Below are 112,558 nucleotides of genomic sequence, written 5' to 3' on the forward strand. Positions count from 1 at the left end.
AATGAAAATAACTCTGGCATGGCAGGGTCCCAGTTTTAGGACTTGGACCAACAACAAATGTACTGGCTTCCAACAGGAAACCACTCAATAGATATTGCTTGTCTACTTCCTGTTTTTGTCTAATTAGAGAATTATTATAGCAAGTTCTTAACAGTTTTCATTGTCTGCCTGTCAGGCCTAATGCTTTCAACATGAAACTCCCTAAAACCTGTTCAGTGAGGTCACTGAAGACAAATACTGATGCTTTTGCCTGGACTTTGATGCATCAGTCTCTATGCAGTTCATACCAGACGTTTGTATCAGTGCTGATAGTATTCTTTTGGCTGAAATGATTGGAAACAAGATGAACAGTGTAAAGCGCAGGTGATGACATCGAAAAGGAATATGCCACATAAATATGTCTATATAGTTTTTATTATGTTTTATATTTTCTATTCATTTTTAGTAATTTTAGTTTTATTTATTTTTAAAAAATGTCTAGTTTTTATCAATTTAATAAAATATGTTTCATTAATTTAACTGTTTAGTTTTTAGTTTTATTATTTTTTAAATGTCTATACAGTTATTTTTTTATATTTTCCATTAATTTTAGTAATTTTAGTTTTTTGTCTATACAGTTTTTATTAATTTTCTATATTTTCTATTCATTTTTTACTCATTTTAGTTTTTTTTTAAATATGTCTATAGTTTTTATTATTTTTTAAACATATTTTCCATTAATTTTACTCATTTTAGTTTTTATTTTGTATTATTTTTTAAATGTCTATATAGTTTTTTATTATGTTTTATATTTTCTATTAATTTTTAGTAATTTTATTTTTATTTTTTTCTAAATATGTCTATAGTTGTTATTAATTTTATAAAATATTTTGCATTAATTTAACAAATTTTAGTTTTTTTCAGTTTTTAAATGTCTATATAGTTATTTTTTATATTTTCCATTTTTATTAATTTAATTAATTTTCTATATTTTCTGTTCATTTTTACTAATTTTAGTTTTGTTTTTTCAAAAAAAGTCTATATAGTTTTTATTATTTTTTAAAAATATTTCCATTAATTTTACTCATTTATTGTTTTTATTATTTTTTAAATGTCTGTATAGTTTTTATTTTTACATTAATTTTAGTAATTTTTGTTTTTAGTTTTATTAATATTATTTAAATATGTCTATATAGTTATATATAGTTATATATATATTTTTTTTTTCCATTAATTTTACTAAGTTTATTTTTATTTTTTTAAATGTCCATATAGTTTTTATTATTTGTCATATTTTCCATTTCCATTTCCATTTTTAGTTTATATATATATATATATATATATATATATATATATATATATATATATATATATATATATATATATATATATATATATATATATATATATATATATGCAGTTTTTTTTTCTTTTTTTATATTTTACATTATTTTTTTTAATTTTAGTTTTATTTTTTAAATATGTCTATAAAGTTATTTTTTAAATATTTTCCATAAAAAAATAGTAATTATAGTATTTATCATTATTATTATTATTATTATTATTATTATTTTAAATATGTCTATATAGTTTTTATATATTTTTTTACTTCTGTTTCAGTTATTTCAGTACATCAAGTTAAACTAAATGAGAACGAGTATTGCCACCTGGGCAACTCTTAGCCACATTTTTAGTCTGTTTCATTGCACCACTTACTGAACCCAGAACATCTCAGTTTTTGCAGACTGAAGTGATACTGGCCTCAGAAAACGACTCCAAAGCCGGTTATCATGTTCCCATCGGATAATGCGTGGGAGAATGGTCAAGTGAGCTTCCCATAAGAGAGAGTTTAATGTCATCTAAAGCAGCGCGGTCTCTCATTAGCACAATCTTCCGGTGTTTAATCCCTGAGGGGTGTGGGGAGAGACCCTCCACTTTGATTCAGATAAAAGCAGCTATCTCTCATCTCTTTATAATTAGGATCTCCCCTTGTGTCCAGTCCTTCCTGGCTAGACAGAGGCCGTGTGTCCCACCCAATCTCCACCTGTTTGCCCAGCCAGTTGTGGCACAAGCAGCAGCATGTGAAACAAAAACTTCTCAAAGCTTTCAGTGGAGTTTGCCAAGAGGAGCATCACTGTCACAACGGTTCAGATTTAGGTGTTAGTAGAGCTTAGAGTTTAGAACAAACTTCTAGTAATACAATTTAGTATATGTGTGTGTAATCTGTGTGTGACTCCACATTTTTTCAAAACTCCAAAAAATATACATACAATTCAAAGCAGTTTTCAGCTGAAATGAACACTAGTAGAACTCCAGCAAGCAATTTTGCATTTAAAAGACATCTAACAGCCATTGTTTAATAGACCAAACACCCTGTAATCACTGTTGACTTACATGATGGAATATCATACATCTCGAAAGTTATATTGGCAAAACTGACTGTGACGAGCAGGGCGGGCGAGAGCCGTGAGGGAACGGCGCGAGGCCGGTGACGCGAGTGATAATGAGCGTCACCTGCGAGGCGTGCCGGCCTCGAGTCTCTCACGGAGGAGCTCCGGAGACATAAAAGGAGGAGCGACTACAATGAAAGACGAGAGAGGACCAGGCCTGGACTTTATTTTATGTTTTGTTATGTTTGTGTGGCCGGCAGACGTCCGCGAGGGTCTGCCGGCATTACTTTAGTTTTGTTCTTTGTTTATTTTACATTAAAGTTTTGTTGAACGTTCGCCGGTTCCCGCCTCCTTCTTCCCATATCTACTAACCTCGTTACACTGACATGTAACCAAATTAGGTTATTTTGGCTAGAAGTGGGTTAATAACAGGGATATATCCAAAAAAGTTAAATGTACATATAAGGAACAGCTGGAGGACCAATTTGCAACTTATTAGGTCAATTGGCAACATGATTGGGTATAAAAAGAGCCTCTCAGAGTGGCAGTGTCTCTCAGAAGTCAAGATGGGCAGAGGATCACCAATTCCCCCAATGCTGTGGCGAAAAATAGTGGAGCAATATCAGAAAGGAGTTTCTCAGAGAAAAATTGCAAAGAGTTTGAAGTTATCATCATCTACAGTGCATAATATCATCCAAAGATTCAGAGAATCTGGAACAATCTCTGTGCGTAAGGGTCAAGGCCGGAAAACCATACTGGATGCCCGTGATCTTCGGGCCCTTAGACGGCACTGCATCACATACAGGAATGCTACTGTAATGGGAATCACAACATGGGCTCAGGAATACTTCCAGAAAACATTGTCGGTGAACACAATCCACCGTGCCATTCGCCGTTAGCCATATCTAAACATGATCCAGAAGCGCAGGCGTTTTCTCTGGGTCAAGGCTCATTAAAATGGACTGTGGCAAAGTGGAAAACTGTTCTGTGGTCAGACGAATCAAAATTTGAAGTTCTTTTTGGAAAACTGGGACGCCATGTCATCCGGACTAAAGAGGACAAGGACAACCCAAGTTGTTATCAGCGCTCAGTTCAGAAGCCTGCATCTCTGATGGTATGGGGTTGCATGAGTGCGTGTGGCATGGGCAGCTTACACATCTGGAAAGGCACCATCAATGCTGAAAGGTATATCCAAGTTCTAGAACAACATATGCTCCCATCCAGATGTCGTCTCTTTCAGGGAAGACCTTGCATTTTCCAACATGACAATGCCAGACCACATACTGCATCAATTACAACATCATGGCTGCGTAGAAGGAGGTACTGAAATGGCCAGCCTGCAGTCCAGATCTTTCACCCATAGAAAACATATAGAGGAAGATGCGACAAAGAAGACCTAAGACAGTTGAGCAACTAGAAGCCTGTATTAGACAAGAATGGGACAACATTCCTATTCCTAAACTTGAGCAACTTGTCTCCTCAGTCCCCAGACGTTTGCAGACTGTTATAAAAAAGAAGAGGGGATGCCACACAGTGGTAAACATGGCCTTGTCCAAACTTTTTTGAGATGTGTTGATGCCATGAAATTTAAAATCAACTTATTTTTTCCCTTAAAATGATAAATTTTCTCAGTTTAAACATTTGATATGTCATCTATGTTGTATTCTGAATTAAATATTGAAATTTGAAACTTCCACATCATTGCATTCTGTTTTTATTCACAATTTACATTGTCCCAACTTTTTTTGGAATCGGGTTTGTACTTTGGGTTCATTTTAAACAAGCACTACAGTAATTTTTACACAATAGTTGGGTTAAATAAAACTGATCAGCATATTGGGCAAACATTTAACCCAACCACTGGGTTAAAACAACCCTGTGACGAGCAGGGCGGGCGAGAGCCGTGAGGGAACGGCGCGAGGCCGGTGACGCGAGTGATAATGAGCGTCACCTGCGAGGCGTGCCGGCCTCGAGTCTCTCACGGAGGAGCTCCGGAGGCATAAAAGGAGGAGCGACTACAATGAAAGACGAGAGAGGACCAGGCCTGGACTCTCTCGTCTTTCATTGTAGTCGCTCCTCCTTTTATGCCTCCGGAGCTCCTCCGTGAGAGACTCGAGGCCGGCACGCCTCGCAGGTGACGCTCATTATCACTCGCGTCACCGGCCTCGCGCCGTTCCCTCACGGCTCTCGCCCGCCCTGCTCGTCACAAACCCAGATCACTGGGTTTGTCCATATTTAACCCAACTGGGGTTATTTTTAACCCAGTCTATGTTATGACCTCAGAACACTTTTAACATTCAGTGCATGATTTGTAAATAGTAAACTTGCTCAGTTGCTCACCCAGTACAGCACTGCACTTGTGATACGGAGCGCTCGGGTACGAGTCAAGATAAAAGAGCTCAAAAATTATAGAAGCAGCTAAAATGTAATGGTTACGTATGTGTTTTTATCTCACATTTTCTTTTGTTGGCTCTATCGCTCAGTTTTAGGGTCAGATTCAGTGTAGGTGGATGTTGCCTTCAACGGAGTGTTTATTTACACTAAGTACAAATAGTGCCCCTTGTTGGCAAACACTATTCACACTAGCTCCGCCCACCAATGCCTGGTTCGGCTAATCAAGTTTGAGAAAAAGATGCATATAATTCAATGGCGCAGCAATAAGGCTCGTGGTCATGGATTTTAATGCGATCATCCCGGGTTGGAATCCGCCTTTTGCAGAGCTCGCATTTATTTTCAATAAAAATGAAAATGATGTTCTAAAAGTGGGAAAAAAACCTGCCTAACAAGTGTTTAATAATATTAAAAGGTGTAGGGAGAGTTTGTATTCTCCCAATAAGGTAGCATCCATTTAATAATTTCAATAAATATAATCATTTACACTCTACGCTACACTCTAAAAAATGCTGGGTTAAAAACAACCCAAGTTGGGTTGAAAATGGACAAACCCAGCGATTGGGTTGTTTTAACCCAGCGGTTGGGTTAAATGTTTGCCCAACCTGCTGGGTAGTTTTATTTAAACCAACTATTGTTTAAAAATTGCTATATGGCTAGCTTAAAATGAACCCAAAATAGTTGGGAAATTAAAAACCAGATGCAATTAGAGACAACAATAATAGACAAAAGGTGAATGTTTATTAATAAGCTTTAATATTTTATTAATATACATTTAATAGTTTAATAGTTTATTAATATACATTTAATAAGCAATTTAATAAATGTTTATTGTTTAATAATTATTCATTGAACATTAATAAATGTTCATTTCCAACATACTTTGGGTTCATTTTAATTAACAATAGTTGAGTTAAATAAAACTACCCAGCAGGTTGGGCAAACATTTAACCCAACCGCTGGGTTAAAACAACCCAATTGCTGGGTTTGTCCATTTTCAACCCAACTTGGGTTGTTTTTAACCCAGCATTTTTTAGAGTGTATTATTGCATCCTGTTAATGTAACAAATAGCAAAAACACTGAGGTGCAAATAGTATCTGCCAATATAAAGTATATATAGCATCTAATTACTATTTACTCTTATTGCAAAGAACCGATAATTTTACATGGTGTAAAATTATCGGTTGGTTAAAAAAAAAAAAAAAAAAAAAATGGTGTAGGAATCTATCGCTATTTTCATCTTAAAAGAAAATGCTGCTATTGTCACTTAGTGTATACACTATAGCATCTTTTGCACTTCAAATGCATGCATTAACCTTGTAGTGCCACTCACTGGACATTTCACTTTAACAGTGATGTGAAACGTGGATTAAACTAGTCAGAGTGTGTGTTTAGGAGAGTTTTCACAGAGCCGAAAATGCCCATATAGCTGATTGTGTTTTAAAGTGTTAGTTGCAGCGTTTGGACTTTCTATTAGTGTAGTCTGGCATGTCCTTGACCTTCGTCTCTCTCGTTCTTCAGGCTTCTAGAGTCCCGAGTCGGTGCGCATGCTGCATTAACTCCTGCGGAGTCACAATCACTGGAGCAGCTCCAAAATTCTTTGAAAGCAAGTTAAACAAACCTCAGGACGGCCGGGTCGAGGCTGACTCAGACTGACTCTGGCCTTCACAATGGGCACATAGCAGTAAACATCCCAAAGAGATGGAGCCAGCATCTCTGCGTGAAACTAAACATTACTGGCAGACTGAGCTCCAAACTATACATATATATACTATACAATACAGTTGATGTGAACTCATGACTGCGCTCCTCCTTCAGCTCTTTATCTGCAGCTGCCTGTGAATCACAGAGATGTTCAGGTGAAATAATCTCAGAGGAAACGGTGGATTCTATCTGAACACAAAAATAGATGGATCGCTAACAATGGCAGGTGATAACAGAAGGTCACAGGATGATGGACTGAACCGATGGCAGATTTCACATCGATCATCTGAGACCACTGAAAATGTCCATGCTGTAGAAAACTCAGAGCTGTTATGTGCACACATGTGACCTGAACGATTTTGGCCGTTCATTCAGCTGGTTGATTTTAAAGGGATGGTTCAGAGAGGGGCCGCAGGGTCTGTGATGTATTTTTGTAAGTTATCACAGACATGTTCCTGCGCCTGGCAGGAAGAGAGAGAGGGCCGCAAACAGGACGGACTGGAATGTGCTTCCTGCTGGCCAATGGCGCTGGACAGGGCAGATTTCTTGTACCATCGCTGACACACACACACACACACACACACACACACACACACACACACACACACACACACACACACACACACACACACACACACACACACACACACACACACACACACACACACACACACACACAGGCACAGGGATGTTTTTTTCAGTGTACATGTGGAGGCTGCAGGATAAAAAAACATGTTTCTCATGATCTTTTGATCTAAAAACTTGAAAGTTTTAAGATTTTTTAAAATAATAACAATAAAAAAAAAATCATTCTGAATTTAAAACTATTTCTGACATAGACAGATATGCTAAAAATACTAAGAGTAGTGTACTAGTATGTGGCTCGAATATGGCTTTTCCAGCTGATGAACCTTAGAAACATTGACAGCCAATCAGAATCCATCCTGCTTTAAAGAGCTTGAGCATTTAAAGCGACAGAACTGCAGAATAATGTGCTTATAATAAAGAGAACAATATTGTGCGTTGGTGTGGATAATAATATAGTTATTGTTCTTGTCCTTTATAATGGATACAGAAAAAGGCTATTATAGAGAACTAAAACTTATTTTTATTTCAGCTAGTTGACAAAGCAACATTTCTCATCTTTCATCATGTAAAACGTACTAAAACAACTAAAACTAAAATAAAAATATTAAAACTATGTAGACATTAAAAAACAACAACAAAAAAAACAGTAAATAATACAAATGACAGAACACATTGACATTACTAAAATTAAAATTGAAAATACAAAAATAAAAACGAATATATATATATATATATATATATATATATATATATATATATATATATATATATATATATATATATATATATATATATACACAGTCAAAAGTCTGGACATATTACTATTTTTAATACAGAAGAAACAGTAATAAAGTGAAATATTGTTTAAAATAATGGTTTTCTATTTTAATATACTTTAAAATATATATTTTGATTTCTAAATGCTGTTTTTTTTAACTCTTTATTTATCAGTTAAAGGTGCAATATGTATGATTTCTATCCACTAGAGGTCGCTAGAGGTCTATTCGAAACAAAGGCGTAGCTTGATGATGCCAAGTTTGAGAGTGGAATCTTGGGACATGTGGTCTTCACCACAACTGACGGTGCAAAATAATCGGGATTGGACTCGGGAAGAAATCATGTTCATGGATGCGATTATTAATGTTACTGTAGTGTGAAGCAGAGCAGGAGCGAGTGTTGTGGAGCTGAACGAGGAGCTGGAGCGATTGATCAACACACGCCTCACGAGCAACGGACTTTTATTATGACACAGTCACCAGCGCTGCTTCCGCTAATCCAGTCATGAGTATGAGGTAACGCAGCTCTGTTTATCATATTAGATACATTTGAGAGTGTTGAAAATGATGTTATAACGTTACTCTGTGCGTTCGCTCGACGGCTGCTGTGAGACACTGTTACACACTGCAGTAAGATAGATCCATTTTACAATATCATATTAAATGCTGGATGGCTTGTGTTGATAAATGACATGCTATTCATTTTGAAAACGTATTGTATGATGGAGAAAATGCTGTATTACTGTCACTAAAAATAAAGCTGCATCTGATTATGCTATGTTAGCTATTTCACAAAATAGTGTTTTTCTCTGAGGCGTGGTAAAGCATGGTACTCGCAAAAAATCAAGAAAATTAGATTTAAACAATACGATTAAACGTGTTGAGCTATATAACAATAATTAGTTTTCTGTCTATATTTGAAGAGTTTGGTTCCAAAACGCTATAACTCCATTTTGATTAATTTGAGTAAAAAGGTGTTTTCTTTACCAAGAAAGTGGCAAGATGAAAACCCCTATTTTCTGTTTCAAACTTTCACATAGCATATTTTGGATATAAAAACATTAAAAATTCAATTTAAAAAGTTTATTATAAAAACTTTTTTTTTTTTCCCAAAATGCAATAAATCCATGACACTTTTTTTTTTTTTCAAAATGCAATTAATCCATCAATATAAAAGTTATTTTTCAAATTGAAAATACACAACAATGTCATGTATATGAATCAACTTACTGAGTCTAAACTTTGCCAATATTTATCTTATATTCAGGCATTTTACTAAAAATACATTCAGCCGTCGCTCCCAAAATGGTCATCTTGTTAATATTTGTCATTACCGATTAAAAAGTATCTGGCGCCACCGCACAGTTAAATAAACACATGTTTCGAGTACATTGGTATTAAAAACGGCTTTTAAAAAAAGCCTTCAGTGTTTACAGTGGGTGGAATGGAGCGCTGTGATTGGTTGAGCGGATATATAGCGTTCTGCAGAGAAGGGAGACTGGCGTTTGTTGCGTTTTGGGAAGAAAGGGAGAAAACATGACAGAATAACACGTCGGAAATTGCATTTTGAGCAGAATTAAAAAATGACTTTTCAATACCGACCAGATACAATACTGATTTTGGTGGAAACTCTTTTTTTTTTTTTTTTTTTTTTTTGAAAATGGCGTTTATAGCGTTTTGGAACCAAACTCTTCAAATATATCAAAACAGTTGTTCCCTTGTCTATTAAAACATGTAATATATTAAAGCGTCTTTGGGGTTTCCATGGTTTCTACAAAATAAAACCGGAAACCAAGGGTAACGCGGGTATGACGCAACTGACGGGCGACTCCTCACACGTCCCGGAGCCTTGATTAAAAATCGCAATTTCTCATGATTTACAAATAGTTGCAAACATTTGGGATATTGTAAGTACTTAAGTGAACAAAATATATAACACTGGCCTAGTGGTTTTTGGACATTTTACTGCAAAAATATTATATATTGCACCTTTAATCCTGTAAAAAAAAAAAAAATAAAATAAAAAAAAAATATATATATATATATATATATATATATATATATATATATATATATATATATATATATATATATATATATATATATACAGCTATGGAAAAAATTAAGAGACCACTTAACATTGATTTCTGAACTTTTTTGATTTCTGATTTTTTTTCCATAGCTGTATATATATATATATATATATATATATATATATATAATATATTAATCAGCTTAACTGTTTCCAACATTGATAATAAATCATCATATCAGAATGATTTCTGAAGGATCATGTGACACTGAAGACTGGAGTAATGATGCTGAAAATTCAGCTTTGATCACAGGAATACATTTCATTTTAAAGTATATTAAAATATAAAACCGTTATTTTAAATTGTAATATTTCACAATATTACTGATTTTTTTAATGTATTTTTGATCAAATAAATGCATGATTGGTGAGCAGAAGAGACTTCTTTCAAAAACAAAGTGAAACCACCACCCCACAAATTAATGTAAAATATATTTAATATCAAATATACTTAGGCCTATATCAAAAAAATATTATTAAAATAAAATAATAAAAATGTTTAAATATTATAAAATGTACATTTATAAAAATGATGTTCAAAATAATACAAACTTATAATGGGTCTTTTTTTATTCTTATTCTTAATATTTTAAGGGGTCCTTTACAAGTGGATCATCATATTTGGAAGTTGGTGACATCACAGTTCAGAATCACTCACTGGATTGTGTTGATGCCTCACATAATACAGTCCAATCAGGAAGCATTACAAAAGTACTTCTGCAAGTGAAAAACAATCAATTCAATCCACTTTATTTCATTGCATTAGTCCTTCACTTGTACCTTGACTGATTCAATGAAACATTTAAAGTAAATGAGGGGGAGAAAGATGATTAAATGTGATCAATGAACATCTTACGTAAGCGGCCGCAGACCTGCATCTCAAAACGTGATTACCCGTTGCTACCAGGTGAGTAAAATGACTAGATTTGAAATATGAAATTAACATTGCATGTCCTTGTAAAGCTTCCTGATTAAATTATGGGGAGCTCTGACAACAAAACAGGATCTGTCTATCTCTCCGTTGTGTTTGGGGGCAGTAGGGATGAGTCATCAAGCCCAGACGCTCTGCCAGGGTAACGTGAACAACAATGGCACAGTCATTGAACAATGTCTAATGATATTCTAATAAAACTGGCTTCGGTAAACAACCTCATACCTTTTAAGAAGATTGAATGTCATTGATTCTCCTCTTTCCATTAGAAGACAAACTCCTGTGCCCTTAAAAGAACTTTTTTGGACACAAATAAATGACTAATATGTTGGACGGCTGGGTTTTTGTGTGTGTTTTCATTGAAAAACTGTAACTCAGTATGCAAATAATGTGTTTTAGTGCAGGTGGAAACTTAAATCATGCAATATGAGGGATCACTAACACTGTCTGAAGCTTTTAAAGACTGTCTATCTATCTTAGATGTCTTTTGCCAAAGCCAGCTGTGATAAAATATGTTATTTACCTATGGCTCCAGAATAATTAGTCACGTGACATTTATGGTGTAATGTTGTGGGGCAGTTTTGAATAGTAACTACTCTGTAAAAAAAATATGAAGCATTAAATATGAAGTTCTGAACATTGCAAACGTTTATTACATAAAAAAAAATGAAAACAACGAGAAAGTTCCTTGAACCCAGTCATCACAATACGTCCGGCGCCATCTAGTGCTGAAGAGCAGCATTGCGCGCCACAGTGAACTCTCTCTCTCACAGCTCAAATGAGCATGAAATCACATCCTGGCTCCTCAGAAGAGCTTCTTTCTGAACGCCGAGAGGAGTCTCCAAATCAGACACCTGGAAATTCAGGACGTCTATATCCGAGGCCCCGAACCTCGCGCGAACGCGCACTTTCTCGTGCATGTTGAACTCCACTTGTTTGTCTGTCATCGATAAGAGAGTCCGCAGAAATCTCTCGCGCAGATCTGACCGCAGCCGCTGCTCCTCTTCGTCAGCGCGTCCTGATGAAGATGAGGAGAGTGTTGTGGGACACAGAGCGATGAAGCGGGGGGAGTTCGGGTCGAATCCGCGGCTGTTCGGGTCCGGTCCTCGGGGCAGCCGGAGAACACTCACTGGAGTCTTCATACTGCTCGGTTCAGATGCCTGTTTGAAGAAGACACGCATCACGAACTCGCGTGCGATAATGGAGACTTTACTTTAAAGATATAAAGTGACATCTGCTGCTGTTTACGTACCTCATTCAAAATGAGCGCAGCGTCTGAATGTCCGACCGGAAGAGCGCTGTTTATTTTCAAAATAAAAGTCATCGAGCAAGAAAATCAAAATGGACCGTTCTTATTTTGTTGTGGAATATTGCAGTATTTATTATAAATGATTTATGCGTGCATGCCATTATTTTATTCGTAATATTGATTTTTGTTAACAATCGTTTTTATTGAGTAATCAGTTTGATACAAAAATTATATAGGGTGAATTAAGGGTGAATATAAGGTCAAATGGGACAGTATAACTATATGGAATTTATTTTCTCACCTGATGAGTGAAAATAAAAACTTTTTTTGCTGAGCCCTAGCTGTGAGACCGCATAATAAAAATGGTATGCCCTCATTGGTCTAACATCATGTAAGTGGGCGGGGCATGCATCAAACAGGAAGTTGACTGTTGTTTTTGTTTTGCAAAAAATTGTTACGGAGACATCAAAATACAATATATAACATCACATAAGTAACAAACAAAGGTACACTAGAGGGGGCTTACATAAAATCTAGAAAAAATATTTAATTTTTTTTTTAAGTTTTAACTGCTTTTTGTTTCAAAGAATATTGTATAGTCAATATAATGTTCAAATTCTCTCTTAAAAGATATAAAACAGTTTTTTTTTTTTTTTTTTTTTTTGCAACAGGAAGTTGACTGTGAAATGCATGAACTGAGGAAAATGACATAAACGTTTGGTAGTTTTAGGTCCTAAAATTGTCATAACTACTATATTGTACACACTTTTAATAGAAACATGAATATGATGCAATACTGCTTCAAAATCAGTAAGAAATTTGGTAATATCATGTTTCTGTCAGAATTAGTTTAATTAAATTTAATTAATTGTTTTTATTTTGTCCCATCCACCCAAACACAATCTGGGTGGATGGGACAGTATAATTTTGGGTGATTGGGACAGTGCTTAAATGCTTTGCTAATTAAGAAAATTATTAGCCTTGCAATAGAGAACCGTTGTTTATGCTCTATATGCTCTAAATCAGTGTTCCCAACCACGTGCAAGCCTTAATCAACACTAAAATATTCATGAACTAGCTAGATTTAAAGTAAAACAACCAAATTCTGAAAATATAAACATTATAGTTAAACTCTTTTTATTTTATTTTTATTTTTTACTGATTGCAGTAATACTGTTGCACTAATAAAAGGTTTGTGTAGGTTAAATGTTTGTCAAAGAGTTAAAAAAAGATGGAGAGAGATGCTCAACTTCGATTGGGTTCAGATCAGGAGCCACTGAATCACTTTCCCCCTGTTCTTCTTCAGAAATCCAACAGTGGCCTTAGATGTGTTTAGGATCATTGTCATGTTGGAAAAGTGCACAACGATCAAGGGCACGGAGTGATGGTAGCATCTTCTCTTTCAGTATAGAGCAGTACATCTGTGAATTCATGATGCCATCAATGAAATGCAGCTCCAGACAGCAGCAGCACTCATGCAGCCCCACATAAGGACACTGACACCTCTGTGTTTCACTGTAGGCACCATGCATTTTTCTTTGTATTCCTCACCTTTGTGACGCCATACAGTTTTGAAGCCATCAGTTCCAAAAACATGTATCTTGGTCTCTTCACTCCAGAGTATAGAGTCCCAGTAGTCTTCATCTTTGTCAGCATGGACCCTGGCAAACTCTAGATGGGCTTTTTTGTGCCTGGGCTTTAGGAGAGGTTTCTTTCGTGGACGGCACCCATGATGCCATTCCTCTGCAGTGTACGCCGTATTTTGTCACGGGAAATAGTCACCCCAGTTTGGCTTTCTACTTCTTTAGATAACTGCAGTGAACTTGCATGCTGATTTTCTTCAACCTTTCTCATCAGAAGACGCTCCTGTTGAGGTGTTAACTTCAGTGGACGACCTGGACGTCTCTGTGAGATGGTTGCAGTTCAGCTTTTTTACATTTTTGTACCGCTTTTGCTGCAGTATTCTGACTGATAAGTAAAGCTTTGCTGATCTTCTTTACCTTTCTGGTGTAAAGGAATTATTTTGTGACATTTCTCTTCCATGTGGTGCCATTGCTGACAGTAAGAAATAGGGTTTTAACACCCTTTTATAGTCAGCTGTCTGCTGGACACCTGTGTAATGAATAATTACACTCACCTGTGGTTGAATTCTTGTTAAATTAGACATTTGTAGTTTTGCTCCAGAGACTTTCAGCAGGGTGTACTTATTTTTGCATCACCCTAATCTGAGTAAAAACTGAAAATGTTGTTCTCTAAGTTATATTATTAACCTTACTTTCATGTTATAAGTTAAACAGATGTCATATTAAACTTAGTCAACATTTTGGAAATTGTTTTTGTGTTCATTGAGATATTGCTTTTCAAATAGAGTGTACTCATTTACGCTGAGCACTGTATCTAATGGGAGAGTGAGCAAAAACTAAATATTTTATTCTTTGCTTCTTAAATATTGTGTTAAAAATTTATAATAAAAGTTAATTACAAATTATAATAACTATTAAATAACCATAACTTATTTTTATTCTTTTTAAAATCCGCCCAATCCAAACACATATACTATCTTCCATTTATTTGTTAATGGAATAACATTATTATGTAATAGGGTCTTGTGTATAGATATGAATGAATGCAAGTGCATATTTATGTAGGAACTGGAGCTTGTGAAAGCAGTTGACTCATTTCTGAACTCTACAGACTTGACATGTAGGTTTGACCCTACCCATTTCCCATAACTGGGGGGAATCCCAACAAAGTGTGAAGAGAAACCGTTTCTACTTTGGTTTCAGTATTCTGTAATCTCTCTAAAGTAATCCACTGGTTGGGCTGACAATAGTAAATCCAAATCAAATCTACACCCATTTCTTTCTTCACTTCCTCTTTTTATACTGTCTTCCTATTTTTTTTTTTTATTATCATCATTATTTTGTGAAACGCCTACAAGTTATGTTACCATGTGCATAATGACGCATGACTTCCGATGGTGTGAACTTCCTCAAACATCTCATGCTGATCTTCTGCACCAGTGGCCTCAGAGGACCTGCTCTTGCTTTTCATCGTAAAACAACTGTAAGTACTGATCTCCACACTGTCTTACATTTTACATGTTAACTGTGCTTTGAATATGATATAATGACAATAATAACTTGCAGTTTACTTCATAAAAATCACAAATGTACAACTATTCAGGCGTAAAAAGTGAAAGTGATCCAGGGAAAAGTGGAACCGATATTAACATTAAACAAATGACACTGTGCACATCATGCAATTTTTCCCCCTATTGTATGAACATTACTTTTGTGTATACTGGATGAGATATAGTGTACAATATTGTTTGTGTTTGTGCCTGTTGTAGTTTATATCCTTGAAAGGATGGAGGAGAATGGAGGAAAACCGCGTCAGCAGCATTATGGGTAAGTCTCATTTTCGTGTTGCGATCTCTATCATAGATAAAGGCAGAAGTTAACAATTATGTAAGACAAAAAATAAAGATTTTAGATTGTTATAGCAGAACCACAAGAAGATACTGACATTACGATAGCAAAAAAAGAAATATTTTCATCTATTCCCCCAAATGAAATCAGCGTTTATTCTCATTTGCATGAATCAAAGTCGAATGGACTGCATTTCTCTTATTGAACAGGTGCTAAATTAACATAAAACTATTTTGAGCTGTGAGACACAGTTATCACTCAGGATATTGCATACAGACACATGGGGCAATGCTGTGTCAATGTGGGACATATTATAACACCAATACAACAATATAAGCATGTCAGGATGTTATCTATATATCTAAATTGATATCATTTAGCAACTATAGTCATATTTATTTTATTTTATTATATATATATAATATATATATATATATATATATACATTTATATACATTTTGAGGTAAATGTGTTGAAAATCTGTGCGTAACTTTAACTTTTTTTTTTTTTTTTCTGCAGTTAAGCACACTTTTTTGGGCATTATAACCATGTGCTGATTATCATCTTTAAACTTGGCTCAAAAGTATCTAAAAATTCACTACCGAAACAGTCATGACCGAAACGTGGTGAACTTTTGGTTGTGGCATCATTGTTTTGGCAGTGAAAAAAGTGCAGTCACGACTGAAACATGGGATGCTTTGTCAAAAATAAAGTATATTGAATTATAAACTAAGATGTTATGATAGTGTTTGGTTCAATGTATATTTAATAAAACTAATGAATCCTTCACTTTGAAATCAGTATGACAAACTTTATGCCTTTTACAAAGAAAGATTGGATTCAAAATACAACAAATAATTTACACTTGCAATATTATTAAAATTGCAATTGTTATTGATTAACCTGTGAAAACTTTTTTTTCAATAAAATAGCAAAAAAAAAAAAAAAAAAAAAAAAAAATATATATATATATATATATATATATATATATATATATTCAGTATATCCCTAATGAAACCCTTCTTTTTAAATGATTTATTATTGTGTTTCGGTAGTGACAAATTTGGGGAGAGGAAAATATTCAATAACTTTCTGAAAATACATTATGAGAATTAACTGCACAATTACTAGAAATATGTACCTTGGATATTATACAATTTGCATACATGCAAAACATTTTTCAAGTTGTTTCCAACTCTGATTTTGAACCAATTCTGTAGAATGGCCCATAAGTATAGATGAGTATATATATATATATATATATATATATATATATATATATATAGATATATATATATATATATTTATTATATATATATATATATATATATATATATATATATTCTGTATATACTTACACTTGCCCATTTTTCCAGCTTCTAACACATCAACTTTGAGGACAAAATGTTCACTCGCTGCCTAATATATCCACCCACTAACAGGTGCTGTGATGAAGATGCCGTGATTTTTTAAAATAATTTATTTGAAGTCTATTAATTAACCGTAAAACGTGTCTATTAATTATGCTTCATCTCTTTGCAGGCTGGTTTCGTCAGCGTTTTGGAAAACAAATTAATGAGTTGGACCAAAGCAAACCATGTACATGTTCTCAGAAGTGTTCATCTGGAAACTCCAACTGCACATCCAGCTGCTCCGTGCGCTCCTCTCCCTCTTCCTCAAAATCTTCCTCGTCAGCGAAGCCGTCAGCCTCAGAACAGCTTCTGCCCTCTGTGCTCTTCTCATCCTTCCGCTCAGCTCGCAGATATGACGTGTGTCTGTGTCACAGTGAGAAGGACATTGATCTAGCACAGAGTTTGGCCTCTTTCCTTGAAGAGCCCTCTAAAGGTCTACGCTGTTATCTGCAGGAACGGGACTGTCCTCTAGGGGGCGCCGTGTCCACTGAGCTCCTGCAGGCCGTGCGCGACAGCCACTGCTGGGTGCTGCTCGTCACTCCAGACTTTCTGAAGGATGAATGGTGCTTATACCAGATGCACCAGGCCCTGTCTGAAGGGCCCATGTCACAGAGGATCATCCCTGCTGTAATAAACATGCCCAGATCGGAGCTCCCGCTGGAACTGCGCTTTGTCTTTACTGTGGATTTGAATAGGAACAAAGAGTTTGGCTACACTCAAGTGTACAGCACGGTGCTTCATTGTGAGTAGAATATTTTGTATGTTTAATGGAATAAAAGTAATAGTTTTCACAATTAACATATTTATTGCTGATTGAGATAATGCATAAAATTATTATGATTTAAATAAAATCAAATAGATGCAAATAATATGCAATTTTTTTTGCAGAAATATTATCTGTTATATTTATGTATGACTGGCAAATATGCCTCACATCAAGTTTATTATTTTATGTTAAAACTGCATCCAAAAATCGCATTCTCTCTTATTTTGAAGAATATTTACTTCACAACCGTTAAAAAGTATGCTCTAGTATACTATGAATGTGTCTAGTATGAATGTAATCTGGATGACCACGTTGTCATTATCATGTGACCTACCGTCACGTCAGTTCCGTCGCTTCAACTGCCATTCACAAATCGAATGCACGCTTCAGAAAGTCACCGGAAGTAGTAGGTCATCCAGGTACTTTTTGCCAATTCTTTCATGAGTGTTGTGAATTTGGACAAGGCCTGCGTCTCAATGTGCATACTATCCATCCTAAATAGTATGTGACACTAGTAATATTCAATACTATTTAGGGCGGATAGAGTGGATAGTATGCACATTGGGATGCAGGGATACTTTATTTGTCACATACTGTTTTTCACCTACGATATAGTAGGAAAGTATGCAGTTCACCTAAAATTTAAATTATGTCATTATTCACTCTATTGCATGTTATTTGAAACCTTTATGACATATTTCCACAACAGAATAGAAATCTCTTAATAAATCAAATGATTTATTTTTTTTAATTATTATTTTATTTATTTTTTTTGTGCATAGAATGAAAGTGAACCGTGACACTCAGGAGAGTTGAGGTTGTGGTGATCCTGAATGCACTTTATTGCATTGCAAAATGGTCCAAATTTAATCAAAGCTCTAGACAAGATGAGAATACGTGAATAATTAAATAAAAAATGGCTATAAATCAGTAGCACAAAACAACCTTACAGAAGAAGAACTTTACATCAAACTAGACAAAACACTAGAAACAAGATAACAAGACATATCAACCACAAACAGTGAACTAGAATGACAAGACCGGATAAAGAGGAAACATGAGCAACATTCAAAATAAAAGACATCAAAACATGAAACCAAATATTAAATAACTTACAGATGATAGCTTTGAGGAACAGGCTGAAATTTAAAACATGTGCTGGAAATCAAATTCAGAAATTTTGACACTTTTAACAAAAAAAAAGTGTGCTTAATTACTTGTAGTGCACTTCCTATCTTAAAGTATATTAAAAGTGTACTTGAAGATATTAATGAAATAAAATGCCACTTAAGTGGACTTAAAGAGAAGTCATGATTGTTTCTTAACACACTTTTACGTGCATTTCATAATAATGCTTTTGCTTTAAAGTATATTTGAAATCATGTTGTTTTAATAATGTTTTGTCATGCTTTAAAGAATCTCACTTATTTTGATGTGTTGACTAACACACTAAAGCGCATGTAAAGTACTTTTAACTAGTGTGTTATTTACTTAAACATTTGAACCATTTTTCAACAACAGTAGAAGTAATTATAATATATTATATATATATAAGATGTACTGAAGTCCTACTTAAGTGGGTCAAAAACACTCTAACTAATTGCATTTAATATAAAATTAAAATATACATTTTCAAGTGTCTGAAAACATTGCATTCTGTTCTCAGTTAAGTACTGTAAATTATTTCTGTAATAAGAGCTCTTTTTAAAATGATGCTAAAGTGCACTGCTTTTCTACAAAGGATGCTGTCATGTTTAGAGTTTGTTTTACTTCTTTTTTTATTTGTTTCTTTGTTTAGTAGTATAGCAGTATTTCTCCTGTGATTTCCTTTGTTTATGTTGGTGGATTTAAATAAAGTACAGAATATGTGACAGAATACCAGACCCAGCAAAAAGATTTGGCTGCATCAAGGAGATTGGTAGAGGATCACTTACTAACCATCCAGCAGAACGGCCAGCCTCTGGATCAGTATGTTGAGGAAATTTTGGGATATTACTGTCAAGTTAGCTGGAGTAAGCACACATTTAGAGCGTTTTTTTGGGAGTGGCTGGATGATGAATTGTATATGTTTCTATCACGCGGTAAGAGCCGCACTTCTTTGGTAGGATATTGGCGCTTTTCCACTGCGTGGTACGACTCGGCTCGGCTCGGCTCGGTACAGCACGGCCTGCTTCAGTTTGCTTTTCCACTGCGGTTTAATATCATTTCAAATTGGGTGGGATTATAGACTGATCATGGATCCGCTCCTCATCTACTGACCACGATGCAGTTTTCTTTTTTTTTTTTAAAGTTAAGTGTTAACTATATTAACTATGTCCTTTGGTTGAGTGGTTCTGCATTTGTTGTGGAGGACAGTTCCACTCATCATCCGGTTCCATCCTGAACACATGTGGCTGCTCCAGTTCAAGCCAAGACTGTCACGACCACCAAGCCAGAGTCCGCTCCAGCCCCAGAGCTCAGCCCAGAGTCCGTTCTAATGCATCTCTGGCTTCCTGTTTTGCCAGCACCTCCCTGTAGGATTCTTATCCTGCCCTCCCTCCCCTATTGGACTTATTAGCACAAGGACGCCCCTACTGGGAGGGGGGTGTACTGTCATGTTTAGAGTTTGGTTTACTTCTGTTTCTGTCCTCCTCATGCCACTGTTCAGTTCTAATATGTTAACCATCCTTGTTCTCATGGTTTCATGCCTGTTTGTTTCCTTGGCAACACATTGATTGATTCATTCAGTTCAGGTGTTGCTTGTTTAGTTCATCTAGTTTGGTTGCTCTATGTTTCTCTCTGGTTTTGAATGTATTTGTAGTAAAGTAGTATAGCGGTATTTCTCCTGCGATCTCCTTATGTTGGTGGATGTAATAGAGCACCTTTGGTATTGCATCTTCTTCTTTACGCTACAACCGTGACAGTTGCAGCAGCTCATTGGTTCCTAGTACAAAATATGTTTTATTATCCTTAAATGTCATCATATACAAAGTATATCAACAGACATGATGCAAACCTGGGGGGTATTCCAGAAAGCAGGTTATGTGACATACCTGGGTATGTTTAAGAGTAAGTAAGCGGATAACCTCAACTTTCGGTTCCAAAAACGGAGGTAACTTTTAGGGTATATAAGTAGCCATAGCAACTTGCTCTCTGAACATAACCTGCTCCGGAGCAGGTTATGTTCAAGGGTTAGTTAGCTTAAGAGGATATCAGATGCATGTTATATTATCAATATGGTTATATTAATGTATCTAAATTTGTTATATAGTTACAGTTATATACACAATGTTATACAATATATAAATGTTTATTCAATTCTAATATATTAATTTATTTTATTGTCATCTCACACATGGATCTGCTTTTTATCCTTTATAACAGGACATTTTCTATGCTATAATTTCTATAATAAAATACATATCATATATGTGATATATATTAAATAATTAGCATCAAACAAACAATATTAAGATTAAAAAATGATTGCACAACCAACCAATAGGTGGTGATGTGCACCAAGTAGGTTATGTAAATCGCCATTAAACAAAAAGAAGAAGAATAAAGTAGAATGGCGCGCATTTTCTTAGCGTCTGTTTCCATGGTGAATCATCGATTCGTCGCTCTGTTGAGAATGTCTTGTGTGTTAACCGGGAACATACTCTGGGTTGGCTGAACTTACTCTCGGACGCATTTTTGGAACCAGCATACCTCGAGTAAGCAAGGTTTGGGTTAATCAACCAAGAGTTCAGGGTGTATGTGACAGTAAGTTAACCCTGCTTTCTGGAATACCCCCCTGTTCTGTAAAACACAAAAGGAGATAGGAATGTCCACATGCTCTCTTCCTGAATGGTGATACTGTCAAGTTCCGAACAGGACAAAAAAGTACCATGAAATAGTAACGCAACTTGTGCAATTTTCTTACAATAATTTGTTAATTAAAAGTTTTACCTTTTCTCCTAAGGTGTTTCTGTTCTCTTATACGGTATAGTGAAAAAAGCTGCTTTGCTGCGCCCAGAAAGTTCTCCCATCAGAGATAAAGCCTAATTTCTGTAAACCAGACGGGAATGTTTATATTTCAAACTTTCCCACGTTGATTTTAGTAGATGCTTTGTCTGGAAACAGAATATAGATTCTCAACAACATGTTTCTTTTTTACAGATCTGAAGGACATGTGTGAGAAGGAAAAGCCCAGCAATGCGTCTCAGTCAGACAGCTGAGAAGAGACTCAATCAACATTCATTGTATTGACCACAATGGCAATATACTTCACTTCCAAGAAGTGGCATCCGAACAAGCCAAGTTGTACCGTTTCTCCTCCTCTTGTTTTCCATAGCATGGGTGTTACCCAAGAAGAATTTATATTGTAATAAAAATATCTTGTGAAATGAGCCCTAGATGGCAATATAAAGTCACAATACATGCGCTCAAGCATGATGAGACATACGTTTTCCCTTTCTGATTTTAGGTCATAGTCAGATTAGAGAAAGTGCTTATGTAATATACCCTACAAAAAATTATATTAAAATGATTCTCTCATTCAAATACACCCACCCACGCTTACATACATACATGTGCACAGAAGGAAATTCAAACAGCTCCAGAAATAACTTAACTGTAATACTCATCAGTATTAAGAATGTTTTTTATATGCAGATAATATCTTAACCACAGAGAGCACAATTATTGCATTTGTTTTTTGCTTTGCCTCGAGTAAGATGTTTCACAGGCATTTCAATGGTTTCAGAATGATTTTAAGCCTTATTTGGACATGCCATGTAAACCAACAGGACACCTCAAAGAACTGCAAATCTATGATTAAATGTTCTTGGCAAATAGCATGTCACATGCCGTAATCCCCACTGGCAAATATGGCTTCAACACAGTTTCAACAAAGCTCACATTACATTGGTTGAAAAATCACCTATATTATTGCACACCTTATTTTCTATCCTATTTGGATCATTGTTAAATACTATACACTTTCCTTTGTCATGCAGTAGCTGCCCTGCAGGTTCACAGCTGAAATCAGAGAAGCAGAAGTGCAAGTATGCAAAGTTAATTGCAAAACCTTGCAGTAGAGGATCTACTGCTTACTTGGAAAGAGCTAGTGTGTTGGGGGATTAAATAAGATTATGGTGCATTTACAATTGTGCCCGCTCTGATACAATGTTCTTTTTTGTGTATGCACGTATATATTATAAACTATCCCTTTAAGACCTTTGCTGGCATCCATGATAGTCGTTGTGTGTGTGTGTGTGTGTGTGTGTGTGAGAGAGAGAGAGACAGATCAATTCATGGACTTTTATCTTTGGGCCTTTTAGCAAGGCCCCCTGGAGACTGTAATAAGAAAATTATAAGTTGATTAACAATTTCTGCAACCCAAGATGATTGGATACAACCACATGCCATCCTGCTGAAGTGAAACCAAGATGACTGATTATTATAGTCATGTCCAACAACAGCATGGAAGAAATGACTCTAACTCTGGATAATATGGAGTTGTTTTTCCCAGCTACTGACGTAAAGGCTTGCGCAATAATGTTGCCAAACCACCCTGGATAGCATCTCCCTTTCCCCCCCCTTTTTTTCTTGTACATATCAATGAAATGATTAACTAAATAAATCAATTTCATTCAAACACCCACTTTTGTTCAGTTTTTAAGGTTTGAAGGCTGAGTATTTTTCACAAACACGGTAAGTCGTCTTTTATTGCATTGGTGTGTGTGTGTGAATAATGGCATAATTGTGAACATTGATAATACTTTTATGCGTAAATTTTTTTTAAGGTAATTTATCTTGTTTTAATGAAGTTTATAGATAGGACTAAAGCAACTTTTCCACAACCCTCTTCAACTCTTTATCATGTTCATATAAAATTAAATTTAGTGTTGTGACTTTAATCGTAGGCCTTTAACCATGAAAACTTAACCTTTGAAGCTTTGAACAGCTAATTTTATAAGATATCCAAATGATAAGATATAAAGAAGACTTGAGGTAATAAGTATAAAAAAAACATTATTTTGATATAGCTTTGACAACATATAGTAACCAAACGAGATACAGTTCATTATAATTAATAATGGTCTTTAGAAATCTGGGAGCCTCATTAACCACAAGTCATATAAACTAATATTAAACAGTGAACTTGGCATGACATTGGGAAAATGAAAAAAAAAAAAAACAAAAAAAAAAAACAAATTTCTCCACCAGTCTTTGAAGAATAATTTCCTTCTTTTTTTTTAGAGTGTAAACTTTGCATTAGCTATTATGTTAGTTCCTGCTAGTAAACCACAACTAACAATACGTGTGTCACTTTGTTGTTACCGTATATTATTTGTTAGTTTGTATCTTTGCTATAAAACACTATTAAAAAGGTTTACCCTGGATGAAACGCAGAACACTTTGATCTTTAGTGAGAACATAACGGGGTAAGTTGTCCCAATGCATTCAACCTATTACAGCCAGTTATGAAGCAACACAACGTGTCCATCGGAAAATGTAATGAATGCATAAGTACACTTTCCCGCATCACAAAAACATGAACTACTGAACTTTCTCTTACATCCATCCACCACTCGTTCGCGTTTGCGCATGCGCCCGCGGACAGTCTTTAGTGGGTACACTCTGTGCAGTACAGTGATGTATGGTGACCCCACTGGAGGATCCTCTCGAAAACAGCGACCGAGAGATATTAATGTTGTGGGGAGACAAAAGAAGCGATTGTTTCCATTCCGGGCATTTCAAGGAGACGCTGAAATCAGTGAAGTCATCTAACGGCGCCTCCCATTTGAAGAGCAAAGACGCCCGTGCGCGCACACTTAATATCCTAACTTTGCTCGTAGGATGTGACAGTACAGCGCGCTTGATCTGGGGGAGAGGGGTGGGGGGACTCTCCCGACAATCCACTCGCACTTTACGGACTATCATTGTGTTTTTATCTACATCGATATACGTGCATACTGGTAAGTTGATTTATCAAGTAAGTTCAGCTCTTTGAGCCGTGTCTCAAAATCTAGTGCGCTGCCTGACTCCATGTTGAGGATGCCCAAACATGCTGTCTATGCAGTAAGTTCACTAAGTTTTGAGACACAGTCTACATCTGGCCTCGAGTTGAAGAATACGTAAGTGTTTTTGAGCAATTCTTAACATTGTTTTTGACATCATTTTTTTTTTTTTTTTTGTCAGCAGCATCCGAATGTAACATTGTTTCCAGTGTAAGATAGAATGTTACTCTCATAGAACATAGAATGATACACTGTTTCCAATGTAACAGAGTAACATTCTCTTATAAGTTTTAGTAATGTAGAACTAAGATTTATCGGGTAAGACATTTTTAAACGCGTTGTTGCCAGTTGTTGATGCAATATCTAACCGTTAGTTGGTGATGAAGTTGTCTTTGGTTTAGAGTTCAGTCATTTACCTGACGCTTTTATCTGCAGGTTTAAAGGGTTAGTTCACCCAAAAAACGAAAATAATGTCATTTTTTACTCACGTTCTACACCTGTAAGACCTTCTCTCATCTTTGGAACACAAATTAAGATATTTTTGATTCAACCCGATGGCTCAGTGAGGCCTGCATAGACAGCAATGATACTTCCTCTCAAGACCTATAAAGGTACTAAAAGCATATTTAAATTAGTTCATGTGACTACAGTGGTTCAGTATTAATATAATAAAGCGACAAGAATATTTTTTGTGCGCCAAAGAAACAAACAAACCCCCTGACTTTTTAACCGTTTCTAGTGATGGGCGATTGGAAAATTCTGCTTCGGAGCGTTATTAATCTTTTGAGTCGAATTAGTGATTCGGATCACGTGTCAAACCACCAAACTGCTGAAATCACGTGACTTTGGTGCTCCACTGATTCGATTCGTAAAGATCCGAAGCTTCATTAAGGCAGTGTTTTGAAATCGCCCAGTATTAGATATTGTTTTTTTTTTGGCACACAAAAATATTCTCGTCACTTTATAAAATTAACGTAGAACCGCTGTAGTCACATGAACTGATTTAATTATGCTTTTAGTACATCAATGGATCTTGAGAGAGGAAGTATCATTGCTGGCTATGCAGGCTTCACTGAGCCATCAGATTTAATCAAAAATATCTTAATTTGTGTTCTGAAGATGAATGAGGTCTTACGGGTGTGGAACGACATGAGGGTGAGTAATTAATGACATTATTTTCATTTTTGGGTGAACTAACCCTTTAAGATGGTCTTAGCTTGTATCGTTGGTCTCCCAGATTGGCCATAAAAGTGTCCAAACAATCAACAGACCAGATTTATAACAACTAGGACAATGTAGGAAAAAAATCTGAAATCATACTAGTATGTTTTTCCGGTCTTAGCTAGGTTATGCTGTTCTACTCTCCCATCTTGGCCAAGCAACTGTTTATCTGGTCTGCTGCTTTTTATCTCATGATTTACTCACCCTCAAGCCATCCTAGTGTATATGACTATCTTCTTTCAGACGAACACAATCAGAGACATATTATCATCGACTTGCACCAAATGAGTAATCCGACACAATGAATGATGAAGGCTGTAGGAGTATTGTAGGAGTATTGTAAGCTTAGTCGTCTCTCACAGTTCAAATGAATAGGGCTGTGCAACAAACTCGAGCTCCTCCTCTCTTATATCGAAAGTTAATAAAGTGTTAAATATTGATATTTTTCTTACAAAAACTTATTACTTTGCTTCAAAAGGCCTTTATAAACCCCTGCAGCCATATGGATTACTTTTATTATGGATGGATGCACTTTTTTTGGGCTTCAAAATCACTACCACTATAAACCTTAAAAGAGCCAGGATATTTTTTAAATATATCTTAGATTGTGTTCGTCCTAGGATGGGTAAATCATGGGATCATTTTCATTTTTTGGGTGAACCATCCCTTTAATGCAATGTGAATCCGTTGAAATTGAGTCTGGTGTCAAAAATTTGTCCATGGCTTTTTGCAAGCCAAATGTAAAAGATGGTGATTTGCACACAGGCTTGTTTGGCACCAATGCAAATATGTCAAGTAAAATGTAAGTACAGGGAGTGCAGAATTATTAGGCAAGTTGATTTTCTGATCATATTTTTTTTCCAAGCACATTTTACCCATTCCAATCCACATCAATCTTAATAACTACTATTAATATTGTTTTTAATCATTTATAAGTGATATATAATTGTTCATGAAGGCTGGAAATGAAAAATGCCCTATATTCAGGTGTGCAGAATTATTAGGCAGGTTTTCTTTTACAGATAAAATGAGCCAAAAAAGAGATTTAACTCAGACTGAAAAGTCAAAAATGATTAAATACTCCTAAAAAATGACCCGCTCTTAATAAGAATCACAAGCTGAAGTGTTATAAAGTACATGAAGACTGGGTTTTTATAGGCCTTATAGACAGACAGCTTGAGAGTGACTCCTGAAGGACCAGCACCACATCCTCTTGTACCACTGTTTGAAGAATTTATCTTCCAGAATCTGGCAGTAAGGTGTGGGAGTTCACTTTTAGTCCATCTCTTATCCTGAAATGTCCATCTTGCAGAGATGGACTAAATTATCTTCCAAAACTTACTGCCAGATTCTGGAAGATAAATTCCTCAAACAGTGGTACAAGAGGATGTGGTGCTGGTCCTTCAGGAGTCACTCTCAAGCTGTCCGTCTATAAGGCCTATAAAAACCCAGTCTTCATGTACTTTATAACACTTCAGCTTGTGATTCTTATTAAGAGCGGGTCATTTTTTAGGATTCTTCACCTAACCTAAGTCTCTGAGATCCTGACACCTCACACTTCTGAAGACTCAGGTAGGTTTCAGTACTGGGAAATGGTGGCGCTGGAGACTAAAGGGTTCCTGATGGTTTCACACTTAATTCTTCACCTTAATTCTTAATTATTTTGCAGTTAACGTGTCTTTGCTTCTCCAGCTGTTTTTGTATGACCCCGCTGACCCAATGAGCATTTCACTGTCCAATGGTCATGCTTCAACTTTGCAATTTCTAGTATTGCATTAGTATTGCGTCCTTCTCATGAGTATTTAATAATTTTTGACTTTTCAGTCTGAGTTAAATCTCTTTTTTGGCTCATTTTATCTGTAAAAGAAAACCTGCCTAATAATTCTGCACACCTGAATATAGGGCATTTTTCATTTCCAGCCTTCATGAACAATTATATATCACTTATAAATTATTAAAAACAATATTAATAGTAGTTATTAAGATTGATGTGGATTGGAATTGGTAAAATGTGCTTGGAAAAAAAATATGATCAGAAAATCAACTTGCCTAATAATTCTGCACTCCCTGTATAAGGTTTGTAACTCTTTTTGTCATAAATGTAAAGTTGATTTGTTGATTTTTATTATTGATTTATCATTATAATAATACTATTATCTGCGGTCCTTGACATTATTATCCCAGAGTCATTCTTACTGTATCCACCTTAAAGTGTTAGTTCACCCAAAAATGAAGATTATCCCATGATTTACTCACCCTCAAGGCCATCCTATGTGTATATTACTATCTTCTTTCAGTATATATCGGAGATATATTTAAAAATATCCTTTATCATATAGTCCTCCAAAGTTTATAATGACAGTAAATGGAGGGCCACATTTTGAAGTAAAAAATAATGGATCCATCCTTAAAAATAAGTAATCCATACGACTCCAAGGGGTTAATAAAGGCCTTCTGAAGTGAAGCGATGGGTTTTTGTGAGAAAAATATCCATATTCAAAACTTGATGAATTCAAATAACTAGCTTCCGGTGAACGACTGTAGTGAAGTCTAACGAGTAACCCGTGATGCGATGTATGACACAAGACGTAGGATTATCGTAAGCTTAGACATCTCTCGCGGTTCAAACAAACAGGGCTGTGCAACAACTGTAAGCTCCTCTTATCTTATATCGAAATCCTCCGACATTTCTATTTAAAAAGTATTGTTTTAGACTTATAATCCGTGACTGGTGATTTGTTTTGCTCTATCCTCTGCTCCTCTGCGTTCGTCATTACGTCATGCGTCAGGTCTAAGGATACTCTTCTGCTACAAATCGACTTGTGTATTCTGAGTACGGTTGTCCGACGGAAGCTAGTTATTTGAATTTATAAAGTATTAAATATGGATATTTTTCTTACAAAAATGCATCGCTTCGCTTCAGAAGGCCTTTATTAACCCACAGGAGTTGGATTGCTTTTATGCATTATTTTTTTTACTTCAAAATGCAGCCCCACATTCACAGCCATTATAAACCTTGGAGGACATTTTAAATATATCTCTGATTGTGTTCTTCTGAAAGAAGATAGTCATATACACCTAGGATGGCTTGAGGGTGAATAAATCATAGGATAATTTTAATTTTTGGGTGAACTAACACTTTAATTTTAACATAAGAATATAAATTAGGTTGTTCCAGTTATTTTAACTGTACAAAAGCTGTCTTTATGCTGCTTAATAGTATTTCTTATGATATTATTTTAATTATTGTATTCAGTTTTACGTTTACTTCACATTGTTATTCTGCTAGTTATTTACTTCTTATTTCAGCTGATTATTTAGAAGTCTCACACATTCACAGAAAAAAGCTTGTAAAATAAGGTGGATATCAGACAAACGTTACTTGTCAAAACCTTTCAGAGTTTGTAACTCATTAAAACATTTGTTTCAATAAGTATTTTTTTACGTGCTCATGTGAGAAGATGCGCTTGCACAATGTTTCTTACATAAGGCTTCTCCCCTCTTTTCCCCTTATGAAAGTCAGGGCCTGATTGCATCAGTATGTGGGCTTCTGGCTAAGATTTGACAGTGTATGTAAATGCTATGTAGTAATTAGCAGTTCACTCAAGATCTTAAAGGCATTTTAGATTGCATTACAGTGTTTATCAGTGTATTGGAAGGCAGTTGCGCTGTAATGCATTTGCTGTGAGGGTTTGAGACAGGATGTTTGAGGTGGCTCTTCCACGTTTACATCCTTGTTATTGCTCAAATGACGTCTGTCTTTTGTAAGGTTTTATAATGCTAAATAAAATTTGCAAGCTGGATTTTGACAGTAGTGTTTTATGTGGTTAAAAGAATAGAGTTTCAGATCTATGCCTTAGTTTGAGGATTAATGCGATCACACACCTACAGTACACACATTGAGAGATTTGAACATTGCCACACTGTAGGCAAATTATCATAAAGTCATTCACTTAAAGGGGTGGTTGATTTATGATTTTACTTTTTAACTTTAGTGTGTAATGTTGCTGTTTGAGCATAAACAACATCTGCAAAGTTGCTCAATGTTCAATTCAAAGGGAGATATTTTCTTTTAAAGAAGTCGCTTTTTAAGGACTACAACAAACGGCTGAAGTCCTTAATCACATAATCCCTTTGAGGAATCATTTGTTAGAATGATTATATGAAATGCATAGATTTTTTGCATTTATAAAGCTTTGTCTTCTGATTAATATCCTGTAATTCAGTTTCTTTCTTTATTTTTTTATAAAAATAGTGTGCGAGTACACTGAGATTTGTTTATAGAAAAACACTTGTTACTGTTATAAATTAAACAATTACTCTACAAAAATGCTACAACACAATCATGTATTATGCTGTGCCAAAGCTTTATTAAGGATAAAACCGTATATTAAAAGCTAAAGTAAACAGCAATAGTATTTACAAAATATAGCTGCGAGCAGCAATTATCGGGGTTCGAGCGCTTTAAGGCCTAGAAGTACATGCATAAAAAGGTATTATGTTTTATTTAGCAAGCATGTAACCACTTAGATCATAGATGGAAAATACCTTTTACAGCCAATGCAGGCAATGTAATATATATGGTTTGTAAAGCTTTTTCACAGTTATAACGCTACCTATGATCCGATCTCCAAAAAGTTTGCATGCTTGTTTAGAATCATATGTGCTTACTTATTTTTGTGAAGTTCAGAGTATTCGTTTGGGATTTATAGGCTTTTGAATATATTTTGCCATGCCCCTTTTGTATACAACCCTGTTATAGATACCCAAAGGGTAAAGTTAAACTTTTTGATAATTATTGATCTAGAGAGTCGAGAGAATTGTACTGAACTGGTTTGGTTCCAATCGGGCGGGAAAAAGTAGGTTTTTTACATAATTGCGAAGATTTAATTATGATCGATTTGATTGACAGCAATGGTTCTTGAGGCAAAGTTGTTCAGTATGAGGAGATCTATCAATTGATATGAATGTTGTATGTATGTGTGAAACACCATGTGATTACAGAGGCGTAAAACTCGTTAGTGTCATTCAGTGGCCGATGTCTTTCAAAATTCTCATAGACCTCTAGGACCATTAGCCGAAACCTAGTTTCGTTCCGATCGGCCTCTGTTAACCTTGTCTAATAGGTGCTCAAACTTCACTGGCTGATGGCGGTCATGTTTTTCGAGATATGTCCTCATAGACAAGCATGGCTCCTTAGACCAAGACACTGCATGCCAAATTTCAAGTCAATCGGACTAAAGGTTGCATAGTTATAGCTGTTTTGATGTTTGTTTGTTTTTTCATGTTATAGTGGCACCAAGTGTCCAGTCACATTGATTTTTGTACTGTGACCACAGACTGAGCCCCCACACGTGTGTCCCAAGTTTGGTGCAAATATCTCAATCCGTTCAAGAGTTATAGCCATTTTAGTAAAGTGGCCCCGCCCATTTCAAAAGTTTTGGTGCCCTTTAGCGACCGTGAATCAAAATTTCAAGTTTGCTTTTGATAACTTTTAATATTCAGTCTCCAGAGAACATTTCTGCACTGGTTTGGTTCCAATCTGTCTAGTTTGCAAGGTTTTGGACAAAATTCAATTTTTTCCAGGCGCAAATGAAATCCGAGATATACGTTTTGTTTGTCTTGAGCCAAGGTTATAAGTGCCGCTATAAGGCACTTGAGTCTGGGACAAATGTTCTAGCAGTTATGAGCAGTTTCATGCTTTTGATCGCTGTAACGCCACCATTGGCCAGTTGGGGTCATACCCTGTCAGTCTCTCCCCAAATTGAGACCTATAATATGGCCACGTTTTAAGTCTCTAGTCCTTACGGTTTGAGACAGGATGTTTGAGGTGGCTCTTCCACGTAAAGCTTTTACATCCTTGTTATTGCTCAAATGACGTCTGTCTTTGTAAGGTGTTATAATGCTAAAGAAAGTTTGCAAGCTGGATTTTGACAGTAGTGTTTTATGTGGTTAAAAGAATAGAGTTTCAGATCTATGCCTTAGTTTGAGGATTAATGCGATCACACACCTACAGTACACACATTGAGAGATTTGAACATTGCCACACTGTAGGCAAATTATCATAAAGTCATTCACTTAAAGGGGTGGTTGATTTATGATTTTACTTTTTTAACTTTAGTGTGTAATGTTGCTGTTTGAGCATAAACAACATCTGCAAAGTTGCTCAATGTTCAATTCAAAGGGAGGTATTTTCTTTTAAAGAAGTCGCTTTTTAAGGACTACAACAAACGGCTGAAGTCCTTAATCACATAATCCCTTTGAGGAATCATTTGTTACAGAAGGGTCTGATTTGGGCTAAAATTCATAAGGCAGTACTGACACCGTTGTTCACAATACACCGGAGCAGATGCAACTGTAATTTTCCGGACAACGCGCGCTAGGCGGTTAGCGAATCACGACACACTGGGCCAGGTAACCAATCTGAGCCCATTGTGTATTTCTGAGGGAGGGGCTTCATAGAGCCAGGAACTCAACAGAGCATTTTAGGAGAAGGGAAACTGTGGTGTAGAATAAAGGTAAAATATGTGAAAAATAATGTGTTTTTAAGAAAACACAAAGCATGTTACAGTGCACCCCATAAACACAATCAAGCCTTCGAAAAAAGCTGATCAACCTCTCCTTTAATGTTATGCTTACATTGATGCACAGAGGCATTCGGGCGTGGTTTTGTTTTGCTCAAGAAGAGTCACAAGTTTGTCAAATGGCCTTTTCCCAAGCAAAGAGTTCAGTGCAGCATTCTGCTGATAAAGGGCCAAGCAGTGCATGGTTTTGTGAGATAGTAGTGCAGTCGGGTTTTTCTCATGAATTTACCCAGAAGATGTCAGTGTGTGACATTTCAACTTCCATTTCTTGTTTCAGTGACTTTTGTAAGATTTTCACATCCTGAGCAGCCATATGCTAAAGGGACAGTTCAATTAAAATTGTCATCATTTACTCATAAGAAGATATTTTGAAGAATGTGGGTAGTCAAAGTGTTGACGGTAGTCATTGACTTCCATAGCATTTTTTTTTTTTTTTTTTTTTCCCATTCTATGGAAGTTAGTGATTACTGTCAACTGCTTGATCTCCCACATCCTTCAAAATATTTACTTTTGCACTCAACAGACAGAAGAAAGACATACAGGTTTGGAACAACTTCATGGTCATTTTTGGGTGAACTATCCCTTTAAGGCATGTTAACAAGTCAGATTACTTGCTGATTACTTACATGATTACTTGATGTATCACATTTTTTATTTTTTTTTAATCTTGATTTTGTTTTTGGGCTCTACTAGAATATGTTTTCATGCTTGCATACTCAAAAAATTCTCATATTTGACATCTCCTCTCTTCCCAGTCTGTCAGTAACGCTCTGTTTAGTTCCTGTCTCTGTGAAGCCCCTTCTTCTGAAAAACACAATGTGCTCTGATTGGTTGGCTAGAGCAGTGTGGCAGTGTGTTGTGATTGGTCAAGTGCTTCAAGCGTGTTTGGGAAATGTCCCGCCCCTTACCATAACCGACTGTTTCAACACACTACTAACTCAACCAGGCCCTGCTTCCTTTTTTCATATGCCTTGGGCGGGAATTATTTAAATGAGGAATATTGTGACGTGTTCATTCCCAGAAGAAAACATTCTCATTCTGAAAACATTTTGGGAAGTTTATTTTTCAAATTTCTGAAACAAGTAGTAACAAGTCCAACTAAAACATTTTACACAATGTGTAAATAACGTGTTTGTGCTGACGTTTTAAGAACGACCTGATAACTTTGAATGAACAGTGTTACTGTGATAGTGTTTTTTCATAAGTTCATAAATGAACCTTGCCAGAAAGTAAGCTAGGGTTGGATTATTGATCGAAAAGTAATCAAAACCAAAATTCAGAACCTCTAATCGACATAATTTTCCCATGTCAGTTATTTTGTTTTTTTTAATCCTGTTAATAGTTTTCCCTTAAAAACACACTACCGCATGTGTAGTCACACCGTCCAGTCAGTGGCATGGAAGCAACACTGAGGCGAACTCAAACGCAGTCACACACACAGACAGACAGTGCGTGAGCCCTGAAGTAAGGCTTGCGCCCGCACAAAAGTTTGTCAATTGTATGTTTAAAGGCTTGCCAGTTTGAACATTCAAGTGATTTTACACCATTCAAGAACAACATGGAAAACATCTCACTTCAGTGCTCGTGAGTTGTTTTCTGTGACGCAGAGAGCCAAGCCGCGTCGCGTCTCTGACAGTGTGCGTTCCCTGAAGCTTTACTTGCATCTTCACTGAACTTTGTGTTTCAAGGTTTGCCAGTTTGGACATTCAAGCAATTTTAGACCATCGGATGTGTATTATTATACTGAGCTACCTGCGCTGATACGTCGAGGCACACGGACACTCATACAGGCAGTAGCTACACATCACGTGAAGAGCGCAGAAACTCGTCAATGCTGTCTTGTGATTTATCACTAAAGTAGCTTAGAAACTCAAAAGTTATAGCATATATTTTTCTACTTTTAAAGTAACTACTTAAAACCCAGTGCTTCACAATTAATGGAGAGACGGTGTGACTAATTCACTCACGCAATCGCTCTCTCATTAATGCATTCGAATAAATGTACTGGTACTGTGCTAAATTATCTGTATCTAAATTATTTTAGAGATGCACTGTTCGATCGGCCAGGTATCGGAATTGGCCGATTTTCCACATGAACGCCCCGAACCGATAACCGGATTTTGTTGCCAACAGCAGCTGTGTGTTCTCGCTCTCTTCTCTCCAACAGCGAAGAGACACACACCCGCCTCCTCTCAGTTGCTCGTCTCATTCACCCTGGTTAAATAGTGCTTGTGTTGTGCATATTTTTAGTCATTGCGCAGGTTTCTCGCTCGCACCAAGACCGCACACACCACTGATCTATATTAGTGGAGCGCACAATAGTGCTGCAACGACGCGTCGACGTAATCGATTACATCGACTACGAAAATACATCGACGTGCGTGAAATGCGTCGACGCGTCACATTGTTTACATTCATCTCGCGTAATGGCGGCTTCTGCTCCTGGGAATGGAGAAAGTTCTGTTCTATCACAAAAACCTAGACCACGATTATCAAAAGTATGGGAATACTTAAAACAGAGGCCAAATAAAATGGTCCTTGTTCCCTTTGCAAAACCGAGATGGTGTACCGCGGCAGCACAACTGTGATGCACGAGCACTAGGGGTGTGACGCGAGATTAAAATGTGATGAGATTTCTCGTCGAGGCAAAAAGTAGTCTCGTGATATTGCCATGACAGTGTTAGGATGATTAGGAAAGAATATGCCAACGCTACGTTTACATTACGCCTCCACTGTCGTTTTGCTTTGTATTTAAATAAAAAGCATGTAATTCAGTTGGATAACTGTCGCCGCCGCTCCACATTCACAGAGTATGCGCCATCGTGAAAGTGAAAGTAAACGCGTGGGCGCATTCAAACAAGATTTCTGATGAATGCAGATATGTCTCAATATTAAAGCTATCTTAGGCTGGGCAGTGTAGTTGTAACAATCTCTTAGCTCTGTATTAAAGAAAAAAAATGGTCTTATTTGCACTTTGAATATTGAGAGAGTGCGATTTATGGTTGCATTTATTGTAAAGTGTTACCATTTTTATTTACTGTTTTTATTTCTATGATCAGTTTGTGGAAAGGAGTTCAGTTAGGAGGTCAAAAGTTGTAGAAGCTCATAAATCACCTGAGAAGTCAGTCAGTTGAAAAAAATAAAAAAAAAGTAAAAGTTGAAATATTATATTAGAAGTTGTACTTGTATTTTTTTTGTAAAGTTATCCAAATGATTCATTAGCTAATCAAAAAAAGAACACTAAATTAATAAAAAAATAAAAATAATCGTTAGATTAGTCGACTAATCGGAAAAATAATCGTTAGTTGCAGCTCTAGCGCACAAACCGCTTCTCATTCTCAAGTCACAAGTCCCAAAATGAGGGGCTTACTGCACTTAAATGGTCAAATACATAAAAAATTAGGTCAAAATGTCCGTCTTGACGAGTATTCAGTTAAACACAGTCAGTTTTGGTAAGTTAAATAGTTGAGAAAATGAACATAATGTTGTGTAACAGTATATTGGGTCAGTGCATAAGCTCTTAAAGTGACAGCAGTCCAATATTCCTGCTATTGTCTGTCATGTTAAAGGGATAGTTCACCCAAAAATGAAAATTTGATGTTTATCTGCTTACCTCCAGGGCATCCAAGGTGTAGGTGACTTTGTTTCTTCAGTAGAACGCAAATGATGATTTTTAACTCCAACCGTTGTAGTCTCAGTCGTATAATGCATGTCAATGGGAACTCCATCTATAAGAGTCAAAAAAAAAAAAAAAAAAATGCAGACAAATCCAAATTAAACCCTGTGGCTCGTGAAACCGAACAGCATTTATATAATTTTTTACCTCTAATACAGAACAATGTCCAACTGCCTTGAGTGTGCACTGGCTCAAAAACATGGTTTTATTACATCAAAACTTTATTTTATTTTGTTACTTTTCATAAAGCTTGCTTCATGCTTGCTGTCTGTAAAGCTCCACATGCAGCTTTACAAATAAAAAGGACACATACAAAGATCTTGTTCACATACCTCAGTTAGATGTGAAAAACCATAGGCACAGCTGATGGTTAAAGTCATACGTGATCCTCTCCTGGATATGTAAAATCATCTGGGGAAAAATGATCGCTGCAGACCCTCAACAACTTTAGTACAGTAATAGGTGTGTTGATATCCTGCCAAAGAGCAATCAACCATAAGTTAAGGCGAGCAGGCTCAGAAGTTGGGAATACGTGGAAAGTCAACACTCCCGAATGAGTTTGCATGAGAGAACATAATATTTTAGTTTTAAGTCGGTTTGAACAATCCGGATAAGCGCAAGTAAGTACCATTTTGATCAGCCATCGTACCTACAATGTTTGTGCACTGTGTAAACAATGAGTGACATATACGCACGAGAGATCACTTCCAGCGCTTGCGTAAACTACGTCAGAGCGCGTACACACCTCACGCACCGGATGCCGTGCGCACACTCAAGGAACTTGGACATAGTGGTGTATTAGTGGTATAAAATGATATAAATACTGTTTGGTTTCTCACACAAACCGATTGCTTCGTGTCTTAGGACATCAATGTGTCGTCACGAGCCGCAGGGTTTAATTTGGCTTTGTCTGTGCATGTTTTTTTTTTTACACTTATAGATTGTGTTACCATTGACATGCATTATACGACCGACAGATGGCAACGGTTGGAGTTAAAAAAAATCATTTGTGTTCTACTGAAGAAACAAAGTCACCTACATCTGGGATGCTCTGGGGGTAAGCAGATAAACATCAAATTTTCATTTTTGGTTGAACTATCCCTTTAATTAGAAAGCAAAAGACAGTGAAAATCACTTTCTGCTCTAGACTGAATAAGTTTTATAACTTTAATTGTAAGCGTTAATCTGTATTTAATTTTTACAATGAAGACTATCCAGTGTTATTTTACATTTGATTACTTTATTTGTGTAGAATTTCTTACCTGAATAAAAACCTACTTAACCTGAAAAACTTTTTCATATCTCTTTATTGTATTTGTGCTTTTGTCTGCAATTTGTTTATTTATTCTTAGGACTGTCACAATAATTACTTTTTGTTGTGCGATATATTATTCCAGAAATAATTGCGATAAATTATATTATTGTAATTTCAAGACCTTTTTATGCCACTGAATATAATCATAATATAACAGCTTTATAATGCAAGTAGGCCTACACACTTTCAAAAGACAACAACCATTTAATTCTTTAGATCATGGAAATGAAGGATCAAAAAATTTAATATTCTTAAAAAAAAAAAACAAAAAAAAAACTGGTAAATGTTTTCTAAAAAAGTGCAAAGTAACAAGTAAAAAATAAAACAAAAAAACTCCAAATGCACAAAAGGCACTATGGAGATTTTCCATTTACAGATTTTTATTCTATTGCTGAAAACACAAAGGCAAAGATGCCTCAAGGCCATATCTACTGCTAAAATGATTTTTCTAGAGGCGTGATTTTTTTTCTTAAGCGCCACATGATTATGATACAGCACATGAGATGCTGCAATAGATACGAGCACAACGGTCAAACATGTCTGTTTACATAGAAATACAATTGAAAAACTGCAGTCTCAACTGCTGCGAAATGGCCTTAACGCTAGCTGTCAGTGTGCAATATTTTGTCTGTGACATTTATATTTGCACCGGAACAGTGGATTGTGGCTTTGGAATCGAGAACATTTGGACTTGTTCCTCCAAACTGTGTTGAGCATTTGGACTTGTTCCTCCAAACTGTCTGTAATTGTCAGCAAAAAACTTTATCGCCTCAAATAACGCCTTTTTTCACTTGTCAATGACTGCTCTGTGAAGGAACTGCAGATAACTGCATGATCGGCAAAATGTTGGTGACATTCATTATCACGTAAACATAATGGGCGATATATTGTGTCACTAAAAATTATTGAGGTCATGTACATATATTGCGCAATAAGTCGATATATTCATTATTGCGACAGGCTTATTTATTCTTATTCAATTACTGACTTGTACTCTTTTTTTTTTTTTTTTTTGTATGAAAATAAAACTTTGCATTGAAGAAAAGTAGATTTTTGTTTGTATATGCTGTCAATTATAGGTCTTAAAAAGAAAATCGGAATTGGCAACAAGCAGTTTCGGCAGATCACATTAACAAAAATATCGGAATCGGCCAAGAAAATTGCAATCGGTGCATGTCTAACTCTTTCATCCCAACTTTAATAGTCGAGCATATTTACAGTACAAACCTTGTCAGTGAACTGTGAGGGGGAAAAAAATAAAACAAAAACATTTATCAAGCAGGTACATTACATGCTTCGACTCACACATGAGAATTTGACAAGCTACACACTTTGTACCACTAACCTACCAACACCCTTTTTTCTATTTGCCCTCCGTTTGCCACACAGACCATCATTGTTTTAGAGGTTGTGTGGGGATCGTGGCCTCCCTGCCTTGCAGCATGTGGAGCTCATTAGAAGCACCTTGAATGCGCCTCTGTGTTTTTAACATGGGAAGCGTGCAGAACAGAATAGAAGGCTTGATGTGATGGGGTTAGGTGCACAATTTGGGGATGGGATTGATGTTAAAGTTGGGTTATTTAGGAGATTTAGTTGGGTTATATTAGTTTAAACATCTAAAAATGTGTGGAGAAGATATGTATGTCTGGTACACTTCATTAATGGACTTCTTTTATTTTCAAATGAGAATTCTGTGATGAAAATCAAATTGTTTATATGTCTGTGTGCTGCATGAAACAAACCATGTTCAAATTCATCAGTCAACACCATTGCTGAGTATATTTCTTTAAAACTGCAGAGTACCAAAGCCTCAAAAACTCAGTTTGAAACCACTCGTTTCCTACCATCATAGACATGTGACCAATCATGTCAGTGTGCTGGGTGGGGCTTTTCCGCAGTTAGCACAGGAACACTTTTAGGAAGGTACAGGAAAAATTGGGTATATAGCAATATAGCGGGTGAATTATGTATATATTACGATTTTATGATGAACTTTCTCCACAGACTCTCTATGATTTTCAAAGTGTTTCTAAGGATGCTGATTTTTAGAAAGCAGATGGTGAATGGGAACATGGTTTGTGTAACATTAGCAACACATTATCAGCTGTTTGATTACGAAGTCAAGCCAAAGGGTAATCCTATCAATTACCGTTATGTGTCTGACGCTGTAGAGAGTGATACATAAAACGCATTAACATTCTGATACAACTTGACCCTGTGTAATTAGCTCTTCCTCTTTCTTCTGAATCAGTTTCTGGTTCAAACATATATGGCTGAATCAGCCCAATATTTCCACTTGCCATTGTTTGGCGTCTACTAAAGTTGACCGAGTGGATAAGGTAGACCGAGCTGGTGTGACTGAGTGGGGGCGGGGCTAATTTGCAAATTCATGTTCGCAAATTCAAATTCGTGTTTGCTTGTTAATGTCAAATGAGTTAATTATTTCTCACTTAGAATCACATGTTTCAGAGAAGGCTCTTTAATGCTCAGCATGCTGGGACACACAACGACTTTGCTCTGACTGCTGAAGGTTGTCTGTGTCTGAACGCAGAGCCAAGGTGAAATAGGGTAAACAGCGGAGCTGTGAGCTCAAGCCTATCAAGATTATTGGATTCCATTTTCAGTCAGGTCATAGCTATTTTTATGCTTTCTCTCATATGTATTTACTTAAACTTTACTGTTAAACTGCAGATAAATTAATTTAAATGCGTGTGATAATGTAGTATTGATAATGTAGCATAAACATTCTGATTTATTGCTTTTTGCTTGCTTATTTACATGCTCTTCACATTATTTACAAGCCTAAAATATTAAAATGCAAATTAGTCCTCGCCTGCACTCAATCACACCAGCTCGGACTACCTGGTCCACTCAGTCAACTCTACATGTTTAAAATACTCTGTCATTGTTTGTCATACAGATAAGAGTAATACATAATTCGAAACTGTCTATATTTATAGAAAGGGTCTATTTTTATTTGTGTAAACTCATAATAACAAGAAAACGTCTCGGTCTCCCTGAACTGGAGCGTGTCTCAAAAATGAACCGAAACTCAGCGTACAGGCTACTTGCCTCACAGACGTGAGAAATATATCTATAGAAATAATTAAATATCTACTTTTAATTAAAAGAACCATTTCAAATTCATAATAAATACTCTATGCTGATGTAGTTTGTATGAAAGGTGCATTTCTCTCTATAGGCGTGTTCACTATACTGCGGAGATGACGAGTCAGCATCGTCAACTTCGTCTTTGCAGCTGACACTGACTCAGAAAGCTGACTTTTTTTTTAAATGTATCCTTGCTACTTGCCATTTATAATCATTATTTTGCTGGTGCTTTGTGTCAAGCTTTATGTGTGCGCTTGAGCGCGGAATAGGCTATATTATGCCTATACATGACAAATGGTTTAGTATTCTCCTCAGTATACAGTAGGTATGGAAAGTATTCTATGGACCCCCTTAAATTTCTCACTCTTTGTTATATTGCAGCCATTTGCTAAAATCATTTAAGTTAATTTTTTCCTCATTAATGTACACACAACACCCCATATTGACAGAAAAACACAGAATTGTTGACATTTTTGCAGATTTATTAAAAAAGAAAAACTGAAATATCACATGGTCCGTAGTATTCAGACCCTTTGCTGTGACACTCATATATTTAACTCAGGTGCTGTCCATTTCTTCTGATCATCCTTGGGATGGTTCTACACCTTCATTTGAGTCAAGCTGTGTTTGATTATACTGATTTGACTTGATTAGGAAAGCCACACACCTGTCTATATAAGACATTACAGCTCACAGTGCATGTCAGAGCAAATGAGAATCATGAGGTCAAATGAACTGCCTGAAGAGCTCAGAGACAGAATTGTGGCAAGGCACAGATCTGACCAAGGTTACAAAAAAATGTCTGCTGCACTTAAGGTTCCTAAGAACACAGTGGCCTCCATAATCCTTAAATGGAAGACGTTTGAGGCGACCAGAACCCTTCCTACAGCTGGCCGTCCGGCCAAACTGAGCTATCAGGGGAGAAGAGCCTTGGTGAGAGAGGTAAAGAAGAACCCAAAGATCACTGTGGCTGAGCTCCAGAGATGCAGTCGGGAGATGGGAGAAAGTTGTAGAAAGTCAACCATCACTGCAGCCCTCCACCAGTCGGGGCTTTATGGCAGAGTGGCCCGACGGAAGCCTCTCCTCAGTGCAAGACACATGAAAGCCCACATGGAGTTTGCTAAAAAACACCTGAAGGACTCCAAGATGGTGAGAAATAAGATTCTCTGGTCTGATGAGACTAAGATAGAACTTTTTGGCCTTAATTCTAAGCGGTATGTGTGGAGAAAACCAGGCACTGCTCATCACCTGTCTAATACAGTCCCAACATCATTCTGTGGGGGTGTTTTACAGCTGCAGGGACAGGACGACTGGTTGCAATCGAGGGAAAGATGATTGCGACCAAGTACAGGGGTATCCTGGACGAAAACCTTCTCCAGAGTGCTCAGGACCTCAGACTGGGCCGAAGGTTTAACTTCCAACAAGACAATGACCCTAAGCACACAGCTAAAATAACGAAGGAGTGGCTTCACAACAACTCCGTGACTGTTCTTGAATGGCCCAGCCAGAGCCCTGACTTAAACCCAATTGAGCAACTCTGGAGAGACCTAAAAATGGCTGTCCACCAACGTTTACCATCCAACCTGACAGAACTGGAGAGGATCTGCAAGGAGAAATGGCAGAGGATCCCCAAATCCAGGTGTGAAAAACTTGTTGCATCTTTCCCAAAAAGACTCATGGCTGTATTAGATCAAAAGGGTGCTTCTACTAAATACTGAGCAAAGGGTCTGAATACTTAGGACCATGTGATATTTCAGTGTTTCTTTTTTAATAAATCTGCAAAAATGTCAACAATTCTGTGTTTTTGTGTCAATATGGGGTGTTGTGTGTACATTGAGGAACAAAAATGAACTTAAATGATTTTAGCAAATGGTTGCAATATAACAAAGAGTGAAAAATGTAAGGGGGTCTGAATACTTTCTGTACCCACTGTATATTAAATTAATATAAGCATGAAATTAGTTGACTAATGGCTTAAAATGGCTTATTGTCGACTAGAGAACTCTTCAGTCGGGGGCAACCCTACGAGGAGTTTTGGGGTTGGTCACATGAGCACCTTGCACATGACCCCTGTAGCAAGATGATGTAACTTGGACACCTCACCTCTCCAAGATACCCTGAAGGACCTACCTGAGAAGTAAGACTGGAACCACTGGAGTGCGGTTCCCGAGATGCCCTTCAACATGAGGGTTGACAGGAGGATCTGGTGGTTAACGGTGTCAAAAGCAGCAGACAGATCCAGCAAGATGAGTACTGATGATTTCGAAGTTGCTCGTGCCTGTCTCAGGGCTTCAGTGACTGAGAGCAAGGCAGTCTCGGTTGAGTGGCCACTCTTGAAGCCAGACTGGTGGTTGTCGAGGAGGTTGTTCTGTGTGAGATAAGTAGACAGTTGGTTTAACACCACTCTCTCAAGTGTCTTTGCAATGAAAGGAAGAAGGGATACTGGTCTGTAGTTTTCTAAAAAATGCTGGATTCACATTGGGTTTCTTAAGCAGTGGGGTATTCCTAGCCTGCTTAAAAGCTGTGGGAAATGTTCCAGTGTGAAGGGAAGAATTGATAATGTGAGTGAGTGCAGGTAAAATTGAGGAGGAGATGGCCTGAAGAAGATGAGTGGGGATAGGGACTAGCAGACAGGTAGTAGGGTGATTGGAAAGGATTTTGAAACATCTGCCTCAGAGAGCATGGAGAAGGAGGGGAGAATGTGTGTGTTTTCCGTTGAGATGTTATTGTCAGTGTGTGGAGAATTGGCCGCTGATGGTTGTTATTTTATGTGTGAATAATGTGGTCATCAGCTGTAAGAGCAGATGTGGGAGGGAGGGGAGAAGGGCCAAGAAGAGAAGAGAAGGTTTTGAAAAATGTGTGAGAGTCAGTAGAATTGTTAATTTTATTGTGATAGTATGTGGTTTTAGCATTGGAGACATTAGTAGCGAAAGAAGAAAGGAGTGACTTATATAAGCTAAGGTCAGAAGGATCTTTAGATTTGAGTCACTTCCTCTCTGCAGCCCTGAGTCTCGACCGATGCTCACGGAGAGCAGGGGCTGGTCTGGATGAAAGGGGGCAGAAGTCATCTAAGCAAGATGTTAGAGTGGTGCAAAGAGTGTCAGTAGTAGGGATGCCACTATTCTCAATATAATATTGAACCGTTCGGTACGACATCCACGGTTCAATACGCGTTTGTGAATTGCATTTTTTTTACGTTTAAATAATTTATGTGCATTTTATTTCTCTCTGAATTGACTGTTTGTGTGTACCTGTAAGTCTACGAGCTGAGATGAGGAAACTCCTCCGTGAGAAAATGTTCAATCACTATGCTCTAAAGTTAGGGGGCGCTGAACCATCATTCCACACATTAACATGGCGAGTGGCGGTGAAGTGAGGCTACAGTATGAGTAATCGCGGCGTCTTTCAAATCCGTGGTGTAGAGACATTTCGGTTTTGCCGTTGAGTATAATGCAGAGGAAGAAAAAACGATAAACAAAAAATGACTGTTGCAAGCATTGTTTTACACGTGTAGCCTACTCAAATGGAAACACTTCCAACATGACTTATGTTTACTGAAGTACAAGTATGTCAATTTATGTTTACTAACTTCACATGTATGTTTATTTTCAAAATAATTTATGAAGAATTTATGTGTTCCCCAGTTTGTACATGGGCTACCAGCAGCTGTGAGGTGTCAGTGTTAATTTTAAAATAAAAAAATATTTTGTATTATACAATACACTAGGAACTACTAGGACTTTTCTTTCAAGTAAAATAAAGGAGTATTGCAATAAATCATTTTTATTTTTTCTTAACTTCTTACTGTTCCTATTGCCTAAGCATAGATTAACAAAAAAACACTCTTATGTGTCAAGCCATCAGAACCGAACCGAACCGAAAACCGTGGTTAAAAAACCGAGGTATGTATTGAACCGTGGGCTAACTGTATTGTTGCATTCCTAGTCAGTAGCATTGTTAGTGTCCAGTGATGAGAACTGGTTAGGGGGAGGAAGTGTGCATGAGACCAAAGAGGATAGGTGGGATGGTCAGAGGGAGCGTAGGTTTCGCCGAAAAGTAACATGTGGTGGAGTGTGTGTTGAGTTAGGTGTCAGGTTGAGATTAAAAGTGATGAGAAAGTGGTGTGTAGTGGTGTAACCAGTGTATTGTCGGTGGAGCCACAGCGTGTGTAGATGAGGTCCAATTGGTTACCTGATTTGTGGGTAGCTGAGGTGGCCACTCGCTTGAGATCAAATGAGGCAAGCAGAGTGTGGAAGTCAGCAGCCTGAGGTTTGTCTAGATGGATGTTGAAATCTCCAAGTACTAGCAGAGGAGTACCATCATCAGGGAAGGATGAGAGTAACACATCTAACTCCTCCAAGAAGTTACCTAGCTGACCTGGGGGACGATAAACAACTACAACATGGATTTTAGTAGGGTAGGTGATGGTAATTGCATGCGATTCAAATGAGCCATTGTCACAGAGAGATGGTAAAGGATTGAACTTCCATTCACTGGACATAAGCAAACCAGTACCACCACCCCTCCCAATGTGGCGTGAGGTGTGAGAGAAAGTGAAATTAGAGGAGAGGGCTGCTGGTGTAGCAGTGTCCTCTGGTTTGATCCATGTCTCAGTCAGAGCCATGAGATGGAGATCTAAATAAGTAGCAATAGCTGTAATGAAATCTGCTTTGTTTACAGCAGATTGGCAATTCCAGAGCCCAATAGAAATAGAAAGTAATGTACTAGATGACATGGGTAATATACGCAGGTTGTTATAATTGCCTCCAACGTGTAGCACGTGATTTACGAGTGTTAGTAATAGTGGGAATTTGGAAGCATATATCTAAAACTGGTCAAACGACAGACAGACAAGAACACACTGTATAAAGAGGAAGGAAAGAAGGAAAAAGAAAAGAGCAATACTCAAGTGCCATGTTGGTGTCCTTGCTCGGTCGAGTCGCACAGGAAGAGTTGCTGGTACTTACACTCTTCGGTCTTCACACTATGAGGGCTTCACACAAGGGCGTCCGCTGCCACGGTAGACTATACAGTTTTACCAACTTGTTACAATGTTAGTTAGTTCAGCAGGCCACGTCTTACTGACTCGGAGCGAAACGCAAACAAAGATGCGTAAACAAACTTCCTAGCAACGACATTGCACTAAAATCAAACTAGAAACAACACAAAAACACTTACAGTACGCAGATCCTCTTGATCATTGCACGGTGAGAAAAGTTCAGTCCCAGAACAGCAGCATCAACATGATCTTATGTTTATTGATATACTGTTAAGCCGAGTTCAGACTGCACGATTTTAGCCCCGATTTTGGCTCGCCGACAGGTTTTGAGAAATCGCAGACAAATGCCCAAAATCACAGGCAAATCGGTGCTCGTTCACGCGAGTGACAATCACACAGTGTGAATGAGCAAAGATGCGATCTGAGAGAATCGCCGACGAGTCGCCGACACCTGTGAGATATTTGGCATTCTAAATATCTGGACCTGTCGGCGATTCAAAATCCAGCTGTGTGAAAAGTGTTCTGACTGAAAACTACATCAGCGATGACCGGCAGCCAATGAGAGAGCAGGATACAGAGCAGCGGGGAGTTCAGGGAGGAGTTATAGACCACAATATCAGCAAGCATGGCTTCGTACACATAAACACTACAATTATATCAAACAGAACCAGAGCACAAACATTTGCTTGAGCATGCGCAACAGAAAAGTGATGTATTTAGCTCCAACTGTCATTGCAGAACACACAATCCTTGTTCCTCGCGTCTCCCCAACCATTTCCTCTTCCATATTCTTATTTTCTTTGTTATTTTCGCTGCAAACCAGCGCACAGGCAATTTGTATTTCAAGCTTCTTGCGGGCTACTATTTTTAATAATAATCCCACCGTGTGTCTCAATCAGCTCCCTAGTTCAGTAGTCAGGGCACTGATTCACGACCTAGGGAACTAGGGAGCTGATTGAGACGCAGGACCAGTCTCACACGAGAACTCCGGTCCTGCACATGTGATATTGCGTTGTTTCCTTGTCACATCTCGCGTGTGTTTGGTTGTGAAACGTAGTTTGCATGCCAGACAGAGTTGTCGGCGATTCTTCCTATTGTAAAGTCATGCAGTGTGAAACGTTCTGTCGCCGATCCATCGTGCAGTGCGAACACAGCAGCGACTGAATGTTGGCCAAGATAGCCATGCAGTGTGAAAAGAACAGTGACCCGACTGCTTTGAAAATCGTGCAGTCTGAACTCTGCATTAGTGAGTTTGCAAATGGTGGTTCAGTTAACTGGGTGAAAAGAATCCTCTTGTCATCGCCCAGTTAAATGTTGAATTCATGAATTGCAAATTGATTGAAAACAAACACATACTATCAATTAACAACCTCGGATAGTTACAGTACATCTGTCTTCAATGCTTTAGGCCTATACGTTTTTGTCAAAAAATTAATTTACCTATGGAGAAAATGAAATGCTTTTGTATATCAAGTGTACAGTGTGATTTCTGGTGTTTGAGATCTGGCAACAGCACACTTTTCTGCTTGGGCGAGTGATTTGCAGCAGCTTTCCCTGCATATGAAATCCCCCTATACCAACGAACCAATGAGAACGCGGGACAGTGGTGACAATGCACAACAACAGAGCGAAGGCGGCAGTGCTGTTGTGAACCCAAAAACCTCCATAACTATTGAAGAAAATTACATTTGTCTTTCTTACACCACAAATGAGAAGGGATTTTATAGTAATTTAGTGTTCATACTAATTAGCGAAATTACTTTCGGTACGCAGAGCATTTGGAGCTTATATTCTAAGTACTGAGAAAATACTCGCATGCACAATCTCAGTTCCCCTGACTGCCACATCAGACACAGGCCATTTAGCATTTAACGGATGAGTATGTGTTGGGTATAATTTAAACCAGCAGGCCTGAAAAGAAAGATCTAATTGGTTTACAATGGGCCTGTAGAAATATCTTAAAGGGACAGTTCACCCGACAGTTCTGCCATTTACTCACCCTCATGTTTTTTCTGTGGAACACAAAATGTAAATTTTTAAAGAATTTATATATTTTTTATAAAACTAGATCAACAAAAATCACCTTTTCTAGTTAAAGGCTTACAAACACACACACATAAACACACTTTGCGTACTTTGTGAATGTTTTATGTTTTTTTGTTTTTTTTTTTTTGCCTTCAACTTAACACCTAAAACTATCTAAAACCATTGTTGTTGTTGTTGTGTTTTTTTTTTTTTAATCTTAAACCTGTCTTTATATTTCCTCTAATTTAATTTATCATTAAACTAGATTTTCAATATGTTCTCAGACCTTTGGACATCAAAGTATGTGATTAAATTATGCAGTCAGTGGTTGACATCATTAAATCTGCTTATAAACTGGGAGGATGGAGAATGAATCACAGAAAATGACCTTAGAGAAAGACTCTCACTGCAGCAACTACACATATGTCGATTCATGCTATCAGTCTAGAATCTATTGAGAGAGGCTATATAAGAAATTATGAGAAAACAGAAGTAATACAAATATTATCACGAGGGATTTGCTATTACAGAATAGTTGCCAGGGCCATACCATCCAATTGTGACCATGTATGTCAGAGAAAGCAAGAGAAAACCTATATTTATATGCTTTATTTTGCTTTTCTTTTGTTCAGAAGTGGATTTTAGCCCCAAACTTTTTGAGGTAACAACAGTGACAACTTAATATTGGATATTAGACGCACAGTACTCATGTTGACATTGTGTGTGGTGACACCACGTGAAAGCAGTACAAACAAACTCAGTTTGTTCAGAGGTGCTGATCATGTGGCAGAACTTGATATTTTTGTCCTTTTTTTCAATGAAGAAATGCATATCAGAGCCAGAAGCATTTCACTCTTACTGCAACTCTATAAGCAGCAGTGCAAATGACAAATGCTTTAGTTTCATTGAAGTGTTGTGTACTGAGATAAAGTCGGCCAAAAATGCAAACATCATGTGACATGATAGTTTAAGAGTGCTTTATTGTGCTTTAGCGATGTATTGATTGACTTTGGTGAATGCTTTTTAGCTCTGCTAATGGCCTCATAGGTAGTGTATTGTGTGAGTTAAGGTAGCTGATGCATCCTGAACACACCCTTGTTAATAGCATTATTATCATTTGATAATAACTATAAATTGTTTGTTTAGCTGGAGAGCTTTTACTCATTCTTCTGACTGGGCCTTACAGTTTATGTCCATTCAATGTATTGTTTTGAGTTCCTGAATATGAAGCAAATCTGAATTGAGGTAGCAGACATTATTCAACTGTATTTGACCAATAATAATAATAATAATAATGCATTTCATTTTTCAGTATGAATTACCCATAAACATGTTATCATACATGCAGGGTTATTTTCTTAATTTTTGTTTGTATAAAACATAACATAATATAATATAATTAGGGCTGTCAAGCGATTTTAAATTGTTTTATCTAATTAATCACAATTTAATTGCACATCAATTTTGGCTGAGAAATTACTCCCAAAAGATAATTTGAAGTCATTACTGTGTAAAGCATCAAATAGACATTTACAAAATGTAGCTTCAGAGAGAAATATTTTATTCGCTCTTTTACACAAACTTTTGGACCATGAAGTTTAGTAAATGATGACAGAATTTTTATTTTTTGGGTGAACTATACCTTTATTTTTATTTTTTTTATCAATATGGAAATAAGAAATTATTATTTTTAAAATAAAATTAGACTCTAAATAAGAAACTAAAATTGCCAGTAGGTGGCAATGATTAAGTCGTTCATTCATTAATTGGATTCATTCAGGAGTTAAATAAATGGTTCTCTTGGACCTGTTGGACTTGAAGTTGCGCTACACAGACCGATGACATGTATGACATCAAAGTAGATAAGTACCACGATATTCGCTCTCGCTATATTTTGATATATGATACACTGATCGATCTGTGTAGCTGCGCTTCAAGTTTTTTATAAATCTTTGGTTTCACTCAGGTCGTTAAAAACGTAAATTTAGAAATGAAACTGTGCATTGAACGGAGACAAACATTTTTGCTTTGTCTTTAAATTTGCATTAGCAAAATTGAACAAAATAGAAAATATTGTATCTAAAATAACACAATATTAACTTCTTATTTCCTGAACTGTGGTTTAAAATCATTATTGCATTTGCACTCAGTTGTGTAATATTGCGCTTGTTACTCATGTGATATTGCTTAACTCTTATGATCTAAATATGAGAGAAGAACTCAAACAAGGGCATTTTTGTCCCCATATCATTAATTTTAGGGGCTTTCTGATTACATTCTGTAGGCTCCATCGTGCAGCGAGTTGTTGTCCTGTGTCATATTTGTCATCAACCAACTGTATGAAATGTCAGATGAACTGCAGGTCTGGGGCGGGGCAAGTGCGTTAAACGCGTTAAAAATTTTAATGTGTTATTTTTTATCGTATCTAACTAATCGAATTAACGTGTTAAATCGACAGCCCTATATAATATAATATAATTATATAGAGGTGAAATTGATCACAAAACTCACAGTTCAGATTATATTATGGTTTTCGAGTCACAGATCGGATCATTTTTCAGATGAGCAAAAAAAAAAAAAGTAAAGAAAAAAATTATAAATAAATATTCACTATTGCGTTTTGAGATCTTTTTTGGCTCTTCTTGCATCTGAATTGTTTAAAAACGCTTGAGTGTTAATATAATATAATTATATAATATATAATTATATAATTGTTTAATATAAATATTATTGTATAATATACATATCTTTCTTATCACATATTTAAGTAATAATCATAAATTAGCTATCAATGGAATGCTTAAATGCTCAAAATTCATCCTGGTTTTTGTGATATCAACTTCAAACTTGGGACACCACTTGGTTAGAAATATGGCTTTGATTATATATTACTACCCACTACTATTACCCACCTTAGGTCTGTATTCCAAAGCATTCTGGAATTACAACCTTTTAAAGTTAACAAATTGGTGACTGTTAACTGATTAATAATTTACTCTCAAACATTAATGGGCAACCTGATTTATCTTTAACTCTGACTCCGTACATATAATACATTATTTATTCAGCGTGTCATAAGTTATATTTAATAGTCTGTGATAAGTTATTGTAAAATTATTGGGATGTCAATGTCATTTTATTACATAAAAAAAAAAAAAAGAAAGTGAAATCAAGTAGTAATATCATTGGTTAAGTGGTTAAGTCAAATGGATTTATTGTCCTTTCCCTCTTGCATGTAAGAGGAAGAAATGAAAAGCATCCGGGCTTTATAATGGTAGTGAACAAGGGTCACGACGAGTATGAGCTGTTCATCCATCCATCATAAGCATACTCCACACGACTCCGGGGGGTTAATAAAGTCCTTCTGAAGCAAAGCGATGCGTTTGTGTAAGAAAAAAAAATATCCATATATACCCTCTACAGCACAGCATTATAGCACATCTTTAGCCCTATGTTTAGTAAATTAATCTTTAAATGATAACAACCTATTAGAAAGGTCGAGAAAGTACCAAATAACAGTCCATTAAGGTGTTGGAGTCAATATCAAGCACCATTAAGAGGTGGGACGTCCTGTTCTGACACATGGTCACAGGAGCACATGGTGTGAGAAGAAGACAATATTATTTGCTTTAGTAATCTTATTTAAAATGGTATGAACTGTACATAAAAAAAAAAAAAAATGTGTGCATGAATGAAGGTGTAGAAGCATTTTGTCAGGTTTTATGAAGTTTTTTTATTTTTTTTTATTTTGCATGTTCAGAAATTCAGTTTTTCTTTTCGTTGCCCTGAGGCGGTAAGAGGTACTTTTCGAGGAGGTTTTAGACAATGCCTCTCATTGGCCACAATGTATTATAAGAAGGGAAGATGCAGGGTTCCTGGGTGTGCAGAAACACCCAAAGTGATGCGCAAAAATTAACATACACCACTATGTCACAGCTGAGAACAAGTGCTTTTTGAAGTTTCGTACGGAGTGAAATCTTGAAACATGAAGTACATTATATGGCATAGCACACTACATGATACAGACCTATGCATGTACCAAATTCAATATATCAATGTCTTTCAAGTGTTTTTCCCTTTTTACTTAATGATTTCTTTAAGTTTTTTTTTTTTTTTTTTATGTTTTATTTTGATGATAATTTTCTCTATGACTCTGTTCCATTCTCGCACAACGTTGCCCTGAGGAAAAAAAAATGTTCCCAAATGAACCAAAAAATTATGTGGAATAGTTTTTTTTTTTTTTCATGTGCCATCAACATGTGTGCAGTAGAGGGTTAACAAGTTATGAAGTAAAATATCCAGCTTCCGCCAGACCACCTTCTGTATTCAACGTACAAAGAAAGGGTCTTGAAGTACAAAAAGCTCACGCCACGTCCTACACCTTCCCTATCCCACTTACAGAAAAAGTGTAACTGACACGATTTAAAGTCTGTGATAATGGCTATTGTGCTTCTTTGGAATTGGGAAATAAGTTTGTTAATAGTCTTGTCTGCTTTAATCTCATTTGATTAGTGTCTAATACACTGTAAACCTGAATAGTTGGCAGAACTCAAATAATTTGAGTTAATCATTTACAGAAATGTAAAGTTTAAGTAAGCATAACTTTATTTTAACTTTAACTTTTAAGCAGATTTTTATTTTGTTCTCAATACATTTTTAATCGCTCTTAACTTGAAATATTTGAGTAAGATAATTCATACATTCAACTTAAAATTATCATGAAATCTCAAAGTAAATATGTTTAGTATTGACCTACTGGGAGTATTCACACTTCACTGAGTCACTAATTTTCCACTGAAGAGTGATACATGCAGTCATTATACTTAACAGATTATACTTTGCAAATTTTTGTATGCCAATTCAGTGACCTTTAGAACTTTATATCAAAGGAAAGAGGAAACAAAACTAGAGCGTGCATGTCGTCATGCGTGCATCGCTCATCTCTCTCCTATAGTCTGTTGAATGACATCAGTGGCTCTATAATCTGATTTAATCCAGAATCCCCTGCTCGATCTACATGGCCAGATTAACATGTAGAGGCCAAACACTCCCACCGTCCATCAGTGTCTGTTATATTAATCATGTCTTCAAGCTCTCCTTTACTCCCACTCCAACACAGATACACAAACACACTCTTAAGAACAGATGCATATAAAGAGTGAGGAAGTGAAATGTTCACAACAGACAGAAGAGACGCTTACGAGGACACTTTTATGCCCCCATTTTGTCCTCTGTGGGCTTTTTTTTTTTTTTTTTTTTCTGTGGTTGGAGGATAGAGATTGTGACCAGTATAGTTTCTACAGTATGTGATTTTGTGTTTCATCAGGAGAGCAGTATGGACCATTCAGCAATCAGAGGGCAAAGGCATGAGTGAAGATGACCTTAAAAGCAGCCAAAAGTAAGTACATAAACACACATAATTAGTACAGGTGTAGTTGGTGTGTCAACTTCTGCTAATATATATATATATATATATATATATATATATATATATATATATATGTGTTTATTATTATTATTATTATTATTATTATTATTATTATGAATTCATCATTTATTGATATATATTAAAAAAATATCCCCACCAGACATCACTTTTGGATATATTTGGATATATATAATATATTTGGATATGTATAATATATATATCCAAATATATCCAAAAGTGGTGTCCGGTGGGGATATTTAAAAAAAAACAAAAAAAAAAAACCTACAAGTTTGATTAAACCATCAAAATACGAGAAAAAAAAAAAAAAAAAATATATATATATATATATATATATATATATATATATTATATTGCATTTTATATATTATATTATTAGTATACATTTATTTCATGTACATTTATTTTAAGTATACTACAAATCCATCAACATACTGTTAGTGCCACAATATAATATGCAAAAGTAGGTATGAGAAAACTGAGATTATTAATTATGATATAATTTAGGAACAGAGTCTTGACTCTTGTTGTATGTTTATTATTATTATTATTATTATTAATTCGTCATTTATTGACATATATATAAAAAAATAAAAATATCCCCACCGGTCATTACTTTTGGATATATTTGTACATATATATATATATATATATATAAGAGTTTGGTTCCAAAACGCAATAACTCCATTTTGATTAATTTGAGTAAAAAGGTGTTTTCTTTACCAAGAAAGTGGCAAGATGAAAACCACTATTTTCTGTTTCAAACTTTCACATAGCATCTTTTGGTTATAAAAAAATTAACAATTCCAATTTACATTTTGATTTTAAAAAGTTTATTATAAAAACGTATTATTTTTTTTTTTCCCAAAATGCAATAAATCCATGACACTTTTTTTTTTTCAAATTGAAAATACACAGCAAAGTAAGTTGATTCATATACATGCCAGAGTCTAAACTTTGCCAATATTTATCTTATATTCAGGCATTTTACTAAAAATACATTCAGCCGTCACTCCCAAAATGAATCTTGTTAATGTTATAAATTATTTGTCATTACCGATTAAAAAGTATGTGGCGCCACCGCACAGTTAAATAAACACATGTTTCGAGTACATTGGTATTAAAAACGGCTTTTAAAAAAGCCTTTAATGTTTACAGTGGGTGGAATGGAGCGCTGTGATTGGTTGAGCAGATATATCGCGTTCTGCAGAAAAAGGAGACTGGCGTTTGTCGCGTTTTGGGAAGAAAGGGAGAAAACATGACAGAATAACATGACGGATATTGCATTTTGCACAAAATTAATAAATGACTTTTCAATACCGACCAGATACAATACTGATTTTGGTGGAAACTACATTTTTTTAAAATGGCGTTTATCGTGTTTTCGAACTCTTCATACATATATATATATATATATTATATTTAAGAATACTACAAATCCATTAACATATTTACTGACATGTCACTTGAGACTAAATACTATAATTGCATTTTATTTGGAGTATTTTTTTTTTTTTTTTTGCACACTGCACATTTTTTTGTTTTAATATCACTGTTGGTAAGAATAGTATGATCTCCGTATAATATCAGCAAGATATTTAAAGTGTACCTAAAGTATGCTTGCAATAGTTCTATTTTAGCATAATCAGTCTTTATTTGGACCTCAGGATAACTAAAGCAGTCTTAGCAGTAGGGCTGTCAAACGATTAATCGCATGCAAAATAAAAGTTTGAGTTTGCCTAATATATGTGGGTGTACTGTGTGTAATTATTATGTGTATATATAAATACAAACACATCCATGTATATACATGGATATTTACAAGTATATGTATTTATTTATATTTTATATAATTTATATTATATATAAATACATTTTTGCACATAACATATTTATATTAAATATATACATTAATTTGTGTGTATTTATATATACATATTATTTAGATACATTACTCACACATATATTATGCAAACTCAAACTTTGTATTTGTATTTGTGTATAAAAATGGTTTTATAAGTAAATAAAGTGTTTGTTTTAAGTCCATATCATTGGACATAAGCATAAACCTTAAAATAAAACGGTCACTGGCCTACAGATGTTTAATCGTTTTAGGGAACCTTCACACAGGATGTGTGGCTATGATCAGCTTTCAATGTGTGTCCGGCGCTACTAATTTTTGACACATTATTTTTTTGAGACACAAATACAGCTCTTTTTTTTTGCCACTGATTAGACTGAGGGAATGTGAAGAGATAACCCAAGCAACAGTGGCTCCTACTTAATACTAATACTTAATACTCGATTTTAATCGATTCTTATTTTTACGAACCAATATCGATTCTTAAATCACTAGTCTAGTCCCTTAGTCTAGTCTGTTTTCAGTAAATGAATGAACTTAACATTGTAGCGTACCTCCCATCCAATTAATGACAGCAAGCTTTGTGGTTTGTTACTTTTGATATGAAACAAAGTCTCAGATTTCAAATTATATCCATTTTTATTGCAAAATTAAAAAAAATAACCATTTTGGTGCTGTTTAATGTGGCGTGACAGATCGCATTAGCGCCTCAGTTCAAGCGAAGCGGCAGCAGGAAGCCCATGTGAACTGATTATCTTCTGTGCTGTAATACCAGTTAAAGCGCAAAATAAACATGAATGAACACCTGAAGGTATGTTGAAATATACAGAACAACTTACCGAAATCCGTATCCTGTTTCATGTAATTGCTCAAACAGTGTTTAAACTGTGGAAAGACGTCAATAAAACAGCCTGAGAGCAATATGCCACGTAACGTCACCTTTACCTCAGAAAAAACATATTCAGTGGCCATAACTCGTTAGTCAGCTAGAAAAATGAACTCTAGAGAGGAGCATTTTGCTAAATATATGCACAATATATCATATTGTTTTATATTTTGCCATGTACTGTTCCTGATATATATCCAAAATAATTGATATTAAATCAAATCAGAACTGAATCGAATTGCAAGCTTGTGAATCGAACCCAAACCCCCACCACACACACACACATGTTTGTTTTTGTAATTTGTCGGGACATTCCATAGGCGTAATGGTTTTTATACTGTACAAACCGTATTTTCTATCCCCCTACACTACCCCTAACCCTAAACCTAACCATCACAGGAAACTGTGCACATTTTTACTTTCTCACCAAAGCTCATCCTGTATGATTTATAAGCCTTTTGAAAAGTGGGGACATGGAGTAATGTCGTCATAAGTCACCTCTTCTTGTAATACCTATGTCATACCCATGTCATTATACACATTCGTGTCCTGATATGTCACAAAAACACACACACAACAACTGACAACTGCATTGCTAGTGAAATGAACTAGCATTTTTTTCTGAAACCATAGTAACTTTGTCACTAATCCATCTTTCGAACCAAGATTGTTCAACAATATAAAACTATTGTCAATGACAAAACACAGGTGGAGGAGTAATAACTTCTTCTAATTAATCTATTCAGCAAAACATTAATGCCTTGCCAAGTTTGGGTCTTTATTAAATGAATTTGAAAATGCAAATGTCAACATCACTTCTGGTTACGACTGTGCTCTACACATGCTATTAAATGCAGGGTTTATCATTTTAGAACTGAACAAATCTTACAATATATGTATTTTTATTAGCAGTCTCTCTCTCTTTCTCGTTCTCTTCTAGCATGGTTTTTTAGACTCCTCCCGGTTGTGCTGTTCTTCATCTGTTACTATTGCTCCCAGTTCTACTTTGAGAGGTTAGTGTACCAAATCCGTTGTTTTCATTGATTGTATAGTTGCATGCAAAAGCTTTCAAGGTGTACATATTCTCAATTTAACTACTCAAAAAATATATACATTTTTTTTTTTTCTTGTCTTTAAGCTATGGAGGCAGCGGAAAGTCCCCTGAACCCACTGTTTCACTATGTCACAACTATCGCTTGCAGAGGAAGTGGGACAGTCTTAAATTTAAGTATGTAAACTGTGTGGGAAACTGTAGTTTACTGAGCTTGAAACTACCTTACAAACATGGCTTCTTTATTCTGTGGAACATAAAATAAGATGACTTACATTTTGGGAAATGTTAAATGTTAAATGTTTTTTTTTTTTCTTTTTGGTCCATACAATGGAAGTCAATGGGTTACTTTTCAAAACAACACGAAGGAGAGTAAATGGGTGGATAATTTGGATGTTAAGTAGTATTTATCTGACACACACACAAAAAATAAATGAATCATCTAGTCCTTGGCAGATCTTCAAATTTGGAAAATAAAACCTCAGATGAATCATAACACAAGACAAAAGCTGTGGGTGACAAACTAAGGACACCCTATGATTCAGTTGCTTATATATATCTACTTTTAGCAGCAATAACTTGAAGTAATCATTTTCTGTATGACTTTATCAGTCTCTCACGTTGTTGTGGAGGAATTTTGACCCACTCTTCCTTACAATGTTGCTTCAGTTTATTGAGGTTTGTGGGCATTTGTTTACAGCATTTCAGTCAGGATTGCAACACCTTGATTCTTTTCTTTTTCAGCCATTCTGTTGTAGATTTGCTTATAATGTTCAGATCATCGTCCTGTTGCATGACCAAATTTTGGCCATGTCGGATAGATGGCCTCACATTTGACTCTACAATACTTTCTAGAATACTTTGGTATATAGAGGAGTTCATGTTCGACTCAGTGAGGTGCCCAGTTCCTGTGGCTACAAAACAAGCCCAAAATGATTACACCTCCACCAGCATGCTTGACATTTGGTATGAGTTGTTTGTGCTGATATGCTGTTTTTGGTTTACACCAAACGTGGCTCTGTGCATTATGGCCAAACACCTCCACTTGAGTCTTGTTCTTAGAAATCTTGTGGTTTGTTCAGATGCAGCTTTGCAAACCTTTTTTTTTTTTTTTTTTTATAGATAGAAGAAGCTTTCTCCTGGCAACCCTTCCAAACATGCCATGCTTGTCCCGTCTTTTTCTGATTGTACTGTCATGAACTTTATCATTTATAATGTTAACTGAGGCCTGTAGAGTCTGAGGAGTTCTTGGGTTGTCTGCAATTTCTCTGAGCATTACACAGTCTGATCTTGGGATGAATTTGCTGGGACGTCCACTTCTGGGAAGAATTATGTCTGTTTTGAATGTCTTCCACTTGTGAATAATCTTCCTCACTGTAGAATGATGGACTTCAGATTGTTAGTCGCATAACCCAGACTGACTGCAGCAACAGTTGCTTCTCTAAGTTCATTGCTAATGTCTTTCCTCCTTGGCATTGTGTTAACACACACCTGAATGCTCTAGACCAGCAAATTTGCAGATCTTCAGCTTTTATAGAGATGAAAAGACATTTGATTAGCAGCTCCTGACTGATACTGACCCTCTTAATTTCTTAGAAAACAAAAAGGGTGTCCTTAGTTTGTCACCCATGGCTTTTCCATTTTGGTTTAGTTTTTGCTAAATAAATAATGACACTGTTTGAAATGTCATGTGGTGTTATTCATCTGAGGATTTATTTTCCAAATTTGAAGACCTGCCAAGGAGCAGATCATATTTTTTATTATGTCCTCTTATGGAAAACCACAAAATTCAATTGGGTGTCCTAACTTTTTCACATGACTCTACATTCAAACCTGTACACAGGCAGAGAGAATAAAATGAATTGAAAGTCTATGACTGTAAGCATTACTGCAAAACTGGAAAATGTCTAAATAAATAAACATCCAATGTATATTTTCTAAGCATAAAATCTAGAATTCACATAAACGGACACTTCAGCCATCTTTTGGCCATTATTGTCATAACAGTTTTGACCTGACATGGAGTCAAGTTATTTTTCTTTTCTCATCAGATGGCAGTAATTTGGACCAAATACATGATAAATTCTCATATTTTCATAATGTTTCAACTTATAGAAGTGCATGTTTTTACTGTAGAGAAGTTCCATATGTTTGCATATTTGCTTATACGGGACAAATGAAGAAGTGCACCAAAAGAAGTGCATAAAGTTATGGGGAAATTAGTGTTTAATTTAATCACTCTTACTGTTCTGGGTCATAAAGGACTGTGAACAGCCAAGGTGTGACCCTTTATCGAAAAGATTAGGAGGGTTTATAAGTATTTGAACAGAATTATTACAATATGTGCTTTCATCCTCAGTGTTATTAGTTTACACAGCTGGCCATTCCCTATCCGATCTGAGCACATAGAGCCTCATCATTCCCCATCTCGAGTTTCACCTTTTGCATTTAGTTGTTTGTTTATTCGTTCACTAGATTGCCTATCAGATTTTGCTACAAACATTGTAGTCTTCAGGAGAACTTTAACAGTGGTGGGCATTGCCTCACCAATTAATTAGGTTATCTTTGCAACTATCTAAATTTCTTTGATAATTTTTTGTCATGAATGTCTGGAGATGATGTGTGCCAAGTTTCACGTGAATCGCTTCTTTTGAAAAAGTAGACTTTTAGGAAAAATTTCCATGACTGAAATGAAATATAGTGCCCGAATCATTAAGAAGAAGAATTCTGATTCTAGACCTTTATGGTTCCAAAGTTATGCACCAAAACGCAAAGGCACTTATTATAGCACTATCTAGTTTCCAATGGATGTGTGTCTGTGCCCCCGAGTAGTGGGGTGGGATTTCTTATCATCCCATCATGTTTGGTATCTCTACAACTTATGGTCCCTGACGTCAAGATAGTTTTAGAAAAAGAAAAAGAAAATCCTTACAAATACAGTAAGAACTGACAGAACTGTTGACTCCAAGCCTACCACTTAATTCACACTTAAACCTAGCCACACCACAAAACCTGCACTTAACCTTGCACCACAAATGCAGCAAAAGTGCTTTGTAATACAACATGAACACGAGTACATTGTACCAAATAAATGCACTTTTGGATGTGAATAAATAGTAGTTTTCTTCCTAATTTAGTTGACTAATAAACCTGCCATTGTATATACTGTCTCTTTGACAAATTGCTTTTTGTAAAAGCATCTGCTAAATGCAAAAATGTAAATTTATTCAAATACACATAAAATCTGTGTAAAAAAACTGATTTAAAACTCTAAATCAATTTTTTTAGTTGCAAATATTGATGATTATTATATAACATCATCATCAACAGCCACCATTTTACACTGTGTGCAGAATTATTAGGCAAGTTGATTTTCTGAACATATTTTTTTTTTTCAAGCACATTTTACCCATTCCAATCCACATCAATTGTAATAACTAATATTAATATTGTTTTTAATCATTTATAAGTGATATATAATTGTTCATGAAGGCTGGAAATGAAAAATGCCCTATATTCAGGTGTGCAGAATTATTAGGCAGGTTTTCTTTTACAGGCAAAATGAGCCATAAAAGAGATTGAACTCAGACTGAAAAGTCAAAAATTATTAAATGCTCATGAAAAGGATGCAATACTAATACAATACTAGAAATTGCAAAGTTGAAGCATGACCATTGGACAGTGAAATGCTCATTGGGTCAGCAGGGTCATACAAAAACAGGTGGAGAAGAAAAGACACATGTTAACTGCAAAAGAATTAAGAATTAAGGTGAAGAATTAAGTGTGAAACCATCAGGAACCCTTTAGTCTCCAGCACCACCATTTTCCAGAACTGCAACCTTCCTGAAGTCTCCAGAAGTGTGAGGTATCAGGATCTCAGAGACTTAGGTTAGGTAAAAAAATCCTAAAGAATTACTCCAACTTAATAAGAATCACAAGCTGAAGTGTTATAAAAAACATGAAGACTGGGTTTTTATAGGCCTTATAGACAGACAGCTTGAGAGTGACTCCTGAAGGACCAGCACCACATCCTCTTGTACCACTGTTTGAAGAATTGATCTTCCAGAATCTGGCAGTAAGTTTGGACTAAAAATGATCTTCCAAAAGTTACTGTCAGATTCTGGAAGATCAAGACGGACATTTCAGGATAAGAGATGGACTAAAAGTGAACTCCCACACCTTACTGTCAGATTCTGGAAGATCAATTCTTCAAACAGTGGTACAAGAGGATGTGGTGCCGGTCCTTAAGGAGTCATTTTGTGAAACTTTTCAGACATTTTTTTCTACATTTAAACTGACAACATATACCAGTCTTTCTCTTAATTTGTTCCTCCAGTATTTTCTTCCCAGCTAGTCCACCCGCTTTCAAACTTTTTATATTTGATAAATATATCAAATATATGCTACTGCTATATGCTACTGGTTATGTACCGCCTGGACTTAAAATAGTTGCTATCACCCGGTATTAAAAAACAAAAAATCCTGTCTTGATAACTGTAACTTTAGACCAATTTTCAACCACACAATTACAGTCTCATTTGGTTAAACACAATCTGGTTTTCATCCTCTCCATAGTACAGAGACTTCTCTTTTAAGAGTAGTGAATGATCTCGTCCCCTTGGATCTGAGTGCAGCTTATTCAATTCAATTCACAATTATTTGTATAGCGCTTTTCACGATGGATATCGTTTCAAAGCAGCTTTACAGGAAATGCATTACTATTTTGAGTGATCTGTTATACATTATTTCAGAAATGTACATATACAAATAATGCATGCATTCATTTAAACAATGTGCTAATTTGATGTAGAAACAATGAGCTCATTAAAGTAATTAATACGTGTTAAAAATGATTAGGATATATAGCAATGATTATGATAATGTTTGCCATTCAGTAATCCTATCTCGGCTAACTATCAGTATATCTAGTACTGTCTTTCAATGGCTAACTTCATATCTCTTGGACAGGCAACAATTTATTAGCATTAATAAACAGAAAGCTTGCTCTGTCACTGTTTCCTCTGGTTTACCTCAACGTTACGTCCACTTCTATTTCTAATCTATATGCTTCCTCTTGGTCAGATCATCCAGCGTCATGGTCTTAATTTCCATAGTGATGATACACAAATATATTACCTGTCAGCCCAATACTGTTTTTCCTCCTCCTTCCATCATTTCTTGTCTACAAGATCTCAAAGTACAGATGGCTCAAAACTTCTTAAAGGATTAGTCCACTTTTAAATAAACTTTTCCTGATAATTTACTCACCCCCATGTCATCCAGGATGTCCATGTCTTTCCTTCTTCAGTTGAAAAGAAATGAAGGTTTTTGATGAAAACATTCCAGGATTTTTCTCCATATAGTGGACTTCACTGGGCACCAAACAGTTGAAGGTCAAAATTACAGTTTGACTGCAGCTTCAAATTGTTCAACACGATCCCAGATGAGAAATAAGGGTATTATATAGTGAAACCATTGCTCATTTTCTGAAAAAAAAAAATTGAGTTTAAGTTTTAACCTTAAATGTGGACTAATCCTTTAAATCTGAATACTGACAAAACAAAAATCCTGTTAGTAAGCCCAAAATCCCTTGTCTTTTCCCAGCATGACTTCTCCATTCATATTGACAGATGTATAGTTCATCCATCACCCACTATATGGAATCTTGGGGTACTATTTGATTCAAAATTATACATTGAACCCCATATCAGCCAAGCTTGTTAAATCACATTTTTTCTAACTTCGCATCTAAGATGCGTTTTGGTCAATCAGATCACAAGAAGACGAGCGACACATACCCATTTACATGTCTTTTGTCCACTTTTTTAACCACTTCTGTCTTAATTTCTTCGAGAGGATGGTCTATGGGTGGGTAAATGTCTTTTTTTTTTTTTTTTTTTTTGCCAAAATAAGCTCACACAATTATGTAACCAGAGGAAAAACATGGAGCGCATCAGCTTTTGTTTCTGCTCCAAGAGCTTCAAGACCACGTCGAACGCTGTGAGTGCATGTCGGAGAACATTGTGCTTGGTACGTTTTTTCATCTTCAAACCAAACTTGGGTTTTCAGCCAACAAAGTTTAAAGGTGTCCTAGAACGCTTTTTCACAAGATGTAATATAAGTCTAAGGTGTCCCCTGAATGTGTCTGTGAAGTTTCAGCTCAAAATACCCCATAGTTTTTTTTAAATCAATTTTTTTAACTGCCTATTTTGGGGCATCATTAAATATGCACCGATTCAGGCTGCGGCCCCTTTAAATCCTCGCGCTCCCCACCCCTGAGCTCATGACTCTATAATACATTGCATAAACAAAGTTTTCACAGCTAATATAACCCTCAAAATGGATCTTTACAAAGTGTTCGTCATCAGATCATGTAAGCATAGTATTTTTTTGGATGTTTACATTTGATTCTGAATGAGTTTGATAGTGCTCCATGGTTAAAGCTAACATTACACACTGTTGGAGAGATTTATAAAGAATGAAGTTGTGTTTATGAATTATACAGTGTTTAACAATGAAAATAATGACAGTATTGTCTCCGTGAATACAGTAAGAAACGATGGTAACTTTACCCACATTTAACAGTACATTAGCAACATGCTAAGGAAACATTTAGAAAGGCAATTTACAAAAATCTCTAAAAATATCATGTAATAATGGATCACGTCAGTTATTATCGCTCCATCTGCCATTTTTCGCTGTTGTTCTTGCTTGCTTACCTAGTCTGATAATTCAGCTGTGCACAGATCCAGACGTTAATACTGGCTGCCCTTGTCTAATGCCTTGAACATGGGCTGGAATATGCAAATATTGGGGGCATACATATTAATGATCCCGACTGTTGCGTTACAATCAGTGTTATGTTGAGATTCGCCTGTTCTTCCGAGGTCTTTTAAACAAATAAGATTTACATAAGAAGGAGGAAACAATGGAGTTTGAGATTCACTGTATGTCATTTCCATGTACTGAACTCTTGTTATTCAACTATGCCGAGGTAGATTCAATTTTCAATTCTATGGCACCTTTAAATCCCGTCTGGCTAGAGCGCTTCCAAAAATGTTTACGCTTTAGGTCAGCAGGCGTCTTTTGCGGCTGTTTCGACCACATGAGCATTTGCACTTTGAAAGCAATACGGTCAAATTTATTTTCGACTACCTCTGGAAGTGGTTGAAAGTGGACAAGCTCAAAATATTTTACACCCCATTTGCACCTGCATTTAGCATCGTCAACTTGTGATCCGATCGAACAAAACGCATTTTAATACCAGGTTGCTTTTATAACTTTGCATCTGGACTATTGTAACACTTTGGTCTGTGGCCTACCCACTTAAGCCCGTAATCGCTTGCAACTAGTTCAAAGCTCAGCTCTTCGTGCCCTTACATTTAACAAAAAATCAACTCGCAGCACTCCCATCCTTCAACGACTGCACTGGTTCCCATTCAGTTTGAAATACTCAACCTAGTTTTTAAGGCTTGCCGTGGTTTAGCACCTTCATATCTTACAGAATGACTACACCCTTATTTTCCTGCCTGTAATCTTAGAATTCTGAGAATTTACTTGTACTTCCCAAGTTCAAACTATCTACTGTAGGCGGTACGATGTTCATCATTTCAGCTCTTTAGCTTTGGAACAAGCTGCGCCAAAACCTCTGCTCTGTCTCTTTACTCAAGACCTTCAGGACTGAATTCAAAACTCACTATAAATAAAAAACTCTATATAACTCTATATAAATAAAACATATTAGTATAGCTCTTTTGTTTGCACAAAGAATATTGATCTCCAGCTGAAAAAGGATAGCTTTTGCCTAACAGCAGCTCTTAAAAATCATCAGGATTTCTCTTGCAGCTGTACTCAGTGATGTAGCCAGAGAATAACAGGGCACTTAATGAAAAAGGACACTCTCATGGGCAGTGGGAGTGTGTAGACGCCTGGCAGCACTAAAACAACACATCTATGTGTAATGATTCTGGCTGTGCTGGGCTCCGCTGCACTGTTATGACAGACTAGCTTGGTTAAAACCAACATGTCAATCTCAAGCTTTTGTGCTTTGCACAAAGACAACACAGCAGTGTAGCCAAACTAGTGCCCTGCGTAATAAGTATCTGTGTTGTTTGTTAGTGGTCATCAGTCTTCAAAGGTGAATGCTGCCATTTTTGCATTTTCACAAGGCAACTTCAACCGCGTTTCAAATTATGTATTGTGATTGGCAGCGTTTTGCAGTGGAAATGATTGTGTTGGAAATGGCGATCTCTAACCTAAATGCTAATTTCATAGGATTCTGGAAATATAAAATATAGATATATAAAATATCTTTTGAGTGATTTACTATATTTTTCTATTTCTAATCTATCCTTCATTTTGGTCAGATCAGATCATGGTCTTAATTTCCATAGTGATGATACACAAATCTGAACAACTGGAATATAAAATGACCATCTTTTAGACAAACTAGAGCCAGATATATGCCAAGCGATTGCTAATGAACTCAAGTTGATGAATTATTACGAAGTCTACTTCATGGCCTTCATATAAAATGTTTTAGACAGTTGTAAGAATCTGAAGGATCAGCCTGCAATAGTACAGACATTTCAAAATAAGAGTCCCGGTGTATTTCGGGTTTGTTTATAATGAAAAGTCGCACGCTAAGTTTTTTCTTTTTCTTTTGGGCATTATTGGTATTTTGGTAACACTATAAATTGTATTTAATTTAAAAATTTTATTAAATTTAATTTTTTTTTTATAATTTATATTATTTTTTGGAAATTTATATAATTTCCATTTAATCCATCGTAAATTATTGTAGTCTCCCCCACAAGAAGGAAAGACTAATAACATTATTTTACACACATATTATTAATTTTATAAATTTTTCTAGTAAAATCTGTGTCTCATTCACTGAGAGAGACACTATATGACAGCAAGGAGAACATAGAAAAAAGGTGAACCATTTAAATGTTGTCATTTACATAATTTACAATGCATAATATTAGTATGTACTTAAATGCAATATGCTATGTAATTAAAATTAATTTCAATATATAAAAATACTGTTAAAAATCGCACATTATTTGTTTGTCACATGTAGTAGACCATTTTTGTGTCGTGGGTAATAGGAGGATTTGCCGCCCGGCTACCACCGCAAGTATATTTCAAACCTGTGGGAAGCACTAGGTAACCGAGTAAACTAAATGAATACTTTATTAGGTGGGGGAAAGCGTTGGTCTGCCTTGAAATGATGCCAAAACTGAGAAACAAAACATTTAAAGTAGTTTGTTTTTGAGTCTGTCTTTTGTTTTACCAAAACAGCATGAGCCGAAAGACTGAGCTCTTTCTAAAGCTGGAGGATTTCTTCTGGAGGCAACATCTGTCAGCTGAAGCCCTGCCCTATGGTATTAAAGGCAGCGGTATGTACAGCTTCTGTTATAATCTCTCCTTTAATATAATGGTTAAATCTAGTGCAAGGTCATTAAGCTAATGCTTATGTAGTACATGATCACGTAAATCTTGTTGCTGAAACCTCACATACCCTCACATAAACCTTTCAGTCAACCTAATATAAAGAAGTTTGTTTATTTGTTCTGTGGTCAGCATGCTCTTACTGCTAAACGAGAAGGATTTACGTGGTGCTCATCATTCTGCGTGCAATCCACCCTTGTTGATGCATTCATAACGGTGGACTTTGTTCAAATACTTTCTTCTTTCTCACTGCAGAGCTCCTGCTTTTGAAGGTCTTGGCAGTGATTTCCAGATACACAATGCCAGCAAACATTGAGAGGTAATGTAGGGCTGAGCAGCTTTCACAAGTGTCTAAACTCTGAACTCAAGCTCACATGACTTTTTGATAAAGATTCGCTCATTTGCTTCTGTTCCTCTGTGGTGTGGCATGAATTGCAGCACGTATTACAAATGAACAACAGTAATGTTCTTGCTCATGTTCAAAATTATCTTGGTTTCTATATGATGATAACCTCTGAAAAGACGGAATGACAGTATTTTAAAAGGAGAAGTAAAACTCAGTAGTTTCTATAGTGATGGCTAAGTACTAGTTCACATATATTAACTGACATATCACTTGAGACTTACTGTTATAAACATTATAATTAAACTTTATTTGGAGTATTACTTGAGCACAATGCACATTTCTTAATATTAAGCCTAAAATGTGTTTTAATGTCAATATTGATAAGGATTATATGCACTTTGAATAATATTCGTCTTTAAATACAATGTATTTAAAGTGTACATAAAGTATACTTGCAATAGTTTCACGTTAGCACAATCAAATATGCTTCAGTATATCTTTAGTTGGAGTTCAGCACTATTTCTGCACAAAGTGCATTAAGTACAAAATTTTAAGTATACCACTTTAGTATAGCAAAAGTACAATTGCAGGGTATTTTTATTTAGCACATTAACAATATGTAAATGTATTTGTATTATACTTAGCATGAAATAAATGTATTTCAAGCACAATTTAGTATATTTATTTTTCACTAGGGAAGTCACATAAATCAGGATTTTAAATTGTATTTAGACATGTTCCAGAACTTGAAAACTGCAAATTTGCATAGAAAATAAACCTCTTATATTATACACAGTTGTGCTCAAAAGTTTACATACCCCTTACAAAATCCGCAAAATGTTAATTATTTTAACAAAATAAGAGGGATCATGCAAAATGTGTTTTTTGTGCATATATGTCCTGAATAAGATATTTTGCATAAGAGATGTTTACATATAAAAATAGCTGAATTTATAAAAATGACCCATTCAAAAATTTACATACCCTTGATTCTCAATACTGTGTGTGGTTACCTGATGATCCACCACTGTTTTTATTTTTTATTTATTTTTTTTTTTTTCGTGAGTCTCTTTGTTTGTTTAAACTGAGCTCTGTTCTTCAGAAAAATCCTTCAGGTCCTGCAGATTCTTCAGTTTACCAGCATCGTTTGCATATTTGAACCCTTTCCAGCAGTGACTGTATGATTTTTAGGTCCACGTTTTCACACTGAGGACAATTGAGGGACTCAAACTCAAACTATTAAAAAAGGTTCAAACAATCACTGATGCAACACAAGGAAACATGATGCATTAAGAGTCGGGGGGTGAAAACTTTTGAACAAGATGAAGATGTCACAATTTGTCTTATTTTGTTTAAATATCAATTTTTTTCATTTAGTACTGCCCATCGGAAGCAACAGAAGATACTTGCATGTTTCCCGGAAGACAAATTAAGTACAATTTATCTTGATCTTCAAATTCAAAAAGTTTTCACCCCCTAAATAAAAAATAACATGCAATTTTCATGATCCTTTTTTTATTTTGTTAAAATAATTAACATTTTTGCAGATTCTGCAAGGGGTATGTAAACTTTAGAGCACAACTTTTTACTAGTGGGTGCAGGACACAATAGTTAATTTCTGTAAATGAAGATAGCAAAATAAAGTAAATTGTGACATATTATACCCAAAAATTCTTCATACAGTGGACTACCAGTAAAACTGATACAAATTTGGAACCAAAAATTATTCAGACACTGACCATGTTTTGATTAAGTGTTATCTGACATAATTAAGATTATTTTTTTTGACACAGTTTAACTCTGAGATCTTTTTATGGTCATATTTTTATTACCATTTTTTAAACTATAGTGAATAAACTGTATTAATGAATGAAATGTTCAAGGTGTCTGAATAAATGATTATTATTGTTTTTTTTCTGAAATACACTATTTTCATAGAAATTGCATAGAAAATAAAACTGCCTGTATAATATTTATCTTGACAACAAGAAACATTTTCTGAAGTTAAGCACCTCATTTCACTGACCATTTGTTGAGAAGAAAAAAATAAACATCATTTTTTGAGGCCCTTTTGTGTACCGTATTCATGGAAAGTGCCTTTTTTGTGTCAGCAGTTTAGATTGCAGGACATGTGCAGTCATTGGAAACGGCTTTTCCATAAAAAACACTTCACTGGGGGAGATCATTAACAAATACGACGTGGTGATCAGGTAAAAAAAAAAAAGACCTCCACCTTTGTTTGACCTCTTTCAGCATTTCTATTACACTGCTTTTATTTACCACTCACTAGTCCTCTTTCTTTGAAAAAGTCTCTGTTTTATATTTCCCAGAAAGTTTTAGCGTGAGCTTTTTAGTTCATTTCTCCTCTCCATCTCGTTTTCCATCTCCATCTATCCGCTGAATATATTTTTCTTTTGGTTGAGGGAACGATAGCCTTTCCATTACTCTGGCTTGCATTTTGCATTCTTGTTTTATTGTAAATCTGTTAAGTGGTATAAAATAGGCAATACCTCCTGCAATTAGAGCGCTGCTTGGCTACCGTTTCTCAACCTTTGATTCTCAAGCCGATTTATAGCCTTGGAATGAACTAATGCCATTTTATTTCTTGTAAGCCTCTAACAAACGGCAGAGTTTGGCTGAGTGCATTTTTCCATGGTCTCCCCCTCCTCACCGTGTGTTCTCAGAAGCTAATCACGGCGGGGGAGGAGAGTCCAGCCGGTTGACATTTGGTGTTGAGTTACAAATCCTGATGCTTCAAAGTCTCCATTAGTGAGCAGAACACCAGCTCCTCTCTAATCTCATTTATGAGAAAGAGTGCGGTTTTTCCTGCATGGATTCACTCCCATAAAAAATGACATGCAACGTGGGGATGAATTGATAGGGATGTGTTTGTAGTGTCTATAACATTCACTTTTGTTTTGCAACTGATGAGTCGCTTATGCTGCATTTATTTCATAAAAATGTGATCACAATACAATTGTTTCCCTTAATATGCTAATGTGTTTTTGTTGCTAAAGGGCCCCTTGTGAAAGACAAGTGCACTTAATTGTATTTGAATGTGCTTTCTGATAATAATAGTATATATTATTAATTAATATAATGATATAATATTAATGAAATAAAGAGAGAGAGCACTTTCATTACTTTGTTTCTTAACATACTTAAGTGCACTTTGTAATAATGGCAGATTAATAATTTTACTTTGTAGTACATTTTAAATCATTATTTTTTATTTTTTTATTGTGTCATGCTTTAAAGAAGAACACTTCTTTTGATGTGTTGACTAAAGCACATGTAAAGTACTCGATTATATAATTTTAACTGTAGTGTGATATTTGATGTTACATTTAAAGTTAATATATTTTAAATGCATTTTCATCATAACAAATACATGACTCAAGCTTCAATAGAAATGACAAAGTATATATATTTAAGTTTATCTTAAATGCTTGTCGGTACATTCAGCAGCACACTTTAACCATATTTCAAAGAAAATGTAAGTAATTATGAAATTACATATAAAGTTGTGCTACTTAAGTGGGTCAAAAACACTCTTAAGTTCAACTAAATGCATTTAATATAAATTCGAACTATAATTTCAATTAATTGTGAATAACATGCAATGTCTAAAAACATTACATTCAGTTCGCACTTAAGCATGTTTATTAAAGTTTATTATTTTTATATTAAGAACTCTTTTCAAGTTGTCACAAGGTGTGGCAGGAAATTGTACATTCTTGAACTTTTATAAAAAATGACCCCTCCCTTCCCAATGGCGGATTTTTTTGCAGTTAATTTTCCATTGTGTTGCTGTTATTTGTTTCCAAGTAGCTTCTGCAAACATTGACAATGTTACATCAAAGGTTTGGCTCTGCCTCAAGAACGTCCGCTATTGTAATCCAAACTCTTTAGGTTGAACTGGTCCGCAACACATTCACAGAGTGAAACACACACACAGTTTACAGTGAAATGTATTGCGGCTTTCAAGTCCTCCTACTTACAAGCTCGGAGGTCGTAATTATGAGGTGATGTACGAATACATTTTATCTGGAAAAAATGGATGTGTTAGGCAATTTCATATTTCTTCTCTCTTTTTAACATACTGCCAAAGTCAGGATGCTTTTTTTAGCACTAGTGTAGCAAAATCAAGGGCAAAGAGTGTAAATAAGGTCTGTAATTGACTCTATTATGCATTTTATCGTTCTCTTGCTGCCATTTGAAATAACGGGAAATGCAGTTTTGGCCTCACAGGCCTGTCACCTCATAAATCGGCTTAATGAGTAGTGTTTTCTGGCAAGCTTTAGCACTATTCATCATCAACAGTGCACAAATTGTGTGCAAACTACACTGTACAGTCAATAATCACAAATTATGACCAGCACCAATTTGTTTCCTTAACTGCACATTCTCAACTCTGCATTATTGTGGTGCACTGCATTGATATTAAATCCTACGCACTTATATTATCGATGCTTATTCCGACATGATTTGAGTTCAACATGTATTTCCAGCTCTGATTTGGCCTTTGACATTAATATAAATTGCTTTTGTCCCCCACTTTGTGTGTCAGGCTGAATGACGCCCCAGTGAGAGGCTTCGAGGAGGATGTGGGTAACAAGACCACTTTGCGTCTGTTTTACCCCGAATCCGCCTCCTATAATCCAGGTATCCACAATGACCCGGACACCCTGCTGGTCCTGGTTCCTTTCAAACAGCAGGACCTCCGCTGGCTCAAAGAAATCCTATATGATGAGAAGAGGGTCAGTCCGTCTCGCTTGTTTTTTTTAAACCTCTGCCAGATTTCCCCCTGATTTCCCAGTAATCATGAGGCGCTGTTTTCTCTCTGTGCTTGATTTAGGTTCGAAAGGGTTTCTGGAAGCCGCCTCCTCAGATCTGGCTCGGCCAGGCCAGTCAGATCCGGGTCCTGGACCCATATTTCCTTCGCCTAACAGCCAGCAAGCTTCTGCAAATTCCTTTGCAACCACGGCGACAACAGGTGAGATCTGCACACATGACCAGGCTCCAGGGAATGATAAACACTCTCATCACTATGGAAATGCACTTACTTTGGCAGAACAGATATTCCAGTGTGGATAGACAGCGATCAGCCATAACATTATGAGCACTGACAGGTGAAGTGAATAACACTGATCATCTCTTCATCACGGCACCTGTTAGTGGGTGGATATATTAGGAAGCAAGTGAACATTTTGTCCTCAAAGTTGATGTGTTAGAAGCAGGAAAAATGGGCAAGCTTAAGGATTTGAGTGAGTTTGACAAGGACCAAATTGTGATGGCTAGATGACTGGATCAGAGCATCTCCAAAACTGCAGCTCTTGTGGGGTGTTCCCGGTCTGCAGTGGTCAGTATCTATCAAAAGTGCTCCGTGAACTGGCGAGAGGGTCATGGGCGGCCGAGGCTCAGCGAAGGCTGACCCATGTGGTCCGATCCAACAGACGAGCTCCTGTAGCTCAAACTGCTCAAGAAGTGAATGCTGGTTCTGATAGAAAGGTGTCAGAATACACAGTGCATCACAGTTTGTTGTGTATGGAGCTGCATAGCTGCAGATCAGTCAGGGTACCTATGCTGACCGCCGAAAGAGCCAACAGTGGACACGTGAGCATCAGAACTGAGGCAGTGTGATGCTTTGGGCAATGTTCTGCTGGGAAACCTTGGGTCCTGCCATCCATGTGGATGTTACTTTGACACGTATCCCCTACTTAAGTATTGTTGCAGACCATGTACTCCCTTTCATGGAAACGGTATTCCCTGGTGACTGTGGCCTCTTTCAGCAGGATAATGTGTCCTGTCACAAAGCAAAAATGGTTCATGAATGGTTTGAGGAGCACAACAATGAGTTTGAGGTCTTGAATTGGCCTCCAAATTCCCCAGATCTCAATCCAAGTGAGCATCTGTAGGATGTGCTGAACAAACAAGTTTGATCCATGGAGGATCCACCTCACAACTTTCAGGACTGAAGGATCTGCTGCTAACATCTTGGTGCCAGATACCACAGCACACCTTCAGGGGTCTAGTAAATTCATGTCTTGACGGGTCAGGGAGGTTTTGGCAGCAAAAAGGGGGACCAACACAATATTAGGAAGGTGCTCATAATGTTATGCTTGATCATTGTTATTTCAGATATAAATATTGTTCCACTTATGTATTTGACAGTAATGAAATTATTGAAATTATATTTTTTTAAAACCTAATAAATTGCTTGCATAGGCAGGATTTTAATGCATCATAAATGGATTCTTGACACAATTGCATGTGGCATGCTAAGAAAAAATGTTAATTAATGATACATTTTAGATAAAAGGTTTTAAGGAGAGTCCAGCCGGTTGACATTTGGTGTTGAGTTACAAATCCTGATGCTTCAAAGTCTCCATTAGTGAGCAGAACACCAGCTCTTCTCTAATCTCAAATTTGTGAGAAAGAGGGCGGTTTTTCTCACATGGATTCACTCCCATGAAAAATTTGGAAGTAAATCAGTAGCAAAACACGAGAGGTTTCTGATTTGAATGTGAGAACTTGTCATATTAATATTTGTATTTGTAAACTGAAATTTAAACTCACAGTCCTGATGTGAAAAGCTGAATGTTTCGATTTGCATACACAGACAACAATCAATAATAAAAGGGAATAAAATGCCTGTTTTCATTAAAATTAAAATATCATTAGTTTTAACTGAGTTTTATATTACAGTAAAAGAGTAAAGTCATTTATTGGTTGGAGTCAGCCAATGAAATGGGACGTTTTTGTACGCAATGATGTCACTACATAGAGCAGATCGCGCTGTTTTGGTGGTCCAAAACTTGACTACTCTTTTACTGTAATATAAAGATATTTTAATGAAAATATTGTCTCATACATATGCAATTATTTCTTTCCGCATGCCAAGTTGCACTGGATGGCGTTGCTCATTGATCAGTCATCGACCAATAAAACGGCTCTCTCACATCTGTTTTCAAATTTCAGTTTTGCTACAGGAATATCACAAAAAGAGTAGCAAAAGTCAAAGCGCCAGGAATTGAACTTGTACTGCCAGATCTGAGAGGAAGGGCCGACTTGAAGCCGTACAGCGAAAGTGAAGTGCAGTGCAAAAGTAAATATGTATCACACATTTCTGTCTCTCATTTTGTCTATGTGAATGCCATTTTACACATTTGTAACTATTAATCTGCAACTACAACTTCGTAACACGGGTGTTTTGATTGTTGTCTGCGTGTGCAAATCGAAACATTCAGCTTTTCACATCAGGGCTGTGAGTGTAAATTTCAGTTTACAAATACAAATATTAATACGACAAGTTCTCACATTCAAATCAGCAACCATCTTGTGTTTTTCTACTGATTTACTTCCATAGAAAAATGACATGCTACGTGGGGCTGATAAGGTTGATAAGAATGTGATTGAGTGTGTATAACATTCATGAAGCAGTGGAGAGCAGAGAGAATTGTAACGCTTTTATTTTGTAAATGGTGATTTTTGAAAGAAGTCTCTTATGCTGCATGTATTTCATCAATACGTGTAATGACATTCCAATTGTTTCCCTTAATATGCTGTTTCTGTTGCTAAAGGGTCCCTTGTGAAACACAAGTGCGCTTAATTCTATTTGAATGTGCACATGTAGCATACTTCAAATCTTAAAAGTATTTTTTAAACCGCACTTTCAGATATGAATGAAATAAAAGGCCACTTAAGTGCACTTAAAGAGAATACACTTTCATTAAGGCTACTATGTTTCTTAACACAGTTAAGTTCACTTTGTAATAATGACAGATTAAAAGTTTTACTTCAAAGTACATTTAAAGTACACTGTTCATCATCAATAGTGCACAAATTGTGTGCAAACTACATTTCACAGTCAATATTCACAAATTATGACCCAAAGTATACTTATGTGAGGGTCCGTGTACAATTCACGTAGCGCAAATTTCGTCACCAGAATAGTATGTGTGCCTCATAATTGCAAGTTGCACGAGTGCATTGAATCACTTCTTTCACAAGGTGGCAACTACGGAAGAGGATTAGGGCCAAGCAATAATAAAAAAATAAAACCATCTCGAGATTAAAGTTGTTAAATTTAAAGAAAAAACTTGTTAAATTTCGAGAAAAAAGTTGAGATAAAATGTTGAGAATAAAGTCATAATTTAATGAGTTTATTCTCAACATTTTATCTCGACTTTTTTCTCGAAATTTAACGACATTTTTCTCATAATTTAACAAATTTGTTCTCGTAATTTAACAACTTTTTTCTCGTAATTTAATGACTTTATTCTCAACATTTTATTTCAACTTTTTTCTGAAATTTAACGATATTTTTCTCATAATTTAACAAATTTGTTCACGTAATTTAACGACTTTTTTCTCGTAATTTAATGACTTTATTTTCAACATTTTATTTCGACTTTTTTCTCGAAATTTAACAACTTTAATCTCGATGTTTTTATTTTTTTATTATTGCTTGGCCCTAATCCTCTTCCGAAGGCAACAGAATTGCATGGGGCATGCTAAGAAAAAATCTTAATTAAGGATACATTTTGAATAAATATAAATTTAGTTAATAAAAAATATTATAAAAAATAAATAAATATGAATTAATTGATGGATTTATATTTACCCAATATATTTTAAACTCTATTAAAGTAAGTTGTGAGTCGAGTCTCCTGTGCTTTGTGTGAGGAACACTGTTTGCATGATGCAAAACATTCACATGAAGAAATTTTCCAGGTGAAAGTTGAAGGTGTAACATTTTTATGCAAATGGGTTAAACGCAGTTTGGGCTCGATAAGACTGTTTTTAATGATTTTAAAAGAAGTCTCTTATGCTCAGCAAGGCTGCATTTATTTGATAAAATTGCTGTAAAAACGTCATTTTATGAAGTTTTACAATTTAATAGCTGTTTTCTGTGTGAATATATAGTAAAGTGTAATTTATTCCTGTGATCAAAGCTGGATTTTCAGCATCATTACTCCAGTCTTCAGTGTCACATGATCCTTCAGAAATCATTCTAATATGCTGATTTGCTGCTCAAGAAACATTTATGATTATTATCAATGTTGAAAACAGTTTTTAAGAATTCTTTGATAAATGCTGTTCTTTTGAACTTTCAATTTATTTAAAATACAAATCTTCTGTAACATTTTAAATGTCTAAACAGTCCCTTTTGATCAATTTAATGCATACTTGCTAAATAAAAGTCAATTTTCTTTGAAACAAACAAAAGAAAATCCTACTGAGCTCAAACATTTGAATGGGAGCATGTCTGCTTTTTGTTTGTGTCACTTACAGTAGTGAAGGTCAGATGGTCATTCTTACAGATCGACTTGTTGATGTTATGCTGTTTCTAATAAAATGACCAGCCAATTGGCAAGCGTTTAACTCACCAAAGCCAATTTTCACTCACGTGTGTTAATTTTGGATTCTGCTTGTTTTTTTTAGTGAGAGCCAAGAGATTTGTTACTGTGAAATGTCTGTACGGTCAGTTATCTATAATCGGAGAGCCCTAAAGTATCCTGATACTCTACAGAGGTTTACATAGAATTATGATTAGAAGTGTGTCTGTTTATTTCTGGTACATGTTATCTAAGGCTAGTAACAGCCAGGGAATACAAGCTCAAAGTGCTTTGCACCTCCTCCCAACCAAACTCTTCCCTCTCTCTCTGTGTCCATCTATCTTTCTTTATCATTTTGTCACCTGTATTTTTAAACTAAGCACAGTGTCAGTCACGCTTAGACAAACATACGCATACATCTTCAGTGTAGTTTTGTATTTTTGGAGGCACACCCCTCCACATATTTCTGTCAAGCAGACATTTATTCCGCTTGTTCATCCAGACACACGTGCAACAGATGTACTTCTTTATATTCCTCGGGCTGCTTAAGAAGGTTGTCCTCCCGTGTATCTCGCTGACAGGAAAACCTGCTAACTCTGGGCCGACAGCCAGAATCACAGAGATGACACGGCAAACAGAGCCGTACTATGTCAATAAACATGGGAGAAACACACGTGCACATCCACATGCCAGAAAAACGGACCGAAACTGAGAGTGATGTTTTTAGTCAAACATCAACATACTAGTTCTTAACCTGGACACTTATTACCAACAACCAGCGCAGCCTTCAGTCTGTTAAAGGGGCTTTTAACGGGAAACGCTAGCAGAACTGTCGGCTTCTAAAATTAGAAGTAGAGCAAGTAAACGGAAAAAAACTACAGGAAATCTTAACCCTCTACTGCACATATGTTGATGGCACATGAAGAAAAAAATATTCCACATCATTTTTTGGTTCATTTGGGAACATTTTATCGATTAAAAAAAAAAAATTAAAAAAAAAAGGGCTAAAGCTTGTCTGTTACTTTGTAACATCTGTTGTTTATTCAGGGTTCATGGTCATAAAAAAACATTTAAATACAAGGAAATTTATAAAAAATAATAATTTACAGGCATTAAAAAAATCATGGAAATTGATAAAATCTTTAAAGGATCAAATTTATGTTTATTTAATGTTTAATTCTATAATATTTCATTAGCTAGAATCACAACAGAAGACAATCTAGCCAGGTTTATTAGATAATTATCCTTCTGAGTATTATTATTATTATTATTATTATTATTATTATTATTATTATTATTATTATTACCATTTACAAGGAACACACATTATTATTTACCAGGCACAAAACAATATTTGAAAACTAAATACAAAAATATAATTTTAGCTAATATGTGACCCATGCTGCCAAAATTAGTCGCAAATTTTCTAAAAAATGGTTTTTATTTTCACATTCTGTGTTAAAAAACCTACAAAATTATGTATGATTCATTGGAATCCAAAAAATGACTATTTGAAGTCAATATTCAGCAAAGTCAATTTTGAGAAAAATCGAGTTAAAGTTTTCTCAAGGTTCGTTTTCTCTGTAAATTTCAAGGTTTCTCAAAAATAAAATCACCAGCAACCAAACCTTACAATCCCTGGTAATACCACCAAATGTGCACAAACCAAGTCAAAACCCATATATATATATATTATTCAACTTTTGTCCATAACTCCACAATTATTTGATTAACATTAATGAAACGGAGCCTATATATTAAGACCCTCTGTACCACATGGATCTAATATGTTACACATACACATAACCAAATGTTCACTTTCGCTTTTTCCATGAATACCTGCTGAAGTACTGTAATTCTGTGTATGTGTATATCGGGATCACTGAGGCGGCTTTGGATCTGTCTGTCAGCGCGAGTAAGATTGTTTTGTTTACATCAGCATGAGTGTGAAAATCACATCTCATTGGTTCAGACTCGTGCCATCGAGAATTCACTATGAATATTCACAAAGTTGGAATGCTGCGCTTTTAAACGATACCAGACTTGTGCTGAGGGAAGCGCCAGTCCTCGAGAAGCAAGCAGAGAAAAAATGCATTTTTCATGGACAAAGGAAAGATACTCCTCTCAGAAAACATACAAATAAAGATACTTTTAGATGTTTAATTGCTATTAGTGCATTGGGATCGCTAGACGAGGGCCTAATGAACTCATTTATGTGAAAACCTCAATTTCGAACAAATTGACATGTCCAAGAGTCCAAATCTGTAATGTTGAATACTACACATATTGTTTTATCATTTAAAACTCAACAAGCTTGATATTTGTAAAAGTTCTACATGAGTAACTCGGAGCACAGTGGCTAGGGTGTTGCGTAATGTTCACAGCTCCATTTGGAAAGGAAAGACCATTAACAAGAACGAAAGAAGAAAGTAGGAAGTCTCTGTTCTAATTTGAACATGATGTGAAAATGTTGACACTGTTGTTGAAATGGAGGCTGAGATTTGCGCCTCTGAGGAGATGTACGAGTGTGTTTAGAGAGGATGCTTTGTGTAGGAGTTAACGGATCAGTGGCTGCGGAAATCATGGAGCAATGCGGAAAAGCTAATGACTTGGAAAGAGAGAGATAGACACAACTTAAGCAGTCAGGACTGGAAAAAACCAAGATGCATTACTTTCCTCTTACTAAGCATACATTTTCCAACATACAGAAGGGAATTTCTGACAATAATTCACAGCGAAAACATTTTAAGTGGTTTATTGCAATGTTTTTTTTATTGCAGTGTAGGTGTCTGTTCAACGTTTTTACAACATCTACAAAGTGATGAGGTTTAAAACCTCATTTAAACCTCAGTTTTATGTACAATGTTGACATATGTCCTATTAAAGGTTGTGTGGAACATTTCAAAGAGCTTTTTTTTTTTCTTTCTTTCAAAAGAGGTTACGTTACGTCAGCTGGACGGTTGCAGGTGGACCAAAGGGGACTAAAAGCCAAGTGTTTAACCATTCTTAGGAAAGTTAAAGCTGTCTTCAGCCGCCCCCTGCAGGAGGACAAACACTATTAAACAGACTGTTATCTGAAGCACCACCTCTGTTTTTGTTTCTCCGTCAGAAACCAGTCCATCCCACCACTGGTATTCTGGCAGTATTTGTGGCACTAAACTACTGTGACGTTGTGCACCTCGCTGGATTTGGATATCCAGAGTTCCAAAACCAGAAACTGCCCATCCACTATTATGGACAAGAAACAATGAAGTCAATGAAGGTTGGTTTTTACAATGGAAAAACTGGGTAACACTTTATTTCAATAGTCCACTTCAGATATTCTGTTAGACTGTCTGCTTAAAGGATTAGTTCACTTCAGAATTAAAATTTTCTGATAACTTACTCACCCCCATGTCATCCAAGTTGTTTGTCTTTCATTCTTCAGTCGAAAAGAAAGGATTTTTCTCCATATAGTGGACTTCACTGGGGTTCAACGGGTTGAAGGTCCAAATGTCAGTTTCAGTGCAGCTTCAAAGAGCTCTACATGATCCTAGATGAGGAATAAGAGTCTTATCTAGAGATAAGATCATCATTTTATTAAAAAAAAAAAAAAATTATATACTTTTTAACCGCAAATGCTCATCTTGCACTCCTCTGCGATGCTCCACGCATTACGTAATCATGTTGGAAAGGTCACACGTGACGTAGGCGGTAGAACCGTGGTAAGGCGAAAAACTCCATCTCATTTTCTCCTCCAACTTCAAAATCATCCGACATCATAGTTTTACCTTTTTTTTGTAAAGGCCGTTTGACTTAATCTTTGCACATTCGCTTTGTAGACACTGGATCGGTATTTCCACCTACATCACGTTAGAATAAGACACAATCAGGAAGAGTAAGTCACTAATCAAATTAAACCAATATCAACAAAATTCATATTTGCACTGCAGAGGTGACACAGAAGAACAAAAAGGTGGCATTTAGGTATATTTATGGACTGTTTGATGAGGATCAGAAGTGGCATGAATTAATAACAGTGTTATGAGATTAATGTTTTAAATAGAAGTTTTTGAATATAGAAATAATAAATGATTTGAATAACTGAAATGATACTTCAAAAATGAAACTATAAGCACCAGTAGGGGGCAGCAAGTCACTGTCTTTTTTCACTGAATCATTCATTCAATTGATTCATTCAAATGGCTGATTCATTAATAAACAAAGCAAGCAACTGTATATGACTGGGTCATTGAATAATTGACTGACTACATTCATTTGAAAATGCAGATTCATTCATAAACGAAACGACTGTTTGCTCTGAGATGAGCAACGGTTCAGCTGTAATTTTGTTTGGAACTATTTTCATTGACGAAATGGAGCAAAATCTGACAATACTGTAAGTGAACCAAAAATGTAAGTCACTTAATATTAACTTGACGTTTATTGAGTTGAATAAAATCAGTATTACATTTGCAAACTCCCTTTATAGTCATTAAAAAGCAGTCACTCCTCTCAAATCATCACAAACTTCTCACAAACTTCCATTATAATACACTGCACAATGAATCTCTTATTTACATTGCGTCTTTACTTTGTTATAATGAAAGGATTTGCGATTTTGCACTGAACCAAATAGTCTTTGACTGAACTCAGCACTGAACAAACTCCAGCGTTTTGAGCATTGAGTGGATATTAACTTAAACGCCTCTGATTGGCTATTGTGTTCAAGAAATCAACAGATATGTCTGTGATTGGCTACATTGCTCAATGCTGCAAAAACACGTTCAATTTCAAATGCGACTGGAATGGTCGCACTGTAGAGCCAGGAGTAGACTGTTTTGGGTTAGTAATAAGTTAGTTATAGCATAAGTGAGTTATGGTTGGGGAGCATCAGAATATTAAACAGTCTACTAGAATGTCTGAAGTGGACTATTGAAATAAAGTGAATAAAAACTAATTCCATAAAATGATCCCTTGATGGGAACCCATGAAAGGTTCTATATATGATGTCAGACAGAACCCTTCTACATAGAACCTTTTCTTCTAATAGTGTGTAACATTCTGTTGTTTCAGAATTCCTACCATGATCTCAACCAAGAGGCTCAAGTTCTGAAGAGACTGAAAGACCAGGGGGCCATTTCATATCTTCATCCTCATTCTTGACACCCAACAGGAGCACATGTATATGTGTTCACACGTAAAAACATACATGAACGCATGTAAATAGAGGAAACACTAGAAACAATATCCTCGGATATTCACACGAGCCTGGATTATATCCAGCTCTCACACTGCAGAGCTCTTAGTAGTTTCTGTAAGATTTCTGCATTTCTCTGTAATTTCCAAATTTTTGTCTGACCTCACATATTTATAATTTTTCCCTCTTTTTTGTTGTTTCCTTTTGGACACTTTTATTGAAATATCACCACTGGATATTTTGCAAAATTCTTAAGTATTTAATAAAATGAAATGAAATCTTGTTTTTCATGGGCAAGATTTAATGGAGAACAAGTGGAGACTTGTGCTTACAGTATATCTACTTCTTCTCCTGAGAAAAAATATCCTAGTGATCTCAAATGTGTCTCCTATATGGCCTTCTTCTTCACAGCTCCCATATTCAGTATCTGCAAAGGACAAGTTTGTTTTCAGATAACCAAATTGCACTTTGCACAGAATGTTAATAGAATTTGCAAGCAAAAAAGAAGTTACACAATCTAGTGCACTTTCGAATTTAAATATTTAACACTTATGAACTCAATAGAAGGGTAAATATCAGATAAACTTTTAAGGTCACTTTAATTTTCTGAAGAGCCAGATATTTCAACTAATTTTTTTCCTGTATTTAAGATACACTTTTCCTCTGAGTAGCAATATGGTAAAGCCATCACCAGAATATCTGTAGCAATACCTCACGCAGCCTGAAGAGGGCGGTTCATCTACGTGACTGACACTGACAGTGTGAGCGAGGTCTGTTTACAGGGAGAGTGAAACACGAGCCTACATGCTTGCACTGAAGCACATCATATGTACATGATGGCCGTATGTTCACTTTCTGCTTTATAGTTATTGTTTCCATTTGAAGTGGGGGGAGCTGCCTCTTTGTTTGAGTCATTTTCATTACTCGGAGCTTCACAGAGGAAGGAACATCTGGAGTTTTGTCAGGCGAGAGAGAGAGAGTTTTCGTTCGTATGTGCTCAAATACTCTGCCAGACTGCAAGGCCTAGTTGCTTACAGCCCTCAATGTGAGTGATGTTTGGTCTCGGCAGCCCAAAATCAGCAAAAAAATACCTAGTGAGAGATGCACTTTTGACACAAAGACTGTTCTAGAAGTTCTCCTTGTTTTGGTCAAATTCTATGGCAGCAACCCATATTTTGCTGAAAGCCAATCCCACAACAGTTTCATGGATAAATGAATCTAAAATGGTGGACAAAGAGAATGATACACCTATATTTAATTCAGTATTGTATAGACAAAGAAATAGTCAGTACATTAATAAAAATGACATTTATACAAGATGTGTGTGTGATGTTGCGAAACTGCCGAGATTTAAATTCCTGAAGATATGGGATAACCTTTTAACAGGTGAGAATGTGTTGGTTTTATATGTTTTAACACAATAATACAGGTTTTTACTATGGTAACTTTTTAATGCCGTGTTAGCTGATGCCTTCGTCTTGTATTGCATTAGTTTAGCAAAATCATCCGCTGAAGTCTATTGCAGATATAGATATTAATACATGCATCTAACTACAGCCCTGGGCATACTTAGTTTTTACGTGTGCGCTAGTGTACGTGCACAGTCGAATGCTCAGCCTTGCAAAGTATACTTCATTCGACTCGTATGCATACACAAGCGTTCAACACATGAGATTTCTGCTGTGGAGCTCGCACTAAAAGTGCGCATTGAGGGTGCATATCGACCGCAAAGGCAAGTATACAGGTCTCTGCAGGACATTAATGATTGACGGACGAGGCCATAATCAGAGGGGCGTTTTTGAGAGCGTTACCTGATTTGCCTACGTCAAGAGTGTGGGTAGGGTTTAGGGGGATCATTTTCATTGCATTGCACAAATTTAATTAATTTTCATTGCACTGCACCCACAAATACAGAAACGCCCACTTATGTTCCACAGAGACCTCATACTCAATAGGGTGCTCACAAGCACCCTTCTGAGACCTAAAATTGACAAAAGGGACACCCTACGGTCTCATTGACTTAACGGATAGGTGCACACGGCAGCTATTGTAAGTCCACAAGACCAAAAGTGCTGAAGTGTGCCATTTGGGACATGGCCTTGCTCTCGAAATGTTTGTGGACCGTCCTTGACTGTTCCAATATGGCGGACGGCTTACGTATGGCGGCCCATAGAAACAGCTGCTAATGTGTTTAATGAATCAGTTCAAAAACATCTGAACTATTATTTTAAACACTGGACTGAATTATATGTTCAAGAATCAGACTTTTTTTTGATGGAGATCTGCCTCTTTTGGACATTTCCAACAGTCATCTGGCGACTCGGCTCTGCTTGCATCCAAAATCGCATACTCTCTTGAGTAGGTACTTATTTTGAATAAGTAATTACTGCTAAAAAAAGTCCGTTCTAAATAGTATGTGTTCCGGGCGTACTACATTCGCCATGTTGCCCTTATCATGTGATCACCATTCACAAATCCTCTCCTTTGGCCTCACGGGACTTCTTTAGTCGCTTCCTGTTTTTTGCCTACTATATAGTAGGAAAGCATGTGATTTCGGATGCAGCCCCCATTTCAAGTTTAACATCTGAGAAAAATCCCCTTGTGGAAAAAGAATTGGACTTAATCTGTATTGAATGTGCACTTGTTATGTATCTTAAAAGTATATATTTTTTTAAAATACTACTTGCAGATAATATAATATTAATGAAAAAAGGTAGGCAACACCATGTTTCAAAGACAATGGAATTATGAAATTACATGTTTAGTTCTAAAGTGCATTTAACAAATTTAAAACTAATACATTTTCATTTAATTGTAAATAAGTGTCGGAAAACATTACATTTATAGTGTATTCTGTTAAAGTATATTATTTCCTGTTAAAGTATATTATTTAAGTACTCATTTTAAAAGTATACAAAAGTGTGCTTCTTTTTAAAAAGGGTCTGATTTGTAAAGAGCAGTGGAACAGAGCTAGTATGTAATTAAGATGCTCTTCTCTATATCCTCCTATATTTTAGCTCCATGTCTGTGCAGACAGAAATTATAGCTGCAGTTTCCCTCTATAGGGAAGAGCGGTCACTTGTGATTGTGAAGTAGTTTGGGGCACAACAGTTTCGTTCAAGTGCGTCACTGGCCCTCTTCTTCAGAGGCTGGAGTGTCTGAACAGCGGCGGTTTCATTACCCCTGCAGAACCAGGATGCATTGCTTTGTCATACCTGATTGGTCATCCTGGTCTGTGTTATGCAACACACTGTTACATAATCAAAAAATATCTGTTTATGTGACAACCAAAAAAAACAAGGTCAGTGCAAGTTATCAATGGGACACCTTGTATAGGTGTGGGTATACGTGTGTGTTCGTGTTGAAGATCCTGTGCCAAAGATCCGACATAAAGATTGCTGGCTTGAAAATGCCTCCATCAATGATTTTTCTTAAATCACTGTAGTTAGTTGCATATTTTCACATTTCAAATTCAGGTATAAATGACCCAACGACTGATAAATGGCAGATTTGTGTGATATTTAAATGCGACAGTAATCACTGTAGGCGCTTTGCATGAAAAGTATATGCAAATGGGTAGTAGAGCTGAGAAAGTGGTTGCTCTTAAATAATTTTCTCCTGCAGTATGATACTGCTGCATCATCATGATGCTAGCGTGTAATTCTTGGCTCAGACACTCAAAGAGCTGCTGTTTTTTCCATAATTGCAATAGCAAAATCAGCTCTCTTAACACACTTGAACTGTTTTCATGTGCCAGCAAATCTGTTGCTTTTTTTGTTTGCCGACAGCGTTTGAATTCTAAGACTGTTCTTTGAATGCTAAGACACTGAGCACAGATAATGTGAACGCTGTATTGTGCTCAGCTCACCCACACTCTCTTAAAAATTGTGCCAAACCTGAACTGGTCTTTTTTTTTCCCCATGTGATGAACCTTCCCACACACTGTGGAGTGCAGGGTTTGTGCAGGTAAGAGCACACACACACTGATAGCACGGTGAATTTTGGTGAAGAGGTAGATATGGGGCTCTCTTTTTGTTCTTCTGCATCTGTTATTATCAGCAGGAGTCTGTTTTGATGTCTAAAGATGGAGCCATCTGACACGCAAATGAGAGAAACTGGGAAATGTCAATTTTTATTACCTAACTTAAGGTCAGATTAGTTACAAATGCATTTATATTTAGTCATTAAACTGATTATTTTTACAAAGTGATTTACAAATGAGCACTTGCCTTAACTCTCATTTTCTATTTGTGTTTCTTGACACACTTAAGTACAGTACACTTATAAAAAGCATCCATTTTAAAGGGTTATTTCACCTCACAATGATAATTCTGTCTTTGCTCACCCTCATGCCGTTCCACACCAGTAAGACTTTTGTTCATCTTTGGAATGCAAATGAAGATCTTTTTGATGAAATCTGACAGCATTCTGTCCCTTCTGATCTTTGATGATTCAAAAAGTTAATTAAGAGATCGGAAAGCTAATCCATATGAATCGAGCGGTTTAGTCCAAATTACAAGGGATACTTGTACAGTCAGAATATTGTTGTGCAAAAGAAACCTCTTCAAGGAGATACAAGACTCCACTGCATAATTATCCTGTTTATTATGCGGCTACTTGACACGTAAGTAAATAATTGAACATAACGTATTAATCTGACATATTTTATTACCTCAAAATGACCCGCAGTACACACTTGAGCGGTCTGTTGTTGTCATGCAATACCACACCACTAAATGGCAAGATTGAAGAATATAAATGAAAGATGCATGAAAGGACTATCAGTGCCAGGTAAATGTAAAATTCACAAATACCAAAAATGTTTCTACACCAGACGCTAGCGGCTCGACGGGACAAGCAAATAAAACCCTTTATAATTAGTGGTGCTATCTACTGGATGTGGTGCGACAACAAATCCCGACAGTAAACTGATGCCCTGTTCTATTTCAGATGTAGCCAATCTGATTTCATGGCAATGCATACATTTTGTACGAAATTAAACTTAAAACCTATAAATTCAAAACTTAAAAATTCGCATGAGTGAGGTCATATGAATTTGTACGTTTTTTGCTAAATAGTACGTATTTTATGAGTTGCTAAATCCATATGAATTTGTACGAATGACCTAACCCCGCCCCTAAACCTACCTGTCACTGGAGTTTAGACAAATCGTATGAATGTACGCTATCTTACGACCAATTCATACATATTTTCCTAGTTGACGAATTCTTACGACCTCACTCGTACAAATTAGCCACCGCGTAAAATACATAGCGTTGGATGTAGCCTACTCCAGCGTTTAGACATAAAAGGACAAATGGGTTTGCAACATTTGCCTTATCCGCATCCAGTAGACAAGCATGTGTTGCGGCTGTGAAAATACAAGAAAATATGATGAGGAAAATATTTTTTCTCTACCAAAGGGGGGCCTGGGCGAAAAAGTTTGGGAACCACTGGGTTTTTAATTTCAAAGAATTTAAAATTTTAAGGCAACCAGGTTACTTACCCCTCCCCCTCCCCCCCCCCCCAATTGCATTTATTATAAATTAAAACTATAATTATTTTTCATCATTTTTTTCATTTAATTGTACATAACATGCATGCATAAGTTTTCATGTAATTATACATAACTGAAAACCTTTTTAAAGTATATTATTCCAAACACTATAGAATAACAAAAGATGCATCACTTGTATTATTTTGAATGAGAGAAAGTGCAACACACAATATGCTGAATAAGTCCCGCCTTCTAAATAAGAGCCAATGGCCGATTGGTAAAGTCATCGCGTCACTGCAGCGGCTGTTAGAAGCTCCGGTTCCCATAGAAACAGTCAGATGCACACTTCAGAGATGCACACTTAGATCTGTGCATGCTCATTAGCTTGATCCAGGCTGAAAAATATTGTGTTTGTTTGTTTGTTTGTTTGTTTGTTTCATGATTTGAGTGTTTAGAAACAAAATTTATGAGACAGTTGTTGTCAGATTTCATTGATGAATTGATGAAATTCAATCGAAAGCTTGGCAAACAGCTTTGGAGAATTTGATGTTGAATGCCCGAGAGGCGTTTCAAAGATGGCCACCGATTGAAATGACTTGTCGTAAAGGGATTTTGATTCTTCTTTAAGGAAGTACTCTTTTTAAAAGCATGTTAAAGTGTACTTCCTTTTTTTCACAAGGAGATTGTGTGGTTGAAGTGCTGGGAACAATCTTATTCAGTGTCTAAGGCCGCATTTACATTAATGGTTTATTTGGCCCAATTCAGATTGGATTCCTTTCAGTTTCAGGCCTCATTTAGAGCTACTCGATATATCGTTTTCACATTATATGAAGTTATAGTTGATCCACAGTTATCCATACCGACCAGGCACCAAGGTTTGAAACGTACGCTATTCTCGGATTAATTTCAAAGTTAATGATTGTTTATCAGTTGCATGACTGAAAGGCCCTGCCAGTGATTTTAAACAATTTGAGTGCATGAAGACGTGAAAGAGAACTTAATGTGGAACTCACATGCTGTTTTCTGTGCGCGAACACCGACTTCTGTTCTCTTTCTCGTGTATTTGTGTTTGAATGGACACATACTGTACATGCAAATTTATGTCAAAATGCCCATCTTGGTGAGTATCCTCATGAATTTTGACTTATGGCTTACATGAATGTAAACAATTGAGAAAGAAAACAGATGCATGTCATTATTTGGATCCGTGCATTAGCTCTTAAAGTGACAGCAGCCTAATATACCCACTGTAAATCTCTTTCTGATACTGTTTTATACAGTGATGACTATGCAGTGTTATTTTATTATTGATTATTCAGTTTCTGTACTGAATACTGTTAGACTTACCTGAAAAACATAGACTATTTTTGTTCTATTGTATTTATCTATGCTTGTCATTTGTTTATTATTTTCTATGCAGATTCACTCTCTTACAAAATCACAGCAATCATTGTAGAATGATTTATATTTTTACAAAATAGAGCTATTCATCAGGTGAAACGGTATTCATATCGCAATATATATATATACGTTTTTGTTTTTCAGGTATTGTGCAGCTCTAGCCTCATTCATACATGGAAATAAATCTGATATGAATCATATACATGCACATACGTCCATGTAAGCAGTCGCAATGTGAGTCGTACGTCGATGGAGAATGACGTCATTAGCCCAGGTAATGGTAATTAGCCCAGTTTTTCCTCCATTTTCGGCCTAAGCTTTTCCGTGTCAGTACTTATACCTTGGGTTATTCACCAAATGTATAGTGTAAATGCAGATATCAGATATGGGTCACTTTTAAAAGATGATGTAAGCTGGTCATCAAAAAAAAAAAAAAAAATCTGATATAGTCAACATATTGGAATCGGGCACCAAGACCTGCAGTGTAAATGTGTCCTTAGTCTAGCAAAACAGCAGAAAATTGCTATAATAACACTTTTAATTGCTTATCACGTCCTAAATGCATTGCATATATCTCTAGTTTTTGAATCTCTGATGCTGGTAGGTTTGCACAGGGTTTTCCCTGCTATACAGAATACCTGCTGACAGTCTTTGTCTACATGTCAACATTCAATGACCTGTCTGTTTGGCGAAAGATCTGTATCGCATATCGTAGGTTTACGCAACTGCAGCACGAGTGTCCTCAGCGACCGGATTTTGAAATCACTGCTTTGATTGTAGCCAGCGGGCTTCTCCTACTTATCACGTCTCTCTCGGGCCTCATTGGTTTATTTGTCATTAGTTGGTGCGTCTTCCCTGGCTGTGATCGCTGAGGTGTAGCGCTCTGACACTGAACCCAGCTGTTCAGATGGAATGCCCTCATGTCTTTGTTCAGTACACATCGTTTGTATACACCTGAATGAGAATGCACAATTAAGGACCGCTACTGGCCTACATCACCACAGAGACATGCACACACACACGTATCTCATGCACATGCATGACTTACTATTGGTGAAAATCTGACTTTTTTAGCTCTAAATATGACCCTCGAACAAAAAAAAAAAAAACATTGATGAATGTTACCGTCTTCTGAGAACTGATAATAAATACAGTGTTTTAGGTTTTATTTTTAAATTTTATATTAAAATGTAAATGTATTTTTTATTTTATTTTAACGTGAAAAAGTCTTCGAAGAAAATGTTACTCAAATTTTCACATGCCATTTATTGTATTATTGTATATCTGCCCCTGGACCACAAAACCAGTCATAAGTCGCACGGGTATATTTGTAGCAATAGCCAACAATACAATGTATGGGTCAAAATTATTGATTTTTTTTTATGCCAAAAATCATTAGGATATTAAGTAAAGATCATTTTGTAAATGTCCTACCATAAATGTATCAAAAATGTATCTTTTGTGAGTGGATATGCATTACTAAGGACTTCATTTAGACAACTTTAAAGGTAATTTCTCTCTCTCTCTCTCTCTCTCTCTCTCTCTCTCTCTCTCTCTCTCTCTCTCTCTATATATATATTAGGGCTGTCAAAAGATTAATCGTGATTAATCGCATACAAAATAAAAGTTTGAGTTTGTATAATATATGTGTGAGTAATGTGTGTAATTAATATGTATAGAGAAATATGTTATTTATGTACAAAAAAAAATGTATATAGAATATAAATTATATAAAAATATAAATAAATACATATTTCTCAAATATATACATGGATGTGTTTGTATTTATATATACACAATAATTACACACAGTACACCCACATATATTAGGCAAACTCAAACTTTTATTTTGTATGCGATTAATCGTGATTAATCGCTTGACAGCCCTAATAAATATATATTTGGCCGAGATGTAACTATTTAAAAAAAAATAAAATAAAATATATATATATATATATATATATATATATATATATATATATATATATATATATATATATATATATATATATATATATATATATATATATATATATATATATATATATTATATATATTATATATATATATATATATATATATATATATATATATATATATATATATATATATATATATATATATATATATATATATATATATATATATATATATATATATATATATATATATATATATATATATATATATATATATATATATATATATATATATATATATATATATATATATATATATATATATATATATATATATATAAATAGTTACATCGCGGCCAAATATTGTCCTATCCTAACAAACCACACAAATGGAAATCTTATTTATTATGATGTATAAATCTTAATTTAAATAATAATAATCCGTTATGTCTGAGTTTGTGGTCCAGGGTCATATATATATTATTTGTTGTCACTGTTGTTTAGATTTTGGATTTTTTTTTTAATTATTATTGTATTGAGTGTTTTTGGTGGGGTCAAAATAGAGCTGCATGATTCTGGATAATTGACAATCACATTTTTTATTTATTTTTTTTAAATAGAGATCACAATTCTCCAACGATTCTCCAACGATTTTCTCCGGGGGCATGCTTTTTAATGGGGCAACAAGATATGATAGATACAACAGAACAAAATTGGCTATTAATAATCTTTCAGTGTGCAAAACAATGAATATGAAACGCTTCAAAACAGCAAAAAACAAACAAACAAACAAAAAACCGCTAATGCGCATCCCGGGAGCAGAATGATGCGCTTGAAGCAGTATCGAGTCAGAGCGCGCAGTTGCGCTGCGCATTGAAAACTTCACGGTACAAAGAGAATCCCTGTGTATATCTGACTGTATCTAACAGTTTATTAATCATATGTTTCTTCTCACTTTTTAAAATTCCAGTTATTATGCATGTGCAATTCTAACAGACATCCTGTAGCCAATATGATGCCATCGTTCAGAAACAACAATAAACTCCAGCAAGATAAAGTCGTTTTATGCAAATCCACAGCCCTTTATCTACATATCAAGTATTATAATGGTAATATATCATATTGGAGAGTTTTACCGTGCTGACTGCCATTACCGAACGCGACGCGCTGTTTAAATGCTGAATGATTGACAGCTGTAGCAGAGGGCAGTGTTGCCAGATTGGACTAAAGATTTCCAGCCCAACTACAGCTTAAAACCCGCCCATTTCAAAAAATACCAGCCCAAAATACATACTGTTATTAAAACTGGTAAAGAATAAAACACACAATTTTTTTTTATTATTATTAAACAACCAGACTAACACATCGCACATTGGAGAGCACCAGGCTCGCCTCAAGTATATCCAGTGCATCTTTTTTATATATATATATATATATATATATATATATATATATATATATATATATATATATATATATATATATATATATATATATATATATAAATGATAATTTTATTAAAACACAAGGTCTACATCGGAAACCTCAGAAGGGGACAACATTTTTTATTGTTCTTGTGCTACTATTGTCAGAACTACAGTTCTTTTCTAATAGGCCAATTCTCAAATCATTTCATTATACTTTTCTTTTTGTATTAGTAGGCTACTTACAAATTTGTGCTTAATTACCAACTAATTAATCTTTTTATATTATCATTATTAAAATTATTATTATTATTTAACTTATAGACCACTGGGCGAATCAACATGAATTCTCGTTTTTTTTTCCTTCTTTTAATTTTAAATAAAATAATGACTGAATGATACACTGAATCGTCACTAGTAGGGCTGCCCCTAATAGTCGACTAACCGTTAGTCAACTTGAAGAGGCTTGGTCGACCAAGATTTTATTAATCGGTTAGTCGCAGAAAAAAAAAATCTCCACAGGAAGTGGCGAGGTCACGCAGTCCTAGAGGCACAGATCATTAACTGCAGGAAATCCAAACATTCACCTATCATTTATCGACCTCAAATATGCCTTATCACTTGAAACATGTAAGTCGCAACTTTAGTCCATTTGCCTATAGATAAATGTGCGCTATTATTTGGCGCATATCCAAGTGTTTGTGTGGAGAGCGTGTTTACTGCATTACATGGAGGCGCCGGTGTGATCACTGCGCTTAACTTAAAATACTCCGTCATTTTTGGTCATAGATAAGAGTAATGCAAAATGTAAAGGGTCTACTTTTATTTCTGTAAACTCACAATAACAGCAAAACGTTGTGCTTTTGTAAAACAATGAAAGCAATCAGGATGCATTTTCTGATCTCGGTCTCGGTGAACTTGAGCTCGTAACAAGCATGAACCGAAACTCATTGTATAGGCTGCTTTCCTCACAGACACAAGAAATATATCTATAGCTTGGAATGTCTACTTTTAAACGAGCCAATTCAAATGGAAAATAAATATTCTCAGATTATGTAATCCATATGAAACTTGCATATAGGCGCGTCCACTACTGCGGAGATGAGACATGAGTCAGCATTGTTGACAAATCCGCTCTCCCATTCCTTTCTGTAGGACTTTTTATATTTACCCCACTTTGGCATGATGATGAATGATGATTACTGATGATGATAATGCAGTTTTGACGATATAACGAATTAGCCTACAACAACCCGCCAATCAAGCTTGAAGTCTGATTGGACAGGATTCCCCTGAACCTTATTGGCTAACCTGAACCATACCTAATTTAAATGTCATCCTACATTATATTTATTTTATAGTTAGTTTTCATTAAAAAAATAATAAAGAATACTGTTTATAGTCAAAAATAAAAACCCGCCTGTTGCATCAAAAACCAGCCCAAATTTTAAAGACCCGCCCAATGCATTTTTTTCCGGTCGAACGTGACCAAAAGGAGCCCAATTGGGCGGGAACCCGCCCAATCTGGCAACACTGGCAGAGGGAGACGAGTTTCTGACCGTGAACTTAACGATGTAAGTTACATATCCTTCTGTCCATCACATGACGCTATGGAATGGCTTCAGATGACTTTGAATATAGTGCACGAAAACTTAATTGCTTCTAGTCTACTTATTTTGCTCTATGATTTTTTGACATATAAAAGAGCACAATCAGACGGTAATTTAAATATTACGACCTAATTTCCGTTTCATTTTGAGACTGTGGCGGGACAAATTAGAATGTGGCGGGCGGCCACATGATAGTCAATGTATGGGAAACACTGTATATACTGTTCGTTCGAACCCCCCGAACCCCCCCTGCCTACGGGCATGTACTGGTTTAACAATATAATCGATTCAATCATTATTTGAAGCATCAAGTTACTTTCAAAAGGTGATTTACTGTATTTTGATGGCTACAGTAGACATCAGTGTTTATATCATAAACTATAAACTTTTATCCCCGTACTTCTGTGATCATTTGAATTATATAACACAGAAATAATGATACTGTGTGGTTGAAAAGACCATTTGTGCAGCTTCTTCATACATATACATGACAACTGACAGCAATGTTCACTGTGATCGTAGGTTTAATAGGCATAGCCAAACTGCTGTCATTTAGGAATAAGATCGTGTGGGTGTTCGAATTGAGAATGCAATCTTTAAATGATTAAACATGGAGCTCTTGGTCAAATCCATATATTGTTATAATGCATAAAAGTCAGATTGCTGAAAAGTGCATATCTACTGTATGATGCAACAGATAGATTAAAGCTGCAATTCTGGGAACTGATGAGGTCAAACGAACATATCAGAATAAGAAATGAAGAGGTTATTTTGACAATGAGTATTTTTGCATCTATATTATTGGGATCTACCATAAATACAGTAGCTGTGTCTCAAAGGATTAAGGGTCTTCCGCAATTCCATGCCAAATAAGGAGGAGCTGATAGTCCTTACGGAAGTCGGAGATGTAAATACATACAGTTCTCATAGACATGTGATCCGTAACATGTTCCTTGAAGTTCTTTGTGTGTGGCCAAACACGCTGGCCTGAATGCAATATATTTACTGTAAATTGATTGGCGCTGCTGATGCCAGGCTCTCTGTCATGGCACTGCATGCCGACGTTCTGCCGAAACACTCGTGACTTGATTGAAAGCGTTCCGCAGGTGATGGGTTATCCCATAACAAGATAGATGTCCTATATCCAAACAAATGCTGCTTTCAACGAGTGCACGGGAGTTCAAGGAGTGCAAAATGAGGAGTTTTAATAAAGCTTTTGTTTAAGAGTGCACTACACTTACAAAAAAGTGTAATTCATCAGTCAGATAAACATCTCACTGTGCATATGTCTCATTTTTAAATATTACTAGATTTCGTAAACAGTAGAGCACTGTGCTAGCAACGGCAAGGTCAAGGGTTCGATTCCCATAGAAGCAAATGCCAAATGCATAAATGAAAATGTAAATGTTTTTGCATCTAAAGTTTTCATGCAACTGTCATTCATAATACAGAATTTACATCATGTCTCTGAGGTTCTGAAAAAAACATTGACAGTTTAATGGTTCATCTTTAAAATAAAGATCATCTTAAAAAATTAATTAAAATCTTTCAACACAATTTAATTAAATGATGTTTAATCAAATGCATTAAAGTTAAATAGTGTACACTTGAAGAATGTTGTTGACTTATTATTCTCATTTCAAATATTCATAATGTAGGTAGGTGAAGTTAATCACATTAACACACTAACCCAATCCGTGAAAAGGTCAGAGGTCAGGTTCCGTTCTGAAGCGAGGGTTGATGCATCCTTTTATTAATCTTATATGAAATGATCTTGTGATTTACAGTGGAAAAAAAAACTAAATTTACACTCCCAGAATTCTGTGACAGCTCACATTTCATTGCTTTCTTTTTAGTTTTTCTTCTTATCAGTTATGTAGCCTACATTAGGGTTTCATGTTGCATCTTCTGTTGTTGTTACATCTTCTAATTTGTTTATTGAATTATTGTAGTGTCATCATGATGGTGTTTTGTTTATGTGACAGCCCTATGAAGCGTACCTCCTAAAATTATGAAATTTGGCACACTTAAAGTAGTGGTCCTTATTAGTAATCTGACCGACTGTGGGGTGTCTGGGACCAGCTCTATCACACCACCACTAGTTCAAACATTCACTTTTCAAATGTTATTATAACCCTTTATGCTATAAACAAAATGTAATATGACTCAACCTATTACCGTATAGTCACCATTAATCTACTGTATTCTGCTTATTTCACGCTTTTCCTTCAATTTGCCGTGTTTGTTGTGTCTTCGGTCCTTGGCCGTGAATTGCTGCGGCCAGCTATATTTTTTCTTCTTCTGATTTTTTATAAAATATAAAAGTGGTTGTTGGTATATTAAAATTATATCAGTTAATGAAATATATATATTTTTCACTGTAAATCAATCTGTAAATCTTAAAATGTTGCTACCGTATTTTTTGATCAGTGTCTCAGAGACCCCAGGTATAAAACATAAATAATCTCTCTGTATATTTATCTGATGTAACACTGAAGGACAGATTCAATAATTCATCATTTGTACTTTTACTCGTATTTTCCTCTCTCCCGTGGCTGGAGTTCCAGGAATATGTTCCCAAAAGGTTTTCTGTACACAGAAAAGGACACGCACACAGAGAGAAATACAGAGTCTCTGAGGACATGAAGATGATCCTGAGGGAAGAGACACAGAGATACAGCTGCAGGACAAAAGTCCCTGAGCTCCTGAACTAATTTACACACTTTCATTGTGAAACGCCAGCTCTTACTGACACAGTTCAGGCTATTGATTTTAAACGTTTTCATCCAAATGAATTCCACTCCATTATAACTCTTCATAGGTGCTGGAGGACCCATCCATTCTGAATGCTGAATAATAACTGACACATCCAATCTGCACTAACGTAGTCTGCTGTCACAGCCTCCAATCACTGACAGCTATCCCATGGGATAGTTCTTTATCAGTTTGTTTTTCTGTTTATTTTCTGGGAAAGGAATACAAGTTGAGGAGCAGGAGTGTGAATCACACTGAGAAATCAAGCTATAGAACATGGATTTGTCAGCCATATTGTCAAAATTTTTTTTTAAATAAAATAAATTATTGGATTATGTTTTACAGGAAAACACTATTTCAGTCTTTTATAAAATTTCATGTCTAATTCAATATGTCACATGCCATTTCTTTGTAATAATTTTGATTTTTACTAGCAATTACTCACTCTTAGAAGCAAAAGTAACACTTTATTCTTACTATAAGTAACTTTGCAACTGCATCAACTAACTCTCATTAGAGTATTATGTTTACCGATTCATGGTCTTCTGCTATCCTGATTCTTTTAGATTTGACTACCGCATTTGACACTATCGAGCATGACCTTCTTCTGAAACGTCTTGAGTGTGTTGTTGTAGTCCAGGGCCTAGTTTTACAGTGGTTTGCCTCACACTTAAAGTGGACGACCGTCTCTGTAAATATCAGGTCATTCACTTCGCCCTCCGCATTGTGGTGTTCCACAGAGATCCAATTTCGGCCCTCTTTTATTCTCCCTCTACATGCTCCTTTAGGCTCAATATTCCAGAAACATAACAGAAATGATCATTGTTATGCTGCGACCACCAACCATATCTTCCAATCAAACAAGGAAATGACTTTTCATTAGATCATCTCTTCTCATGCGTCAGTGAAGTCAAGTCCTGGATGAAAGATAACTCACTGCCACTGAATGAAAATAAAACCAAAGTGCTTCTACTGGGTCCTCCATTAAAACACAGTTAGGTTATTTAAGTAACAACCTAAGCATATAAATGCAGTTGTAAAGAGTAGCTTTTTGTGTATGTATTTTTGAAGAGTTGGTATATATATATATATATATATATATATATATATATATATATATATATATATATATATATATATAATTATTATTATTATTTTTTTTTATCTTAATTTTTATTTTTAATCTTAATTTTTTCCTACTTTTCTATTTTAAATTCTGATTTCCCGTAAAGCACTTTGGATCAACTATGTTGTGTTAAATTTGTACTACATAAATAAAATTTGACTATTAGTAGACTGTCTGCTTAATATACTGTCTTTAAGTAACTTTGCAATGACATGTCAACTTATTATACTGACCCAAACTCGGCAATACTTTAGTATAGGGAACACATATAAACTATTAAAGGTGCCCTAGAATCAAAAATTTAATTTACCTCGGCATATGTAAAATAAATAGAGTTCAGTACATGGAAAAGACATACAGTGAGTCTCAAACTCCATTGTTTCCTCCTTCTTATATAAATCTCATTTGTTTAAAAGACCTCCGAAGAACAGGCGAATCTCAACATAACACCGACTGTTACGTAACAGTCGGGATCATTAATATGTACGCCCCCAATATTTGCATATGCCAGCTCATGTTCAAGGCATTACACAAGGGCAGCCAGTATTAACGTCTGGATCTGTGCACAGCTGAATCATCAGACTAGGTAAGCAAGCAAGAACAATAGTGAAAAATGGCAGATGGAGCAATAATAACTGACATGATTCATGATATCATGATATTTTTAGTGATATTTGTAAATTGTCTTTCTAAACATTTCGTTACCATCATTTCTTACTGTATTTGCGGATACAAGAGCCGTCACTATTTTCATTTTTAAAAACTTGCAGTCTGTATAATTCATAAACACAACTTCATTCTTCATAATTCTCTACAACAGTGTAGCATTAGCCGTTAGCCACAGAGCACAGCCTCAAACTCATTCAGAATCAAATGTAAACATCCAAATAAATACTTTACTCACAGGAATCGATGCATGCATGCATGCAGAATGAATGACGAACATCTTGTAAAGATCCATTTGAGGGTTATATTAGCTGTGTGAACTTTGTTTATGCACTGTATAACTGCACTTATAGTCGAGAGCTCGGGAGGGCAGGGAGCAAGAGATTTAAAGGGGCCGCAGCCTGAATCGGTGCATAGTTAATGATGCCTCAAAATAGGCAGTTAAAAAAATTAATTGAAAAAATCTATGGGGTATTTTGAGCTGAAACTTCACAGACACATTCAGGGGACACCTTAGACTTATATTACATCTTTTGAAAAGACGTTCTACGGCACCTTTAACTATGACTTTTCCCTCAATAAACTCCTAATTTACTGTTTATTAATAGTTAATAAGATAGTTGTTACGTTTAGGTATTGGGCAGGATTAAGAATGTAGAATAAGGTCATGCAGAATAAGGCATTCATACGTGCTTTATAAGTACTAATACATAGCCAGTATTCTAGTAATATGCGTGCCAATAAAAAGACCCTAAAATAAGTGTTACCCCGAGTATATTAAGGAAGCACAGTTACTCAAGAGCTTTACACCCATGTGGAGGAGTGGAGACTCATATAGCAGCTTGGTTTGAGTCCTGATGCAGTCATGGAGGTCCCAGAACAATACGTACAGTACCTGTTGGCCTTTGCGTTTGATGCATCAGGAGAAATATTGGATTTTCTGCAAACTGTTCCTCACCGAGGGATGCCTACAGTTTGAAGTATTTGGCTTCGGGCTACCTGTGTTCCTCTCCTACTCATTCTCCAGCTCCACCTAATATTTGTGCTTTTTTAAACAATTCTAACCTGACTTGAGTCTGAAGACATTTTTACATTTACAAGAGTGTACATTTTTTCTCTAACCATCCTTTTATGCCAAATAGAGCGCAGTCATTTTCTCCATAGGGAAATGGAGAATGGGTAACTCTTAAACCGCTAAAGACAGGCTTAATACTGTGAACTACTGTGAGGTTGTTAATTGATGACATTTGCTTTTGTTGAAGCATTATTTCAATGTATTTGTTAAATAATCATGTTTAACAGCACTCTTCCTGGTGAGAAACTACATTACCCATGATCCTGCAAAGAAATCTCCACCAGAGAATCAAAGTCTTTATTGCCCGCCCAATCCCATGAAGCACTGCGAATGATCTGAGTCTCACCACGATTTCACAATAAATGTAGATTATATTTTGTGTGTATATTATATATGTATATTGTGTATTTTATATATATATATATATATATATATATATATATATATATATATATATATATATATATATATATATATATATATATATATATATATTATGTAAGCGATTAATTTAGATTAATTAATCACAGAGTATGTAATTAATTAGATTAAAATTTTTAATCGATTGACAGCCCTAATATATATATATATATATATATATATATATATATATATATATATATATATATATATATATATATATATATATATATATATATATATATAATCAACTTCTTACATTAATCACTTTATATTTTTGTTTTTAATTTGATTATATCAATTGTAATGCTTCATGTGATTGCTGTTGTTTCCTTCACTAAAGTCTTTGTCTTTTTGTTGATTTTCAAGTATTTTTTTGTTTCTAATCAAAGTTTGTAATGTCGTGGTTCACCTCATAGCTGACTGGATTGGTTCATGACTTATAACTCTTTAACAAAGACTTTTTAAAATGCCCTAGGGAAAAATGAAAAATGAAAGTGAAAAATATTTCTAGATCCAAGGTCGCTGAAAATGTGGGCAGCACTATTGCTCTCTATACTTCAACTCAATGGCTTTTACCTAACACTATCAGTATATGTTGTCAATATATGTATCAATTACTGTACTCTTTACCATTATAGTAGATTTTGATTTGGGGTGTTTGGGGTTTTGTTTTACATTTTATTTTATTGTATTATATTTAATTTTATTTTAATGTATTTCATTGTAAAATATACCAAACATTAACTTGATAAAAAGTAATGCATTTCATTGCTGACAGAAAAGATTCTTCTTACTTTCAAAATATTCAGCAAGAGAATTATTTAGCAGAGAGAGAGAGAGAGAGGGAGAGAGAGAGAGAGAGAGAGAGAGAGAGAGAGAGATGGAAAACATGGATGAATGTGAAAAAAAAAAAAAAAGAGAATACTGTTTATCAGCAGGTTTTGTGTTCCTCAGCAGACTCTGGCTGGTAGAGAGGGATCGTCCCGGCCCGTGACAGCTTCATTTCCCTCCAAAGACACAATTCATCTCATCCAATCAGCAGAAGCCTGAGAACAGCAATGAAAGATTCCTGCATTCTGCTGTTTTCTGTGTGGAACCTTATTAGGTGAGAATAGACTTTTTGTCTCAAAGTATCTTCTGGAAAATCTAAAAGAACCTGAGGTTATTATTTTATTTTATTTTATTTTATTTTATTTTATTTTATTTTATTTTATTTTATTTTATTTTATTTATTTTTTTTTATTTTTTTTATTTTATTAGTTTTATGTTATTTATTTTATTATCTATTTTATTTTATTATTTTATTATATTATTTTGGATCAATTTGAGATTTAAAGTTCAGGGAATTTCTTCAACTGAATTTCAATTGATGAAAATCCAAGTAAAAGTGGATAAAGAAAGAAAAGCTCTCCTTTACAGAGGCTCACATCTCTGCAGCCCTGGCAGAAGTAAAGGAATGTTGGGGGAACACTGGAGTGGGCTCACATCCATCTATTGATGTTGTAATTAAACTTTAACTAGCCTCAGTTTGACTGCTGAGTGAAGGATTTCATGAGTGAGAAGAGGAAAAGGGAATAAGACAGATTGAAAGACAATCTGTCTCTCTCTCTCTTTCCCACTTTCCTTTTCTCTCTCTGACAGTGACACTCATTCTAACTCCAGTCCTGTCGAAAAGTAATAAAGTTATTAAACCTCTGGCTCTGGTTGAGGTCATGATACGTTTGTGCTGAGTTTTGTGACATCTTAAAGTAATTGTTTTCAGCAGATTTCTGAAGAGGTTCTTCACAAAACATTGAGAATATATTGTCTTCATGCTTGTTCAGGTCCTACAGATGATCTCAAACAAGGACAAACCACTCCACAGAAACACAGTGACTTTGAGAGGGAAAGTAAACCATTTTTATTGAATCATACCATTGAAATAAGTAAAAATAAACAGTCCTCTTTTGCACTTTATCTGCTTTCATATTTCCGTTCTCTATGTATCTGTGACTCTTTGGGGGATTGGAGCAGCAGATGCTGAAGCAAACTAATGTCTTCAGAATAAACAGGCCCGCGGCATTGTTCTTGAGAGAGAGAGAGCACAGTGTGTGTGAGAGAAAGAGAGGTTTAATAAAATCTGTGGTGATCACATATATATTGCATGAACTTAGCTTTGGAATGTGCTTTGCAATCAGTATATTTATTTTTTTAGTTCATGCATTCCCTGGGAGTCAAACCCAGGACATTGTTAGCATCATGTTTTAAGCATAAAATTCTGAATGCAGAAATATGAAATTAAAAAGATAAAAAAATTAAACTTTCAAATATGAGTAGGTGGCAGCGAATGACTATTTAAATGAGTCACTGAATCATCCATTCAACCAATTCTTTGATGCGTATGACTTGAAGTGGCTCTACACAACCTCAAGTCACACATATTCTGCTTGATGCTTGCAGACCAGTCAAGGTGCCCATGCTGACCCCTGTCCACCGCCGAGAGCACCAACAGTGGACACGTGAGCATCAGAACTGGACCACGGAGCAAAGGAAGAAGGTGGCCTGGTCTGATAAATCATGTTTCTTTTGCTACTTAAGCATTGTTGCAGACCATGTACACCCTTTCATGGAAACCGTATTCCCTGGTGGCTGTGGTCTCTTTCAGCAGGATAATGCTCCTGCCACAAAGCAAAAATGATTCAGGAATGGTTTGAGGAGCACAACAATGAGTTTGAGGTGTTTACTTGGCCTCCAAATTCCCCAGATCTCAATCCAATCGAGCATCTGTGGGATGTGCTGAACAAACAAGTCCGATCCAATGCAGGATCCACCTCGCATCTTACAGGACTTAAAGGATCTGTGAGCATTAGCGGAATTAAACGTTTGTATTGTGAACCCAGCCAATCGAAGAAGCATGAAGTCAAATACAACTTTTATGAATAGGTCATTGAATCATTATTCACTCAAACGATTCATTCAAAGACGTGGATTCATTTAGTAACCAAACCCCACTGAACTTGGAGTTGCACATCTGTTCTCCTGCACTTTGTTTGGAACTATTTTCTTTTTTGAAAACAGTGTAAAAAAGATTTTTTCGAAACTTCTGTACATAAAACGAAGACTTTTTGGAGTATTTTTTAAAAGAAAATACTTTTTCAATCTTTGTACTTCAACATTTTACATTTAATTCAGTGTTACTTTTGCAATTACACAGCAAAATCCCCAGAGTTAAATCAACTCTGCTTAGAGAACATATGGTCCCTCTCAACATAGAGTTAAAATAACACTGTAGAGTTAAAGTTAATGAAATAATATGCTGTTTGTGGAGTTGTTTAATCAGATCTTGAGAGATTTTATGAGCAGTTATTGTGTGTCTTTTCAGTGGTTATGCTTGTTAACAGCAGGTGTTCATCACTAATGCTCAATCATAACTTGATCACTTAATTATCTCATTAACTTTCACTCTGCTTCAGTGTTACTTTAACACTATATAGAAAGGGACCATATGAAATCTGAGCAGAGTTGATTTAATTCTGGGGATTTTTCTGTTTATTTCTTTGTAACAATTTCTGAGTGAAGATTGTTTCAAGCTAAATCCTACACCATTTTTTTTTTTTTTTCAATGCAGACAATGTTGTTTAAAAGTCAATAAATATCAACTTCATGTTTATTGAATATAGAATCATTTTCATATTTCCAACCATGCTGATATTCAGGGAAACCAGGACTCTTGCTTCTGTGCTGTTGCTTTACTATAGCATATGCTATAAATATGTATAGTTTCCACTAGCAAAACTGAACATTTCTCTTAGTTTCTAGAGGAAATCTGGGATATTCTCACCATTTCAGTTCAGTTCTTATAGCAGTGAATGCAGGAATGGCTTATGTTCCATAATCACTTGGATAAGGCATATGGTATTGCATAATTCAGAAGCCACAGAAGAGATTAGATCACTCTGTAAAAACTGTGAAAATAAAGAAACAGAGTCAAGAGGGCTGGCAGCACAACAAAACAGTCTAGGTCTATTTTGTTTCCTTTTCTTTGTTCATTCATCCCAAAAAATATAATAACATAAGGTGTCCATTACCACGAATAAGTAACGTCTACTGTGTTTTAAAAATAACTGCAGTCTGTAGATCCATCTGAAGAGCTGAAGTGTGGAGCGCAGATGTGGTTTTCACATTAACCCCGACAATGAAGATCTCAGTTGAGTTTAATTATCTTCCTGCCAATGAATGTAAGGTAATGTCTGTGTGACAGAGGTCAAAGATCACCATTGGTTTAGATCGTTTATGGGTTTTAAGAGTCTAAAAAGACAATTCTGATGTGACAAGAGGAACTAAGTCTGTAATGACTTTACAGAAATACAAGAACAATGTGAGCTGCAGCCCATTTTTTTTAGAAATCTTTTCTCAGCTGTAGTTTGAACTATTTTAGCCGTGTGCAGTACTTATGTCTTCCAGGCAGCCAATTCTAAAAAGCTATATGTGATTTTCTATTTCATTTTGAGAATTAAAAAAGTCTTAGCATCTCCTTTAATGAGCTTTTTGAGCAAAATATATCACGTTAATTGTTTAATCCATCAAAAACATGTCAGGAAATTTCCCCCCTCATGTTGTTCCAAACCTGTTTGACTTTATTGAACACAAAAACTGCTTAGACTGTGCTGTTCGCTTCAAAACAGGACACAAAAGCACCATTAAAGGATTATAAAATGGGTCCATTCACTATTTTCCATGAGACAGTTTTCTTGCGAAAAACAGATCGAAATGTAATTGTTATTCACTTTTTTATTGACATTTTCCCCTTCAGTAGGTTGCTAACCACTGTGATTGAATGACTGAGTCTGTGAGGTAAAATCGAGGTCCAGATAAATAAATCGTCCAGACCAGATTTGAACCAAATAAAAAGTGATTCACTGAAAAGATCCAACGGTCATGAATCACAAACTACTTCTTTTCTCATAAACTTTTTCCAAAATTTTGTATAATATTCCAAAAAAAAAAAAAAAACGTGTTCTAGACATCAGCAACTAGAAAAAAACAAGATTATAATGAAAGTTCTAATTAACATTTAATATTCAGGATTCTTATTTGCTAGATGTAAGATTTTATTTATTGTACAATTGAATGGTTTACGCAATGCTTCTTAATGCAAGAAAACGTAATCATATGACAATGATCATTTGTAAATGTCATCTGCTCTGCAATTCAGGCTTTTCATGGATACTTATATATAGATAGAGAGGAAATGAGGGACCCACTCGATGAGAGAGGCCTTTTAGAGAGATATTTTTATTCATAAATAAGGCTCTTAGTCCCTTTAGCCAAGCTGTACAGGTCTGCCTAACCCACTCCCACATATACTCCAAAACAACTTTCACAATACACTCACAGTGCCTGAACCAGCCTTGTCAAGCAATGATACACACACACACACACACACACACACACACACACACACACACACACACACACACACACACACACACACACACACACACACACACACACACACACACACACACACACACTTATAAACAGTCTGACTCATGCTCTCTGGGCCCAAACTGTATCTGGCGGTCCACAACTTTTGTGTTTATAATAGCCCTACACACACACACACACACACACACACACACACATTTTGGGAAATGTCTAAGCCATGTTCTTCTCAACCATCCTGCATGAACAAATAAAAAAGAAAAGAAAAACATTTCTTGCCTCTAATAACAAAAACACATAAAACGCAGAGAGTCTGAAATATATGAGTGAACAAAATGAAATATGTCTGAAATAAATGACTCCAAAAATGTCATGTGGAGTACGAATCAAGTAAAAAGTATTCTGTATAACCATTATTTTCAAACATGTTTTTAAATATGTGACCCATGCTGGCAAAATGAGTCAGAATGTGCACAGACTAATTACGAGCTACAGGCAAAACAAGTGAAAAATACTTTTGCTCAAAATTGAGGTTCATTAAGCCCTTGTCTAGCGATCCCAATGCTCCATATAGCAATTAAACATCTTCTGAGAGGAGTACCTTTCCTTTGTCCATGAAAAAATGCTATTTTTTCTCTGCTCATTTCTGGACGACTGAACACAAGTCTGGTATTGTTGTAAAATGCAGCATTCCAACTTTGTGAATATTCATAGTGAATTCTTGATGGTGTGAGTCTGAACCAATGAGATGTGATTTTCAAACTCATGCTGATGTAAACAAATATATAAACATCTGCTGATATAAACATCCAAAGCACGCGCACAAAGACGCCTCAGACAGCGCACGATCACGATATACACATATACACAATTACAGTAGCCAAAATATCTGTCTTGGCGAGAATTCACGCAAACATTATCTATTATGTCATAAGTGAATGTTTGGTTAACTGTTGGAGAAAAACATCTGATGTGTAACATATTACATTTGTGCAGTACAGTAGGTTATATTTACAGCCAATGTATAATAATACGGCTGTCTGTTTCGTTAAAGGGTTAGTTCACCCAAAAATGAAAATTCAGTCATTTATTACTCACCCTCATGCCGTTTCACACCTGTAAGACCTTCGTTCATCTTCGGAACACAAATTAAGATATTTTTGTTGAAATCCGATGGCTCCGTGAGGCCTTCATATAGGAAGCAATGACACTTCCTCTCTCAAGATCTATTAATGTACTAAAAAGCATCGGAGCACAAATGAATCAGTGTATCGAATCTGCTGTTCGGAGCGCCAAAGTCACGTGATTTCAGCCGTTGGCAGTTTGACACGTGATCCGAATCATGATTCGATACACTGATTCATTATTGCTCCGATGCTTCATGAAGCAGTGTTTTGAAATCGGCCATCACTAATTAAGTCGTTATTTTGTTTTTTTGGCGCTCCACAAATATTCTCGTCACTTTATAATATTAATATTTAATCATTGTACTCACATGAACTGATTTAAATATGTTTTTAGTACATTAATGGATCTTGAGAGAGGAAATGTCATTGCTCCCTATTTTAACAAAAATATCTTAATTTGTGTTCTGAAGCTGAACGAAGGTCTTACGGGGTGTGGAACGGCATGAGGGTGAGTATGAATGACCGAATTTTCATTTTTGGGTGAACTAACCCTTTAATGTTAATCAAACAATTGTGGTATCTTGGGGAAAAAAGTTGAATATATATTTTTTCCTATATGGGTTTTGACTTTGTTTGTGCCAAATTTGGTGGTATTACCAGGGATTTTAAGGTATGGTTGCTTGTGACTTTTTCTCGATTTTTCTTAAAATTGACTTTGCTGACTCTATCGACAGGTGTAGCTCAGTCATTGTTTTGTCTGATTTCTAGCGAATCATACATCATTTTGAAGGTTTTTAACAATAACTAATTTTCAAACATTTGCTCATTGTGACTCGTTTTGCCAGCACAGGTTTCATATATTTTTTTCAAGGAAGGAATGAAAGAAAGAAAAAAAAAAGAAGAATGAATGAATAAATAAAACATAATAATAAGGAAAATTACTAATTGAAACTGTTTATAAATGAACACAATGATACAGACAGAGCTCAAATGGAAAGCCTTCAGATGAATGTTCTGGAGTTTGGATGTAGTTCTCTCTCTCTCATCCACATCCCTTCGGCTCTGCATGGATCCTGGACTCTGTTTGGGCTCTGGGCTCTGATCTTTCTTCCATAACTAGTTGTTTCTCTTGTCCCTTCCAGCCATGTACGTTCAGCTTCTATTCATGTCCTTCCCCTCACATTGTTTTGGAGAAAATTCATGAGGCCTAAACCTCCAAGCACAAATAGGCAGGCTCAAACCCCAACCCCCTGCTCATCCTCTCTTATGGCTCTGGTTTCTTTGGAGAGATTATTGACGCACTATTGATGGAGGTTTTCCTTCTCGGCTCAGCCATATGTTCTTGTTGCAAGACTGATGGAGCTGCAAGAGAAACCCTGAAAATCATCTGAAGTTTTTGTTTAGTGCAGCCATTTTCCACAGACGCTTTTGTCCTCTGCACAGTGTGAAAACCATCTCTGGGATGGAAACTCATGGATGGAAATGTTACATAATCCTGTGGTGCTTGAAATCCATCTATTTTGGCTGTCAGATTTAAGAGTATCTGTCTCTTTCAACACTCAATTAACCATAATGGATATTCAAATGAGCACTGTCTTTATTTCAATGGTTTAGGATTTCAGTTGTCTGTGGTCTGTTAAAGGATTAGTTCACTTCAGAATTAAAATGTCCTGATAATTTACTCATCCCCATATCATCCAAGATGTTTATGTCTTTCTTTCTTTAGTCCAAAAAAAGGAAGGTTTTTGAGGAAAACATTCCAGGATTTTTCTCCATATAGTGGACTTCACTGGGGTTCAACGGGTTGAAGGTCTAAATGTCAGTTTCAGTGCAGCTTCAAAGAGCTCTACATGATCCCAGATGAGAATAAGAGTCTTACCTAGTGAAATTTTATATATATATATATATATATATATATATATATATATATATATATATATTATAGATAGATAGATAGATAGGCGGAAGTACCGAGCGAGTGTTTACAAAGCGAATGTACAAAAACAAGACAAATGCCCTTTTTTGAAGTTGAAGGAAAAAATTAGATGGAGTTTTTCACTCTACCTTGGTACTTCCGTTTACGTCACACACATGACCTTTCCAATGTGATTATGTAATTTGTGGAGCATCACAGAGCAGTTCAAGATGAGCATTTGTGGTTAAAAAGTATATAAATTGAATTTTTTTTTTAGAAAATGACCCATCGTTTCACTAGATAAGACCTTTATTCCTCAGCTTATTTAGTTTTTTTTTCTTGCTTTCCTTTCTACTCTCGACAACAAATGCCATTCAAGAAAAATGGTGTATTCTTTTAAATTTCATTTTCATTTTTGACCCTTAAGCAAATAGTGGATGCTCAATTTTGATGCAAGTCTATATTACAGTTTTTTTCAATTGCATAAACACTATAACTAGGCTTTTGAACTAAAAATCAAAACCATAATACCATTTATCAAAAAGCACATCTAATTCCCTAAACTATAAACACTATTCCCCTGTTTTGACACATGAGTCAGATCTGTTGAACTGACACTGCAAAACTCTACACACAAATCTCTTCATTTCTCATTGCCTACCATGTTGTCATTTAGAAATCATCAGCATTCAATATTGTTCACTCAAGTCAGCGTAGCTTGAACTCAATTAGCACACAATTACCAGGTGGAAACACTAAGAGTCAAAATTGATCACACACCAATCCGAACCTTCAATTAAAGAGCTTGAGTCAGTCAATTCAGAAGAGAAGGAGAAGCACAAGCAACATAGCTTTTGTTTTTGATTTTTGTAGTATTGTTTTGAATTTATCTCACCAGTGTGTAAGACTATGTTGTAGTGTGTGTGTGTGTGTGATGTCTGATGACAAAGTTTGGTTTTTCAGCAGGAGTGAATGGTTTTGAGTGGAGAGCTTCATTTTGACCTGAAAATGGACAGTTTGGGGAATTGTGTGAAGTTATGGATTTGTGTGAAAAGGAGGCATAATTTCAAGAAATGTGTTTAAGCAATCAAGAAAAACTGTAATTGACTAAAATCTCTTGAATGTCCTGTGACTGAGCAGTTTTCTCAGCTCTTCATGGATAGCAATGGTTGCTTTGAGGCTTGTTGTGTGATTCATTTATTTTGTAGTCTGTTTTCTAGACTCTCAAATAGATTGTGGCATCTAAAATGTCTGCAGGACTGGAGAAGAAACTTTCTCTCAAAGTTTTCAATGTGGGAGGGTTAGACTTGACCAAGGGATTTGATCTAGGACTGTTGTATAAGACTAATACATGATGATTTGATGCACACTAGCAGTAGGCTCAGATATAGGACACAGAAACCAATTGGGTTCAATTCTCAGGGAACACCCATGCTGATAAAAAAACATATATATATGCATATGCATACATAACAGTTCTTTCTGGTTCTTGAATCTGATTGGCTGTGCAACATTCTAGTGATAAAAACACTACTATCTTTTCACCATTTGTATCTGCTTGACTGTCACGCCTGAGCAAATCCAAAATATTTATTTATTTATTTATTTATTTTTTACAAATACTACACTTTGTGTACCACAAACTGTAGTTTTAAGAGTTTTTTAGGGGAGAATGTTTTGTTTAGATCTGAAATATGTGACTCATTTAATCGTAGTGCTTATTTTACAATTTGTTTAGACATTTTCAGAGATGTGCGCTCCAGGCCACCAGCTGTCGTTCAGCTCGTGTACCCGCTGAGTAAAGCTTCATCTCGGCCAGTGCTTCGGGGATTTGTCGCTGGCTCTTATAGTGGTTAAACATGAGATATAATTAATTTTGGGTACATAAAATGGGCAGTCTTTGGGATTATTAATCTATTACTTTTTCCTGAGCAAATCGAATTGGGCTATGTTAAACTGAATAATTTAATATTAAGGCTATATTTAACTTGCATCCTGTACAGCACTGCTTTTTTACATTTGACGAATTGTAAGATTGTTGTTAATTTAAAAAATTGTTGTTCAATAAGTATTATTTTATTTAAATATGTTGTATTCGGTATTGAGAAAACGTCCATTAGTACTAAATATGGATTGAGTGAAAGTTACATTAATATCGCATTAGATGATGGCAAACTTTCCAAGTGAATGAGTCAGTCATACCTGTAAAAAGGACAAATATAAAGATCGCTTTCCTCAGCGGACATTCAAACGGACTTTTATAATGGATATAATATTATGGACATCGACCTGAAAAATTAATGTCATATCAGACACAGATAATGCTGTCTCTCTCTCTCTCTCTCTAATACTGTACAAAATACAATTAGTTTCAATGGATGGACTCAATATTCCTTCGTTAAAGTGACATAAAGTGACAGCCTATGGTCTGCTGCCTACGGCCGAATCACAGGTATACAGCCATATTGCATGGCTGCTCGTCACCTTTATACTCTTTTATGTCAGATTTAAACAAGACACACAAGCTACAGGCCTATTACTTGCATATCTCTGTGTTATTAAGGAAAACACATTAGCATTTACATCGAGGTCAGAATCTATCCATGACCAACACAAATGTGTTTTAATAATGTGTCTTTTGTACCGTATCTGACTTTTAACGAGGTCAAATGTCATTTGACCGTGATCGAATCTTTGTAAATGCATGTTAATTGCAGGTGTAAACAAGCCTTAGTCGTGCCTGTGCAGCTGACTATATAATGATCCCAGAGATTACAGCATTTCCTCTCACAATCCGAAGCAGAATCACTGGCTGTCGGTGGTGGATTTCTCTCCCTTGCCAACTTTAATTTGCACAAACAAACAGCACTAACAAGTCTGTTCTCTGCGTTTCATTGCATTTCTTAATAGTGCATGACTTCTTCTCAATACAGCAGTCTGTGCTCTTTCTTTTCATTAGAATCCAGTCAGAAAGTGTTCCATGTTAAGAATTTACATGAAAAATATCATTTCTATTGGACACAATGTTCCGATTGTTATATTGCTCATTTTATAATCAGTTCAATGTATATTATTTCTGTTATTCATTATGCGTTTCTCATTGCCAAATATGGTAATGATCTGGGAACCGGGAACAGCCCTAGTCGCTGGTCATTAGTATTTGTTTTGAAACAATGAGAAGAGAAAGGAAGACCAACATGTTCTGAACTGTGACGTATCCATATATACAAATCCATATTGATTGTATAAATATGTACATCCTGACACCATCAGACGGCATGTTTTCACATAAATATATACCTCTGAAACCCAGCGGACATATGTATACAGTCTAGGTGGAGTGTATATAGGCCTATTTGTTTGGTGAACATCACTTCCAGAGGATCTGGAACACTGTATGGCTCCAAAGGGTATTTAGATGCTTAAGTCACATTTAAAAATGCATGCATTATATAACAAATTATCAAGCCATGCATTTATTTTAAAGAAAGATAAGAAGCATTTCACACACACACAAATTCAATCCTGAACTGATCAAATCATTGATAAAACAAAGATGGATTTGTTTGCATTTGTTGTAATTTAAAGATTTGTTATCTGCTATCCAGTGATATTCAGACATTTTTAAGCCCAAACTGTTTTTGGGACCACTATATGAAGTGGTTAACAGCTTGGCAGATGTTTAATCATATTGCTGCTGCCGCATTTTATAAACGCAAGACGTTTGATCATAGTCTGGAGGGTTTTAGGCCTAAAAACCCTTCTTACAATGGTAAAATCATTACACTGCATGTCCTCGAGTGGCTTATTTCTTTAATATGAATGCATTAAGGTTTCTACTGCTTATTTGAGTTTCACAGGCAATATCGCTGGTATTTTGCAAACCGATGAGATATCATCCTATTTTAGATGCAGTGTGACTAAACTCTAAGCCGTCTGGCATTTGAACCTTTGTTCTTATTGGTTTTATTAAACTATTTTATTTGCCGTTAAGCAATTTTCATGGTGCATGCAGACGGATGATGAGGAACATGCCCTGGTAAGCATCATTTAAACTCAGTGGTATTATAAATTGGCATGTGTTCCCAAAGCAGTCAGCTGTACTCAGGTGCATAGGGCCTTTTTCATCATAAGAACTTGATGCACTTTTTACTAAAAAAGCATGAGTGATACATTTAGAGAAACTTTTATGTGTCCTAATTTCTGCAGATAATTAATTTTCTCTCGTCTTTGAATAATGCATATGTACGTGGGCAGAAGGAGCGCTGGCTCGAATCATATGGCTAGAACAAAAGCATATTGTTAAAGAACATTAAGGGCGCTGAGCAAAACAACTCTCAGCATCTGCTACTGTAAGAAAGTGTTGTCTGTTTGTCCTGGATACATTGCACAAACAAACAAAGCATGTAATAAGTAAAAAGTTAGTAATAAGTAGGTAATAAAAGATAAATAAATAGTGATTAGCAGACATGCCCTGACATTCGAAACCTTCAAGAAATTAAATTCAGATAATCTGCACTTGGCTTGCAACCAAAGGCTGGAAATTATATAAAAACACTTTAGATTAGGGTCAAATTCTCAGTATTAACTATTAACTATGACTTGTGCCTCAATAAACTCCTAATTGCTACTTATTAATAGTTAGTAAGGTAGATGTTAAGTTTAGGTATTGTAGAATATGGTCATGTAGAATAAGGCATTAATATGTGCTTTATAAGTACTAATAAACAGCCAATATTCTTGTAATATTCTAATAAGCAACTAGTCAAAGGGTTAGTTCACCCAAATGAAAATTCTGTCATTAATTACTCACCCACACCCGTAAGATCTACGTTCATCTTCAGAAAACAAATTTCTGATATAAAATCCAATGACTCAGTGAGGCCTGCACTGCCAGCAAGATAATTAACACTATAAAATGCCCAAAAAGCTACTAAAGACATATTTAAAACAGTTCATGTGTCTATAGTGGTTCAACCTTAATATTTTGAAGTGACGAGAATA

At 35.7% G+C, this 112,558-nt stretch overlaps 3 protein-coding genes across 12 annotated transcripts; 2 read left to right on the forward strand and 1 right to left on the reverse strand.

The window, feature by feature from the left end:
• Positions 1–10,383: 10,383 nt before the first annotated feature.
• Positions 10,384–12,145, reverse strand: gemin7 (gem (nuclear organelle) associated protein 7). 2 transcript variants are annotated; one of them, XR_010895402.1, is made up of 2 exons: positions 11,078–12,144; positions 10,384–10,986 (listed from the first exon to the last, which is right to left on the reverse strand). XR_010895402.1 is itself a non-coding variant. In XM_067388923.1 (2 exons), exon 2 carries the CDS (start codon positions 11,992–11,994, stop codon positions 11,620–11,622), a length of 375 nt encoding a protein of 124 aa, XP_067245024.1. In that variant the 5' UTR covers positions 11,995–12,012; positions 12,105–12,145; the 3' UTR covers positions 10,384–11,619. The 2 variants fall into 2 exon arrangements, 1 of the variants encoding a protein (XP_067245024.1); XM_067388923.1 differs by having other exon boundaries at positions 10,384–12,012; positions 12,105–12,145.
• A 2,968-nt stretch (positions 12,146–15,113) lies between these two features.
• On the forward strand, positions 15,114–23,292 carry tirap (toll-interleukin 1 receptor (TIR) domain containing adaptor protein). The gene is made up of 4 exons (XM_067389608.1): positions 15,114–15,167; positions 15,454–15,511; positions 17,075–17,686; positions 21,851–23,292. The coding sequence occupies exons 2-4, from the start codon at positions 15,481–15,483 to the stop codon at positions 21,907–21,909; spliced, it is 702 nt and encodes a 233-aa protein (XP_067245709.1). The 5' UTR covers positions 15,114–15,167; positions 15,454–15,480; the 3' UTR covers positions 21,910–23,292.
• Positions 23,293–23,321: 29 nt separating this feature from the next.
• st3gal4 (ST3 beta-galactoside alpha-2,3-sialyltransferase 4) lies at positions 23,322–89,638 on the forward strand. 9 transcript variants are annotated; one of them, XM_067389599.1, is made up of 11 exons: positions 23,322–23,386; positions 52,954–53,025; positions 56,761–56,833; positions 56,959–57,048; positions 66,178–66,275; positions 66,583–66,646; positions 68,785–68,883; positions 71,244–71,433; positions 71,532–71,669; positions 79,124–79,276; positions 81,070–89,637. In XM_067389599.1, the coding sequence occupies exons 2-11, from the start codon at positions 53,004–53,006 to the stop codon at positions 81,157–81,159; spliced, it is 1,017 nt and encodes a 338-aa protein (XP_067245700.1). In that variant the 5' UTR covers positions 23,322–23,386; positions 52,954–53,003; the 3' UTR covers positions 81,160–89,637. The 9 variants fall into 9 exon arrangements, with proteins under 9 accessions (XP_067245700.1, XP_067245705.1, XP_067245706.1 ...); XM_067389605.1 differs by lacking the exons at positions 23,322–23,386; positions 79,124–79,276; positions 81,070–89,637 and adding exons at positions 24,019–24,654; positions 73,655–73,781; positions 78,950–79,093; XM_067389598.1 differs by lacking the exon at positions 23,322–23,386 and adding an exon at positions 24,282–24,654.
• Positions 89,639–112,558: the final 22,920 nt, after the last annotated feature.

Source organism: Chanodichthys erythropterus, chromosome 7 (assembly GCF_024489055.1).
Source record: "Chanodichthys erythropterus isolate Z2021 chromosome 7, ASM2448905v1, whole genome shotgun sequence".
NCBI lineage: Eukaryota > Metazoa > Chordata > Actinopteri > Cypriniformes > Xenocyprididae > Chanodichthys > Chanodichthys erythropterus.

Excerpts from the sequence above, each read along its gene's own strand:
- gemin7 (XM_067388923.1), bottom strand. The coding sequence starts at position 11,994 with ATGAAGACTCCAGTGAGTGTTCTCCGGCTGCCCCGAGGACCGGACCCG.
- tirap (XM_067389608.1), top strand. The coding sequence starts at position 15,481 with ATGGAGGAAAACCGCGTCAGCAGCATTATGG. Across the intron at positions 15,512-17,074 it reads CCGCGTCAGCAGCATTATGG|GCTGGTTTCGTCAGCGTTTT; the intron begins GTAAGTCTCATT and ends ATCTCTTTGCAG. Across the intron at positions 17,687-21,850 it reads GTACAGCACGGTGCTTCATT|ATCTGAAGGACATGTGTGAG; the intron begins GTGAGTAGAATA and ends TCTTTTTTACAG.
- st3gal4 (XM_067389599.1), top strand. The coding sequence starts at position 53,004 with ATGACCTTAAAAGCAGCCAAAA. Across the intron at positions 56,834-56,958 it reads TCCCAGTTCTACTTTGAGAG|CTATGGAGGCAGCGGAAAGT; the intron begins GTTAGTGTACCA and ends CTTGTCTTTAAG. Across the intron at positions 57,049-66,177 it reads TGGGACAGTCTTAAATTTAA|CATGAGCCGAAAGACTGAGC; the intron begins GTATGTAAACTG and ends TTACCAAAACAG.